The sequence below is a fragment of the Cibotium barometz genome, chromosome 41 (assembly GCF_041138505.1).
Source record: "Cibotium barometz isolate CiBa-2024 chromosome 41, ASM4113850v1, whole genome shotgun sequence".
Taxonomy (NCBI): Eukaryota; Viridiplantae; Streptophyta; class Polypodiopsida; order Cyatheales; family Cibotiaceae; genus Cibotium; species Cibotium barometz.
In genome coordinates this window covers 4,556,252-4,700,430 of record NC_141086.1, presented here as the reverse complement: position 1 = coordinate 4,700,430, position 144,179 = coordinate 4,556,252, and the positions used below count along the sequence as shown (strand labels likewise).

General features: G+C 44.2%; 2 protein-coding genes across 4 annotated transcripts; one reads left to right on the top strand and one right to left on the bottom strand.

Annotated features, from left to right (window-relative positions):
• Positions 1 to 4,060: 4,060 nt before the first annotated feature.
• On the top strand, positions 4,061 to 38,245 carry LOC147614618 (PHD finger family protein). Of its 2 annotated transcripts, none has more exons than XM_086779894.1 (20): positions 4,061 to 4,703; positions 5,549 to 6,966; positions 25,075 to 25,160; positions 25,321 to 25,660; positions 25,761 to 25,834; positions 25,940 to 26,023; positions 26,111 to 26,452; positions 26,528 to 26,689; positions 28,501 to 28,695; positions 28,800 to 28,846; positions 28,929 to 29,341; positions 29,437 to 29,990; positions 30,220 to 30,444; positions 31,632 to 31,685; positions 33,821 to 33,892; positions 33,999 to 34,142; positions 34,366 to 34,422; positions 34,562 to 34,621; positions 37,068 to 37,499; positions 37,585 to 38,245. In XM_086779894.1, exons 2-20 carry the CDS (start codon positions 5,739 to 5,741, stop codon positions 37,735 to 37,737), a joined length of 4,722 nt encoding a protein of 1,573 aa, XP_086636020.1. In that variant the 5' UTR covers positions 4,061 to 4,703; positions 5,549 to 5,738; the 3' UTR covers positions 37,738 to 38,245. The 2 variants fall into 2 exon arrangements, with proteins under 2 accessions (XP_086636020.1, XP_086636019.1); XM_086779893.1 differs by having other exon boundaries at positions 25,321 to 25,675.
• A 27,118-nt stretch (positions 38,246 to 65,363) lies between these two features.
• On the bottom strand, positions 65,364 to 138,923 carry LOC147614617 (protection of telomeres protein 1a-like). 2 transcript variants are annotated; one of them, XM_086779892.1, is made up of 10 exons: positions 138,712 to 138,921; positions 116,433 to 116,569; positions 102,735 to 102,930; positions 97,903 to 97,970; positions 67,927 to 68,018; positions 67,514 to 67,816; positions 67,342 to 67,418; positions 66,555 to 66,613; positions 65,865 to 66,077; positions 65,364 to 65,785 (listed from the first exon to the last, which is right to left on the bottom strand). In XM_086779892.1, exons 1-10 carry the CDS (start codon positions 138,833 to 138,835, stop codon positions 65,543 to 65,545), a joined length of 1,512 nt encoding a protein of 503 aa, XP_086636018.1. In that variant the 5' UTR covers positions 138,836 to 138,921; the 3' UTR covers positions 65,364 to 65,542. The 2 variants fall into 2 exon arrangements, 1 of the variants encoding a protein (XP_086636018.1); XR_015262932.1 differs by having other exon boundaries at positions 65,647 to 65,785; positions 65,865 to 65,968; positions 138,712 to 138,923.
• Positions 138,924 to 144,179: the final 5,256 nt, after the last annotated feature.

Sequence of the window (144,179 nt, the reverse complement as noted above, 5' to 3'; positions counted from 1 at the left end):
CCTCTATCCAAGAGCTTGTTCCCACACACACCCTATTCACTTGTATATTTCAACATTTACAATATAAAGCTTGTAAGTTTTTTAAAAAAGCTTTATTAGTAGTAAAGCTTCGAAGCTTGGCAAACCAATGCACATCAAGAATGAGAAAAAAGTAGTCGTGCAAATCATGAAGTGCAAATCATGAAGAGAGAGGAAGGGAGAATTTGCAAGCAACAAAGAGAGAGAGATGGTGGAGAAGAGGTATTATCCAAATGGTTAAAAGTGATTTGTTAATGCCCTTCCACTTTCTCAATAGTGTTCCAATTCTTTGGCCTTCTTGCGTAAGTATATCCTTCTTATTTAAGACTTTAGTATTTACCAAAAATTAAATCCTTGGCCTTCTTTGCTCCAAATAATTGCATAAACTTGGCTTTTGAAATATTCCTAAAAAATCCTCTAATAGCATTGTCAGGACCTTTAGGACACTTGGAGAAGAAACTCTGATTCTGAAGCACAAAAATTTGAGCATAACATGTACTTGCCAAATTAAAAACATAAACCTTAATACACAAAATTAAAAGCATAAACCTTAATACACAAAATTAAATAAACAAGAGAGCCAGAGAATAAGAAAGAGATCACCATTGACATAAGATTGGGTTGAATCTCCCCAAGATGAGTGTGGTCCTTGTACCACTCACCCATATTTATATGTATTAGAAAGCTTGCTTTTCAAAAAGATAAAAACAAAGCACAAGTTCTTTTGAGTTTTTGAGTGTAACAAGCTATAGAAATAAAGTCTTGGGCCTACCAAAAGCATATAACAAGCTATAGAAATAAAGTCTTGGGCCTACCAAAAGTATAAAATACTAATTGGTATGTACAAAGGTGCCTTAGCCTTACAAAAATATTAATTGCCAAAATATGAAACCATAAAAGATGTTTACATGTCTTCCAAAATATCTCATAGTGGTCCCACACATGTTCTACCCACGATTAGTGCATAGTCCGCCACCTAATCTCACTTACATCTAAAATAATATTAGTCAGTGCACACAACCAATTAAACACATTAATCTTGACTATATCATACCAGCGCACATAGCTGATCAAACAAAGTAATCCAGCTAGATGATATAAATAAAAGGCACATCCAAAATAAAATATCCCAAAATAAAATCATGGGCGTCCCCATAGAGGTTTGACTAACAAGAAGTGACAGTGCATACTTCCTACCCCTTGAACTTGAAGACATGGATGTAGTTTCATCATCAGTGTCCTTACCATCATAACATTACTTGTTTTCCTCCTTGATTGTTATGTTAAAGAATACTTCCAATGTTGTTGTTTGATCTACACATCATCTACCCTTTATACTTATTCTTCAACATTCATTGTAAACTTGTTTGTAATGTTGATTGAGTGTCTTGTCTCTTTCACCCAAGAGACACTTATGGAGTATACACCTTTAATTTCTATTGGCTCTTAAAATTGAAACACACTGGTGATAACAAGCCATGCATGACAAGAGACATTAGCACTAAGTCCTTAAATAATGCAAAGAGAAGCAATCCAATTTCGAAGGAAGAAACCTTAAGAGACACATGTATCTACAATCTCTTTGTTCAAAAAGTGGTATCACCAACATACATCTTCTATTCTACCATAGCTTTGATCATATTGCCAGATGTAAAGATTAATAGGTCAATAAGATTTTCTTCAAAGTTTCATGTATTATAAAAACATAAAGATGGATGTTTTGAAGAGAATAGTGGTAAACAACAAATAACTAAACTATATCCCGATTGTTTTTTTTTGGAGGTTTTAATAGTGACAATATCCTTTATGTTTACAAAATTATCTTGAGCTATTTGAGGATGCCTTTTTGAATCCGTGTGCCATGCTAGTAGTTAGTTGATGTATCATGGTGGTTTCATGGTAATATTCATGGCATAGCACATGAGTTTATATGCATGCTAGATTATTGGTGATTTCCATGTGAATATTGATGTCGTTAGTGTTATTAATGTTGCATATGATCACCTATGTCAAGTAGAGTCATGATAGGATTACTTAGTGTGAGGGTACCTACCAATTGAGGAGTGATGAAAGCACAGAGACTCCGACATGGGTGTCAGGTAGAGCTCTCCGCACTTGGTTTTATTATTTATATGACTATGCACCCCTTTTTGGCTTAGGCTGAGTGTCAATATATATTTGTGATATGTATCATGGTGTTTATTCCACATATGTGATAGGGAGCATCATTACTTTGTTGGACACTAAGGTTATTTTGAATGATTCTAGTTATTAAGGTTGTTTTTGTAAAGCCAAGGCCTAATTTTGGATATACATTATTAGGGGGGATATTGTTGTGTGTGTTGCGCACTTGTTCTTGCTCATAAACTCCTCTTTTTGTGTGTTTGTGAAGGAATCTTTGTTCTATGGTTATCAAGCTTAGCGGTAGATTAATCTCGAGGTCTTGGTTTCAAAAATTGAACTAGATATTATCATGGGCCAATTTTATAAACACACTAGTTAAAAAGTTTTACAATCTTATAAAGTATTATCTTTATTAACACCTCAACCCCTTAAGTTTTCCTTAATGCCTCAACCCCTTAAGTTTCCCTTAGGTTATAATGTCCTCTCACTTTATGTAGTGAATGGCCTAAAAATGAAAAAACTATCAAGTATCCAATGATTTGAGGTTGTAGATCAGAGAAAGAGACTAGTGACTTTGATGGTCTCCTCCTTTTGTTATCATATCGACGTCATAGATGCATACAACATGTATAAAAGGGTCATGGAGGCATCAATGGTAAAAGAAAATCACTTGCATTTACAAGGCACTATTGCATGGATGCAAGCTAAGTAGAGGTTAGCATTGATGTAAAAGAGGTGAAACTTTCCATCGAGATGGCACATCGTACTTTTATAGACTTCTTTCAACTTTTTCATCCTCAATTAAGGATGCTTGAAGATTAACAAGTCCTTGTCTAAACATCTTTCTAGATTCACAAGTTTATTTTCTCTATGATGAATAAACTCTCGTGAACATTAGTAGTAAGTCCCCACCATGATTATTAGCAAGTTGTGTTGTTGAAATGAGGATATTGCTACCCAAAATGGATCATCTAGGTGTTGTTTTATTGGAGAACTTACACATTTGAATTATAGATTGGCATAACCTTTTATTAGCTTTCACCTCCAAAGTGACTACAATTTGAACCTCATGTAGCTATATTCCTTGTATAGTTGAGGGTTGCTTCTTGGGGAGACTTTAGCATCTAGAGTTGTATTTTTTCCATACTCTTAAAAGTTACACCACGGTGTGCAAGTTGTTGGAATTGTGTACAAGGTTCATCCAAGTAAACACGTGTTGAATCCCTTATGTAGAGCAAATACCTTAAACTATAGTTTTTCTATACACAATTTGCAAATCATAGCAAATAACTAAAGTATCTGTCATTTTATTTTTTCACGAACATAGAAATTGTTTTATACATTTGTTATTGTGCTTTGACCTCTTTATAATTTGCCGGTTCCTAATAATGTATCTTTTTTCATAATTTGTATTAAATTTATTTTATCGCATTTATTAACTATTTTCTTGATGTGCTAAAGTTATAGTTTAGCTATGAGAGAAATGGTTAATTTAAACTAAACTTCTGGCAGCTAAAGCCAACAACCCGTTCATCTTGCTAATTGTCTTGCTCAAGTTCACTTGAAATATTTGTAAGGACTTTAACTCTATTTGCCAGTTGAAAATGCGCAAGCACCGAGGTTCGTGAGGGTGGGAGTTAGAGGGACACCCCTCCCTCCCAAGATGAGGTTCGTTTCTTTAATCGCATCCCTTGTGGCGTAAGAAAGCGAAAGTTCGAGTTTACATAAACGCTTTTTTTTTACTGTGGTACTCTTAATAAATGCGCAACACCATGGGAGAGGGCTTTTGTCTTAATTTTTAGATGGACCTTTTATAAGCTTGAAAAGATTGTGTAGTACTAGCCATGAGAGCCTTACCTATTTAATATTTTCGATGGTGGGATGATGCATATATTTCATGTAGGCAATGCTATATTTCATTCATGTAGGTCTACCTAGGTGGGAGCAAAGTAGGGGAAAGATTTTAGGTTGGATGTGAGGAGGAGAGTGCATACACATCACATGTCACATGTCTTTTGTTTGTGCTTTTCTTCTCCCAGTCAGCTGCCACGGGGGCTTCGTCAGAGGGGCCACGTCGGACAATCTAACGATCTTGGGGCGTACGTGGCGTGCCATGTCTGCCGACACCTCTCCCAACTAAGTTTTGCAGGTCCGTCGCGGCTATGGCGGCAACTCCACCTGACACGAGGGCACAGCTCTGCAAACCCTAATTCTGGTTTTCTCGACTCCTGCCTTTTCTCTGCCGCCCACCACGCTTCTTGCCGCCCACACGCCCTTCGCCAGCGGGCGTTCCGAATCTGCGTTCCGAAGTAAAAGCTTCCACCTCCCATGGCTATGGCGTGACGTTGCCGTACAACCGGTCGCCTACCGCATGCTTTTCCGACTACGGGACCTGCTTGCCGACGTCCCGCCTTCATGTTGACGGCAAGAATCGCCGCATGGTTCCTGTTAAAAGTTCTGTATTAGGGTTTCGCGTTCGAGGACTTCTTCTAGGGTTTGCAGCACGCGGCCATGGCGATGGGGCATGATCATGTACATAAGTCAACGGTTTACACATGCGGGTACCCATCGTAGCCCGTCTTGTTTCTTCGCAGATGTGTTTCGTCTAGGGTTGCAGTATCATCATCATCATCATTTATCGTCATGCATCATCCTAGCCATCTCTCTGCACCGTGTACGAAACTGCTTGTTTAGGGTTTCATCCTGCAAACCCTTTGTAAGGGCATAGATGATTCGATAACCCTAGCATGACCCTACAAGAGCCCTGTGTTTACATAAACTGATGTACGCAAACGTACACCCGCATCCATGGAACAAACCTAACCCCTGGCAAAGCCCTGCGTTAAACTTCACACACACACACACACACACACACACACACACACACACACCTGCATCCACGGAACATCTAGCAGTTGGGTTACATGCACCTGGCACTTCAGGAGCACATTTTTGCCCATTCAAAAGCACTGTCCGATGAAGAACTATGCCCCACTACCTTTTGCTGCAGGATTATGTTACCTTTTACATCTCTTTAGCCCTCCCCATGTCTATGATTTGCTTTTACTGTTGATAGCTGTTATACGGCTAAGCATTGTTTATGGAGGAAACCTCATATTCGAGACATGATATGGATGAGTCTTTGCAAGGATTGGCACACCTGTACGTGGTTTGCTCATCACCCAGCCACACTCCTGCTGTTTTTGTTAGCTCCTGCATTTTTTCAGTGCTGGTGGAACTTAGTAACCTTTCTGACCACCTGCATTTCTTCAGTGCTGGTGGAACTTAGTAACCTTTCTGACAACCCTTACCAGGAGTTCTTGTGTCGAGTTTTACTTGCTCTCTTTTTGTTTTCAAGAGAATAGTAAAGATGTTTTATATGCTCGCATTTTCTGTTTTCGTGCAGGTTGTGCTGATGTTGATGTTTCAGTCACATTGGGATCATACTCATTCTAGGGTGCACTGTCCAAGCGCTGATATGCCAATTGCAGTTGGATCAAACGCTTTTGATTTTGGTTGAAGCTGAGTCAACCAGCTGGTATTTGCAGCTTCTTTTACACAACTAGCAAACTCCAGGAGCTCAAACCAGGCAGAAGATGATGGGCAAGGGTGCGGAGGGGGGGTGCACGGGGAATGGTTGTAGTGCAAGTACAAACATTGGCATAATCCCCTTTTCAAAGGGTCTGGGTCAGTCTAATTCAACAAACAGAATGAGAGGAAGAGGTGGGCAAGATCGACGAGGTTTGGATGTGTTTTCGCAGGTTCTGAAAGCCCTTGCTATAAAACCAGCTCACGGAGAGGTCGGTGGTGCAGCTTCAAGTGGCTCTCTAAGTGTACCAAGTTCAAGTGAGAATAGGCGTAAACATAGGGTTAAGAGAAATGATATTCTTGGTAGTCTGCACAGGGATAACCTTGAAAGTAGCTGGAACAGGGACTCTGGTGGGGGTCCATTTTGGCTGCAGATGGAAGAGTATTTTCGTCAGCCTACACCAGATGATATCCAACTTCTTCTTCCAAAAACAAATCTGGATGGATTGACTCTCTGCAATTACTTGGATCCGTTACTCCAGATACCACTAGCAGGGCTCTTTGACAAGGAGATTCTGAAGCAAGAGTCTTCAACAGAGGATGCCAAGCTTCTAGCAGTGGGTGAACAGCACTCAGTGCCTCTGAATGTTCCTTTCCCAGAGGACTGGAGGTCCATAGGAGATGCAAAGGAACCTATAATAGCTCTTAAAATGCATGAGCAACAGCAGTCCATGGCAGGTGCAAAGCGGAAATTAGTTGCAGCAAGCCCTGCCAGTAGTAAGAGGAGGAAGCTAACGGCTACAGCCTCTGAAGTAATCACAGCAGTCATTTCCCCTCCCGAAAATGGTGATGAAGAGCTTTGCCACGTTTGTTATGGAGGTGACTGTGATGAACAGAACCAGATATTATTCTGTGATTCTTGTAATGTTGCAGTTCATCAGGAATGCTATGGCATTAAGGTGGTGCCGGAGGACCAATGGCTATGTTCTTTGTGCAACCACAGGAACGATACAGATGGGGAGGCTCGGCCAAGCGAGTTGCCAGATTGTGTCTTGTGCCCTGTGAAAGGTGGGGCTTTAAAATTGGTGGCTGCTGCAAAGGAGCACTCCAACAAAGTCTCATCAAAAGCTGCTTTTGGACATCTGTTTTGCTGTCAGTGGATTCCAGAGACATTCATCGGTGACATGGAGAAGATGGAGCCCATAATGAACGTGGAAGGGGTGAGAGAGGAGAGATGGAAGCTTCTGTGCAATATTTGCAAGGACAAGCATGGGGCGTGTATACAGTGTAGTCATGGTAAACTTCTGTACTGATGCTATTGCATTTCTTTCTCTTGATATGATGGACATCTGTAAGACATAAACAGTTAGACATTGCATGTACTAAGAAAACGTCAAGCACATACTTTCCTTGGCCATATGAAGTCTACTATTTGAATCTTGTGTGGCTTCATTTTGCCATTTTTTTTTGCATATTGCAAGGTAGTAATGTAGATGGGTATAAAGTATAAATAAGAACTTTAGCAGTTTGATATGTAACTCTTATTTTGAAGTGTAAAATCCATGCTTGAGTGCAGGTTCTTCACATCCCTTCTCCCTACCTGGCCATCTTTTCTTCCATGAATGTGGGCTTTACAGGAATGGACTCCTCCTTTGGGCAAATTAATGAACCTGCAATGATATATTGTGATATACATATGATGTGGCCGTAGATGATGGCGACGACTATTGCTGTGGATGGTGTCGGAGGTGCAGATGCGCAGACAGAGGCCAATGGAAGATGATGTGATTAGATTGATATGATAGAAGTGATGTTCACTCACCAAGTACAATGCTTTTGTAGATTTGTGTTCTTACCTTTTGACCCATACAAATATATACACTTATAAGTGTATGCCACATGTTACATTTATCTTATCCACTTATATAAGAGTGTGTTCACACACTACTAGAACAATAACCCTTTTAGGGGTTGTTTTCACACACGCACGCACGCACACACACAAACAGGGGTTCAAACTTCACACACGAGGGGGGACACACATGAGACTCCAAATCCCAACAAATCTGGCCATGCACTCAACCTCTGAGCTGACCTATGTGTAGAAGTACGTCCCTGTCACACCTCAGAAGAGTGCATGTGACAGATGGAGAAGATCCTGTATAAGGTTTCAACTGGTTGTTGCGGAAGACATTTTGCATCTTGGAACCGTTGAAACGCGGCCTCAGACACTACCTTGCCAATGGACGATGAAAAGGAGTCATTTAGGATTGCTTAAACCAATGGCAAATAGTGTTTCCACATACCTTGCTGTTTGTGGATGTAGCACTTGAGGAGGTCAAAGGCAAGTTGGTTGTAGGCACCAAAAATGTAATGGGAACTTGGGGAACTTAGGGAACTTAGTGTCTGATCTGATCTCTGATTTGCAGGGCGGCCAATCTCCAGTGTTTTGCTCATGGAGATGTGAGATGGGGATCAATAACCCCACACACCCTTTATATAGGGTATTTGCACCCCTCGCTTCAGGTCAGTGAGCTCGACTATCAATATCTATTAAAATTGCTTATATGCTGTGTTTTTTTCATGCTGACCGGCCAGCCCACTCCCTCTTTATGGGCATCTTGTGCACGCTGGTTGTTCATGATGGCTGCCCACTCGTTGTTGGCATTGGAATTCGCCGCCTTCCTCTCCTACGTTGCCACGTTGGTAGTCTCTATCCCACATGGTGGGTTCCGGTCTTCACGGCCCTTCTATAAGGGGCATTCTGCCCCATGGTCACCCTCATCCCCCACTTATAGTGGATAACAGGGATTTGGGGGTGGGGAGACCATTTGGCCAGGCAAGGCTCTGCCCGTCCTCTTCCGCACTGTTGGTGGTGCTCCAGGGTGGTTCTCCACGTTTTTGATAATTAGAAACGCGGAGAACTCTTGCTCGGCATCGTTCGGGCGTCTCATTCTGGGGGGGTGTTGGCGTTGGAATTAGTCGCCTTCCTCTTCGACACTGCCGCATTGGTAGCCTCTATCCCACATGGGTTCCAGTCTTCAAGGCCCTCTATAAGCGGCATTCTACCCCATGGTCTCCCTCATCCCCCACTTATAGTGGATAATCGGGATTTGGGGGTGGGGAGACCATTTGGCTAGGCAAGGCCATCCGTCCGTCCTCTTCTGCACTGCTGGTGGTGCTCCTGGGCGGCTCTTGTCTGTCAGGTAGCATACATCTACCACGTCACAGCTGTGGCTAATGTACTCGACATCTACCATGTCACATACCATCTACCATGTCACATGCATGCTTGTGCCATGAGGTCTTTCACAGAGATGGCTTCTCGGTGCTTAAGCAAACTAAATTCCCTCCACCTATATCTGCTCCTCGTGGGTGCGAAGGCCCATGGAACCCTCTAATAGAGGGGAAAGAACCATCAAGTCTCTAGAAGGACCCATCAAAGGCAAATAGGAAAAGCTTACTGAGACGTTCACCCGTGCATCGTGTGTTTTTTTGCATTTAGGTTGCGGTGCTGATACCAAGTGTTACAACCCCACAAATCTCCTAACGCAAAACATGGGTGATTAGTACAAACCTCCTAAGAGGGATGCAGGCAAGCTCACCACCCAACCGTAGGTTCACACCTCCCCCAAGCCAGAGGCTAAGTCTCCAATCCTAGGAACCATGTCCGTTAGCATTGGTATACCACCCAACGCTTTCCTGCTGCATGACCATCCGTGATCCGTTGAATCCAATCCATCCCGACAGTAATCTTTGTCCATCACAGACCACGGAGTGAATAACTCTCTGTGAACAATAATAACCCAAGTCTCACTTATATAGTGGCTATTGCTGCTATAAATAATTGTCCGGTCATAAAAATCCAATATACTTGGTATTATTAACCATGAGTTTTAGCCGCCTGTATCAACTTGCTTCCTCTAATCCCAGGGCTCCCCTAACCTTGCGAGATTAGACCACTAAATGAATTCTGAGCCAATTATGTTCCAAATTGAGAGATAAGAGTTGCACTGACCAACCAATATCTACCTTCATGTCTTAAATAGTTGAAAAAATGCCATGCAAAGGCAATTCCCCCTATTTAGTGCAATTGCTGTTCTTCTTGCCTATTATTGATTGCATGATACACAAGCCAAAATATAGCGAGAAGGAGAACATGTTTTATGGTGTATGATTGTAGTTGGTCTATGCATCTACAAATGTGGAGTGAGATAGTAAGAGTATGTCTGGTGCAGTGAGTGCACGTGACAATGAATTATGTTTATGGCATGAATGAGTTAAAGCTTGGGATAAACACATTCATAGCATGATTGCTTACGTGGGATAAACACATTCATAGCATGATTGCTTACATGGGATGCAGCCCAATTTTTTAGTACATAGTTGAAGCTGCAAACTTGGAAGTCCCTAGGCTATCATATAAAGTGGCAAATGAACCATTAACAAGAACCTAGGATTTGTCAATCCACAAAGACATGTACAGGCCGGTCAGTTTGTGGACCGAGGGGGCAGATAAGGTAGTGTTTATATATCCGAGTATGTGCGGCTTTCTTGCCGGAGCCAATTGGCTATACCCACCCTTCCTCCATCTTGCAAGGATGAAACCTTCGCAGATGTGTTCGTTTTTCTTCAAGTACATATGTGGATAGTGCACCATAGTTACTAGGGAACGCTGTCCCCCCTCTAGGGAACGGGGGAACGCCGTTTCCCAGTCCTGGATGTTCCGAAAGGTGGGGGATCGTTCTGGAATGTTCCGCCACAAGGAATGGTAAGGGGAAAACGTTCCCCCACGTTCCGGAACGTTCCCCTGGTAACAAGCCCAAAAACCCTTAAAATAAAGGGGAAAATGTTAAAAAAAAAACAGTTCTATTTTTTCCACTCAACTATGCATACATAACATAAATTTTCAAAGTTTTAGCCTATCCTATTTAAAATTCATCATTTAAAATGACATTTTTAAGGATTCCATTAGTTTTGTTTGCTGATGTGGCATTCCCTTGTTCCTGTTCCTAGGGGCCAAAATGTTCCCTCGTTCCCATTTCTTGGTAACTATGTAGTACACGTGTGTAGAACATGGAGTTTTGGTAGATGTTAACATTGATGGAGAGCTTTAAAGACATGAAGTAAAGGCATCAGTGAGAGGAGGAGATGCACAAGGAGGGGTCACAATGAAGTCAAGAAAAGAGCGAACAACTCTGAGAGGAGATCCATGAGTTGGAGGAGAGTATAGCCCCGATCAAATAGATATGAGAGGCCAAGGAAGAGGATCAAGCACACCTTTGGAAATTCACGGAGCCTCTCATCGACAAACTGATGGCATAATGGAGAACGATCATGGCAGCATTAGCAAAGGCCCAGGTGGAATCACCTAGGGATGTGAAGCAGCCCAAGATTGAGAGCATTGGCCCAAGAAAGGGAGAGCTTCCAAGATAGGAGGAGCCGTTGAGAAACACGATCAAAGGTGGTGTTCCTGAGGAGGCGACGTTGCTCGAGATGCGTGTGCCAGAACCAGAAACCATTCTAGAGTCCATTCAATTTTCCGATGACAGGGAGGAGTCATCAAGTGAGTTTCAGACTTTTCTCTCCAAATCCATTGAGGAGCATGAGATTGTCAAAATACGCAGCGGAGATGATAACCAAATCTGAGACCACAAGAGCAAGTAGAGTGCAGAAAATAGACAGCACAAGAGAAGGAGAGAGATAGGTGTGTAACTCTTCTCTATACACAAGATCCCACAATGAAAACAAGATACAATGATGTGGGGGCCATGGGGCCATTTTATATGGCCCCATACATGCAGTCGGCCAGTGGAGAAACAGGCCCAAATCAACCCTAGGGAGCTGGAGTGCCGCTTGAGCGTAGCCTGAGGTAGAGACTTCGTGAAGAGGTCCGCCTCATTGTCCTCCGTCGAACAATAAAGTAGCAAGATGTCACCAGCCAAGATCTTCTCACGGACAAAGTGATACTGTATCTCTATGTGCTTGGTCTGGGCATGGAAGACCGGGTTCCGAGCAATAGTTATACAACTCTGGTTATCACACTGGATGATTGTGGGCTCCTTCTGTGGAAATCCAATCTCGCCTAGTAGAGCCTCCACAGCCACACAACCTCGCAAGCAGCACCACAAGCAGCCTGGTACTCTGCCTCTGTCGAAGATAGGGCAATAGTTGTCTGCCTCTTACTGCTCCAAGAAACTGCTCCTGAGCCGAGGGTAAAACTGTAACTTGAAGTAGATCTCTTCGTGTTTGGATCTCCTCCCCAATCCGAGTCACTCCAACCTTGGAGTCTGACTCCATTCCCTCCTGTGTAAAAGAGTCCTAGATCCTTCGTACTCTGCAGATACCGCAAGATCCGCAATCCTGCATCCCAATGAGACTTCAATGGCGTCTGCATAAAAGAGCTCAACAGCCCCACGGAGAAGCTCAAGTCCAATCTGGTGTTTAGCAACCAGATCAATGAACCAACCAACTTCCGATACTGCGAGGCATCAACTGGCTCACAAGGATCATTAACAGTTAACTTTGTATTTGGGTCCATCGGCGAAGTAATAGGCTTGCAGTTCTCCATCCCAAAGGCCTCAAGCAACTCATGAACATACCGCTGCTGAGAGACAAAAAAACCCCTTGTGGGTCTGCCAGATCTCCAATCCCAAAAAGAAGTGGAGTAAGCCTAGGTCGGTCATCTCAAACTCCTTTGACAAGGCAGCCTTTGCCACGCCAATGTGCTCCACATGACCGCCGGTCAGAATGAGATCATCCACAGGCTCCTCGACAGTGGATACTGGAACATGCTCATCAAAGACCACATCCCGGCTGAGGTACAGAGGCTGATCAGGAACTTTCTTTGGTCCGGGCGGGACAGTCGGCCAGCTCGGGCAAAGGTTGCTTGGGCAGTTATTACACTTCCGCTGGCCCAGGGAGGCTTGGGCATTATAGATCCAGTCGATCAGAGTAGAGCCTTATTGGGGAAGCTTATCGTTCGGGGGCTGCTTCCAGGCGCTGAGCCTTGGAAAGAGCTTCTCTTGCAGCGGCTGCAGGCTCGGGCTCCCCCAGCAGGGGGCACTTGGGCACCAGAGATTCGATGGATCTTCATAGAGATGAGGAGGACAGGCCTCAGTAGAGGATGGGAGGACAGATTTGCTTTGAGCATCCTGAGAGCTTGGGAGCTGCTGAGACCGGGGCTCTCTCAGCGACCTTCTTGTGTTGAGGAGCGGGCCAGACAGCCCCAGCGGTTCGCACAGAGCAGGGTCATATGCTGGGTTCTCGGCCTCGTCTAGCCTGGGGACCTTTGGCGGCAGGCCCAGCACGTAGCTTTGGAGACTGGCAGGCCTTTTGCAGTCTCCCAGAGGAGATACAGGTGGAGAGGCTGAGTCACTTCAGAGGGGGGTTGATTATGAGGGATGACATTCAGGAGGCACTCATAGAGGAGTGGTTTACGCCTCTTGAGCTAGTGGCCCCACGGTGGATGGGAGCCTTTACACAGTTGGAGATCCTGATTGTTGCTGTCAGAGCTTGCACTGAGGATGGCAGTTACTGTTGGGGTAAAGGCGTTATGCCCACCCTTATAGTGTGTACAAGCCCATAAGTTATAGTACATAGTACACTTAGTACTTTTAATGTACTAAGTGCACTATGTGTACTAGTGCAATATACATGTGTGATAGGGGAGTCACACACTCATGCTAATCATGAGTTGACTTATCCCCACAACTCTCTCTCTCTCTCCCTTGTTCTCTCTGTGTATGTCTCCCACATGAATTAACCTAACCCTAATTCCATCTCTCCCACATAACCTAACCCTAATTCTTCCTTCTCCCACTCAACTGGTATCAGAGCTTGTAGAAGAGCTTGACCGATTCAGGGAGAGGGCTGGCAATGCCTTTTTCAACCCAAGCCTCAAATAAGGTGTCATTGAAGGCTTCAGCTCCAAAACTGTGCTGGGCGTAATAGGCGACAGTGAGTGAGGCTGGAGGAGGTCCAGTTGGCGGCAACAAGAAGCTGGGCAGCAATCAGGCGTGAGCGAATAAAAAGCCAGCGCATTCAACCTTGTAGGCGTCGAGCGTAGCTGGAGGAGTCAGGCAGCCATTTCTGCGCTTTTTCATACGCAGTCGTGTCAGCGTTTCGGCAGTACAAAAGGCAGGCGTGTCAGGCCGTCGACTGCAAGCGTAGGCTGGGCGTCAATACAACTAGGTGATAGCACCACTAGGCGAAGGCAGGCGAGTGAAGAAGCGTGAGCGAAGGCGGGCGTTGAATCATTCGCAGCCAGGCGAAGGCGAATACGTGGCAAAGGGTAGCGAGGATGCCTGCGCGAACCCAACGCGAAGTGGTAAACCCTGTTTGGCCTTATAGCCGAGGCGGCAAGCTTTGTCAGGGCGAGTGATGCGAACAACACCAGGTAGCTGCCTGTAATCCCAGCAGCGCACTCGCACAGCAGGAAGCGCATCACATCAGACTTGCTCCGACTGCTTCTTCCGCCATAGCTCCTCTAGGTATTTGTAAGCCCCCATGGACTCGCTGCTACTCAGCTAGACCGCAGCCCTGCTACTCGCTCGCAAAAGAGTACTCCATCAGGGAGTAAGAGCTAGACGGCTGCAGGGTGACCAGCCATCCGTACACGAACTGCAGCTACAGCAGCTTCATCACCCCCCTTCTGCAACAGCATCAGATTTTCTGCAACAGCAAAAATCATCAACCCCTTTTCCTGCAAATCAGAGAAAAAATCAGAAAATTACAAGGTATTCTGCTTCATTTTTTTTTTTGGGATTTGCAATTGAGCAAGTACAGTAATCAATTGAGCAGGTACAGGTGCCCAATTGCTCAATTTTTGAGCAAAATTGGCAAAAGTGGGTGACATTGGTCACAATCAGGATCAATTTGCAGGAAATTGGTCACAATCAGGATCAATTTGCAGGAAATTGGATGTCGAAATTTGGGGCTTTTGATGTAATTGTGCAATTAAGCACTCATACATGCTGTATGATGTGAGAAATCGCACATTTGGGCAAAATTGCAGCAAATTGCAGTGCAAATTGCAGTGCAAATCAAGGGGCTTTTGTGCCGATTTGGTTGATTTGCATGCAGGCAATCGCATTTGATGCTGTGGATAATGTGTTGATGCCTTACAAGCACTCAATGTGCCTGTAAATCAAATGGCTTTCGTGTATTGGATGTATATGTGGCCAGGGGGAAGCATCGTGAACACTCTGGATGCCTTCATGTGCGTCAATGTACCATGTATGATCAGAAATTGATCTTAAATCAAGGGGCTTTTCAAGTTCGTATGCTTGTTGAGCTTGGCAAAGCAGCAGTCAAGACATTTATGCCTTGAATCCTCAAAAATCAGCTTGCAGTCAAGGGGCTTTTGCCCAATTTCTGTTCGGGACTGTTGTATGCAGTGTACAGGACTGTAAAAGTCTGATTTTCACTCATTTGGACAGCCAGGAGAGCATTTATTGCTATTGTACTTGCTGGTACAGATTTGGCACAGCTTTGTGCAAGTTTTGGCATGGCTGTACACTGATTTGAGTGAGGAAAAGGTTCAATTTCAGCTGTTGTACTTGCCGGTACAGGTTTGGTACATCATTTGTGAGCACTTAGTACTGCTGTACAGTACTTTGGAAGGGCAACAGAGCACATTTAAGGTGCTGTCCAAAATCTGCAGCAACCAGATTTTGGTGTTTTCATCACATACAGTGGGAGAAAAGTTGCATTTGTGCTTCCACAGTGGGAGATAAAGCTTGGGAGAACAACTGTGAGCACTTTGTGTGCTTTTGGTGCAGTGTTTGCACATTTTGCAGGGAGTCAGGCATTGACAGGTTGCATTTTGCTATGGCAACCACAGGTGAGAGCTCTTCATTGCTTCACATCAAGAAGCTTGAAGGCTCGCATAATTATGATATTTGGCAAACCCAGTGCTACAATGTGTTGCTCCAGAAAAAGTAGCACAAGCCTATCAAAGAAAGGGGTGTAATGCCCGCTTCTCTTACTGCTGAAGAGTGGGAAGATATGGATGAGCTGGCAAGATCTACTATCATGTTGTCTGTGTGAGACTCATTACTTTTCAGCATTCGTGAAGAGAAGATAGCTTGGGGAATGTGGCAGAGATTGCAGGACTTGTATGCCCAACAAAGTGCCTCAAGCAAAGTGTATTGGTTGAAGAAACTCATAGGTCTTCAGATGAAGGAAGAGGCGTCTATGACAGCCCATCTAAATGAGTTTAATGGTATTGTCAGCCAGGTCGTTAATCAAAAGTTGGCAATGGACGATGAGTTCAAAGCCACTTTTTTGTTATGCACTTTGCCAGAGAGTTGGGACACATTCAGGACAGCCACTAGCAATTCGAATGCTATGCTGTCATATGCAGATGTTGAGGGTGCTCTTCTTCAAGAAGAGATGAACAGGAAAAACAACTCTGTTGGAAAGTCCAATGCAATGAATGCACGTGGGAGATCCCAACAAAGGGGAAAAAGCCAAGAAAGGGGAAGGAGCAAGTCTCGCTCCAAAAAGGATTTGGAATGCCATTATTGTGGCAAGAAGGGACACATTAAAAAGCAATGCTACAAATGGAAAAATGATCAAAAGGAAAAGGGAAAAGGCAAAGACAAAGAGAAAGATGAAGCCAAAGATGTAAAGCCAAAGGGCAAAAGTGGAGTCAAGATTGAAGAAATCAATGTGTCACATGCAGGTGGCAGTGAGGATGAGGTCCTATTTACTTCTTCACTTGATGCCCATTCACTTCTTACAGGTGGTCATGGTATGCACTCATGGATCATTGATTCAGGTGCCTCCTTTCATGTCACAGGTTGCAGAGACTTGTTTGTCAGGTATACTGCTGGCAATGAAGGAGTGGTTTATTTGGGTGATAACCATGCATGCAAGATTCTTGGCAGAGGTGATGTGAGGCTTGTGTTTTCAGATGGCTCACAGCTTATGCTCCATGATGTCAGGCATGTGCCTGAGATCAAGAAGAATCTGCTTTCTACTGGACAGCTTGATGATGCTGATTATGTTACCACATTTGGTAGTGGAAAGTGGAAAATTAGTAAGGGCTCACTGGTTGTTGCCAGAGGCTCTAAGGTGGACACTCTTTACTTTATGCATGCAGGTGTTTGTCACCATGCTAATGTAAATGCAACCGAGTTGCCGGAAATTTCTATGTGGCATAGCCGGTTGGGACACATGAGTGTCAAAGGAATGGAGCAATTGTCTCGTTTGGGTTACTTGCCTTCTCTAAAGTTTTCAAGTTTTCAGTTTTATGAGCATTGTATATATGGTAGGCAACTACAGTGCCCCCACAAGAAAGCTCTTAGACAGAAAGATGCTCAGTTAGAGCTTGTGCATACAGATGTATGTGAGATGCCTCAGCTTTCTTTAGGAGGGGCAAAATATTGTGTGTCTTTTACAGATGATGCCACACGCAAGGTGTGGGTTTATCCTCTTCGTTTGAAGAGTGATATATTCTCAGTGTTTCAGAAGTTTGTTGCTCATGTTAAGAATCAAACTGGCAAAACACTGAAGGCTTTGCGTTCCGACAATGGTGGAGAGTATATGTCCAAACAGTTTCAAGACTTTTGTGATGCTAAAGGCATCAAGAGGGAGCTCTCTACTCCTTATGATCCTCCACAAAACGGGACAGCAGAGAGGATGAACAGGACTATACAGTGGAGATACAGGCCGCCAGCCTCACGACTGGGTCTCCTCCAGTCGGCCAGCCAAAAAACCTCCACGACCTCAACAGAAAAAGTCGGCCAGCTCCATATGCACACGAGTGCAGTCGGCCAGCTTCTGTGTGGTCCTGCCAGCATAGGGCAGCCACCCACACCATGGAAAAATAGGGAAAAATGGGGAAAAAATACGTGGAGTGAGGAAAAATGAGAAAACACCTATACAGGGCGGGCACACCCACAACAGAGGCCCTGGTGTCTGATAAAGACATGAGATGACTTCTAACAGAGATGAGCGATTCCGCAGTGATGTCTACCATGCTAGTTGAGCATCCAGAGCCATAGGGGCTAGAGCTAGTGCCTAGAGGTCTTGAGGAGGCAATAACGGAGACATCATTCGAGACGGTAGGTCTAGTAGCCATGCTATTGGAGTTCGACTGGTGTATGGAGCAGAGAGCGAGTTTGCCAGAGCATCATTTGCACCCGTGCTCCAAGTTAAGGAAGAGGGGATGTCATGTGCATGCTCTCCCAAGTGTGACGTGGACATGCTTCTATCCATTGGCCAGCTTAGAGGTGGGGTACGTGGCCGAATTCATGTGTTTGTAAGGGCTATTGTGCCAGCTCATTGTCCAAGCGCCCAATGAGAAGCCATGTGTGGATAGAGATCGGGTTATTGTGTGAACACACTTAGTTGGGCATAATTATTCGGGTTGGTAGAGTTGGTAGCCAACTCACGAACATTACACACTAAAAATCGGGTTATTGTGTGAACACACTTAGTTGGACATTATTATTAGGGTTGGTAGACACTATAAATAGGAGTCCAAGCCTTGAGTCGTATTCATTGGTCAGTTAGTCATTATTGAGTCATTGAGAACTTAGGAGTAGTGCTACCATTGAGTATCTCTATTCAGCATTGTATATACTTCATGTTAGTAATACATGGTAGATTAGATTATCTCTCTCTACTATGTATTGAGCATGAAGAAGAAGCAGTTTGTTGTGCAAGGGCTTAAGTCTTTGATTAGGCGCTAATCGCAATCAATCACTCATAAGCACGCTTCTGCAAGCACCCATGTTACACAGACCTAGACAAATCAACTGAATATTCAAAGGAAGCACAAAGACACAATAAGTAAGCTGGGTGTATGGCCAAATTACAGCACACTGACATCTTTACTTCTTGAAGCATGCTGTTCGCTGCATTACATTGAGTAATATCTTTGTGATGCAGTTGAAAGCATAGGCTTGCCTATTGCAGTATTTGAATTCTGAGCCAATTATGTTTCAAAGTTTGAGAGAAGAGTTGCACCGACCAACCAATATCTACCTTCATGCCTTACACAGTTGAAAAAATGCAATGCAAAGGCAATTCCCCTATTTAGTGCATGTTACGTAACACATTACAAGCAATGTCGTGATTGCTGTGTTTTTCGCCTATTATCGATTGCATGGTACACAAGCCAAAATATGGCGAGAAGGAGAATGAGTTTTATGGTGTATGATTTGTCTGTGTGTCTCCTTATGGAGACTTCAGATCTTAATGTCGTCATTCCAACGACCTATATCGAGACAAGTGTCATTAATTGAGGAAGAGTTATCTAGTACGATTTGTCACTGGCCATGATTGGGAGTGTGGAAGAACTGTATCCTTTATTTAACTTCTATTTTGAATTGCACTATCCAATTTTGTTTCTTTTCCTTGTGCATTTGATTGCAGGTTCGGATATCTGGGGGAAGCTCACACGTATGTTGTTAGTGGAAGTTATGTGTAGGAATGGTAGAGTTTTTGTGATGAGGCTCTGGTTCTCTCGAGAGACAGCCAAAACTTGCCCAGCTCTTAACAGCCAAAGCTTGCCCTCCTCTTCATATATCCCTGATGGGTTGTCATGCATGATATGGCCCATGCATCCACCTACACCTCTTCAGAATGTAGACACCAGTTTGGAACATGCACTTTGACTCAAAACAAGAATCAGTTCACACATAAATTTTCGCCGTTCAACACAGGTAGTGTAAAAAGCTCTTCAAGCTGGTCAAGATGGATATGTATCTCGTTTGGATTAGCCAAATGTGGGCACATGTGTTTGGTCAGATCTAGCGCTAAAGTAGTTTTTAAAGGTTTGGTCACCCTCACAATCATTAATTTTCATCAGTAAAGGTTTTGTTTCATTTAACAGGCTTGCTGTCTAATGTGTGCAGGAGACCTGGCTTATTTAAGAGCACCAGAGCTTTATCAGAAAGCATTGCAAAACACCCATTTTTTAGAGTACTTTTAGCGTAAAAGCAAAAAGCGTTTGGGAAAAGTACAGGACAGATGCTTTATTATAGTGTGAATTCTTGTAGAATGGCAGGTGTGTCGTATCTGAATCAGAAAGTTTACATACGGTTGTACAGCTGAAAACAAGCTGTATTGACTATGGACAGCAGGGGTCTGCCACATGTAAGGAGCTTTGGACCATTGCTGCTGAGTGAATAGAGCTATGGGCAGAAGCATGTGTACCAAAGAGGTTGTGACCGTTGAGCTGCACAGGAGAGTTGTATTGCAATGACTGCACCGAAGGTCTTATAGTAGTACAGAAGTATGGACATATCTTGACATTCTGCAGGGTGCTGTATCTCTTGTGAGGCTTGGTGAAACACGCTACTAGGCATGCACGTATGGTGGCTGGATTTGACATTTGGGGTGGGTTTTCGTGCTGAAACATGGCTTGCCATTACCTTGGTTTATTTTGCTGGGTTCTCAAAAGCGTGTCAGACAGACACTTCCCTTGTGAAAAAGGGTGAGTTTTGTCATCACAGTTTTTTGGATGTGTTCTGCGTATAATTCGTCTCAGATTCGTGTGTGCCCGTGAACCTGCCTGGGAAGGTTGTTTGATTTCGTTGATATAAGTTACCTTTTTTGGGGAGGCCAATCCATTTTGGCCTTAGATGCAGCTTTTGGGTCTCTCTCTCTCTTTCTTAGCTTCTGACTCACCTGTGCTGGATATTCTGGTGATTATAACACACCCACATAGCCCTTCTTTTCTTGTACCGACTTTCGGAGATGATTGTTCACATGCTCACAATAGTGCGTACCATGCTGACGACGACGACGAGATAGACATACAGCTTGTCAATTTTTTTGTATAAGGCTTTTTCAGTTTTGTCAGTCTTTTTCCATGGCCCACATGGAACTCTTGTATCACATTTGGTCTCAAAGACCCATTGGGTCTTTTGAAGACGTTTAATATAAATCTCTCTCACTCATAACCATCATAGGACCAGGTCCTCAGTTGGCTTGAGTTACCTCATGAAGCTGTGACATACGGCACCATGGTTGGATGCCCTGTGCATCTTTCACTCCAGTGCATTGGTCTCATGAGCCATTTCACCCCCCTGCAGACATTGATCTCTCTCATTCGGTAGCATCCAAACTTTAGTTCTTCTATATGGGAAGCCCTTTGGATATTGTCACATCATATGTATACTTGGGTGCGACCCTCTCTCTTCCAATTTTTACCATGCAATTCTTAGCCCAGGCCAGATTGACAAGAGGCTATCTAGCCCTCCTCGAGAGACAATACCTCAGGAACCTAGCACTAAGGGATGGCGCTTTGACACCTTAGTGACCCCAGGGGTGATGTATGGGATCCCTCTCCGGGTTGAGACCATGATGAGGACTGGAGGAGGATTGATAGGCGTCAGGGCATGATGTTCTCCCATATGATCTCGAGCAAACCATGGGTACCACACCTTATTGTCCTAGTAGATTTCGGGACCCCATTGTGGTAAATGCACTTTTACAGACGGTGACATACATACATCACTGCTGCATCCTAGACAGCGACAGGCTGCCGAGGCTTGCTTGGGAGTTTTCTTGACAACTAGCAGAGCAGGTATGGTATGTTAGGTCACCCACTCGTTCCTCACAAAGGGGCTCCACCTTTCCAGTACAGCCCTCCTTCAGTCTCACCCATCAGGATACAGACCTGGTCATTCAATCTGATCTCTCAGTCTACACACACACACACACCCCTAGCGCTATTCACGAAGACATTCTTAAGGATCACAGTAGATGGGATACTTGCACGGATTGTCACATGCCATATGGATTGCGATTGGGCAGATTCAGGTCTCATCTCACTGCCTTTGAGTGTAGACAGGGATTGCTAGAGACGACAAGATTTGTAGACTGTACCCTACTGAGATTGAGACGGAGGAGCACTACATCTGCACATGCCCAGCATACTATGAGATCCAAGAGAGATTCTCCTTCCTCTTTTGGGAGGCATTTGGTCCATTGTCCAGTATCATTGATTTTCGTGATCAGAGATGCTTGGGACTTTACTCAGCAGACATAAAGACTCCCTCATCAGAGAGAGCGGAGTTCAGCCTCGTGACACCTCACAGCCGACGATCACTAGCTTTTTCCAGATACAAGAGGGCAGCACCAAGCAGTGATCCTGCAAGGCACCCCTGCTTGTAGATCCTCGTAGGAAGACTGGATGCCATACTGCACTGGCCCATGATGCACCTTGACCCCTTGGAGTCACCTTGTCTGCGCTGACCAGCTCCAGCGCAGAAATTGTCAATGCCCCCTGGTTTGCAGCAGCCCTCCACACGGCAGCTCTAGACTAGGGAGATCCTCCAGCGTCAGACACACTCTTCCACTAGCAGTGGACATGGTGAGGCTCTTGACAGTCATCGACTCCCCTACGCTGGATATCCTAGATGGATGAGGATGATACGCCACAGTGCACACACATGGACTTCCTCACGTACTGTCATGATATGGAGATATACATTTTTCACATGTACCCAGATATGCCTATCATTATCATCATTTTGCATGTAGCTAGCTGTCTATGTTTTTTTTTCCATGGAACTAATGTAACACTTTGCTTGGTCTCATAGACCCTTTGGCTCTTTTGAAGACTTTCAGTATCGCTCTCTTTCTTTCTTTCTCTCTCTCTATATCTCCCCCCCTCCTGTTGTCCTAGGCGAATTAATCTATTATTTTATCATTGAAGTGGCTTTCTCTCAATGGAGCATGGCTTTTTACATAATACTGCCTTGCTTCCATGTGCACATCATTAGCTTGTATTTAAGATTATCAAACAACTAATGCCAAACGTCTACTTCAAATTTGTGCTAGTACGTTGCTCAATACAGGCTCTCACGTACACCCAAGGGATAGGAACACCCGTAGTCTAATAACTAGAGATTATTTCATCCCAGTCTTGTGTTTGCCAACAACCTACTTCACAAAATTACTGAAAAATAGGGTTTTTTAAACATACCTTCAAGAGCTGAGCATGAAATTTGAACCTGCTGTCACAAGATCAGGATGGGGTTATGGGATTGAGTAGAAGGGACATGTTGTTTGAAGAGGAGGAGGTATGGCCAGGCCCCAGGGTGATTTAGATGTATATACCAAGATTTCTCGTGTGCTATCCCACCAAAGAGCATCAAATTTACAGCCTGTTAAGCTTGGCGGTGAGCTTGTCATCTACATTTTGTACCCCCTTTTCTGCACTCTGTACTTGCCTCAGTGGTTTTGCACGGCAACATTCTTAGACAGTGTTGATGTGACCACAGATTGCTGCTGTTAACAAGGCCCCAAAAGCAAGTACTTTGGAAGGAGCCTGGATAAGATATCAATTGTATCAGCCACACCAGAGCCACATAGAAGATTCTTGACTGATGCCAAATAGAACTGAATAAAGAACAATGGTATTGTGACATGTTAAATACAACAATTAAAACAACACTCGATAGGGAAAATTGAGCCCCATTGATTTATTTATTGCGGAGGATCCATGGTGGTCTGGTATATAATCGTGTAGATAGAACAACTCCCCCTTAAGCTATATCTCCTTATTCAAGTTGTATTAATTCTTTCTATTTGTTATGATCCTTGGCGCTAGGCTTCATTATGGTTGAGTTTGCCCTGTATCTCCGGAGCTCTGACAGAAACTTAGTACATAGACCTTTGTATGAATGTATGTGTGTGCATGTGGGGGGTGTGTGTGTGGGAGCATATATTGATACCAAGTTCTACACCCCCTATTGGGCACTGATGCATAGTCACAGGGAATGGGAATTTTTAGACTCCAGAATGTTGGAGATGGGGATGTTATAGTATCTAGTCCATACTATGCATGATGGAGTTGATGGTTTATTGTCTTGTGGATGACTGCCATGAGGTTATAAATTGCACTTTCTTATAAGGTGAATTTGGGCATGTTCCTGGATTCATCTAGGTATATCTTTGTGCTATATTAGCTGACTTGCAAATTTCACATTGTGAAGTTTTCGTCCAAGTTGTAGCCAATTGATATTGTGTTAATTCTTTCTATCTTTAGTGGTGCATATGCCCTATCAACTATCTTTTTGTTGTAATAATTCTTTCTATTTGTTATGATCCTTGGTGCTAGGCTTCATTATGGTTGAGTCTGCCCTGTATATCCGGAGCTCTGACAGAAACTCAGTACACAGACCTTTGTATGAATGTATGCTGTGTGTGTGTGCGCGCACATGGGGTGTGTGTGTGTGTGGAAGCATATATTGATACCAAGTTCTACACCCACTATTGGGCACTGATGATGTTAGTGGGGATGTCATAGTATCTAGTCCATACTATGCATGATGGAGTTGATGGTTTATTGGCTTGTGGATGACTACCATGAGGTTATAAATTGCACTTTCTTATAAGGCGAATTTGGGCATGTTCCTGGATTCATATATCTCCTTATTCAAGGACCATCTGAGCTTCACTAGCTGATTTAAACGCGTGTTTGAGCAAATAATAGTTCATATTTTTAAACAAACACAAAGTTTGTAGAAACAAACTAGTGGGCTGACTACCTAGGGGGAGTAGATATTTCTATGTATATTAGGCTCTTTCTTTTTTTTAAAATTTAAAGTTTCTAGTTGAGAGAATGTGAAGGGCTCTTTGTAGCCCAAAGGGTAAGCTATCGCGCTTAAAATCCTGGAACAATCATTGACATTTTTAGAGAGTTTGTTAACAGAGACTGTGTGTCTCCAAGGGATATGAAAGAAGTAGTTGTGTGTGTCTTCCATTGGCAGATTTGCTCGTCTTTTGATTTGGCGAGCCTTTGGGAACTGGATACATTATAATGTTTGCAGGCTGACCAGCTGGCCTGTTGGATCATGGATACCCTTTAAACTGGCCCAACTATCATACTTTTGTTTGTTGCACCTACTGTCTGTGCATGCTTGCGTCACGCGTGTGCTGGGCCCTGCCTCTACTCTCTTGCTGGCTGTGCTGCTCTTCAACTCTCAGCAGCACACCCCCCCCTCCCCCAACTCTCTTCACCTCCCTCCTTTCAACACACACACACACACCTCCTCCCTCCTTTTCAATATGAAGATACACAAACACCTTTGATATTCAGGAATTAAGTTTTGTTTTATGCGGGCATATGCTTGTCTATAATGAGAGTTTGAATTTGATTGTGTTTTTTTCTTCAAATTTTATGAGGTTCATTTGTATATCATGATTACGAAGATACACAAACACCTTTGATATTCAGGAATTAAGTTTTGTTCTATGCGGGCATATGCTTGTCTATAATGAGAGTTTGAATTCGATTGTGTTTGTTTCTTCAAATTTTATGAGGTGCATTTGTTTTTTGTTTGTATGCTTACGGCAATTGTAGATTTTCTTCTTTGCTTTACAAAGATTATTTAAAGTAAATTTAATCTCTCCTCTTTCTGTTTTCTTTAAATATAGGTATGTGCGCAACGGCATTCCATCCTCTTTGTGCCAGGCGAGAAAAATTTCGAATGGAGATATCTAGCAAGGAGTGTGGTGATGAGGTGGGAAATTCTCAGTATACTTAATGTCCTATTCCGAATAGAAACATGCTCCCCTGACCTAAGTTGGGGCTTTTGTTTCTGTTTTAGTCTCAGAAGCCTTGCATCAAAGCTTTCTTGTTTGATGGCAAGCATTTTATTCGACATTAATTTACATGTGCAGCTTGATTTTCGTGCATTCTGTTCTAAGCATACAACACAAGCTGGCAAACCTCCAGTCAACATGCATCCGCAAAATGAAGGTCAGCATGGGACTCTGGATGCTAACAATTTTGGAGATGCCATAATTGAAAATTCTTCAAACAAAGTCAGTGAGAAGTTGAAGGAGGCCATCGGCAGGTGTGAAACCACTTCTATCCAGGCAGGTGATGATGGAGGGCTGGTCAGCACTGTTGGAAATATGAAAAATGATCTGCTTCTCAAAAGAGGGGAGGTGATGGATGGAGGATCCAACTCTAATATGGTGAAAGATGACAAGACTATTGCTGGAGAGCTTTTAAAAAGTGAGACTTCTTCTGGTAATTTGTTTTTATGATGACAATATACATGTACACTTAATTATTTTTTCATTTACTTGCATTGAGCGTTTGTCCACTTGTGCAGGTTTACTTAGGCCAAAAAACAGTACCATCTACACCTCTGCCACAGATGCTGATGCCAAATGTTTTGTGAAGAATGTGAGTCATTGTTGTTGTCAAATATATCTGCATTCTTTTAAAGGGTTTTTCAAGAGCACCCAAGAAGATTGCTTGACATTTTTCCATAATTTGTTGTGGTTGCAGCTTATGGAACAAACCCGTGTTACCCCAAATGACATCGCTGTGCAGATGGGAATATCGCATGACAGGTTCTCTATTTGGCTTCAGGTGAAGACTGCTTACTTCTGAACGGTTACATAATCAGAAAGTGCAGGCACATAGGTTTTTAATTTTGATCTGCATATGCTTTTGTAGGGGAAGGATTTACCTGACCAAGAGGTGCAAGAAAAGGTGAAATCCTGGATTTTGGGTTCTAGCTGTTCTTCAGCCATACACGGACAGCTGCCTCCTCTTGAAGGAAGGAATGGTACAAAAACTATTTCAAATAATGAACAAAAAGAGATGTCAAATTGCAATGGCAAGGACAGTACATTCAAAACTTACCGTAACAAGAGGCGCAAGTTGGAGCAGCTAGCATTTCTGTCTCAGCGGCAGCTCGAGGTCGTCCTTCCACCTGGAAATCAAGTTTCAGTGAAAGACACTGGTCTTCTGGAAAACACGGAAATGAGTGCTGAAACTGGAAGGCAAAGTGTGCAGGTAGATGCCTATCTACTGCTGACTGATGATCTAGTTGCTGACGGAGAACTAAATCTGAGTTGAAAAATGTTCCAGGATGTAAAAGACATGCCTTGCAATCACCGAGCTGAAGCGAATGCAAACGTTGAAGAGGAAAGGCGGCAACGTGGGCTCAGCGGGGAGGCGAGTACTAGTCAAGGCATTGCCTCCACCTCTCAAAGTGTAGGCCAACTCTGCAGTTTGGTGAATGTGCGGAAGGTAAAAAAAACTGGCAATTAGCCTTTTCATGTGACCTGCTATCATGGATGGTAGCTAGATTTTGCTCCCTGGATCTTTTGTTGTAAAGATGAAGTGTCTTGGTGAGGTGGTGTGGACATCACCATGCACCGTTGCTGTGTGTGGTGCCACTTAAAGTGGTGATCACAATGATGGAGAGCTGCTTTTTTTTCCTAGTTTTTAATCTCCTTAGTTCCCTGAATTCGGTGCAGTGTCTGGACTCGCTCAGCAGAAATGAGACAATACCCTGTAGTGCTTCTACAAAAGAAAACATGACAGTGAAAAGTGACGTCTTTTGCACTAGATTTTTGGGATCACCTTCTCTTCTTTGTTGGACAGAGGATTCCAAGAAGAATATGAAATGAGGTTTGCTGATGAAGGCCATAAAAGGTTAGTCCATTGCACATGTAATTAACGTAAGGGACCCCCAGAGCAGCCCCTTCCCAAGTCGTAGTACATAGGGATGTAGATCTGGAGGTAAGCTCTCTGAAGAAAATGATTTTGGTAAAGTTGCATCCTTGTATGATTTCTTGATATGCACTAGCTATAACATAACTCTTACGACAATGCAAGCCTAACAAGTCGCGAGACCAGCTATTGGCATGTTTGTATGGATAGGCCAGTCTGTGCTCAAGACCACCGCTGTCTGTGAAGCGTGGGAATATGTACTTGGCATTGGTTTACTGGGCTCTAGTGGTATGGGACACCAAGGTTTGGGTGAACTGCATGGCCCGCTGTTCATCTAGCCTCTGCCTTGGGGGTGCCTAGAGAGAGTTATGGCAGTCCCAACTATGATGGTTTTTATGCTTAATGTGTTTAGCCAGTGTTGGTTGGGAGTACAGGTCTGTTTCAATCATAACATACTTTATGGAGCACAATGAGGTAGGGTAAATAACTGAGTTTAATGGCTAGCACCAAAGCCATGTAGCCCTTAAGCCTATAGAATGAGAGAGAGAAGATAGTATCCTCAGGTCTGGCAAACCTAAAATGAAAACTATTTTCTCTAGACAATGGAATCGCAAGTTGAAAGAAAGTACTCAATGCAAATGCTCAATACCACAGCTGCAATAAAGAGGCCTAGTGTATGTAGGAAGGAACTCATCCTAATTAAGCCCTTTTTTCATTAATCATAGCTGCCAAAATGTCTTTGATTGCAGTGCCATCAAGTATGCAATAGAACCACACTCTCTAAATTTATCACCCATGGTTTTCTTCTTACATACCATGCTTTGAGAGGTGTCTTATCCCCCTATGCCTTTGCTGCTTAGGTCTCTGTTCCCTGGGAAACCTTAAGTAGGGAACACTGATTATGAGCCAATAACTCACATATTTCGGCAGTGGATTATAACAAAAGCACACCTACTTATAGCGACGTCTTCTAACACTGGTCTATGTCAAAAGTGACCCATTTTACTCACTCATACCATCCCTATGCTTAAGTCTAATGTCAATGATAAAGCTAGTCACGTTTTGATCTTCAGGGCCATGGCAGTCAGTAAACCTGTAAGTATGGTATGTACAAGTAGGGAGCCATGTCGTTGATAATGCCTTGAAAAGGCTTTAGTATTATTATACAGATTTATAGTTTTTCATATTTTTTGCAAGTTTGCTAGTGAAAAGCTCATTAATGAATCATGGCTGAACTTCATGGGCTTACTACTGTTCTATGTCGATAAAGTTACCTCGCGTCTTCTATTTACAGCTTTGACACTGCATTGATCTATTGTTTGGCTAGAGATGTGATGCTGGCCTGTGATGAAGTAATGAGGAAATGTGCATTTTGTATTCCCCAGGGTAGGCAGAAATCTGTGAGCTGTCCACTTGAAGATCAGCCACAGCCAGAATTTGAGACGAGGAAGAAAAATCATGTAGAGCTTGGGCCATGCGGGTCCTTGAAAGCAACAATTTGTGAAGAGGAAGCCAGTGTCCAGCAGAGGGGCGATGTAGCAGGGTGTAGGAGGATGAATTCTCATGGAACTTGCTGCCCTGTAAGTTTACAAGCTGTGTATCATTTGAATTCACTGCCCTGCAAGTTTACAAACTCTCTGAATACTTCTTCATGCTGAAACTTTAAGTCTGGAAAATTATGCAGGATGGAGAAGTTGATGGAGAGCCCGTTGAGGGAAGGTCAACCCTCAGGTAAGGAAATGGTCTTGTTCTGCATCTCAGCCTTACTCAGTCTGTGTGCATGTAAATGATTTATGAATGTTTTGGTGAACAGGCCAGATGATGGAGCAACTTTCAATTTACATCCATTCATACTAAAGAGACTTATGGAAGTTCAGAATAGCATAGCTGAGAGAGGTTCTGAAGCTGAAACTGGAAAGATGCCAGAGGCCTCTCAACTGTCTGATAGCTTCTCTGCTTCTGCATCTCCTTGTATGGAGGTCCAGGAAATGAAAATTCCTCGTAGCAAGCGGTATCAATCTAAAGGATTTGTTCATAAGCCTAACTCAGCATTAAAGTCTGCAAGAAATGCAATAGATGAGTCCTTTGAGGCTCAGGTAAAGCAGCTAGCGCATGCAAAGAAGCTAGGGATTTTGGATATGGCACCACAAAATGAGCTGGAGGGAGAAATTCTTGCTTTCCAAACAAAATTGATTGCACGTGCAGAGGGAAACCATCATCAATGCGGTATGCCGGATCACTACAATAATATTCCATGGGTATCTGTAAGATTATAATTGTGTAACTTATAATCTTGTCTTGTTCTGGTGTATGTCTAGCAGAGCAACTGATCTTAAAGATCATTCCAAGCTTAGCGAAGGATTTGCGGGCCTCTTGGAGAAAAGCCAAAGATCTGGCTCTAGTGAATTATTATTTAAGTGTCGTAAGAGAAGCCAAAAAGCAAGGTAGGAAAGAGAGGCGGAGTAAAGAAGCTCAAGCAGTCTTGGCTGCTGCAACTGCAGTTGCTGCTGCGTCGTCCAGGTTAGGCTCATTGAGAAGAGATGTCCCGGGAGGCCATGCCAGTGATGAGAAACCATATTTTGTAAGGGATTCATTTTGTATGCCTTCGGTGCTGGCAACTTCACACTTTTGTGGGGTCAGCAGTAGCATAGCAAGGCCGGGCATACCTAAACCCATAAGTTATGGCCGGACAAGCTCTTCACAAACTTCTTCATGTGGCAAGGCAAGCTCATTTGAACAGGACAGGAAGGTGTTTGATTCTAGGAACTATGGTGGTGAACTTAGTTCAGGTGAATCAAGAGAGGAGCTCACTCTATGTGACATCTGCAAAGATCCTTCTTACTCGAATGCAACCGCCATTTGTCAGAGGTGCAAGGTAGTCAATGTAGATGCATTTCAGTTCCAACTTTAGTATACTAGGGGGAGCTTTACCAATATCATTGATGTGCTATGTTTAACTGCCATGTATAAATAAGTGCATGCGTGACACGGTCGTCATGTTCGTCATGTGGTTGCTGTTACATCAGCACTGCTATGTGGTTGATGGAATATATCAATTTTGTGTTCTTTTATCTAAAATTAGTAATGTGTGCTTGATAATACAGGTTGCTGTCCACAAGCAGTGCTATGGTATTGATGGAATACCGACAGGTGATTGGCACTGCCAGCCCTGTTCTGAAATCTCAAAGCAATTTCAAGGCTTTAAGGTTCCTGAACTTGCTGATCGAGCTGCTCCAGGACATGGTGTGGTGTGTACTTTGTGTTTTGGACAATCAGGAGCTTTCAAGCGATCCACTGATAGTAATTGGGCTCATGTCTTCTGTGCCCAGGTAAGCGATTAATGCTGATTCTTGATGCAATCATAGTCACAGAAAAATGTTTTGAGGTTTTCTTTTTTGTTGTCTTTAAATAAAAAAACCGATAGGTTTCAAAAAATCAAAATATTTATTATTTTTTAAACATACTTAGAGTATCTAGAGACCACTAAATACACATATAGATCACCAAAAAACATAATGATTCATGAATTTGAAAGCTCGTAACAACTTCAAAGCTTAAACTCCTAGACTTTAAGGTGCAAAGTCTCAAGAGTCAATAGTGAAGTAAACTAAAAATTAATTTCTAATATTCCAGTTTCTAAACACGTAATACCTCAAATTTAAATTTCAAACTTCAAATTGAAAAATTATACTACAGCTTAAGAATATGGTCACTAGTGGAAGATGCATAATGTCAACATTCAAAGGGATAAAGCGCCCATGTGCTCATTGCTTAGTTCTCCCAAGTGTAATGTGCCCTCACATGATTACCACACAATGTGTTGTTGCAATGCTTGCAAACCACACAATTTGTACTGGAAGTGAAATTATCCCCTTTTATGGCAACTAAATAATCAGTTCTCCCCATAGTGGTGATCAATCTACTTATAGTTCATTGGGTGGTTTGTGTCTTGTCTTTGTATCGTGAGTAGTCCTTCCTCCCCCTAGGGTTGTGGGCTGTGAACTGTTGGTCTTCCAGTATTGTTCCTCAGTGGTAAAGGGCTCTGACGGTCTTTGAGCTAAGTTGCATTTACAGACTTGGCAAGGTGAGGGTTACTGGTATGTTAATAGTAAGACATCATAGATTGCTTCTATAAATTGTTACAAGATCATGATTCATGTCGAGAGAACCTTGTAGAAAGAACCAAGACCAGGCTGCTCTTTAGCTTAAGCTGGCACCCACAAATAATGTGCCAGAGCCAAGCTGCACTACAGGAATTAGGAGCAAATTGATTAAAAAAGTAGCTAATGGTGTTTGAGCAGACCAAACATGAACTTGTTCCACTAGCTGAGCCTCTGAGTCAAGTACCCACTTTGAGGAAGCCATAGTTTAGCACACAGATGAGAAAGGGTTTGATAATTATTATATTTTTTTGCACTCCCCTTTTTGTACCATGATGAGTTTAAAATCTACCATGGTAAGAGTTATTGTGTTTCTAGTTGGTTGTTTTATGTAATATTTTTGTTTATTTATGCAGTGGGTGGCAGAAAAGTTTACTGAGAAAGATGAGGCAGGCTCTAGTGAGGCTTCGGTATGACTTTTTAACCTGTCCTTGTGTTTATAGCTGATGGTATGCATTGGCTTCTAACTGCACTTATGCACTCACAATAGTTCAGTTCATACTCCTCCATTAATTTTAAGATTTTGTACGAGGCTTTCTAAAATCTGCTTTTTAGTGCTAGTGTGTGCATGTGGTGACCACATAAATTTGTGTGTGTGTGTGTGTTGTGCGCACACTATTTCTTATACTCCTCCATTGATTTTAAGCTTTTGTATGAGGCTTTCTAAAATCTGCCTTGAAGAAATATTTAGTACTAGTGTGTGCATGTCGTAATTGTGTGTGTATGTGTGTGTGTGTTTTCTTTAGTGCTGGCCCTTGGTCTTCCTTTCACCTTGGTTTAACTCATTTTATTAAGATTTGTCTACTAATATGGACCTAATCTTTATGCCCGCACCTGCTCCTATTCTTGGGTACTGATGATGTGAGTGGAGAAGTCATAGCATGCAGTCTATGCTATGCATGCTGGAGTTGATAATTTGAAGTTTTGTCATGGAGGCAAGATTGCTTTTTGCTTTCCTTGAGTTTGGGAAATAAGCTGAACTTCCTATTGGTATATGGACCACGACATCCTGGGGGACCTCTTAACATTGTTGATTATTGGAGCCAATAATTGCTCTCGTTTGAAATCGTGGAGTTTGAGAGTAATTCCTTTTGCTTTTAGCAGGGCATTGAATGTGTGGTTGGATGATTTTTTCTTGTTTCAAACACATGAAGCTCTCTGCTTCCTTTTCTAGAAAGGCCCATATGCTTGGTGATCTCATGCATGTGCATCAAAGCTGCTTAGTGAATTGTTACACGCAATCAAGTGCACACATGTGCAAGTGCACGGGTACATGGAACAACATGAGCCAAACCTTAGTTCATGCATGCGCATCAAAGCTGCTTAGTGAATTTGTTACACGCACCTGTGCAAGTGCATGGGTACATGGAACAACATGTCAACATGAGCCAAACCTCAGTTCATGGTTGTTGAACAGGCAAATAACATGACCCAAATTGTAGTTTTATAATTGAGACCTCAAGGTATGGAGCAACACAGGGAAATGTGCTCTCCAACTTGGAGAAGAGCTAGCTGTGGGCCCATGAGCTGAAGGTTGTCCCCCCTTAGGGCCAACACTGATAGTTCAATCAAAGAATTTATGGATTATTTGGGGTCCAGATAGTTTGAAGAACCAGTGGATTCATCACATGTGGGGCAATGATGACATTGGCATCATGCACGGGAGTGTGGGCATCACCTCTCCTCCCAGCCATTGAGCATTTAGCTTTGGGGTCATTTTCCCTGTCATGAGCTGAGACCCCTTAGTATCTCCTAAGTTGGACTTGTCATGCACAAGTAAAGCAATGGGTCCTGTCTTTCTCTTTCACAAAATCATTTGTGGTGTATGTTGGAGTCAGATAAGACCCATGCAGAAAGAAAGATTTTATTAACGTCTACTAAAGACCTGAAGGGTCTATGAGATCAAAAAGATGTTACATATGATACATGTGTAGACTGGAGGGCTTATGTACTTTGTAGGTCCCTGTGTGTACAACATAATAATAGACATGAAGAGCTCAAATGTCCATGGCAGAGTACAGCGCCGAAGTGTCCATCTCTCGTGGCAGTGCCTCCTCCCTATGGTGTTGGAGGATGTCTCGAATCTGGAACTGACAGGTGGAAGGTCTAAATCTTTGAGGGCGTGGGTTTTGGGCTCTCTGGAGGGAGACTGCCCGGTTTCTAGAGCTAATTCCTCCTTCGAGGTCTTATCAATGAAAATACCTTGCATCCAAGGAGGCTAAATGGGAGAATGGGGATTTTAATAGCTTTTACTATTTGGCCACCGGCCTGGTCAGCCTGGTTAACCTCTTCTGGCGAGTGGTAGACCAGCAGTCAGCAAGTAAACTGATGGTTTTGCCCTCCTATGGGTGCTCGTTCTGGGTTCTGCCCATGCTGTGCTACGGCTGCTCCTGTGTGCCAGACTAGCCACGCACCTGGATCATTCTTGTTTTGCACTGGTTATCCACTCTTCTTATCCTTGACTAGTGTTGTGCTATAATATGTGAAATTGTTGCTTCGAAAAATTCTATTCCAACCTTTTCTCCCCCTTGATCACCTGTCGCAGAAATTGGTTCTGGTGGAGAGGATTTTACAAGAATGCAGCATCTGTCATATGAAGCAGGGTGCCCGTTTGAGGGTAAAAGCTTATGTTTAGTTGATTTTTCTGGAATACTTGCAATTTGTCATGACACTTGCAGTCTTTAATGCTGACGCGTGTTCACATTCCTTTGTGGTTCTTGCAGTGCAGTTTTGGGCACTGCCATGGTACATTTCATCCTCTTTGTGCTAGAGATTCAGGCCTTTACATGAGTGTGAAACGCAGCCCTGGAGGTCGAATTCAGTATCGTGCTTACTGTGAAAAGCATAGCTCACAACAGAGGCAGAAGGTATTCTAGACACTTTTTGCTGGATTTGATATTGAAAGTGTTGAATATGCCCAAATATTTTAAGCACATAGATTTATAGGCAGGTGAAGGGTTCCATGCATTGAAACTTTGCCGATGACATTAGTAGAGATGTCATAGCATGTCTATGCTATGAATTAAGAGATATATATTGGGGTCTTAGTGCTTCCTTCCTAATGTTTTTGATGATCCTGCTCCTGAACAGGCTGAATCCAAAAGGTGTGGAAGCTCAGATGAATTGAGTGCACTATTGCAAATGCGGGTAATCACTTTGCCTCTGACATGGCCACACTTCCATTAAAGGATAAGGAGTATTACATTTGAAATAACACACGAACATTGGATTACAAATTTATATGGAGGCTAGTAGCTCACGCTTTGCAAATGTTCACTTTTTTCAGGCCGAGTTGGAAAGAGTGCGCATACTTTGTGAGCGTGTTTGCAAGCGTGAACGCATAAAGGTTAGCTCTTTCGGTTTAAGCTGGAAGTTCTCTCACATGGTTCATTACCAGATTGTGCTTTCAGCACCATGAACTGCTTATCCCAGCATAATGAGGGCCTTCTATTGTTTTATGGGCTGTTGATTGATTATTAAGTAGTTTTTGGATTTTGTTGGTTTGCATGTGATTCATATTTGTTTGTCATGCTTGATATAAGTCTACAGTTCTATTAATATGATCCTCAGTCAAAAACTTTCGATAACGTGAAAGACACAGTAAGTAAAAGTAAGTGAAAGTCACAGTAAACTTTATACCCAGGGTGTGAGATGGTGTAGCAGAGAATACTGGGAAGAAAAAGTTGTAGATGCTGTCTTGACCTGTTGAATGTGTTTATATAGATGGGCACAACTGTGCACGTAGCTTGGACCTTTCTGAGGGACATGCAATTAGACAATAATTCCAACACAAAGGTTGAACCTTTGGAATTAGATTTTGCAGGAGAAGGTAGTGGAAGCCTAGAAGGTAAGGTCCTTCTGAGCTTTCAAGCATATCGCTGATCTGTGAGCTAAGGAGCACTTTTAAGGCTCCTAGTTGGGTGTAGGTATTAACAGAGATGATTCATGCAACAAAAGGCTTCACAGAAACACAAGCATGCTCAATAACCTACAACTTGTACCATATTTCTATTACATCTTGAGAAAACACTGTAAATACAAGTTTGTCAAGTGACTTAATGCTGGTAACTGAAGTGAAAACCTAATTTCTACTCAATAACGGATCTCCCTAACAACCCAAGTTGCATGAGAACCTGTCTGCAAGCAAACGCTCTGAAGTTTGGGGCACACCTCTTGGCTTCTGGTACAAAAGAAGGTTGGCTTAGGTGAAGGAAGGCTCTAATTCCAAGAAAAAGGAATGAGGGAAGAAGTGTATTAACTTTTAGTTAATAGGTGCAGAATAATCTTAGAGGACAAACTTATTTGCAGTTGATTTTTTCCTTTCCCCCTATTTTTCATCTTTAAAAAGATCCCTTGGGCTGGTGATAGCACCTTTCTGACCCAGCACCACTTTACACTGTTCAACCTGCTGCTGAATTCTTTTTGGCTCAGCCGCAGAGGCATACTGCAATGGTTGAGCAGAGAGACAGGGGGCTTGAGCCAAGGGCCAGGAAGGCTTTCTGCAAGATTACCCAAAAGAGTCAGCAAAACATAGTGGAGAGAAACCCTTTTGCTGCTTTAGTCTCATGGGCAAGGTTAGTCAGCAGGATGACACGGTTAGAGAGGTCAAGTAAACCCCATCGCATTGACAGAGCGCGAGTTTGCAGCCCCAGCACAAGCACACATGGCTAGAGCCCACAAGTGCTTCATAGAAGTAATCAAGCATATGCTTCATAGAAGCTATCAATGCATGAGAAGATGTGACACAGGCTACTAGACAACTGGCTAAACTCATTAACTCCAAATATTATATCCTTTAATCATTAAAAGGAGGCGTGCTCTGGAGAGAGGAGAGCTGCCACATGGAGTCGCAACCATCATGAAAGGCCAGGCTACACTGCTGCACTTGTGTAAGTACATAACAAATATGTGTGAAAATATACATAAAAGAGTACATCACACTCATGGCTTGGCAATGCAGGCACCCTGGGCAGTCTGCCATCTCATTGTTAGGTATATAATTCAGCCGTATTAGTGGACATGCAGATTTCACATTGTGAAGTTTTCGTCCGAGTTGCGGCCAGTTGATAATGTGCTTATTCTTTCTATCTTTAGTGGTGCATTTGCCCTATCAACTACTTATTTTCTGTACTAATTCTTTCTATTTGCTACTTCCCTTAGTGCTAGGCTTCATTATGGCTGAGTCTGCCCTGCATCTCCGGAGGTTTGACAGAAACTCAGTACGAAGGGCTTTGTGTGAATATATGCTCTTATGTGTATGTGCGTGTGTGTGGAGTGGGTGTGTGAGAGCATATCTTGATACAGAGTTCTACACCCACTATTGGGCACTGATGACGTTAGTGGGGATGTCGTAGTATCTAGTCCATACTATGCATAATGGAGTTGATAGTTACAAGTCTTGACTCTTGTGGGTTGACTACCATGAGTATATAAGATGCACATTCCTAAAAGGTGAATTTGGGCATGTTCCTGGATTCATCTAGGTATATATATATTTACTTACAGCTGTGCAAAATAGCCACCGGAACTTTTCGCTCCAAAACTTGAAGTAGAGTCATAGATTAGAGGCTGTGTTGGTTTATGAATATCAACCTTTCATAAGTAGACTCCTGGATTCTGGGAAGCTTATTTTGCAAATTATATAGCTAGAGATTGTATATGCATGATGTGTGAAAACATTTTTCCAGCTGTCCTGTGTGTTTTCAAAGAATCTATATTGGCTACTTTTTGCATTTAACAAGTTAGAAACAAAAGTTAAATCTGTTTAAAAATCAGCTTTTCGCTTTCTTCAGCGTGACAGGCTATTTTGCACCATGGACATTTACAAGGCACACATGTCTTCTCTGTCTTCTTCGGCAATGGCTTCCAATGATCTGTCAGCTACTTCCAACACTCTAGATACCCCATTTACTTTCCATAAGGAGTCTTCCCAGGCCGTGCATAATCAGCAGAATGATTCGGTGACTGCAAAACCTCCCCAAGGACTGGAAAGTGAGTCATACAGCTGGAACAGTGTTGCAGGAGAAGGAAACAGGTACCAGGATTCCCTGTCTGGTGACTCTGTTTATCAAAATCAAGTCAGCTGGTCAGAGCCATCAAGGGAAACGCCAGCAAGGTCACAGATGTCTGATGCAGCAGCTGTCCATGGACAAGGAAAGCTTAGTGCTTTGGCTGGTGCTGTTGCAAAGAACGGTGATCAGAAGAGGCTCAGGAAGCATCAGAAGGTAGTACCGATTCGTGCTTTTGTTGGGTTCTACTCTTCTCTGTTTAGAACTGTGGAAACTTATCTGGTGCTTGTTATTGTGGCAGGCTGAAACATTGCAAACTGAAGTGGTCATGACACCCACTGAGGCATCTGTACAGAATCAACGGCTACCTAAAGGGTATGCCTATGTCCCTGTGGGTATGCTTCCAAAGGGGAAGGTGAACCTTTCCGAAACACCAGCACTCAAGGATCTATGATATCCAGGTTGCATGAAGGGACACTTGCCTAGACTGCATCGGGAATGGAGATCATTGCATGCAGGGTTAATTTATTTGTATTCTTGGTTGGCTGTCAGTGATCGATCTAATTATTGCAGCCACCAGTACATGTAGTTTTACTCAAAATATTTGCCTTCAAGGGAGGCCAGCGTCTCCTAAATGGGTATGAAAGCTGTGGAATCACCCCATCATTTGTATCAGTATTATTTCATCTTGAGATGTACAGAAAAGCTTGAGACTTCTAAACATGATCCATTTTTGTAAGATGACACTTGATGGCTTGGACACTAACAGAAAAGTCCTGCCATTGTAGGGTATAGTGCTGCTCTAAAGTTAACTGCAAGATTACGGCACACTTTTTTTGGGGTCCCCATCAGAGTGAGACATGCAAGTTGTAGATTCTTTTGTTGGTACATAACTTTCAAACTGAAAACAGAATTTCTACATCATCAATGCGTAAATACACGGCAATCATTTTTTTGGCCAAGACAAGAAATGTCTCTGTGCACTGTGTGCTTACGTCACTATTTCAAAGTAATGCCAACAATGTCCTCTCAATCTGTATTGTTCTTTTTGTTATCAAATCATATTGCTTGAATCGAACTCTTTTCTTTTGGTATACAGCAATATAATTCATCTTAGCACAATTTCAGTACATAAGGCAGGGGCACTCGCCATGAGCAAGGATATCAATTTAATATACATTCAAGCAGTTATACATTGGTAGGACCATGCAGCAAGAGTTCCACCCCCCAAGTCTAGTGTATGTATCGAGCCTATAGTGATATGGGTTAGTTGGGTTCATCCAGACAATGCAAGGGTTAGTTGGCTTTCTGTAGACGATCCAAGACTTGAAACCCACGTAAAATGTGTTTTCTAGGTGCCATGGTATTCGTATAACATGTGGTTGGTTAGAGTGTCGTGACCCTACATTGAAGCTATGAGAGTTCTCCCAGAGAAGATTGAGGAAACTGGAGCTAGTTATTCCTCATGTGGCTCTTCCAGTGTGTTGGCCATTATTAAGTTTTAAAACCATATGTTGAGAAAACAGTGTATCCAACAAGAGCATGACCCAGAGACCCACCATCAACATCTCCTGATGGTAGCCCTAAATCTGATGGACACTCTTTCTGCAGAACTGCAGATTTCAACCCGGATTATCAGTGAAGAAGTTCAGTACTCCTCTCTCCATGAGAGCCATAATATCATTTGCAAGGAGGTTAACTTGGCCTATGAGAGAAAATAATTACTAAACCTTGTGAGACGGATGCGTAAGGCATATCCTAAACCTTACCAGAAAATAGCCGAAAGAAAGGAAACACTGAATCATGGAGGAAAGTGGGTCGGGGTAGTCTTCTATGAGGCAAGTGGGTTGGGGTAGTCTTCTATAAGGCAAGTGGGTCAGAGTAGTCTTCCCTCGCTGCTGCGGGTAAGTGGGTTTGGGTTCCATAAGCATCCACAAGCCATTTGACAGAATTGAAGATGAGAGCCGACACGTGCGAGTGTGGAGGATGAGTTCATTTGGGCCATAGCTACCTTGGCAGGGTTGTCAATGTTGCCCGAGAGAATTCGAGATCCAATGATGGGTGTGGTATTCAAAGATGGATGCTTGCTCAATCCATTGAGACATGCAAGTGTGGAAGATTGGGGCCATTAGGGCCATACCACATCTACATAGCACATGTAATAGCTATAGGAGGAGCACACTTTGTGCTATTTTGTACTCTCTTTTGTTGTAACCATCCAGTCATCTTGTAATCTTTCCTTGCTCTTTACTTCTTGGAGCAGACATTGTATATATCATGACTATAATACAAAGCATTTCAAGGTTTACAAATTTCTCATGTACTTGCCTTTTATTCTCGTGCCGATTAATCTTCCATCGAGCTGCCGAGCGAGCATTGTTTCAACTCCAGCGATGGTGGTTGAAATCGTTTATAACCTTCCAAGAGTAGAATATGGACACCTTGGTACGTGAGGAAGAGTTGGCAAATTAATTTTCTCAATCATTACAAGAGAAAGAAAAAAAATGCTGTTTGAATATCCCCCAAAAAAGATTTTTGCTTACAAAGCTTTGTTTAAGAGGTTTAGGGTGATGAATATGTAATGTATTGGCTTTAGCCACATTGTTCATTTCAAGTGCTTACCTAGCCTTTGCCAAAACATGTGTCATTGGAAACTCTATCTCATGCAAGAGAAGAGAGCCCACTATCATTCCCATCGAAGCATGCATCCATCAAGCAAACAAGGATTAAGAGAACACAAGAAAGAGATTAGAGAGGAGAAGGAAAGCTCACAACTATTCCATTGCAAGGGGAATGATTATATATTGCTTAATGTCAAAATTACCTTGTATACAAGTGGCTAGCATTCACACTTGGCCGGCCATTACTTAAAATTAGTCCATGGCACTCTCTTTTTACCCTAAGCAAGTATTTACATTATTACTAAAGTAATAGACTCTTCCTATTTGATGTTAAGCATAAATTATATGATCATGCATATGATAAGCTCTGGCTACTACAAAAAGCTAAGATGACGAATCACCTTACGAAAGTGGGTGAAGCCATGTTAAGTATAGATTAGGGTTGCTTTGATGATGTAGGTGCTGTGCATGGTCCATGTGGGTTGATGGTTGCTTGGTGTGTGCTCTTCTTCAATTCTTGACATTTCCTCCATCTCATGGATCCAACACTTTTGCTTTCTTCATTGTGATTCTTTCTTCATTGTTTGCACCAGAACAGTTCAAGAAAAGTCTGTTAAGCACACAAAATATAGTTTTCAACAAAAAATGAAGCTTAAATGCGATTGAGGAAAAAAGAAGAGAAATCACAAGTAAAAGAAGAGAGAAAAGAAGATGAGAATTTAAAAGACTAAAGTGTTTAAATAAGAGCAAAATATAGAAAGGCACAAATAGGACTCAAAACATGACAGTGTGTAAAGGTACGAAGATAAAATTTTAAAAACAACAAACATGGAAATCTTAAAATTCAAACGAATTTGAGACAATAAGTGGAAGAGGGGAGAGTAAAAAAGTTAAGGACAACATTTACAAGCTTTGGAAGAAGGAAAGTAGAATACAACCAACAATATAAAGAGAAAGAAAATAAAATTTACCAAGGTTGTCTAAAAGGAAGAGCAAGGTAGCAAATGAAACATGATCATAGTGGTAACCAAAGTTGAGGAACATAATGTAGCACATTGGATTGCCTACACAATAAGGAGTGGACGGTTTTCTCTGGACAATATGTTTGAGAGTCATGATAAGGAGATCACACATGTTAACACAAGAAGCTTTCTTACACATCGAATAATGTAGGCGCAATGACAAGACAGAGAGAAGTGCACACTCAGAAATCATCCATTAACCACCCACTCCATACTACACTGTGCACACTCCATAGTGGTTACTGTGTGGTAGGCCAACACATACTTGCTAGAGGAGGCCAAATGGAAGACACAATACTCAATAGGGGGAGGACCACTAAATGTGATTAACTCTCCTCCCCAATCTAGAGAGTCCTTTTAGTCTGAAGAGTTAGTAGGTGGAATCAGGTAGGTGGTGCGGTGTGTTAACCCATTTCTAGGGTTAACAAGAGCTACTTCCATTATCTTATATCAAGGAGTCAAGGTAGATACACCAAAAGGTCATACATTCAAGATATGAAGCAATGGTGTCCAAATCTACAACATGGACGGGTGCCCGTAATGGTTCGACAGAATACATATGACTATTTCCACTTCAAAAGCGTGTGGTAGCAAGTTAGAATGAAGTCCCAAGCAATGTAATCCATGGATATATTATGAGAATAGTCATTGTAATAGCATTAAGCCTCTTATGAGCCTAAAGTGCCTGGGCGGCCATAGTTTAAGTGAGTGTGAATACTTATGGCCATGTTTATAAGTGAAAATCTCTCATAATACAAAGAACTCTCCCATTGTGCGCAATAGAGTCTTGCTCTTGCTAATCCTCTTGCTAACCTCTCTCTAATCCATGCTAGTGATGAGTGTGTATGAGTGAAGTGAGGTGAGGGGAGAGACGAGTACACGTAGTGCAACGCGGTGATGTGACAACACTCGCAGAAGGCACGGTGGAATTGCTTCTCAAGGAGTTGTGGAGCTTGGAGACCTCAAGGATTTTACGAGCTTGGCCAATGGAAAGATCCCCACGAAAGTTGCGGTTCGCTAGGTAATCTTCTTGTTGGATGTGTTTTGATGAGGGTTTGGGTGAGCCATAACATTTTTGGCACCACTGTCGGGGGAGCCATCTCTTGCTTTTTTCACTTTTTGCTCTCTAATCTATGCAAAACCATTGCCCTTTGCCTTGATTAGTGGTTTCCCATGAGAAATATGTGGTTTTGATTGTGTGTGATTTTGTGAGAAATAGCTCTCTTGTTTGTTTTTTGAAAGAATGTTTTTTTTGGCTTAAATGTGTTGTTTTGCTAGTTTTAATCTAGTTTTTAGTATTTGTTAAGTGTGCACATAGAGTGTGTTAGGTTTAGTTTGCATCCATTCCAGCAAACAGTGCAATGGATTACAATTTTATGATTTTTAGCTCTCTTTAGAGTTAAACATAGAGCTAAAATCATATTTTTTGCTTGATTTGTGTGTTTTTTGTTTGATTCATATGCATTAGAGTGTAGCAAGTATTAGGGGTAGGTTAATCATTTGAAAAATTTCACAAAAAATTTTAAAAAACTCTTGAAATCGACTAATCTTCCTTAATTGACTTGTTTTTGTCATTAAGGGGTGATTAATCTAGTTCAAGAGATTAAAAAAACTAGAAAATGTGTTTTTTGAAGTCAAATTAGATCAGGTAAGAGGTCAAAATTAGTGTTCTTGAGTGTTTTGAGAGTATCTTGATGCATCAAAACACCTAATCACATCAATTGGAGGAATTTCGCTCTCTTTTGCTTAATTTTGCATAAAGAGAAGGGACTAAAATTAAGAGTTTAATTAATCACTAATTATAGACTAATTTACACATTAATTGAAGCACAAAGCTTAGCAATCAAAGGATCTATCTAATGATGTGGATTAATTTGATGATTAAGGGTTAATTAAAAACTCTTGATTAATTCAAAAGAAAATAAATTAGTGAAAGAGTTAATCTTTGATTAATTCTTAATCACAATTTTATATAACTTATTAGTGACTAATGAGCATTGAATGAAAATATTCCCCTTAGTTGGCAAATGGCCACTTTTGGGAGTCATTTATGAAGGGTGTAAGGGAGTGTTATAAAAGTGTTAACTTTTTTTATTCCCACTTACCTTTTTGGGAAAATGCCCATATCTCCCCAATTTAAAATTTAAAAATATTCCCTCCACATAAGGAAACTCGAATTTCTCTCTAGACTAAAATAAATAAATATGTTTCACGCCGTGAAAGGTTCTTGCACTTTCACGGCGTGCAAAAGGTCCACGTGAAATCTTTTTTTTTTTCGTAAAATACCTTTCACACGTGAGATGCATTTCACGGCGTGGAAAAGGTTTGCATGAAGAAAAAATCTGTGAAACGTAGCTTAATCTTTCAACAAATTTCATAAAACCATCAAAAAACCCTTGAATTTGACTAGTTTCTCTTAATGGACTGGTTTTTGTCATTAAGGGTGATTAATCTTGTTCAAGAGGCTAAAAAATTTAGAAAATGTGTTACTTGGGGTCTAAATTGATCATACGAGTAGTCAAAATTTGGATTTTTTGAGTGTTTTGAGTGCATCTAGATGTATCAAAACACCTAACCACATCAATTGTTTGATCAATTGGGGAGAAATTTGACTCTGTTTGCTTAATTTTGCCTTAAAGAGGAGACTATAATTAGGAGTAATTAATCTCCTAATTTAGATTAATTTACACAATTGTTGATGCACAAAGATTAGTTTTTCCTTGCTTTATCCAATGGTATGTTTAATTGTGTGAATTAATTAGAGATTAATAGTTAATTAAAGTCTTTGATTAGTGTAAAAGAGAGAAAGATTAGTGAAATGATTAATTTTAGATTAATCTTTAATCACCTTTTTACATAACCCATTAAGGCTAATGAGCATTCAATGAGAAGATGCTCATGAGTTGTCAATTTATCCATTTTGGGGGTCATTTATGAAGGGTGTAAGGTGTGTCATTAAAGGGTTGACTTTTTTTGATTCCACTTACCTTTTTTTTTGGAAAAATGCTCATATCCCTTTCATTCTAAACTCAAAAAATATTCCTTCCAAAAAGGGAAATTCGTATTTCCCACACTAGACTAAAAAAAAACCCCCCACGTGAACGAAAATCTGACGTGAATGGAAAAATCACGTGAACGAAAATCTCACGTGAACGAAAAAATCACGTGAACGAAAATCCCACGTGAACGAAAAAATGACGTGAACAAAAATCCCACGTGAACGAAAAAATGACGTGAACAGAAATCCCACGTGAACGGAAAAACGACGTGAACGGAAAAATGACATGAACGGAAATCCCACGTGAAAAAAGATATAAAAAAAAAATTAATTTCCACGTGAAGTCCGGTTCATGCGTGAAAAGTGTTTCACGGCATGAAACAGCAGTTCATGACACGGGGAAAAAAATAAATAAATAAAAATCAAAATTTAATTTCCACGTGAAGTCCGGAGTTCACGCGTGAAGGCGTGAAACAGCAGTTCACTTTGGAAACCACCCCTGTTTGGAGGCCCGTATCTCCTAAACCGTATATCCGATGAAGGCGCTCTAGGGCTCATGGGAAAGCTGACATGGAGCTTTTCAACTTTGGACATGTCATCCGAAGTCAAAATCGATCATTTTGGCCTCCGACCAGCAGTCTCAAAATTCGACCTGGAAATTTGAGGCAAAAAACAGCCCAAAATCACGAAAAATCACAAAAAATAGCGTGAAAAGGACGATGAGCCATATTCGGGCTACTTTTTGAGGACCTAAACAACAAAACCACGGACGACTCAAGGGAACAAAGTTGTAGTACTCCAAAAATACTACAACTCCCTTATACAGAGTTTTTCAAAATTCCTTATGGATCACCCTCAAAAACGTGCTGCGAAACAGGGAAAAAATTATCAGAATTTTTTTTCATTTTGAGACAGAGATGGAAAATAGGTTTTAGGACCTTCTCTTCCATCTGGGAAGTTCCTAGCATACACTTTTTCCGAAAAAATATCTCAGATCGTTCACGTGCGTATAGCACCTAAGCTAATTAGGGCAAACAGACACCCGTTTGATCCAACAAAGAGTACGCCAAGCCTGTTGAGGCTGTAACGGGTTGTGGGAAAGTTTAAAAAAAATTGTAATTGCTTATTATTAAGGAGCATTTAGGCACTCTGACATGGCCACAATAGAGGGAGTACCAGGGATCGCAGAGGGACTAAACCCAATGGCTGACATCTTCGAGCCATTGAGATCCATGCCACAAATTCACCTCCCAATGCCATTGGCCATGCCTATAACAAGCGTGTTATCGGGGTTTACACCCCTTGTGAGATATCGATCCCACTGGGCTTTGGCCCCTTGCCTAACATTCTCGCACGTCCAATAAGCACCAACCCTTTCCTGGATGCCCACACTTTGGACATATTGACTAGTCTAGGAAGGGGGGTGGCCCAGGGACTAGTGAGTCTCTTCCAATAAGAGCACTTACATACGGCCTCAATGAATCATACAGAAATACGGCCGTACAAATTTCCAAAATTATGGGCAAATACGACGGAACAACAGACCCTGTTCAATTCATTCAAATGTTTGAATAGAGATATGAAGCCTTTGGAAATCCCAACTGCCCCACTAAGGTACCGTTGAACTTATGCTTAGAGGGAAAAGCTAGTCGATGGTTCACCGCATTGATGCCGACGATCAAGACCAACTTCAAAACCTTGAAATCAGCCTTTATACATGGCTTTTCCAGACAAGGTGATCGGTGGAGTGCACTAACAGAACTCTATTTAATTGAGCGTCAACCAAATGAATCCATTAGAGATTTTATCCTTCGGATAAAACTCTTGGACTCACGTTGTGAGTCATGGGAAAAACTAAATGATGTTCAATTGAGGAGATGTTTCATGATGGGCTTGAAGAATAACAGCTTACACAACTTGATCATTGTATCCAATCTGGAAACATTCGATCAATGTTGCAAAGAAGCAATACGTTTAGATGACAACATGCTAGAAGATGATCATGCTACAAGATGTTCCTCATCTAAAACAAATGAAGCAATGGCAAAAGAAAGATTGATCTCGGAATTGACATTTCCAGAATTTTATACAGCCTTGCTTAAAACCCAACAACCAACATCTGTAAGAGAGGATCAAAACCCTCAAAACCAAACACCCTTAATGCCTATCAAAGTGAATTGCAAAATGCCTTGTGTTGAATGCAATCACTACGACCATCCCAATCCTCATTGTGCATACAAGGCACCTATTTTTCTATACTGCATATATTGTAAAACCTTTGACCATGATACTAAAAAGTGTCCCGCTTCATCTACAATGGCCTCAAACCCTCCATCTTCCGTGCACAAAACAGAAACAATCCAAAGGGTAGAAACTGCTCAGGAAGTAGTTAATCGGACACTTCAATGTTTCTATTGTCGTGGACCTCACAAGGTGGCAGACTGCACAGTTTGCCCATAGTCACTGACACCTTGTGACCAATGTGTGAATGATGTGGCATAGATCACATGTTCCAAGATTGCCCAAGACGAGTTGCTTCAATGCAACTTGTCTCACAAAATACAACTCTTAACATCTTAAGTGTACAAAATGGGCAATCGTCCACAGTGCCATTGAATGTGCTTACATGTTTACAAGCCAAGGCACGAGAAACAGTCAAAATGAAAGCAAAATACAATACCTCAACATGGGTAGAAGAACATGCTTTAAAATAGAACCCAAAAGAGAAAACAAAACCTTCTAAATTCAAGAAAAACAAAAGACAACAAACTATCAAAACCAAGGTCGAGTTAAAAGACAGGGAAAAGGAGTCTATACAGGACATGAACCTAAAGAGGGACATAAACACAAAAGAGCCAGAAGCTATACATGATGTAGAAGCATCCACATCAAAAGACACAACACGAACCACAACACCCATATGTGCGACACAGAATACAAAAACCCAAAAGAAAATTCGATCTCGTCACATGGGTAAACATAATGAAAAACTGACAAACCAAAGAAAGTCAGAGAATGAAACAAGTTCTAGTACATCACTAAGTGAGGATGAAACAAGTTCTTACTCTTCACTTAGTGTACCACATAAACCAATCAAGAAACTAGAACCCACCCAACCACCCCAAATGGATAATAATGATCACATGATATATGCGAAACGCAAAAAACAAGCTCAGGAGAGCATGCTTAGCTTGGTTGAATGTCTTATAGGGTCACCGGTTGTGATTGAGCCTCATAATGCCAAACCTAAAACAGCAACCAAGATACAAAGCCTAGAGGAGTATTGCTTTCCCTTTCAAGAGGAAGACATACTCTCTACAAAAGAGTATTTTGAAAGAGACTGTACGAACTATAGACTTGAGAAAGCACGTAAGGAATTCGATAATTTCCTTACAAGATTAAAACAGTCTCTCAAAACCTCATTCGGAGGAATTCTCTTCTCTGATAATAAAGACTGCATCACATCAACACTTGCACCTTTAATGGCTCAACCTGAGTTATACAAGGACATAACGAACTACATAAACTAGGACTGTGAGGATTTGCAAGTCTCCAAATAGCCCTCATTAAGAATTGTTAGAGGGCCAAGTGTGCCATTGTACGCATTGGGTACTTTTGAAAAAACTGAGACCTAAACAAAGGATGAAAATGAATGGGAATATGAAACAGACACAAGATCTAAAGCTGAAACACTAACCAAAACACCCATGGTTCCTTTGGAAGATTCTATCATGGTATGGTTGGATTTCCCTACAGGCAATGATGTTCAGCGCAAACGCGCTATCATGGTATGGTTGGATTTCCCTACAGGCAATGATGTTCAGCGCAAACGCGCATTGATTAGCCCTTGAGCGTCATAACATCATGACAATAGACACTTGGGTGTCATTGGGACAACCTAAACTCACCCCGACAAGCAATAGTCTTGCAAAAGGAACCAATGAACAAAATATTGAAGTTCCAGGTTACTTTAGATACACTGCTCAAACAATCGATGCGATATGGAATTTACATTCCATGTCACCCTAGATTCCCTTGAGTATGATGTCATCCTTGGAGGACCTTGGATAAGTGAATCGTTGTATTCACTAGAAGAATCCATGCAAACATCACCTTGAACACTCCTACATGCAATGTACAATTGCTATTATGGGAGGAAGAAACCTTGCAAGAGATGGAACTTCCAACATATCTTACTGAAAAGATCCCCGAGATTTTGGTTGGATTGGAAATTGCAAATAAAATCACCACAGCTCAAGCATAGCTTTATCCAACACGAGAACACAATCTCATGACCTTCGAGTTATGGGATTTGTTAGGTCAACCAACACTCATGGCACATTCTGAAAGGATTACCTTTACACAAGACTTGAACATGCCATGTTTGGGGTACTTTGAGCATACAATGTATATTGAAATTAACTCACTTACTTGCAATTTTTTTGTGGTTGAGTATGTGTTGGAAGTAGATTTGATCTTGGGGCATAAATGGACTGTTGTTGCCCAAGCACCACTGTGCTTTGCTAGTGATAAAGTCATCATGATGGTTAATGACAAAAATTTGACAATACCATACTGCCCAGGAAGAGGATCCAACTTTATCTATGATGTTGAACGAAAAAGGATACAAGCCTCTTCCACAAAAGCCCCTCTACACAAGGACCTACCATCTGCATCAACAACCAACTCTGATAAAGCCTCTACTCCTTCAACCCCATCCTCACCTACTACGAAGTTCAATGCCAAAACCTCGCAATTAGCAGCTATTCTTGAAGAATTTCCCAACCACCTATCTCTACAGGAAAGGCTCCGGATCCTATGCATCTTCATCAACAAACCTCACCAAAGGAGACAACTACATGCTCAAAGGTCTCTTCATCGACAACCACTCCACAAGAGACTCTAACCTCATCATCAACAATGCAATGAGTCTCAAACCTCTAGCCTCAGTGCTAACCCAAGTCAAGGAGGGCCCCAAACCTTCCACACCAACCCAAAAGAAAACTCCACCTAGATTCCCACAATCACGATATCTTAATAGTATCGAAATGTGGGTGAAGAAGCAACTACTTGTAGCTGAAGGCTACTATGAAGGTGCCAATCAAATTTGGGTGCCTCAATAGTCAAAACCTCTTCCTCAATGCAGCACTTGGAAGCCAAGGAAGAAGAAGAGTACTCCATAACACCGTCCACAAGAGCCTATGCGAGTTCCTCAAAGAACTTCTCCAATGCAACAAGTGTGGGTACCAAAAACATTGTTGCGAGCACAAGGGTACTACCAAAGAAATACCAAAGATTGGGTCCCCAAGCGCATCACAAAGTCCCCTAAGCTTGCACAAAAAAGAAAGCCTCAGCACCAAGCACATCGGCCACCACTTTACAATGTTCATCAATACCTGTGCCTGTGCTTTAACAACAAGGATACTATGATGGTAATTCCATCATATGGTTTGCCAAAATCGAACAACGTGAAGAAAACCTCACCACACTGACTTCAATCCCAACAACTTCACCTAAAGTTAGATAAAAATGGAAGCCCTAGCAATAGCAAGTAAACAAAACTACTCTCATCATGCATTCAGCACCAACACAAGAGCTTGTCTGTTCAAGCAAACAATTAGCAGTCTTCCCTACTGCCTCGACATCATTTCAGTAACAAATTCAAGATCAAATACAGGGACTTAAGAGCACATCAAGAATAAAATAACAATGCTCTTGTCACTCCTTTAGAAAAGATAAACGATCCATACTAAGCATGTACAAACACAGTTGTCATTTCAAGGCCCATGTCAATCCCTGCAGTTTCACGTCTGCAGATTCACGTCTTGGACATTCACATGTGCAGTTTCACGTCTGACAATTCACATCATATGTTTCACGTCATGATCATTCACATCTTGGACTTTCATGTCTTCTCTTTCATGTCTTGGCCCTTCAGGTCTGCTCTTTTATGTCTGCAGATTCACGTCTTGGCCCTTCAGGTCTGCTCTTTTATGTCTGCAGATTCACGTCTTAGTCCTTCACGTCTGCTCTTTCACGTCTTGATCATTCACGTCTTGGACTTTCACGTCTACTCTTTCACGTCTATAGATTCACGTCTTGGTCCTTCACGTCTGCTCATTCACGTCATATGTTTCATGTCATGGTCTTTCATGTCTTGCTGTATCACGTCTGCTCATTCACGTCCTAATGACTCACGTCCTGACTATGGCGTGAAATAGCAGTTCACGCGAAAAAAAATTGAGGTAAAATTTACAAATTCACGGAAGTCCATCTCACGGGTTAAGAACTTGCGCTTTCCCGATTTAAGTCTCATCTCATGGATTAAGCCATATCACACAATAGCCACTATATATTTGTTAAGCTTATTGCTTACTATTTTTTTTGGCTAAATTAATGTAGCAGCTGCTCCATGAGTATGAATCCATACTCATGCGCACTGGAGAACATTTGCACCAATGCCTCACCATCAACAACTTCCAGGTACATCTCTGGATGGGGGGGCCATGGTGGGCAAAAGTCTGGTCAATGGTACAACCCATCGCCTGGAATTTTCCTTCAAATTACAAACCTCTCCAAATTGCGCCACAATCTTCACAACTCAATGATTTTTAATCCTTAGTGAGGATATCTATATTAGCCTCACAAGTCGACGTAATTCTTTTAATCCTCACCAACAAGTGGCTACTTCAACACAGTGAGCCTATGCGAGTTCCTCAAAGAACTTCATGAACTCAACAAGTGTGGGTACCAAAAAGATTACTGCAAGCTCAAGCGTACTACCAAAGTAATACCAAAGCTTGGATTCCCAATCAAATCAAAAAGTCACCTAAGCCTACACAAAGAAAGAATTATCAGCACCAAAAGAATCAGCCACTAATTCATAATGTTCATCAAAGATGGGTGCATGTGCATGTGCTGCAAGAACAAGGATATTATGATGGAAATCCCATCATATGGTTGCTAAGATCGAACAAAGTGAAGAAAGCCTCACCACAACCGACTTTAATTCCAAAAACTTCACCTAAATTTTAACAAGAATGGAGGCCCAAGCAACACCAAGCAAGCCAGTCACCCCCACACGTGCATTCAACACATACACACGAGCTTGCGTGTTTAGTCAGCGCGCAAATGGAAACCAACCAATAGTTGTACCCATCGCCTCAACAACAATTGAGCAAAAGTTAATCAATCCCCACGTATGCAAATGGAGACATTGCTCTTTTCACCCCTCTAGATGAGAAGCATGAGTGTAGAAGCTATGCGACAGACATAAGAACCTTTTCTCTCAAAAAGGAGAGTAGTCATAAGAACTTGTTTCTTGCAAGGTGGTAATTGAAAAAGAAAAGACAAAAACACAACGAAGTCACAAAAATGGTCTACCTAAAAATGGTAGAATATCACAAAGAAACTCCCAACGATTTTCAATAGCCATTACATTTTTGTTAAGCTTATAGCTTACTATTATTTTGGCTAAGTTACTGTAACAGCTACTCTATGAGTACATATCCATACTCATGCACTGGAGAATATTTGCACTTTCGAAAGCTTTCTAGGTACATCTCTGGATGGGGGGCCATGGTGGGCGAAAGCCTGGTCAATGGTACAACCCATCGCTTGGAATTTTCCTTCGAATTACAAACCTCTCCAAATAAAAACTTAAATCTTCACAACACATTGATCTCTAATCCTTAGTGAAGATATCTAAATTAGCCTCGCAAGTCGACGTAATTCTTTCATGTCTCACCAACAAGTGGGTACTTCAACAAGCTCAACTCAATAAGAGTCCATTTGAATCATTTAATGTACTTCATGATTATCTACTTTGTAAGAGTACTTATATATACATAAGAGCATAAAAAGCACATGGGAAGAAGCATGCAGGAATAGGTCCTACTTAACATTTGACAAGAATCCTACCACACAAAGGGCCATCATCAAAGGCCAAAATCTTCAAGGGATGAATGTTGCTTCAATGAATAAAATGAGGAACTTGGAATCACAATCTCGGTAGTATGATGAATTTGTCTACGTTCCTCCAGATTCTTCTTTCTCTTCTCCCCCATTATTAACATCTCTTAGATTCCCAACTAACACAACATGTAACTCTGCTTATGATTGCCAAAAACAAAGCAAGAAAAAATTATACCCACAAAAAGCTCACACAAATATAATAATATATTTGTGTGAGCTTTAGATTCCCAACTAAGACAACATGTAACTCTGCTTATGATTGCCAAAAGCAAAGCAAGAAAAAATTATACCCACAAAAAGCTCACACAAATATAAAAATGCAATCACTTGCACAAAAAACCCCACAACCCCCACCTCGTTAAGAATTCCTATTAATCTCTAATCTTTTCATTTCCTAACTAGCCTTTCTCATTCCTTCCGGAGGAACAAGGAATAGCCATCAACAAATCTTATAAATCCTCCCCATACAAAGGTCTTCAATGCGATCACGAGGATGCGATCGACATCAAGAAAGGGAGAATGTTAACCCATTTCTAGGGTAACAAGAGCTACTTCCATTATCTTACGTCAAGGAGTCAAGGTAGATACAACAAAAGGTCATACATTCAAGATATGAAGTAATGGTGTCCAAATCTATAGCTTGGTCTGGCGCCCATAATGGTCCGATGGAATACGTGTATGGCGATTTTCGCTTCAAGAGTATGTGGTAGCAAGATGAAGTCCCAAGTGATGTACTTCATGGATATATTATGAAAGTAGTCATTATGATAGCATTAGGAATCTTATGAGCCTAAAGTGCTCAGCCGGCCACAGTTTAAGTGAGTGTGAACATTTATGGCCATGTATATAAGTGAAAGTCTCTCATAATACAAAGAACTTTCCCAGTATACAGAGTCTTGCTCTTGCTAATCCTCTCTAATCCATGCTAGTGAGTGTGTATGATTGAAGTGAGGTGAGAGGAGGGACGAGTACACATAGTGCAACGTGGCGGTGTGACAATGTTTGCAAGAGGCACAGTGGAATTGCTTATCAAGGAGTTGTGGAGCTTCGAGACCTCAAGGGTTACGAGCTCGGCCAATGGAAAGATCCCCATAATAGTTGCTCCAGGAAATCTTCTTGTATTTCGACGAGGGTTTGGGTGAGCCATAACATGGTGGTGTGGTGAAAAGTATCCCATAATGACTTGCACTAATGCCAATGGTGACTTGCAGTGGAATAATTGATAAATGTTGCTTGAAGTAGCCATCATTGAGTTAGATGTCCTATGAGGGTTCCACTCCTCCAATGATCCATTTGGGCGCCCTAAAGATCTATAGATGGCCCACCACTAGAGTGCTCACCATCCTCAATGAAGCAAAGAAGAAGAAGAAGAAGAAGCAACACATGGAGAGAAGGTATTTGCACGAAGGGTGGGTGTTTACACGGTTTAACATACCCGACCTACTATAAGATGCTTAGATATCTTACCCAATTCTTGTAAGATTTGGAGTTAGAGTGGAAAAGTTAAATTTTATTCATGCATTTTATATTTTTTCATGCATTGTTGGAGTTAGTAGCTTAGAAACATTAAAAAATAAACCAAAATCAATTAAAAAACAATCAATCACTTGTATAAATACATAAGATATAATTAATAACCTTAATTACCTCCATCAAAATTCTAAAGAATATAAAAAAACTCTAAAAACTAGACCAAACCATCTCTCAGATTTAGAGATATGAGCCCATAGCCCCATGAAAAAGTGGTGTGAATCTAATAGATGTGAGCTTGGAGATATGCGCCATGAGCTTGTGAGTTTGAAGGCGTGAGCTTAGAGATATGAGTCTAGAGGTAGGTATACCTAATATTGTACCACCTAATTAAAATTTTCTTGAGGACTTGTAAGGACATACCCTCATATCCTATAAAGATTTTTCAATAATACAATTTGTACCAAATTTCAAAGAAAATTCTTCTCCTTTGTAATTATTGGAGAATTAAGTATAACTATTGTCCAATAATTGCTCACACCAATCGTATCATAGGCCTGAAGCCTTATGTACTACTTGGAATCCATGCCCAAGTAGGCCTATTTCTTAAAAAACAAAAATCGTGAGTTTATTTCCTAAAAAATCTATGAGCCTAGCTTAAATCCATAATGCATGAGCCTACAGACGTGAGCCTAAGACCTAAGCCTACAAGATGTGGTGTGAGTCTAGCTCAACAACCCTATGTATTTTCATACAAAAAAGGCACGAGCCCACTAGGATGTGAGTCTAAAGGTGTGAGTCTAGAGGCACGAGTCCAAAATATGTGAGTCTAGAGGCATAAGCCCCCTTGAGATGCGAGCCGACATATGATGTAAGCCTACAAGAACGAGCCTACAGATATGAGCCAAGGGAAAGAAGTTTTAAAAAATCAAAAAACATAAACTAAAAAAAAACTAATTTATTTTGGTAACTTGGGCCTAACACATGCATTTGAATTGATTTTCAGACTTGCTTCTGAGATCAAATCAGAATGTGAAACCCTTTGATACGAATAATTATTGGAAATTACAATCCAATTGAAGGGGTGAGGTTAAGGGGAGTACACATGAGGTGTGTGGTGAGGATATTGTGCTATGGTGAGAGGTAGACTTGGTGAAGGTGAGTAGGGAAAAAGAGTTTAGGGTAGGGCAGTAAAAGGGCCGATGGGGTGGTTAGTGCAGAAGGGTGTGGGTGTGGTGGTCAAAAAGCCAATGGAGTGAGTAGTGCAAAAGGGTGTGTGTGTGTGTGTGACACTCAAAAAACACTGTAAAATTTGAAAAGTTGTGAAAAGAGGCAAAAAGGGCAACTCAATGAACAAACTTTGAGGTGATTTAAAGTACCAAGCAAGTACCCTATACTATAATCTTGTACAAACATAGTCTAGGTGTTAAAAACAATGTAGAATGTACTCCCAATCAAGCTAGAAAAATTTGTGCATTTGCAATGAGTGTATTTTTGCATGCACAGAAGCTTTGCTTACTTGATCCTCATCCCTAAGCTTGATAAAGAACAATGATGCAAAATTTAATGATAATTAAATAGAGAGAGAAGAGAGAGATGATTGTGTGTTCAATGTATTATATGGTATAAAAAGATAATAATGTTTGCACACCTTTTAAGGTAAGATAAATACATATATGTTGGTTGACGAGCCCTTGATATTATAGGGGGAAAAGAACCACCTAAATGATGGCCAAAACTGAATGAGTGTGGGGCTAGGGTCCATGGCTAAGACCTCACTGTACCTTATGGACTTTCTTCTGCTACTCCTCTACATGAGCATGTTAGCTAATCTAACTTAAAATTGATACCTAAATTAGCGATGATTGAATATATACTGAGATTAACCATCTCCATTTGCATGTGAGGGTGGGGGCCTTTTTATACATAAAAATGATGGTTGGAAACTAATAATGCACTCCCACATGACTCACTACATGTAGCCCACCAAAATCCATGCAAGTCAACTTTAATCTTCATTTAACCTCTCATTTTGTCATTCAACCACTCCACATGCATCTAACCCTTACATCAAGTTAACTCACTCTTTTAAGCATGGCTTGAGTCTTCTATTAGTTCTCAAGCTTATCCCCTTATTCAATTTATTTTTTTAGCTCAAAAAATTAACCTTAAACTTTACACCTAAAAAATTCAAACCTAAGGTTTTACACTTTACCCATTTAACCTTTGTCCATTTAATGTGCACTCTTCTAATTATAATTTGCCAAGGCTAAAGCTATGACACCTAAGCACACATGCTTTGGATATTATTTTTATTTACTTAATTTTTCTTAAACTAACTCATTTATTTATTTCACAATATTCTCCAATGTCATTTGTTTTCTCTTTCTAACTCTAATTTTTGTAGGGAGCTACACATGTGCACATGGTAACGTCCCAAATAAATTTGTGCACATACTAGTGTGGCCAATTAACTTAAATTTTATTTTTCTCATACCTTTGAATTTATGTTATTTATATCCACATCATCTCTCATTGAATCTACATTCTCTCACTAGAATATGCATTCCAAAAAATAATACCTCATTATTTTAATATATAGGTAGAGGGATCTTACAAGAGTCATTGTAGCATCCCTTTGCCATCATAGTTGCTAAGTTATGCCTCTAAGAATGGTGAGGTTAGTCCCAGTTTCCCTTGAAGGATTGATGTTCCACATGAATTTTGGAGTCTTGGACTTACCCCTGGCTCGAGGAGCATACTATTAGGAAGGCCATGATTGCGATCTACTCAAGATTGCGATTTGCTCAAGTGGTGCATGATTGGGATCAAGATAACTTACATGTCCTCATAGATTAAGGCACATTGACCTTATCTCTAGAGAAGGGTATTGATGGTGGAGCCACCTACATGATACCATCACCATAGGGAAGGCAATTGAGTTACAACAAGAGAATGTCTCTTAAGAGGAGTTAACCATAACATGGTATGAGTTTCCATCAGAGGTGTGGCCTTGGATAAGAACTACAATCCATTAGGGCTAGAAGGTGAAAGTTCTAAACCATTGGTGAATTGGTTAATGCCCTATCAAGGGTTTGACTGTAACATGGTAGACATAGTTGAGTTAGATCTAAATCCTAGTGGGACAAAGTTTCCCTTGGAACACTGGATAGAGGAGGAAGTCTTGGAAGAGTTCTTGATGGTCCTCTTAGTGGACTGGGAAAATCCTTGCATACATTGGCCACCACACTAGAGGAGTCTTGCCAAAAAAACATAGAAACCATGAAGGTGATAAGCTTGGGGAATTGGAGTTTGATGGATGAGATATAGGAGCCATCCTTCCCTTCCAAATCCTTGCATACATTGGCCACCACACTGGAGGAGTCTTGCCAAACAAACACAGAAACCATGAAGGTGATAAGCCTAGGGAATTGGAGTCTGATGGATGAGATATAGGTGCCGTCCCTCCCTTCCAAAAGAAACTATAGATCCTATAAAAAACCTTGACATAGTACCTGAAAGTAGAAGAGGGTTGACCATCATAAGACTAGAGAGGAAGCCTTGCCCATGGAAGAACTACCCTCATCTTGGATAGAGGAATGTGTAGGAGACTTTCCCTTACATCTGTGAGCCTGCTAGCATGACCCCTTATCTTTGCATCAAGCCACGGGTCATTTTTGCTATCAAATTTGTTTCTCTTTTGCTTCTTGTCGAGCAAGGATCTTTTTTTAACTCAGCTTTTTCTTGGGCTACTTTCTTATCATGTGCAGCTCACAAGGCTTCTTTGGTGAGACGACCATAGTACTTTTTGAATTTACTTCCATTGAGAAAACCTACTATTTCAACTCCATCTAGAGTATCAACATGCATGGTACCTTGGGGTTATTTCACAAACTCTAAATGTTCTTTTCCATGTATATTTGAGTTTTTTTTCTCACTGGCTACTTTCTTATCATATGAAGCTCACAAGGCTTCTTTGGTGAGATTGCCCTAGTACATTTTGAACTTACTCCCATTAAGAAAACGTAGTATTTCAACTCCATCTAGAGTTTCAACATGCATGGTACCCTAGGGTTATTTCACAAACTCTAAATGGTCCTTTCCTTTTATAATTGAGTTTCTTTTTCTTTGGCAGACCTTGTTCATATGTACAAGATCTCTAATTTCATTTTTTAAAATCCTTGAGATTATTATCAAGCCTTTTCTTTCGGCGATCCTTTTTAGCTAACATGTTTTGCACAACAATCTATCGTTCTTCCTCAAGTTTTTCAAGAATGAACAACTTGGTATGCCAACATATTACCTTTAAGAATGAACAATCGGTCTGTCAACATATTACCTTTGATTCTCTCAGCTACTATTGCTACCCTTATCATGAATTCCCAAGGCATTCCTGCCTCAACTCCATATACCATCTTAAAAGGTGTGCAACCAATTGCAACTTTGTAAGAGGTGCGAGAAGCCCATAAAGCTATGGGCGGTTAGCTTAAATTCCCAATCATTGTGTTGAGCCTCAACAATTTTAGTTAGTATAGAAATAAGGACTTTGTTAGTGCTCTTGGATTGAAAATTTTCTTGTGGGAAGTATGTCATGGATTTGTTACGATGTGTGCAATCATGAATGTTGGTAAGATATTTAATCATATCATTTGTTAAGTGCTTTCCCTGGTCACTTACCATTTCAAAAGGATAACCAAAATGGGTAATAATGCTTTTGTAAAGAAACTTAAGCTTCGAGGATGGTAGATGTTGTGGCCAGACATATGGGTCCCACAAAATCAATATCCTATTTCAAAAAGGGTTCTAAAAGTTTAACAGGGTGTAAAGGCATCATGTCCTTTTTTTGTGGTTTGGCACATTATTGGCAATCGTCACATCCTCTAATAAATAATGCACAATCCTATGCACAATCCTTCAAAAGTGTGGGACTCCAATACTTGGATTTGAATATCTCTCTTGCAGTAGTGTGGTGTCCACCACTAGCTATCCCTTGGTGTGCTTGTTTTAAGATATATAAGTATTCACCCTCCCTAGGGAAACGTCTTAGTATGTCATCATTACCTCACAGGAATCAATTGGTAAGTATTTGCTTCTTTTAGCAATTTCCTTGCTAGATCTTGCCTTAACTTCTTCAATTCTAGAAAACCATTAGCTACAAAGTTAACAATTTTTTGACTCCACTCTGGTATAGCTTCAACCTTAAATAGTGTAGCATCAAGTAGATCATCATCTACTCCAACAGGTTTTTCACACGAGATAGATGATCAAGCATGACATGTTTTTTGACAGGTCTCACAATTAATGTCAAATCAAATTCAAGAAGGATCAACAACCACCTGGTGATTCTCCCTAGGGGGAATGGTTTATTAATAAAGTATAATAAAGCTTGATGTGGTCAACATGAAAAACAAGCTTATTAGCTAATAGGTAATGCCAAAAGTTCTTCACCGCATACACTATAGCTAATCCTTCACGTTCTGTGGTGGTGGTATAGTTTAACTTATCCTTACACAGTTATTCGCTAGTGAAACTTATAGGGTAGTCTAGTTTGTGTTCACTCGACGGCGACTGAGCTAATACACATCCAATAGCAAAGTTAGAAGCATCTACATATGCACATGGAATATAATATCCTAGTTTGGTACTCTCGCGAGATTAGAGAGCTAGCTAGAGCTTACTTTAACGCATGTTGGCACTCTTCTGTCCACTCAAATACAATGAGAAGCTTGTACAATGGACGAAAAATCTCAAAATAGAAGAGTATAAACTATTTGTAGTAACCTACATACCCTATAAACCTTTGGACTCCCTTGTAGTTCATAGGTGGGGGTAATTATAAGATAGATTTTTATCTTGCTCTCATCCATTGGGAGAAACCATGGTTCTGTTTCTTTCTACAACACCATTTTGTTGTAGAGTGTACCTATACGTAAACTGTCTCTTAATTCCGTGCTTTCTCAAGAAATCCCTGAACTCATTGGAGAAATACTCTCCCCCACCATACGATCTCATGCATTTTATTTGCATACCTTTTTCCTTATCAACCAAGACTTTAGATCTCTGAAAGAGAGAAAACAGCTCACTTTTCTTCTTCATGAAATAAACCCACACTTTCCTAGTGTGATCAATGAATGTAACATAATACTTGTAACATGCAATTCTTTCAGCCTCAATAGATTCCCATACATCTGAATATATAACATCTAACAGCCTTTCATAGATATGCTTTTCATGTGGAAAAGCATGTTTGGCCTGCTTACCAAGCTGGTATACTTCACATACTTACAACACTATTTTGGGCTTGCATAGGCTTTAATTGATGTATATTCACATGACAAATGCGGTTGTGCTATACGTCAATACTTGTAATGACACCTGTTTCATGCATAAACATGGCTTCCTTTAGCTCAAGCATGTTCATGTCCAAAGTAAACATCCTACCATTTCTGTTACCCTTTGCAACCAAGAGACACTGATTTTTGAAGTCTAATACATCCTTGAGGATTGAACGTCACTTGTAGACCTTGCTCAACTATCTCTTCAACAGAAACCAGGTTCTTTGTAATATTTGGAATGTGAAGTATATCTACCAAAGCACTTCATTTTACCATCTTGCATAGACAATGGCACTTTACCAACATGAGCAATGGGATACTTTTCGCTGTTCTAACTTGAAGCTTACTCTTATATGCTCGTAAATCCCATGATTAGCAAGTGTTCTCGGATATTTGTGAAGCTCGACAAGGTTAATCAATCCATCACCTAGTTTGATCCGGTAGTTCTACGGGTGAATACACCCTCATATAATTGCAACGGTTTATCCACTCCCCCTATTTCTTCATCCATCACTCATAGTAGAATTAGATGTATAAATTTGAGCATGCCTTCAAGTATCTAAGTGTGATACTTAAAATAATAACACTGAAATCACAACACTGTAGAAATATACATTCCCCTTATCCCCCCATTCCACTATATCCCAATCATATTGCAATAAGCTATTCATCTATTTAGATTGTAATTTACTTATGATTTGTGGTGATAGCTTACAAAACATGTGCATACAGAGATGAATGGGAGCATACTAACTAAGACCCACTTATTGAGAGGACTTTGTGAACTTCAAAGAGGATTAAATATCACTAATTATCTTGTGTGTTTGAAAGCATCTACACTCTATTTATCTGGGATTGGCCACTCTATACTATCCAATAAAGGCAATGGAAGATTTCCATAGTCCTTAGACCTAGAGAGAACTATGTAAGAGTGTGTTAAAAAAATGATATTACCAAGAAGCATTATAGGAATCTTGCTAGGAAACAAAGCCTCACCTATGATGGCATGGAAAGCCTAGAAGGTCCCTCTTAAGCTCTTCAATGGTTATTTCTCTATGTAACTTGATGGAAATTTGTTTGTACAAAGAAATACACCAAACAAAAGTAGTGAACGACTTGGGTATAACAAAATGCTTTGAACACAACCACATTATTAGCAAATTACTTATAATTACAAGGGAACTTAGTTCTTGCCATTTGGGGAGGAAGGTTCATTTGTGAAGCCATATACACATGTTGAACCATTGCCACCACAAATTCATTCTTGGTTTTCTTAAAAGCTAGCAATCTTCCCATCCAATAAAGGTCCAAAATACTGCAAGCTTTGACTCTATGTGGCCCTCTTGAACATGGTTGTAAAAAAATAAAATCATAAATCTCTCTCCAACTCACACACCTTAATCATCCCTAGAGTTGTGAAGAAGATACTCATAGATGGAGACATTAGGTCTTCTAGTAGAGCTTGCCATGGCTGAGAACTTGCTTAGAGGAGGATAAAGTGACTTGAGTGGATGTAGAGGAGGAATAGGGAGGTTAGATTCAAGAGGACTAGAGAAGAGCTTTAGAAGCCTACAAATAGATTTAGAAGTAGTTAGACAGTGATTAGAGAGTTTAGAAAGGTATAGAAGTTTTCAAGAGGGTTAGACACTTGTAGAAAGATTAAGCAGAGGTTAGAAGTTTGCAAAACAAGATTAGAGAGAGATTTGAAGATTATAATAAGATTATAGAGAGGTTAGAAGGTTCCAACAAGATTATAGAAAGTTTAGAAGGTTGGAGCAAGATTATAGAGAGGTTAGAAGGTTGGAGCAAGATTATAGAGAGGTTAGAAGGTTGGAGAGAGTCAATGTATGTGTGTATGTCCCTCCCCTTTCCGCAAAGATCACCACAAGGTGGGGTTGTACTAATGAGTGCTAGCACTACCCTCACTATGTAGTGAAAGGAAAAAATAAATAAAAGGTTAATAGTGTTTCAATTAAAGACTTTTAGGGTATTTCAATCTAGGGTAAGTAAATATTCTTGCATACTCAATTATAAAAAATTATAACGATATCTTCAAATTACTAGTAAGTTAATGCTTAGAAAATGTAGATATAAGCCAACCTGAATAAGGTTGACACAGAAGTTAGGCATATGTGTGTTCAGACTTGATAACCCACAAGGTACACAAGATACAAGATTTGACATTTGTATACAAAGACTCTCAATAGAGATGTGCAAAATGATAATTTAAAATGTATATTTCGAACAATAATCAATAGATCTCATGATGATCCAAGGTTGATTAAATTTAACAACCAATTTATGGAGAGTTTTAATACAATTTTATATTAAAAGTCTTAAAGATTTAAATTGCAAAATGTCCATGATATAGAATAAGGTGAAAAATGGATAAACATAGATATAATGTCCAAAGTTAGTGGCATGCAAGGAGTCATGCTTGTAAAGGTGAGAAAGATAAGGAAAAGTAACCTTTCTAAGGTCTATAAAATGATGTAACTTCTTGCATTCAATAAAATATAAACTTACTCTTTGTATATTCTTGTGTCGTCTCTCACGTTTGCTAGAATGTAGACCATTAATCGTCAAGTGTCATTAGGAATAGAATTAGTGTAATCACTCAATAAGTTCTCACTAATTTCGAACAATTGACATCATAGGTCAGCGTAGATCATAGATTAGTCTTAGCTCCTCATTAGAGACATGATCAGATTTGAATTAGAACTCATTTGTTGCTACTAATTAGCCTCTTAAAAAGAGCTACTATTTAGCCTTCATTAAAGAAATTCTCATATGATTGAAGCCAAGTTGTTGCGGCACAAGATGAAACATACTCCAAAAAATTCTTAGTAATGTGTTTCATCTTGTGCCACAACAGCTTGGCGTCCTTCATCTCGCAACAACAAAACTGAGCAAATTTGTTTTAGTATTCACTTTTTATGAACTTAAGTAAAGGTTAATGAAAGGAAATTAACAGTATTCTTGTAATTGAGACACAAAAGTGGCTTTAAACATTAAAATGGCTCAAGTACATGCTTTTCTCAGAGATAACTTTTATACATGATGTTGAAAAGTGAGGAAACTACTAAGTTTGTCCAATGGGTATAAAGAAAAAATTGGGCAAGATTTTTAATTGAAAGTTGGATCATTTCAAAAATTGGTACTTTTTAAAACTACAAAGAAAGCCATAAAGGTGTCTTAGGAAGTTCTCCATATACTTGATTGTAAGGGGCTTAAATAATTCTCAGCATTTGACATTATATTTTTAAAAATGAATCACATATACATGGACGATGTTTTCATGGCATTTTTAACCTTTGTAAATATTCTTTAAGGTAGTTTTAGTTAAAAAGTTAAGAATTGAAAATTGTGCCAAGTCTCTAAATTGCCCCACTTAGGAAGAGCTCATACAATTCCTATTCTCGTATGGTAAGGAAAGCCCTCTTCTTACACAAGTGAAAGCTATATTCCACCTCATGTACTATGATTAGTTTCTCTGATCAAACTAGAAGTTACCAAAGAACCATGCATAGCACTGAATAGAATTAGAACGCCAGCTACACCCAACATGTTTGAGATCCTTCTCACCGTGTAAGAAGCAAAATCTGGTGGTTCGATACTCATCATCATACCACCCATTCTAGAGGCTGGCCATAGTGTGTGGTGTGTGGGGAGGGCTAGCATGGGTAGAGTCATGGATGATAGAGGAGAGTTGGGTTGTGATGTCAGAGAGAGGTAGTGATAGATCTAGGGTGGGGATTCAATAGGATAAGTGGTCCTCATATACATGATAAGCTCATAGAGAAAGATGATGCGAGTGTAGGTGGTGGTGGGAGGTGTAGGGGTGTGAGTCAAAAAAGGGCAATAGACTGTAAATGTGTGTGTGTGTGTGAGAGAGAGAGAGAAAGAGAGAGAGAGTGTAGCCACCAAGGGTGCCCATCATGCAAGTGGGGTGGGAACTCCCAAGTTGAGGAAAACTTCCAAGTGGATTGTGAACTCTCAAGGGACATCGTGTGGATCCAAAAGGAATCAATTATACACTATGTTGTCATTCAACAGCTACTTCATTGGCATGCATCAACATTTAATACACCACTAATTATTGCTAGTGATGCTCACCTACCAACCTCTCCTTACTAGATCTTGGATGCTCTTGTAGTTCTCTCATTTAAGCACTGGAGTCATTGTTGTAGCATACCAGTGTACTAGGTCTTGTGTATTCCCATTTGGCTTCTAACATAGTTTGTGTCGGACTATCTCACCGTGACCACTACTAAATGTGCATGTTGTAGTGAATAGCCTTGTAACAATGTTGAGAGGTTAATGGTTGAGTCAGTATCATGCACACCATTGTGTCTTGTTAACTTGTCTATGATTTTCATTGAATAAGAGAGCTGTTCAATTGTGTGACATACCGCCATGAATAGAACCACCTTCTTCTCCTTAGTGTACCACGTGTAGTCAACATTTGCTTTAGATTTAGGTACACAAAATTTGGGATGCCTAGTGGGAGACTAAAACTTTGGGATTCTTTGGTGTCTTCTTCCTAAGTACCCTCTCACAATACACATTCCCATGCTATTCCGGTCAGTCCAATCAAAAGTCCTCTTTCTGTGTGTCGCTATAGTCATCGGAGGCCAATCCGATTTGTACCTCCTGGAAATCCCCCTCCACCCCTTCCCACGGTTACTAATCTTGGTAATCCCACCTAACAATGGTGGAGATCAAACCAACCCTCTGGGTCTGAAACCCGTCTCCAAAGTGTTGGGTGAGTCAATGTCAACCACCTGCCCACTTTCAAATGAAGACAACATGCTCCAAGAACTAGGAAAAATCCAACCAATGTGTGGAGAAAGTAGGGTGGCGTTCATGACACAGACTACCATGTTGGTGGCCCACTAATTGCCATTGGGGCCTATGGTTTACTAATGGGCTATAAGACCTGAGAGAGTAGGCTAGCTACCACCTTGCTGGAGTTCCAAGAGCTAGCCTCCCAACTTGAAAATGCATGTCTCATGATTGAACCAAGAGGTGGGCTCGAAAACGCATGCCTAATGTTTAAACAAGGAGTTAGGCTCTACACATCCAGCCACAAACTCGGTAGAGTGGTAATTCACAACCTATGAGATCCCTAGTCATGTAGCACATCAGAAGTGTTGGCTCTTTGACACTCAAGTATGACCAACACCTATGTATGGTGCAACCTTCTGGGGGCAGACCTAAGGAAGGATGAGTATAGAGGCACTATAGGTGGTGATGTTGTCACACATGATCAAGTGTAAGCCATCTATACTACATGACATTATACGTGCATAATTTGGGGTGGTCCCGTTTGTTATAGATGTGCCTCCCTCGGCTAACACCGGAGTCCTAGGCGATTTTGGGGGGGGAGGGGGGTGGGTGCATGTGGAGAGAGAGGGGGTGAGACAAGCTAGACTAGCCTCCCTCCTCATCGTTTTCAAAATTGTTGTATCAAGGAAGAGAAAAATGCACACTCCTGCTTATCCTTTCTTAATCCAGCCCATTGTAGCCTGACAATTACATCCAAAATGCCATAATTTACATTAATTCTGGCATTTCATGACAAGCCCAACAACAACACTTGGCACAACCACCTTTGAAAGCCACACCAAAGCTCATATAGCCTTGTTGAAGCACAAGAATTTATCAGGGCAGTGGTAAGACATTTGTTAGACTAGGTAGTTGAAAACACGGAAAGAAACTACAAAAAAAGGAGCTACAAGATTAAACAAATGCTTGGCAGTTCGACCCCTTAGAGACAAAACAGCTCTACAAAGTGTCTCAAAACAAGAGATTTGATACCCCACGCTGACCCCAGGCATTAGAGAAGTATTGTTCCAAATATTTTGAAGTGCCTAGTATCCCATGGATTCTCTTGTTGCAAGTAATAAGATTTCAAACAACACTTGATCCATGGAGGGTTGTATCTTGTTTCTGACTTGGCACTTCCATATGGGCTATACTCTTCAAATCCAAGAAGCTTGTGGAGTTTCCTTTGGAGTGCACCTACCGTGGCACTATAGTTCTTAAGGTTGGCAGCTGGATGGCCGTTAAAAAACTGTTCCTGCAGTTCAAGAACATATAAGCTCCCTTCATGTATTCTTCATATAGAGTACAGAAAGAACTGTGAGCAGGGCATTTACCGCATCTTCACCACATAAATAAGCATGGATCCTTGCTGTGGCATCTTCCAACGTCAGTCGTATTCTGTACATATATGCAGAGGAATCTTGAACTTTTTGATTTCCTGGCAGGGTATCAGATGAGCTGACTGAGCTCTGCAATACACAAAACTCTTCTACTGCTGATGGTAAAATTGAGATCACTCGTGCCAGACAACGGAACTTGAATGTCACCTGTAAAACAAAGCCACATTTGTTGTCTTTCAATCATGGGAGGGTACACCTTTATTGATAAATCTTAATCAGAGCACCAATCAGATCCTAATGCAAGAAGAAATCTAACTAATCACAAAGTCTGAAAAACTGCAGCCAACTGGCTGCCCCAACACCCTGAGAGGGCCGCCTGGCAACTTGGGAGGGAGAGCCCGCACCGGGGAGGCAGTGATAGTCATCTCTACCGGTGCCCAAAAACAATGAATCAAATGGCGGACTGTGCCGGCTGACTCTCTCCACACCGGGTTAGGGGCGGCAGGAGTGTTCTGGAGAGGGGGGGGGGGGGGGTAGGTATTATTTTTGTGCTTTTGGCTATTCCTGCTATTTTCACAGTAGCTACAGTTGCTAGTAAAAACACTACCGTTAGAGTGTTGTAACTCGCCAAAAAAAAAGTGAGATAATGGCAAGCAAAAAGAGAAAGGGGGTCTGTGACAATACCTGAGGATGATTTAAGATCTCCCTTAGAGTCGAAAAAGGCACGTGTTCATAATCTGTCACTGCAATCCATTTCAACTTAGGTCCATGAAGATGCTTTCTGCATATGCCAAATGTATCTAAAAATAGAGTCCTAAAAAAAGTATATTAGCAAACATTCAATAGGAAAGATGTATCTTCTGAATACAGATGGCTGTGAGTTTTGATATTAATGGAGTTCTGTAACTTTTCTTGTGAGTGCCCAATATGTCTACGTGTCCTATCACAAAGTACATGATAATGCAGTTGGTATCTGTAATTTTTAGTTTTGCCTTTTGAGTAAGGAGGCAGGTTCGCTCCTTACCTATGCTTCATCATTGGGCATATCCTCATATGAAATAATTGCATCATGTTCTTGTTAAGCCTATCTTATTTCATGCTTTGTCATTATAGGAGTCAAGATGCAGGGCACCACGGCCTGGGTAACATGCTTTGTTAGCAATGTGTTTTCTAGATATTCAGAAACTTATGTCACATGCATCCACAGACTTACATGTTCTTATTTAAAATTGCATTTAAAAACCCCTTAACAAAAATAGAATTTTGAAGGTTTACCTTTAAACAAGTACTTAAAAAACCCCCTATGTTAAACCCACATGCTGTCATGCACACACATGCAGCATGCAATTATGAATGGACCTTGGAGGCTTGGCTTTTTAAGTTCATGTATGGAACAAAACGCATGGTGCCATACATACTGTACACAATAGGAGATAAAGAGTACGGATACTCAATGCAACTAGGATGTTACCTGTGAGAGAATGTAAAGGTTTTGGAGCCCACTGAGGCAAACGCCCACCATCATCAAGAATCCTCTCTTGAAATGTTCTGCATACAAAAAGAACATTTCAACACTAAAGGTCACACGGATCTTGTCCATAAAAACTGTAGGGAGCTTTACATGGAAAGAAACCCGAAAGTACCTTTCGCATTTTTTAACTAGCTCGCAGTTGGATGACAGTAGACTTATCTTGCTCTCATGCACAAACACAGCTTCATAAATTCCAGTATGCACTCTGCATGTCAAGTTGCGAAACTTGATCCAATCACCGGGTGTGGGCAGCTGAAGAGGAAGCTCTTCTATGGGTATGTCCGGAACAACCGGCAATACAGTGCCAAGAGGAGGAAAGGACGAAACAATCTCCCTCGTAAGAGGGGAAAGGCCCTCTGGGTTCGTTTCTGCTGGGAGATCCTGGTGGTGGCTCTCTCTCCCTTGTGTATCAGACCTATATTCACCAGAAAATCAGCATGATTATAAAAGAATATTTCTTGACCCAAGTAGCAAAAACTCAAAGCATGTAAACAAACTCGATTTCCAAGCTTTTAAGACACTTACGGCACTGCCAAATAAGAAGGTGGAGCATCTGTGCCATCCCAAACATACAATATGATAGTATGAGTAGACTCTCGATGGTCTACCACCAAGATCTGTCACACAAACCACAAGGCCTTCACAATTTAAGAGTATGTCCTTGGAAAGCCGGTATAGAAACACAAGGTACTCTACGTCAAAAGAATTCATCAAATCAACTCCTTGAAGTGTACAAATTTTCAAGGAGGAAAACTGACTCTTACATATGGAAGCAGGAATCATGTTGCACCTGGAACCCCTGCTCAGCAAACTCTCTTGTCCTGATAAGGACATAACATGGCTAGCATATGAAATCTAGACAGAATCAGGCTTTTGGCAAGGTGTGAAGCATCCTTAAGTTAAGGACACTTCACATAACATGAGTAGCATATGAAATCTAGAAAGATTTCAGGTTTCGACAAGGTGTGAAGTATCCTTAACAGGACACCTTGCAACTATAAAAGCTAGGGCTTGGCTCACTTGGACACAAGTCATTGTAGTAACTTTGGTCTTGAGAGTGCCATTGCTCTCATAATGGCAGTCATGGAGGGATTGGGTGTAACATGTAGCGGAGTTATGTGTAATGAAGGATCCTGTCACACAAAGTCTCACACCGCCTTCTTTATCCTGAGTTTCACGAGTCTTTAGCAATCCACTTTTATCACTTCAAACTTTAAGAGATGAGAGAGAAAGAAAGAAAGAAAGAAAGAAAGATATATTAACGTCTACGAGAGGCCAAAGTCGGCCTACGAGACAAAAAATAATACAACTGTGTTCTTCCGGTCATCGGAAGAAAAGAAACAAAAGAAAAAGTGTGCATGTGTCTGGGTACAACTGTGAATCATCATGGATCGGTGGAGCCCATATACAAACAATATAAGGGGGGTGGGGATGTGGATGGAGTGCTAAGGCAAGATGCATCTCTATATGCTGAAGGGGTAGTACAAGCATGCTATGCAGATCTATGTCTAACTCCATCCAGTGCCATAAGAGGGATATAAGCTATCATACATTGCCGATGCTGAGGCTGTGAATGGCATGAACATGTACCCTGAGTCTGAATGAAAGCGAGCTAGCCTCTCCTGTGTCTCCATCTGGTGTCTCATTCGGATAGCTGCTATCTCTCGCTGACAGAGTTGGGGTGCTCTATGTCCAGTCTGTCTAGGTCTCCTCCTGGCTCTCAATTCCTCTGCTCTCTGTGCGGTCACCCCACGTGGTACATCAGCTGGCACTGGCATAGCTCTCTGGAAGAAATCTGTGAGCTGGGACTGTCTCCCACCCCTAGTGGGAGCAGGTGTCTGGAGGAGTCTCTCTCGAGAACTATGAAGCTCTAGTAGTAGTCCGCCAAGCTGTCGCTGGTCCGAGGCCTCCATCAACTGATGTAGTGAAGAGTGCTCCTCAAACAATCCTGCATATCTATCTCTGACCCCCTGGTGGGCTCTACATCTACATACAAAGTGATCCTCATTCTCCACCTCCTCGCGGCACAATCTGCATATCCGCTCAGCTCTGGGAACCCGTACCGCTCTCCCAGCCTCTATCTCTAGCTGATGTGATGAGACTCGTAGCTGTCCAATAGCAACGCGAGAGCTGTGTGGCATGTATACATCCATGTACCGCGGTCGATGTATAAGCCCATCCCCTGAGATGCTCATAAAGTGGTCTCTGTAATACAACATCTTCGGTGGTAGTGGGCTCTCTGGTGCTGTCCATGTCTCCTGTATGTAGCGCTGCCATGTCCTGTCTCATCACTCTGTTCCTCTCATTGAGAGAGAGGTAACCCCGTGGAGCAGACTGATCATACTGAAAAGGTGGCAACCGCTCAATGTCTATCCCATGATGTGAGAACCACTGTAGCATCTGTGCATACCAAGATCCAGTGTGTCTAGCCTCGGCCAGCTGTCTGGATGCCTCAAAAGCTCGGCGGGATAATCTCTCCGTGGGCATCTCCCTCATCCTGTATATAAAGGAGATCGTCTGGAACAATGCCTCCACTGCCATAGGTGGTGCAGCAAACTCAGCTCGAACAATGTCGTGCGGGACGGATGGTTTGCTGCGTATCATCCTCGAGAGCATCAAGATCTGTGGTCTCTCCAGCTGTACCCATGTGGAGGCTGCAAGCCCTGGTGCCCAAACCGCTGCTGCATACATCAAGGCTCGTGTCACTAATGTATCAAAGAGACACCCCTTCGTGCGGGGTTCCTGAAAATGTGCCTGATGACACTGACGCTCAAGGCCAGCAAGAGCTGCATACCCCCGGGTCACTCTGTCTCGAACTGCCTGAGCCATGGAGAAGCGTCCAGCTGAGCTAGTAAATGTGATGCCAAGGTAAACATAAGAGCTCACCACCTCGACCCGCCCTCCTGCTAATGTGAGAGTAGTGTGGCTCCTGACTGCGGGTGAAGTGTGGAAGATCATAACCTTGGTTTTCCCAAGGTTCAATGTGAGCCCCTGCTGTGCGCAGAAGTCATCAAGAGACACAAGGTGTCTTTGAAGCCCAACCTGCGTGTCGGATACCAAGACGATGTCATCAGCATAAAGCATAACATGGACAGTAATACCTGATAGCTCAACCCCAGAGCCTCCTCCCTGTGTGATGTAATCGACCACCTCATCAATATAGAGCCCAAAGAGCGTGGGGGAGAGCGGGCACCCCTGCTTCACACCAATGGTGCTAGCAACTGTGTCGGACAAGCCTCCTGGGCATCGGACTCTCCCAAAGACCTGCTCATATAGCCTGTATATGCCCCACATCATGTCTGAAGGTATGCCTAGTGTCTGTAGTCGCCGAAAGAGGCGCTCTCTGGGCACAGTATCAACTACCTTGCGGAAATCCACAAAGCAACAATAGAGCCGTTGCCTCCGTGCCTTGGCCTGATCAATCAGGCACCTCAATGTAAAAATGTGGTCGATGGTCGAGAAGGCTCGACGGAAGCCTGCTTGGCCTGCTGCTCTCAATCCCCTAGCCTCTGCATGAGTGCTCAGCTTTGCCTCCAAAACTGCCCCGTATAGTTTGGCCAATATATGGCCAATCATGATGGTCCTGTAGTTCCCGGGATCTAGTACATCTCCCGCTTTATGGATCGGCACAATAGTGTGCATCGTCCACTCAGCCGGAAACCCCTCTGACAGAGCTCTGTTGAAGAGATGAGCAAGAAATGGTGCCAATGTATCAATAGCATAGATGAGATGCTCTCCCTGTAATCTTGTATGATCTGTCGCCCGTCCATGTTGGAGTCGGCATATGGCCCTCCTAACCATTGGTGGGGTGAAGAAGGTGGAGACTGTGGAGCATGGCTCTGTGGGCTGTGGTATAGGGGGCTGTGCAGGCACATCATAAAGTCTCTCTGCATATGTCTGCCAGGTCTGAGGATCGGCAATAGGTGTGGGAGGACGGGGCTCTCTGAGTCTCCTCCAAGCAGCAGCATCATCTCTGCTCATGAGCATGTGATATGTGTCCCAGTACTGAGCCTCCTCATAAGCTCGCCGCTTACGGCGGGTGAACCGTGAGAGTATGCATCCTCCTCCCTGCCTGTCTCTGGGTGATCTCCCCACGAGCCCTCTGCACTTGGAGACTGCGGTAAAGGTTTCTGCACTCATCATCATACCATCGGTTCTGGGGCATGCTCCCAGATGTAGGTGGCCATCCTGTCTATATGTGGTATGGGAAACTCCTCGCGGCTACGGAGTGCAGTACATGTGAGAGCTGGGAGGTGAGCATGGCCATGGGTGCCGATGGATCTAACGCAAATAGCTGATCATGAACATGATAGTCGTACACCTCGGCTAGGTCCTGAGTGAAGTGAAAAATAGTGCGTGGTGGCTGTATGATGGGTGGGTGGGTCTCCAATAAGCTCCTGAAAGTGAGGGATAGGTATGTATGATCCGCCCCAATGGGGCATGGTGGTACGGTGAAGTGAGACACCATATCTGCTACCTCCCGGGATCCCATCACATAATCCACTGTACTACTGCCGCCTCCCACTGGAAAGCAAGTCAACCCACCTGAATCTGGCCACTGAGTCATCCCGTTATAAATAACGAGATGGTGTCGGGCCCCAAGCTCCAGCAAATGTTGCCCATATCCAGTGCTGTCAGCTCCTCCATCAGCGGAGATCCGAGTGGTCCCTGTATCCTCTGTAGCTAGCGGCTCTAGTCTCAAGGGATCCTCAAAGTCATAGATCTCGCACTGTCTGCTCTGAGTCCGTGCATTGAAGTCCCCCATCAAGAAGACTTCTCCCAGTGTCGAATAGTGTAAGATCTCCTCAGATAAGACAGTATAAAGACTCACTAGCCTCTCCTCCACCCGGCTCCTCGGTGGTGGCAAACCGCGACCCCTTCGGAGGAAAGTAGCAAAGGGCGATATAAATCCATCTGGTCTCCGAGAGGCGTAAGCTAATCCACATGTATCTCGCCTCCGAGTCTCGTGCTACGACTCGAACATGGTCATGTAACCCATGCCTGAAAAGCACTGCAATACCTCCTGAATCTCGGGAGGTGGCCTGTCTCATCCCCTGTCGATGAGCTGACTCCCACTGAAAACCCTCAACCCGTGGTAAGCCCCTCTCCGGGCTCTCATGTGTCTCTGTCATCAAGATGATATCCCGACCCTCCATCACCTCCTCAAGTCTCCCTGGATGTGTCCATAGGACTCCATTACAGTTCCAGATTGCTATGTGTATCTCTTTGTCTTCATGTTGTTTCCTCCGTGTCTCATAGGCCAGATGGCGCTATTCGACCCTCTTCCCATCAATGTAGATGTGACCATCCCTATAATGTGCCTTCTTCCCTTCTTTGCGTGCTGCCTTGATCTTCGGCATGCATAATCTTCTGTGCTCCAGTTGCATCCATGTGAGGTCATCATCGAAGTAGATAGGGTCCCCTGGCAAGCTCCTCAAGATAGCCTAAGGTTTGGCTAGCGACACGCTAGCCAAACCCTATCATGTCCTTATTATTGATACTATGATGTATCTTTGTTTTAGGGTACTCCACTGGATTGTATAACGACGGAATTCAATGAAGAGTTAATCCTAGTGGGAACTCTACATTAACATTAATGAATTTACTAGTCTAAGAGTGTTAAGTTTGATACTAAAGCAATAAATTTGATACTAAACTAACTCTTCATTGTTAATTAACTATTTGGTACCAATTAAAAGAATGAATTTTATCCATCTGATTCATGGCCAAGGTAATGATAGTTACACTGGGCAAGACAGAGCTATCACAAATTACAATACCAAAGTAGTAAGTAGCAAGCTCAAATCAAAGTGCTCTTAGAAGAAAAACATCTCCAACTAGAACAGGTTGTAGAGGTGGCATGCCCTTCTCCATTGCCTATTCAATCTCCCTAGAACTATCTCGTGCAACCAAGTTGATCATAATCCTTAGCTCTAGGCAAAGTTGAATTACACACACATTTCTATACCTAGAAATAGTCCTTCGGAATACTTATGGCGATTCTCGCTTCAACAACATATGGAAACAAGCTAGAATGGATTCTCTGTGAATGTTCTTCATGTATGTACTATGAGATTAAGCATTCTATAGGCAATAGGCCACTTATGAGCCTTGGGTGCACAACTGGCCACAATTTAAGTGTGTGTGAACACTTATGGCCTTGTATATAAGTCACTTTCTCTCATAATGCAATATACTCTTCCATTGTGCAACAGAGTCTTGCTCTTGCTAATTACCTTCTCTAACGCATGCTAGTGAGTGTGTGAGTTATTTGAGGTGAGAGGAGGGACGAGGACCCATAGTCCATTGCAACGGTGTGATACTGCTTGCGGGAGATGGCGACGGAAACTGCTACCCACAGAGGTTTACAGCTCTTGAAGAGGTGTGCTTGAGCTTGGTCATCAGAAATATCCCCCTCGACAGTTGTAACTCACGAAGATAAACTCCCGTGAAGAGATGTTGAATATCAATGCTCCACTCTCATATTATATTATCCAGGCACCAACTAGCACATTTTTGTATGTGTAAGATTCCTCCCTCCAGCTTTTGAGGTGTAAAGGTGTAAGAACCTCCCCTTCTCTTCTTGTAATTATTCCCCTCTCTGAAATAGAAGAAAGATCATGTTTTTACCCTGTTTTGGCCTAGAGAGAGAAAATATATAGAGAGAGAATCCTAAATTGAGATATCTTTGGATATAAAAATCCTCTTAGTGTCTAAATTGGATTCTCCTAAAATAGAAGTTCAAAATGAACTTTCCAATGTGCATTAGGAATTAATTAAAAATGGTATAAGGGACCTTACCCTAAGGGTCCACATTTTCAAAAAAAATTGGATTATGGTCCAATTAAGGTTCCAATGAGCCAACTTGATTAATCCAAGCCAAGCTTTTGGCTGGCAAATCTGAGCTCGCTGAAGCTTTCGCTCCCCCCTTGCTCGCGCTGCAACCTGCACGCACACTCCCCTCCCCGCCCTCACGTCTGCTCCACCTGCCTGCCCCGTCCTATCTGCCTTTGCGTCTGCTCCCCCCACCTCTGCTCATTCGCGCCAGCCCCCCCGCCTCTGCTCATTCGCGCCCCCCCGCCTCTGCTCATCCGTCTCCTTCGCGTCCCTGCTCTCTCCCCTTCCTCCGTGACCCGCCCCCTCCGCCTTCCATAGCTTTCTTTACAACAGGTGTTCTCATAGCTAGTATCCCAAGATCCTCATCAAGGCTCATCTCTGAGCCACTAGACCCTCCATCAACATGAGAATGCCCTGCAGAAATGTCACGCATACTAAGGGGCTCAACCACTTTCTCTTTGCCTTTATGTGATGTACTAATCACATTTGTAGGACTGGTATTATGACGCAGCCTGCCACTCCATGGTCTATCAACAACTGAACCACTAGATGAGAACTCTCCTGGTCCACTCAAAGACTGTGATTGCTGACTTGCATTCTGTGTAACCACATTTCCACTCACATCAGCCCCAACAGCTTCCTTTTCAGCAGCATACCAGCTGCTCATCTCATAAAAAACAACATCCCTACTTACCCTCAACTCACGTGTAGCAAGGCTATAACACCTCTATCCCTTTTTCTCAAGGGAGTATCCAATAAACACATATTCCTCCCCTTTTTTTCGTGTTTCATCCGCCCCCCCCTTGCCTTTTCGCCGCCTCTGTTTTAAGCCCCTCCCCTCATTTTCTTTCCGCCCCCTTTCCCCCCCCCCTCCCTCCTCTGTCTTTCCCCTTTCCCCCTCCGCCCCCCACCCGCTCCACCTTTTGTGCAGCTCGGTTCTTGCAGGACACTCCGCTCACGCTTTGCCTTCGACTAAGCTTCAGACACTGATGGAGTTTCCTCCCGCCCCGCCTCAGAGAGACTCGTCCGCAGCCCCCTCGCCCGCCCCTGAGGATATCCCCATCAGGCTTTCTCTTTCGCCAGAAGAGGAAGCGAGCCTCGCCGCAGAGGTGGAACGCCTCCAGGCACATTCCACCATCTGCCGTATAGTCGGCACTCGCCCCAGCAGAGGGGAGATCCGGGATCTTCTCCAGGCCCGCCTTCTTGCAGATGTGGGCAAGATCCTAGATGTTCAGTTACTGGACTGCAGACACTACCAGATTGAGTTCGAGTCTGCCCAGAGCGTGGGCCGTGGCCCATGTCCTAGCCATGAGTTCCCTTGACATTAGGGGCACTTGGGCCTTTTTCAGACCTTGGCAGCATGGCTTCGACCCAACAGCGGCCGAGAGGGAGAGCGCCTATTCCATGTCACGGTTTGCTTCCCTGGACTCCGCCGCGAGTACCTCCCGCTCCTTTCTAGGATAGGAGCATTGGTGGGCTCGGTGCTTGAGACTGGCCCCACAGCAGCTTCACTGGTGGCTAGAGCACCTGGCCTGCCTTCGGTCAGGGTTTTGGTTCCTGACATCTCCTCCCTTCCGAAGGTCATTCAGCTACCTAAGATAGGGGGGGGATGGATCGATCAGAGAGTGGAGTTTTCGGGGCTCCCGAATCAGTGTTTTATATGGAGGCAGATCGGTCACCTGGCCAAGGCTTGCCCTCGTAGGAGACCTCGACCTTCACAGCAGCAGCAGGCCCCCGATGGCCCGCCCACAGATGCGGCTCGGCAGGCAGCCTCCGCGACACCTGCTCAGCCCACAGAGACCTCGGATTGGCAGCCTGGACAGGGGCGCCGTCGAGGGAGAGCAGCATGCCCAGAGACCGATGCAACAGCAGTCAGTCTCAGCATCACTGGGTTCCAGTGAGGAACAACTTTGCTCCCCTCCAGGAGGAGACCCCAGCGCAAACGGAGGATGTCACCAATTGGCCGACCATTTGGTCCATTCCCACATTTTTGCGTCTCGTTCACTTGAGGCCAGGCCGGTGTCTCATGTGAAGAGGCCAGTATTTTGCTGACATGGACGGGAGCCAGACTGGTGCCACCCGTGTGTTAGCAGGATGGTGTCGTATGGACGGGAGCCAGATTAGTGCCACCCGTGTATGACCTGGACTGTGTTCGATCCATGGGACTGTCACGCCATGGAAGAGCCAGTATTCGTGCCGTGTTTTACCTATGGGACTGTCACACCTAGGGAAACTCGTGCCTGGAACTGTGTCTTACCTATGGGACTGTCACTCCATAGGAAGACCAGGTTTTTATGTTTTATGTCGTGCCAGTTTTGTGCCGACAGATATTTTGTACATGTTCCATGAACGGGAGATATGTCCATGTTACTTTTTGCACATGCACACATACTTTGCATGTTTGAAACTGTTTTCGCATGACATGTATTCGTGTGTTTGCCTGCCTGACGTGTTACTTACTGAGCGGGGACGCCTGCCAGTGAGTCGTGAAGTGTGCCCTGTATTCTGACAAGTTTCAGTGCATGTGAACAGGTGGTAAGTATATCGCACATGTTTGTTTTAATGTTTTAAATACTAACCCTTTGATTTATAAGGTTAGGGGTCCACACTTATTTAAAAGTGGGCACCCCCTTTGGGCACCCACTTTGGGGCCAAGGTGGGGAGCCTCACTTTTAAGTGAGTGTGGGGGTGGGCATGGTCACCAACCCCCACTAGTCCCCTTCATGCATGCGTGGGAATCTCAAGTATTAACTCCCTCTTCAAACCTTACAAAAAAACATCACCACCTTTCGTAAGGGAGGACTCGCTTCCTTCATCGTGGAGAAAGACAGGCCGGCGACCCTCTATCTTCGGTGTAATCTCTCTCTCTGTACGGCTGTACCACAGCAGGCGGTTTCTTCTGTACGGCTGTACCACAGCAGGCGACTGCCTCTCTCTACAGGCGTCTGGCTGCAACCATCCCTTACAGGCGACTGCCTCTCTCTCTACAGGGGGCTGGCTGCAACCATCTCCTACAACAGCAGACTGCGCTCCATTCCTCTACAGGCGGCTGACTCTGTTGCTGGCCGCGCTGGTCATCCTGTGGGCTGCTCTTTCATCTACAGCATCTGGCGGCTGTTACACCTCCCAAGGAAGCGACTGTTTCTCCCTCCACTCTACAGGCGACTGCACCGTAGGCTGCGCTGCCCCCTACTCAGCACTGGAGTTACCTGCAGGCTGCATACTACACCCTCCTTCCTCTCCAATAGGCGGCTGCCTACCCTGCACAGCAGCTGCCACCTTTTGAGGGCTACGTTTCCCTTCCTACAGTCAGCCGGCTCTTTGCAACCAGGCGCTTCCTAGTGGCTGTTTCTCTCATACTCTCAGGCGGCTGAATCTTCATCAGTGGTACTTGTCTTGGTGAGTCTTTACGAGGCTACTCTTTCTTCAACAAGGGTGGTTTCATCCTCAGCAAACCACAAGTATTGGTTTCCTATCAACCATCTACAAGTAAGTGATTTTCAGATTTGAGTAAAGCATTTATATGTTTAAATCTGGTAAAAGATTCGTCCTGCTCGGCCTACACCTGTTCGGTGCCGGGTTGTCCAAGCTATATGGGCGAACCTCGGTCCAAAGGTGCTGAGATCGGGAGAGCCAGGCGTTAGTACGAGAGCGCCTGTCTGTGCGTGGTCTCGGAACACCAGTGTGGTGCTCTCCGCGGAGTCCAGTGAAAGCACAGGACCGTAGTGATTGGACCACACTAGTGGTCGTTCTGCTCCGAGTTTTTCTACATCGAAATTCGAGCTATTTGTTTAGTACTGTTTTCATATGTACATGGACATGATCTGGTTCTCAGAACCCGTGGAGCATTGTATTCTTTAAATACTCCCAATAAATATATCATATATTGAGGGGGGGGTCGGCCCGTTCCGGCCCCAGTGCTGGTGTCCATCTTTCCATTTCTGTTCATTTAAATTTCAAGTTGTTTTAAGTTGTCCATTTCATATTTGTGGTTTTAAAGTTGTGCTATTAAACGTGTAGGTGTCCAATTGAGTCTTTCCCACTTGACGGGATCGGTTTCATTGGTATCAGAGCACGGTTGTTTCCCTCTTCCTAGTGGGGAAACGAACCTATGTATTGGACATCCCGCTTTTAGCAAACTTTGAACACAATGGACAGCCAAGGCAACCCTTTGGAAGTACCAAATTCGAGGGGTCCCTCTAGTGCTTCTCGTGGGTCTGATGCCCTGCGAGGTAGACACAAGCCCCTTGAAAGGGTTATGGATAGTGAATCCAAAGGTCAACTGTCTCCAGGAAAGACAGTTATGCTTGAACAAGACCCTGATGCTATGAGGGCTGAAATGGAACATATGAGAAAACTTTTGCAGGCTCAAGAGCAAGAATTGAAGTTTTTGCATGAAGATCCTCATCTGCAAAGTGCTATTGAAGCCAGGAAGGCTGATGCTATGGTTGATGTAACCTTTGAATCAATGGCTCGTGAAGTGGGCAAGAAACCAAGGGAGTTGGCACTTGCCTATCTCCTTCGCAAAGGTGATATCAAAGAGGGGGATGACGGAGAGCTGAAATTCAGAAATCCACCTCGTTTAAAGCATGGAGATCCTGCATCCCAGAGGCTGAAATCTTATATGCAAAAGGAAGAGGTGACTGTCACCTCTCGTCATGCATCCTCTCCCCAAGGCACTAAGCCTGACAGAAATATGTATGCCAGTGCTCATGGAGGGCACGAAAGTCACATGCATGCAAGATATGTATCTCATGGTGACAGGTCTACTTCCAGAAAAATTTTGCCTTCTGAGTTGTCTCATGGAGAGACCATGCCACATGCAGGCAAGTCACATGCATCAGAGCTTCGAGTTCGTGGAGCACATGCCACCGTACCCCATGAAGCTTCTATGATGGCCCATGGAGCCCATGCAGACACGGCTACCCCGTTGGATAAGGGGAAAAGAAAAAGAGAGGACCATGAGCCTCATACCAGGAAGCTCAAGGAGTTCAAAGCAGGTGATAAATCTGTCAAATTTGATGTCTTTCATGGTGAACACGATGCTTCTAAGGTGTTAGCGTTTGTGGCACAGTTCGACATTGCTTTTAGCGATGAAGACTTTACAGAAAAGTCGAAGGTGCGCCATGCTAGCATGTTTCTGAAAGGCACTGCTGCTCATTGGTGGATCACCGAAAAGATCACCAAGGATCCCATCTCTACTTGGAAGGAATTCAAAGATAGATTTTATGCTCAGTTCTTGCCACCCAATGCAGAGCAAACTCTCACTCAAAAGTGGGATAGGCTGGAACAAAAAGATAACGAGAGTGTGCAACAGTATATTAACAAATTTTGGAAAGTGTTGCTGGAAGTGACTCCCTTCATGCTAATCTCTGAGGAGGAAAGAAAGAGGAAGTTTCGTTCTGGATTGCAACCTGCATATAGATCGGGTATTGAATTGCACCCAAAACATACGTTGCAGCAACTCACAGCTTCTGCCCTTGCTACAGAGCAATTGGTGCTCAAGATCAAGCAGGATCAAGGAGGTTCCAAGGCGAAGGACAAGGCTGCCCCAAATCAGCAAAAGGGCGGACAGCCATCTAAAAAGAACTTCCGGGAGTCCTACAAGGGTGGTAAAGCTGAAAATAAAGAACAGGGCCCAAGGAAGAACAAATTTGGATTAACTCCGGAGCAAAGAGAGCAATATGCTAAGGATGGAAAATGCTTTTCTTGTGGTAGCAAAGACCACATGTTTCGGCAATGCCCAGATCGCAAACCAAAGCACGAGGACAAGCACACCAAAGCAAATGTTCATGCAGTTCCTGATGTGCAAGGTAATACAGGTCATGATGCTAAAGAGCGTATGGTTTGCAAGGCTTGGGGGCAAGTTAAGGATCAGCCCGCACTCTTTATGTTTGATGACTGTGCAACTGACAATTTCATCTCTATGCAAATGGCAGCTGCATTGGGTATTGAGGTTGAAAACATGGGACCTCAGATTGAAGCTGAAGCTGCATTTATTGGCAAAGAGGTGCAGGTTACCCCTTTGATTGGGAAGTTGCGTATTCATATTCAGGGCTATCTGGATAATGAGCATTTCTTAGTTGCTCCTCTGAATGGATGTGATGTATTGTTGGGCAAGCCGTGGCATCATAGACTTGAGCCCCGCAAAGACTACAAGTCTAATATGATTTCTTTTATGCATAAAGGCCGCATGCACTTTATTGATGCTGGCAAAGAAGGGGATTCTATCCCAGTTGTATCACACATCCAAATTAATAAAGCAATGAAAAAGAGTCTTTCAGCGTACTTGGTTTTTGTGCGTGATAGTCTTGTGCCAAATCATCAAATTGTGGATGCTATGTCTAATGATAGGCTGAATTTTCTTAATGCATTCAAAGACTGTTTTGCTGACTCATTGCCAGGTGAATTACCTCCCCAAAGGCCCGAAGATCACCGTATAGATCTTGTGCCAGGTAGTTCTCCTCCTAACAAACCCGCATACCGAGTGAGTGCTGCACAACAAGAAGAAATTATGAAGCAGGTAAACGAGCTTTTAGAGAAAGGTTTGGTTCAGCCCAGTTCCTCACCTTACTGCTCTCCTGTGCTTCTAGTTCAAAAGAAGGACGGATCATTCCGTATGTGTGTGGACTATAGGGCTTTGAACAAGCTTACCATCAAGAACAGATTTCCAATTCCACGTATTGATGATATCTTGGATAAGCTTGATGGCTCAGCTTGCTTTAGCAGACTTGATTTGAAGAGTGGTTATCACCAGATCCGCGTGGTGCCACAAGATGTCCATAAGACTGCATTCAGGACAGCCTTCGGATTATATGAATTCTTGGTAATGCCTTTTGGTCTCACCAATGCTCCTGCTACTTTTAATCGTATGATGGATAGGATATTCCGATCCCATCGCAAGTTTACAGGAGTCTTCTTTGATGATATCTTGGTTTTCTCCAAGAATGAGCAGGAACACAGAACTCATTTGGTCACAGTGTTCGAAGAGTTGCGGAAGCATAAACTTTTCGTCAATGCCAAGAAAAGTGAGTTTTTCCTTTCAGAGATTCATTATCTGGGACATATTGTATCCAAGGATGGAGTTACAATGGATCCTGCAAAGATAGAGACTATTCAGAATTGGCCCGAACTGCAAAACGTACATCAAGTACGTAGTTTTCTGGGATTATGTTCGTATTACAGGCGTTTCATAAGGCATTTTGCCATGATTGCCACTCCTCTACATGATCTCACGAAGAAGAAAACTGTTTTCAAATGGACTTCAAAGGAACAGGATGCTTTCTTGCAACTCAAGCATGCGATCATATGTGGACCAGTATTGATTGTTCCTGACTTGCACAAGTCATTCGTGGTTGAATGTGATGCTTGTGGTGATTGCATAGGAGCTGTCCTAAATCAAGAAGGGCATGCAGTTGCATACGAGAGTCGTCGTTTGCATGATGCTGAGCTTCATATGGATATCTATGAGAAAGAGCTCTTGGCTGTGATTCACGCCTTAAAGATTTGGAAACACTACCTTCTTGGGGCTGAATTTGTAGTCAAGACAGATCATCAAAGCTTGAGATACTTTCTATCTCAAACCAAGCTTTCAGAGAAGCAAATGAGAATGGCAAATTTTCTTTCCATGTTTCATTTTCAGATTGTGCATACTCCAGGAAAGAAAAATGTAGTGGCCGATGCACTATCTAGGAGGCCTTATATTGCTGCAGTCTCAGTGGCCTCTCATGGAGATCTATCTGCTATGAGAAATTTGTATCATTTGGATGCTGATTTTTGCCATGTATGGACTGATTTGATGGCTGGTCATTCACATGCCTCTTATGTTATCAATGAGGGTTATCTCATGAAGGATAATTGCCTATGTGTGGTGAAGGATTTCCGTCCAAAGGTTATGGACGAATGTCATGCTCCACCTTATGCTGGTCATAGAGGTATAATGCCTACTACTCGCATGATTCAGAGGTATTTCTTTTGGCCAAGCATGCGTAAAGACATTGAGGCTTATGTGCGTGCATGTATTACTTGCCAAAAGGTGAAATTTGACAGGCAAAAGCCTCCAGGTTTGCTTCAGCCATTGCCTATTCCCTCGCAACCTTGGGAAAGTATCACGATGGATTTTATTATGGATTTGCCTAGATCCCAGCATGGGAATGATGCTATTTGGACTATTGTGGACAGGTTTAGCAAGCAAGCTCACTTCTTGCCCGTCAAGAAAACCATCAAAGCTGATCATATGGTAAAGCTTTTTCTTGCTAATATTTTTAAGCATCATGGTATGCCTAAATCCATTGTTGGGGATAGAGATCCCAGGACTACAAGCCTATTTTGGAGGGCTTTGTTTGATAATATGGGTACTAAGCTTGAGTTTTCATCAGCTTATCATCCCCAAACGGATGGCCAAAGTGAAGCTGCAAATTCAGCTGTGTTGGATTTGTTGAAGTGTTATGTGGCAGATCAAAAGAGTGCATGGGAGAAGTATCTTCCACTTGTTGAGTTTGCCTACAACAATACAATCCATGCTTCCACAGGAAAGGCTCCGTTTGAGATTATTTATGGCAGAGTGGTCTTGCCACCCATCCTTCGTACCAAGGATGAGATTTTTGCAGCTGATGAATATGTTCGTGACTTGGATGTTGCCTTTAGTCAGGTGCGGACAGCCATTGCAAGATCTCAGGATAAGCATAAAAAGGCTGCTGACAAGCATAGAAGGGACATGGAAGTCAAAGAAGGTGATTGGGTATTGCTGAAATTTGAGAAGGCTAGGCTTCGGAAGAGGCCAGGACGAGAAGGATCATATCCTAAGCTTTCTCCTCGCTATTATGGACCCTTCAAGGTGATTCACAAAATCAATGAAGTGTCCTACAGGCTTGCTTTACCTAGTCATTGGAAGATTCACAATGCTTTTCATGTGAGTCTATTTCGGAAATATGTGGGGCCAGATCCTGATGAGCCTGTCACAGAAGATCCGCCAGAAATTGAAGAGCTTGAGGAGATCCTCCAGCCAGAACAGATTGTTTTTCACAAGGAGAGAAACCTACCTGCAGGAAAGCTTTCCAGGAGATACCTTGTGAAGTTTAAAAATTATTTGCCTATTGATGCCAAGTGGGTAAATGAGGATTATTTTGCAGATTATCCGCAATTGTTGCAGGCATATCTTGAGGCTTTTAAGTTGAGGTCAACTCTTTAGAAGCCCGGGGGGATGTCACCAATTGGCCGACCATTTGGTCCATTCCCACATTTTTGCGTCTCGTTCACTTGAGGCCAGGCCGGTGTCTCATGTGAAGAGGCCAGTATTTTGCTGACATGGACGGGAGCCAGACTGGTGCCACCCGTGTGTTAGCAGGATGGTGTCGTATGGACGGGAGCCAGATTAGTGCCACCCGTGTATGACCTGGACTGTGTTCGATCCATGGGACTGTCACGCCATGGAAGAGCCAGTATTCGTGCCGTGTTTTACCTATGGGACTGTCACACCTAGGGAAACTCGTGCCTGGAACTGTGTCTTACCTATGGGACTGTCACTCCATAGGAAGACCAGGTTTTTATGTTTTATGTCGTGCCAGTTTTGTGCCGACAGATATTTTGTACATGTTCCATGAACGGGAGATATGTCCATGTTACTTTTTGCACATGCACACATACTTTGCATGTTTGAAACTGTTTTCGCATGACATGTATTCGTGTGTTTGCCTGCCTGACGTGTTACTTACTGAGCGGGGACGCCTGCCAGTGAGTCGTGAAGTGTGCCCTGTATTCTGACAAGTTTCAGTGCATGTGAACAGGTGGTAAGTATATCGCACATGTTTGTTTTAATGTTTTAAATACTAACCCTTTGATTTATAAGGTTAGGGGTCCACACTTATTTAAAAGTGGGCACCCCCTTTGGGCACCCACTTTGGGGCCAAGGTGGGGAGCCTCACTTTTAAGTGAGTGTGGGGGTGGGCATGGTCACCAACCCCCACTAGTCCCCTTCATGCATGCGTGGGAATCTCAAGTATTAACTCCCTCTTCAAACCTTACAAAAAAACATCACCACCTTTCGTAAGGGAGGACTCGCTTCCTTCATCGTGGAGAAAGACAGGCCGGCGACCCTCTATCTTCGGTGTAATCTCTCTCTCTGTACGGCTGTACCACAGCAGGCGGTTTCTTCTGTACGGCTGTACCACAGCAGGCGACTGCCTCTCTCTACAGGCGTCTGGCTGCAACCATCCCTTACAGGCGACTGCCTCTCTCTCTACAGGGGGCTGGCTGCAACCATCTCCTACAACAGCAGACTGCGCTCCATTCCTCTACAGGCGGCTGACTCTGTTGCTGGCCGCGCTGGTCATCCTGTGGGCTGCTCTTTCATCTACAGCATCTGGTGGCTGTTACACCTCCCAAGGAAGCGACTGTTTCTCCCTCCACTCTACAGGCGACTGCACCGTAGGCTGCGCTGCCCCCTACTCAGCACTGGAGTTACCTGCAGGCTGCATACTACACCCTCCTTCCTCTCCAATAGGCGGCTGCCTACCCTGCACAGCAGCTGCCACCTTTTGAGGGCTACGTTTCCCTTCCTACAGTCAGCCGGCTCTTTGCAACCAGGCGCTTCCTAGTGGCTGTTTCTCTCATACTCTCAGGCGGCTGAATCTTCATCAGTGGTACTTGTCTTGGTGAGTCTTTACGAGGCTACTCTTTCTTCAACAAGGGTGGTTTCATCCTCAGCAAACCACAAGTATTGGTTTCCTATCAACCATCTACAAGTAAGTGATTTTCAGATTTGAGTAAAGCATTTATATGTTTAAATCTGGTAAAAGATTCGTCCTGCTCGGCCTACACCCGTTCGGTGCCGGGTTGTCCAAGCTATATGGGCGAACCTCGGTCCAAAGGTGCTGAGATCGGGAGAGCCAGGCGTTAGTACGAGAGCGCCTGTCTGTGCGTGGTCTCGGAACACCAGTGTGGTGCTCTCCGCGGAGTCCAGTGAAAGCACAGGACCGTAGTGATTGGACCACACTAGTGGTCGTTCTGCTCCGAGTTTTTCTACATCGAAATTCGAGCTATTTGTTTAGTACTGTTTTCATATGTACATGGACATGATCTGGTTCTCAGAACCCGTGGAGCATTGTATTCTTTAAATACTCCCAATAAATATATCATATATTGAGGGGGGGGTCGGCCCGTTCCGGCCCCAGTGCTGGTGTCCATCTTTCCATTTCTGTTCATTTAAATTTCAAGTTGTTTTAAGTTGTCCATTTCATATTTGTGGTTTTAAAGTTGTGCTATTAAACGTGTAGGTGTCCAATTGAGTCTTTCCCACTTGACGGGATCGGTTTCAGAGGATCAGGAGATGCCAGCACCCCCTCCTTCGCCCCCACCCCCCCTCCCCCGTTCCCCCCTCCCGCCTCGCTTCCACCTTCGCCTCCTCCCGTTCCCGCCCCCGTTTTGTCCCCTTCTCCCCCCCCCTCCTCCCCCTCCGCTCGCCTCAGCTCCCCGGGAGGCCCTGGCAGTACCCTGGCGCTCACCTGCAGTCCGGCGGGCACTGAGCACCGACCTTGCTCGTGCACCGCAGAGGAGGCCTGCTATGCCGATTCGGGCTTCACGGATATCCTCTATCCGCAGCAGTCGGCTGAGTAGTCTTGACACTAGACAGCGCTCGGAGGCTTTTGACTACTCCTTCACACGACTTTTTGGAGCGGAGGGTCCCCATGAGCCAGCACCCATCAAAGTTCATGTGGTGATACCTCCGGCCCGAGAGGAGGAGGCACTTGATTCAGCGGTGGCCTTCTCCTTCCCTCTTTGTGGCACTAGCGACCGGGAGTGGACTCTGGATCTCGCTCTTAGCATTTTGAAGACTCAGACAGTTGAGTTTTCACACCATGTGAGTGATCTGGAGATGACAGACGTGATAGGCCGACTCTGGGAGCTGGCTCATTTCTTTGATACCGGGAGTGCGGATGCCTCAGGGATTCGACATTTGGTGGTTCGCATAGTGGCAGACCTAGCACGCGACCCTGGTTATGTATGCATTCACGAGGTTGCTCTCTCAGAGCGGGAGGCAGTCGCCATGGGACACAGCCAACTGGCGCCTGATCCGAGATTCTTGCAACACACCGGGTGGGCAGATTCGCAGCCGCTCGGATGGGGACTATTCTCCATCCAAGCCGCTTGCGAAGGCCCGCCGTATGGCTGAGACAGCCTCCACCTCATGGGATGTACAGGGCCTTGGCAGCGCACACTATGTACGTTATCGTGGTTGCTTGAGGCAGGCTTCAGAGATGCCTGGTTGGGGGCAGTATTGATATTCTGATGATGCAGGAACACCATTTGAGTGAGAGCAGGATTCGGAGGTATGGTTCGGTGATGCCTGGTAGATGGGACACATTTTGGTCTGTAGGATTTGCCCCCTTGGGTGGGCAGGGAGGAGTATGTATGGTCATTGCGAATGTATGGCGGCAGGCCATTGTGGATCGCGGGGTCATTGTGCCTGGTAGAGCACAGTATGTTATTTTGAGGATGCACGATGAGCTCTTTGGCGTGCTCAATGTCTATGCGCCCAACCATGCTAGTGCCAAAGCAGAGTTCTGGACCCTTGTTACAGATGCCTTGCCCGAGGCCGCACATTGGTGTGTCGGGGGAGATTTCAACATGCTTGAGGACCCGGCCGATAGGGTGTGAGGCAGTCATGTCACAGTGCACGGCACGGAGCTTGCAGCTTGGGAGCGATTTTGCATGACACTGAGGATCACTGATGCATGGCACCATGAGGCTTTCTCCCACTCTCAGGATAGTCTTAGTTTCTCTCGGTCGGATCGCCGGCAGGGAGGGACTAATCTATCACGGATTGATCGCTTCTATGTGGGCGACAGGTTCGGGGAGCATGGGGGCTCCGTTGGCATTCTCGCTGGCACCTCTTTTTCAGACCATGCGCCAGTTATTTTGACACTTGAGGAGAGGACACGGGAGACCAGCTTGCAGTTGAGGATCCCAGAGAGGATACTTACAGGTCCCAGTCTTTCTGAGGACATTGAGAGGATATGGCATGATAGCCAGAGCTCTAACCTGGATGCAGCAGGCCAGTGTGCCCAGGGACTCATCGAGCTCAGCTCTTTTTTGCACACTGTAGCCTTGACACGGCTGGGAGAGACACGAGAGCGGGAGCGTCGCTTGAGACGTAGCCTTGCTTCGCTCTAGCGCCTTCAGGAGCAGCAGCCTACATGTGAGTGGGTGGCGTCCCAGCTGAGCCAGGCACGCCAGGAGGTTAGAGAGGCAGAGGAGCAGAGACATGAGTTCTACTATCATCGCTAGGCCTCTCAGTGGACGCAGCTTAGTGATAGAGTGATTGGGGAGTTCTTTGAGATTACCGGACCCCGCCATGCTCGAGCAGGAGTATGCCAGCTTAGGAGGCAGGACGGATCTTTAGCCACTGAGCCCGAGAAGATTAGAGCCATTGCCAGTGAGTTCTATAGAGACCTGCTTTCAGCGGAGCCAGCCACGGAGGCACGTGATGCTTGCAGACAGACTGTGTGTGCCCATGTGCAGAGGGGGGTCACAGATCGTATGCGCACAGTTCTGGGTGAGCCTCTTTCAGAGGATGAGCTTGTTGAGGCTTTGAGGGTCCTTCCGCACCATAGCTGCCCTGGGGAGGACAGATTGACGCCTGCCTTTTTTATGCGCTATTGGGACCTTTTGGGGCCAGGCCTCTGGAGAGGCTTTCTGTATGTTTTGGACACTGGGGTGATGCCACAGAGCTTTTCCGAGGGCTTGATCTTTCTTATCCCCAAGGGGGAGGGAGTGTCAGATGATATTCGGCATTGGAGACCTATTACGATCCTCAATACTGTCTACAAGGTCCTAGCAAAGGCCTTGAGTTTGAGGATCCAGCCCTTCCTTGGGGAGCTGATTCATGCTACCTAGACAGGATTCATCAAGGAGCGCAGTATCCTCGACAACATTTTCACCTTCTGGGAGGCGACGGCCCGAGCTAGATTTCTCGATGAGGACGTGGTCGTGATGTTTCTCGATTTTGAGAAGGCATACGATAGAGTCGATTGGGGTTTCTTAGAGGGCACTATGCTTCGCCTGGGTTTTGAGCCAGTTTGGATTTGAGGAGTGGCGGCTCTATATTCCACAGCTCGTAGCCAGGTGCTGATGGCAGGAGGACGGGGGCCGAGTTTTGAGTTGACCAGATCAGTCTGTTCAGGGGTGCCCTCTCGCCCCTTTTCTTTTTCTCTTCTTTGCTGAGGCTATGAGCATGTATCTGACAGCAGAGGAGGTTGGATTGAGAGGACTCCAGCTCCCAGTCCGGGGTGAGGACCTGCTCGATTCTGAGTTTGCTGATGACACGGGATTGTTTTTGCATGGCCAGGAGGCCAATCTTCAGAGGGCAGAGCAGTCGCTACAGGTTTTTGGTGCAGCTTCGGGAGCATTGATCAATTGGTGCAAGACAGTGGCCTTTTGGATCAGTAGCGCTCCCGCTCCGGCATGGAGCCTAGACCCGAGTTTTAGATGGATTCCTCCTGGCACAGCAGTGCGGTATTTGGGTTGCCAGATTGGACTTGATTTGTCACCTGAGCAACAGATCGCCCCGCTTCTTCTGAGCATTCGGAAGAAGCTTTTGTATTGGAGTACAGCTCGGCTATGCTTGGCTGGGAGGGTGGTGGTGACAAATCATGTGCTTTTAGAGACCATGTGGTACATCACGTCTTGCTGGATCCTCTCGAGCTCTTGCATCAGCCAGGTACAGAGGCTAATCAGGAACAAATTGAGTCAAACTGAACCTAGAAAATTCTAGAACCCAGTTGGACTGGCCTTCCTCATCTATAAATAGATCCTCAGTCTTTTGTAAAAAAATATTGGAGCTATACTATACCAGTATTATATTAAAATAATCATATTTTCTATTATCCTTTAAATTTTCCTCTCGTAGGAGCTTGAAGCTCTCTCTCTCTACAACAACTCTTGAAGTTGCTTTTCTCCTCTTGGTGGACCAATTAATTGATCCGGGACTTCACTGCAATTAGAGAATCAAGCTAAACTTGAAGGTAAAATCAATTTTTATGTTTTTTTTTCAATTTTCTTAATAACTTTCTTCTTCTCAATCCCTCCCAAGCTTGAGAAGCTTTCTAAATGATTGTTTTAATTCAAATCAAGCTTTCCCTTAAAGTCTTAATGCTTAATTAAAAGAAAGTTAATCTTTATGCTTATTTGTAATACTTTCTTTAAGTAAATCTCTCTCTCTCTAAAAGAATAGCCATCTTTATGGCTAAATCCCTTGAAAAATAATGCTTCTCAATGATAGTATCTTAATTCAAAGCTAAACTCTAGGCTTGATAAGCTAGAGACTAAGAAAATGATATTTTTATGATTTTATATTAACAAAATAATGATTATTTCTTTTAGATTATTTATAAGTAGTTAAAAACTACTTTGATTGATTCTAAATGAGAAATAGATTATCCTCTCAATTTGGAAAAAGAGTAAAATGGAATTAGCTTAATCTAGTGAGATAATCATAATTAACTTTATGATTATAGTTAAAATTATGCTTTAAATTCATAGTTTGATTTTAACCATAAAAAAGGAACTACTATCATATTTTCATTACAAGCTTTTATTCTTTAGAAAAAAAATTAAGAATTATTAGTAATAGCAACGAAGCTATGGAAAAATTTTCAAAAAATAATACATATCTTATTTTTATGCATAATGCTAAAAGAGGACTTCCTACCATATTCTAGGATTGGACATCCTATGCAAAAAGAGTGATTTTCATTATATTCATGAGATTTTTTTTGGTAATTATGCATAATTAATTGATTATGAGAAAAGAGTAAATTTTGATAAATTTATTTTTATGCAAAAAGAGCAATTCTCATGATATTTGAGATCTAAGTAATTAATTGGTTAAAGAGAAATTTTTGATAAATTTATTTTTATACAAAAAGAAATTTTTGATAAATTTATTTTTATGCAAAAAGAGGAATTTCCATGATATTTGAGATCCAAGTAATAAAATGGTAAAAGAGAAATTTTTGGCATAATTCAAATTATGAGTATTTATCAAAAGTGAAATTTAAAGCATTATTAATTTTATTAAGAAATATGGGTAGAATTGATTTTTGTAAATCCCATGAATCTTTTACTCAAAAGAAGAATATTGAATATATTTCACTTGAGAAATTTAAGAAAGAATATGAGAATATATATCGAGAAAAAGTAACTTTAACTAGGTCAAGGACGAAAACTTAGAAAAGTCCTATTGGTATCGAAAGTAGAAAACGGTACTAAATGGATGTGAATGCGATGTGATAAGATATGCATGCGATGTAATAAGATGTGAATGCAATGTGATAAGATATGCATGCGATGTAATAAGATGTGAATACAATGTGATAAGATGTGATGAGATGTGGATGAGATGTGATGTGATGTAAATGGATGTGGATGGGATGCGATGTGATGTAAATGGATGTGGATGTGAATGTGATGAGATGTGAATAAAATGTGATGATATGTAAAAGGATGTGATGTGATGTAAATAAATGAGAATGAGATGTGATGATATGTGAAAGGATGTGATGTGATGTAAATGGATGAGAATGAGATATGATGTGATAGATATGCATATGAATGAATGAATGGATGTGGTTAGATGTGAATGTAAATGAACGAATGGATGTGGATGAATGTGATGAGATGTGAATGGATGTGGTGTGATATGGATAGATGTGGATGTGATGTAATGTGGATGGAATGAATGAGATAGGATGTGGATGGATGTGAACGAGATGTGATAAGATGAGGATGGATGTGACGAGATGTGAATGAATGTGGGATGTGAATGAGTGTGATGGATGTGATGAGATGTGAGTGGATGTGGTGAGATGTGAATGTGATGTAATGAGACGTGAACGGATGTGATGTGATGTGGATCTGGTCAGATATGAATAGATGAGATATGATGTGGATAGATGAGATGAGATGTGATGTGGACTTGGGTAAATGTGAATGGATGTGAAGTGATGTAAATAGATGTGAACGTGATGTGATGATATGTGGATGTGAAGTGATGTAGATCTGAACGAATGAATGAGATATGATGTGGATATGTTGTGATGTGTGATGTGATGAGGATAGATGTGGATAGATGTGATGAGATGTAATATGATGTGATTGGATGAGAATGCATGAAGGACGATGGGAATACATATGACAGGATGTGGAATAAGCAATGTGAATTGATGTAGAAGAATGTGGAATAACGAGAAATGATGTGAAACAATGTGGAAAGATGAGAGTTCATTAGAAACTGTATTTATGAAACCTGTTTTTAAATTCTTGTTTTATGTCAAGAATGCTGGGGAAGCATTTTGACCATCTTGTAAATAAGATCGTGGAGACCTAAGTGATAAAGTTGCAACAGCTGACGAAGAGCCAATGGAGCACGTCTCGTGTAGCAAGGTCGGCTGAGGTCTTGACCAGCTTCGATTCGATTTAAATGGTGAGATTCCGGTACGATGGATGAGGGACCAAGGAAGCAGCCTATGAGTGAAGCGCTAGGTGACCTGCAAAGAAGCCTAGAAGGTGCTGACCATACGGTGCTCGGGCTCTGGGTCGCCGAAGATACCCACGTGTAAGTTGGGAAAGAAAATGGAACAAGGTGTTAGAGTTGTTTTCTGAACTCGGGCATGGATCTGGTTGATTGGCCTTGCTGGTCCTCAACGGATGAGTCCATGGCTCTTTTATATGGATCTGTTGGTTGATCTTGCTGATCTTCAACGGAGAGTCCATCTGGATTTTCTTATGTGATTATATTTTCGAGTACTATGAGCTAGGAACTATTGACTTGCCTCTTGACGAGGAAAAAAGCGTTGGTCTCTATGATCCAAGTGCAAGTCTCTTCCCTTGATCAGACCATGTGACTTACAAGTTCGGTCGGATCAGTTTGGTTAGTTAAGGCTCTTGACTACGTTAGTATAGAATTTCTTGGAGGAATCGCCCGTGCTTTCTGGGCGAGGGAAGTTTTTCTGGGTTCGGTTTTGGAAGAACCGAGGGATTAGTCTCTTGTCCGGATATTTGTGGTGGACGAGGCCCCGAGTGAGAGGCTCTGCCCTGTGCAAGAAGTGCTACTTCCTTCCGTTGCTAGCACCCCCGAATTCGTTGCGCGGAGGGGACAAGGATCTTTCAGCTGGTATCAAAGTGAATTGGCTAAAGTGGATCAACCAAGAAGCAAGAAATGTCAAAAATTTATGAAATGCCAATAAAATATTGTGATTGTGTGATGAAATTCATACAAATTGATATTTAGAATGAAGATTCATAAATTAGAAATTGGGTCTTTAGATGGAAGTACCGCAATTGTGTGGAATCCCTAACTTACTTGAGGCCTAGATATGATAGTATTTACCTTATAGCTCTAAGGACCATGACTACCCGTATATACCGTGGGTGTATCTGTAGCTCTTTACTGACAATATATACGAGTAAATCTAAGACCTTGAAGTTATAAGCAAAAATGTTATCTAGAGGATGAATTCGAATGCTGGTTGATATGATTTTTTTTCGAATTCTGGTTGAGAATTGATGAATTGATTTGGATTCTAATTTGGGGGAAAAAAAAGAGACTTAACAAGAATTTTCGTATTGATAGGATCATGGATCGAGGTCGTCGTGGTGGGAATGTTAACTCCCAACTCGACAAGGAAGAGCTCGACTCGGATGTTCGTAAAACTCTTCATAGATCGCAACCTGGACCTTTCAAGGGTGAAGGGAAAAACTTGGGCGAGGCTGTGGAGAAGTGGATCGAAGCAATGGAAGAATACTTCGATGTCACCGATGAAGATTTCAAAGACATTTGGGATAGGTTACAGAATGGAGATTTGGTGACTTCTTATGTTCGGAACACCAGACACAGAACCCAGACATGGAATGATCTCAAGATTTACCTAAGGAAGAGATTCTGTCCTCCCGGCTTTTTGAAAACCAAGATGAATGAATTCTTAGAGTTAACCTAGGGAAGTAGAACTATTGAAGAATATCATCAAACGTTCGCTCTCCTCATCAAGTACTCGCCACCGCTGGATGAAGAACAACTGATGGCCAAGTTTATTCGGGGACTGAACGAACCTTTGAATATCCTAGTGAAGAATGCCAAGCCAGTTTCCATGACTGAAGCAGTGCAGATGACGAAGGATTTTGCCAAAGCCTTTGATGTTAAGGTCCCGCCAAAGCCAACACCATCATCTTTCAAAAGATTTCTAGCTTCGGAAGGTGATTCCAACTTTCCACCGCCTAAGAGACAACAAGGTCAAACTCAGGATATGGGAAGTTCCAGAATGAAAAAAAGGTCTTTTTCTCGAAACGCAATCTCCTGGAATTCAACTTGAGAAGTTCCACCCTCGAGCAGAGAAGTGAAATTCTACTGTCAAGGATTTGGACATCGCAGTATGGATTGCCCAACTCCTTTTGGATCAAGGTTTTCGGGGCAGGGAAGTCAGGGACCAAGATTCCAGACTCCAGCTCCTTCCTTCCAGAGTAATCAGGTTCCTTTCCGTCAAAATCAGGGAAATCAGTTTCAATTCAAAGTAATGCAAGACCTCCGCCTTAGAATAGGGGAAGTCAAAGAGAGATGCTCCTAAATCGGCCGTCCACTTCCAAGACAATAACGCTGGAAGTGATTGAAGAGGAAGCAGATGAAAGAGATTATACTCCACCTGCGAGATGAGGACATCTCGAGTTTTTAAGTGGGGTAGGATGTAAGATTCCTCCCTCCAGCTTTTGAGGTGTAAAGGTGTAAGAACCTTCCCTTCTGATCTTGTAATTATTCCCCTCTGAAATAGAAGGAAGATCTTGTTTTACCATGTTTTGGCCTAGAGAGAAATGAAATGAAATGAAATGTTATATTAACGTCTTCAAAAGGCCAAAGTGACCTATGAGACCAAAGTTACAACCATATGATATCTGATACACTATCTGAAAAAGAAAAGAAAGGACTGAAGGTAAGTATCTAGCCCTACAATACATTAGTAGGGAGCATCCGGAAGCAGCAACTAGGGGAGTGGGAAGCTAATGCTACGTCTAGAGAGAGAGAATCCTAAATTGAGATATCTTTGGATATAAAAATCCTCCTAGTGTCTAAATTAGATTCTCCTGAAACAAACGTTCAAAATGAACTTTCCAATGTGCATTAGGAATTAATTAAAAATGGTACAAGGGACCTTAGCTTAAGGGTCTACATTTTTAGAAATTTTTGGATTATGATCCAATTAAGGTTCCAATGGGCCAACCAGATTAATCCAAGTATTGGGATGAGATAAATCCAAGAGAATAAAAGAAAATACCCAAGAATGAGTAAATGCTTACATAAGATGAAGAGTTGACTAAGTAGTTAAAAATTATGAGATATTACTAAAAAAATGAGATATTTTGAAGTAGTGATGCTTACATAAGATGAAGAGTTGACTAAGTAGTTAAAAATTATGAGATATTACTAAAAAAATGAGATATTTTGAAGTAGTGATGCATTTTTGACTCCTTGGTAAGGAAAGGGGGACTCTTGAGGTAGACGCCTCTTTCACATGTGTGGAAGGGTTTTTACTTCAAAAAAATTGTGATATTTTTCTCTCTCCTCTCTCCTGGATCAAACCAAATCAAAAAGGGAGCCAAACTAGTCCAAATCTTGTCCAAATTAAGTCAAACTGAACCGGACCATGTGACTTACAGGTTCGGTCGGATTAGTTTGGTTAGTTAAGGCTCTTGACTATGTTAGTATAGATTTTCCTGGAGGAATCGCCCGTGCTTTCTGGGCAAGGGAAGTTTGGGTTCCGTTTTGGAAGAATCGAGGGATTAGTCTCTTGTCCGGATATTCATGGGTGAGGCCCGAGTGAGAGGCTCTGCCCTGCGCAAGAAGTGCTACTTCCGCTGCTAGCACCCCCGAATTTGTTGCGCGGAGGAGGCAGGGATCTTTCAGTATGGAGTGCCCTCCATGGCCTCTGTGCACTGTGTATCATAAACTAGACTCTAGAGTGCCCTCTATGGCCTCAGTGCATCTAGCCTTCTAGATGTGCGAGGCTGTGATGCTAGCAATGATCTCCCATCGCAATCTATGCTAGGGGTACGTAGCCTGACTCTGGCATGTCTTGAAGACGGCACCGCTGGCCCACTCCTTGGGTAACGTGCATGACCATATGTATGTCATTCCCTTCAAACCTGATTTGCAAGCCCGACTGTGTCAACCAAACAATAGCACACCAAAACAAATGTAGGCATCTCTCCTCATCCTTCCAAAAAGGTGTGCTACTGCAATCCAAATTCTTTGTGCCTCCCTACACTCCCATAAGCAATGGTAGACTGTCTCTGAAGCTCCTACACATTTCGGATAAGCTGGGCTAGCACTGATGAGTGATCTCCACTGGTTGGTGGCAAGGCCACCATGTAGAGAAAGCCAAATAAAAGAGGAAATCTTCGTTTCCCTGTACGAGTGCCACAACCTCCGCCACAAAGCTCTCCAATGCCAACATACTATTATTCTATGCAGTGCCACAGATAGCGCAAACTGAACATTTCAAAACTATCTTTCTAACACATCCTATCACACTCACCAAGCTTACGGAATACACCAAGCTTATGGCATAGAATAATGTTATGAGGCATGTGCCTTAAAAAGATCACTCGGGGAGATGAAATAGTCATCTATGTCCAATTCACATTGTAATGGCTAAGGACGCTAATTATGATTGTATGAGTTCTAAGGTTTTGAGTGGACATAAATATGCTATCTTTATTTTCAATACATATACAAATTTGTATGTACATCGTTACTATTGGAAATTATTCATCCCCAAATGGACTTTCCCATGCACATTCATGCTTGTATCTGGCTCCATTTGAAGCCCTGCATATGCATCTAGGCACTACATATTTTTTGCTATTTTTTTTCCTATTTTTAGGCATCATTGCAGATTTTTTATGCATTGCTGGCCAGTCCTTTGATTTGCTTCTAGCCGACCAGCTCCTCTCCCACCTATATAAAGGTGGCTAGGCTTACCCTCGTTATCATCTCTCTTTTCAGCTTTTGCAGTGATAGGCAGCATCTACAGGACCTCCCTCATGCTGCTCCACATCATGTACTACCTTTTCTGGTGATATTCAGCAGTGATCTTCTTTTCTCCTTTATGCTTGCTGTCCATACACAGTGTTGTACAGTTATTGCAGCATTTCTTTGTGGGTATCACAACATGGTACCCATTCTTTCAGTTACGTACATTAGAAATTCTCAACTTATGCTCCTGGACGTGTTTTCCTTTTGTGACATGCAACAATGCTCAAAGTCATGTGCCAAGACAACTGAGGACTAGTATATACATAGGGTACATTTGGAGAGTTACAGTTTGGCAGACCTTTGTGAGCTCTCATGAATGGACACGGTTGATTAAGAGACAATGAGAAAGTCAGGGTGTGTTTCTGGGAGGGACCGAAATGGACCATAACACCTTCTGTGTGAATACAGGAATGGTGGCTGCTCAACCTATGGCTACTCCTCATAGTGCATTACAGGATCTGGTGTGATATTATCCACACGCTCATGACCACTTGGGCCAGGATTCAGGGATCTTCGAGGGTTGTAGAGAGAAAACGTGGCCAATTCATGAGAGAATAGGATTGTGGCATCTTTTTCACTTTCTCATATGGGGCATCGCTGGCAGCACAAGGCACCAGATTGGTTGAGATTTCCCCCTTGCCTGGTCTGAAATCTCCCCTCTTGTAAAAAATTTTCATACTTAATAGAAGTCTCTTTTCCAGAAAAAAATATTGGACACTTAGAGTATTCATAATCACTACAAAGCACCACTACAAAAGCTAGAGCCTTCGCATGATTTCCATTCTAAAATCATGACGACTCCTTATCATTGTGATCCTTCGAAGAAATCCCTAGATACGTTCAAGAATGCCAATTGTCTTGGATCAGCCATGCTGACCCTAAGCAAGTACATCGAGGATTACATGGAAGTTATCTGACACTATGTTTTGTGCTGCAATGCAAACAGTGCCATCCCTATCCCTTGTATTGCAATGCAAACAGTGCCATCTCTATCCCTTGCTCAATCCACCACATCAGCCACCCACACCGACACCACTGCATCGACATCAGCTCATACCAGCCGTACACATGGGCCAGCCAGCTTGAATTGGTTTCTAGGGTGGTAGTAGTCAACCAGGTGTTGCTCCTTACCACACTCGGATTCGAACAGGCAAAGTCCCAAACAAAAATGATACGTACAGTATGTATGTATGTTGCCCTATGTCAGTGCATGTGGATTGTTGTGGTCCAGCTATGTGCATAACCTTTCCAGACCAGGAATGATGCTCTCCACAAATGTGAAGAATGACTGCATCATATATCTATTAAAAAAGTATTAATTCAGCAAAGAAAATAAAATTATAGAAATCCACTAAGGAAAAAGATATTTATGTAGGGTGTGACAATCATAGCCCGCATAGGCACACAGCATATTTCAAAGCCAAAATGTCTAGATGAGCCTTGAGGGCACCCCAGATCCAGAAGTAAATGAATTGTACAAGCCGCTTTGTAGTGGCAGTACACAACTAACTTCAGAGTCCTCTTTCTTGTTCTTAGCTAGACACGGAACAACTTAAATTGTGCTTGACAATAGGCTGAAAGAGTACCTTGCAACATAAGTCAAAGTAGCTCCCTTCCTTGATGCCATTGATTGGAACAAGATAGTCACTCACACCTGCAAAATACAGTATACATCAAGAGGGAGTTCAGGTTTTCACGAACTTAACAAGCACAAAAGTGCAACCTTATAATATAAGAGCCTGCTGACAAATCTTTCACACTATTGACTGTATCAAGTTCTATGACATATACATACCTTCATAAGATAATGAAGAGGCACACCCCTTAGTGTAAGGGTGTGGCTCTTGAACGAATTGTCGTGTCTTTGGACGTAGAGATGCATCTCTTTGAAGAGATGTGTCCTTTAATGATGCCCCATGTGATAGGGTATGACCCTTCGTTGGTGTCCTTTCAATGTTTGAAGGCTAATCAAGAGTAGTTAGAGAGACCAACTCACAATCGTGAAATTCCCTCCCCACTTAAAATAAGATTGGCTAAATAAGAGACTTCTAATATTGAAAGAGTTCTGGAAATATTGGTAGATGTCACCTTCGTCATTAGGCCATTTATGCTTGTGGTGAAGCTCACACTGAGAAATATTGAAAAAGTTTCCTCTATTGTTTTGTTGTCGTGCTTTAAATGTTAAATCCCATGTTGTAGCATCATTCTTTAATGTCTTCTTCTTTGTCAACTTCCAAATGTTGGGCTTGAAGTTGACATGGCTATGTTGCACTATAGAAGAATCTAAAGGTTAAACCATGAATTCTCTCGATGATACATGAATAGTATCTGCTGCTGAAGTGTTTGGCTTGAGAGTAGTGAAGTACTCATCCAAGTTGTTAGAAGAATGTGGGAAATTCTCTACAGTGTTGATTCTTGAAAATGTTATCCTCTTGCTTGGTATCAACTTGTCATCCCATGTGGGTAAGGTTGAAACAAGTGTTATATCCACTTCGGTAGTCTCTGTGTCTTCAAAGAAGTCCACCATTGGTGACTCATCATGTTGAGATAAAGAATCCAAGGACTTTTCAACATCCTCCTCCTATTCTTCTGAAGTCATGCAAGAGTCTCGATGTTGTCACCAAGTGACTCAATAAAGTTTTTCATAGATGTGTCAAGGTTAGGAGAGTCAACTTTAGTTCGACAAATATGATCCATGTTAGTGTGTGAAGTCTCTGAACAAATGATTGAAGCCAAGCTAGTACTAACATGAAGTGCATGACCGATTGCATGTTTTCCTTTTGAATTATCAGAGCAGCCTTCTGAAGTTGAAGGTTCCACATTATGGTTTTGAGTCACCATAAGGCGATGTTATTGTAGCATGAGGATTGTGAGGCTGGTCACGTCAAAAGTCCCATCCATGATCAGATGCACATTGCACGTGGTTGAAAGAACTGCTTACGCTCTGAATGATAAGAAGATGACCCTTCCTATTGGCGTGATTGTTGCGAATGTTGTCAAGGGAAGTTAAGTCAGAATTGAAAGTTGCCTGATGAGGATTGTTCATAACCTTCACGAGCCATACATGAACCGTTGCCATAACGACCTCGAAAGGCCGATATTTGAGAATTTGGATTCAAATCCATAACACGCTCTGCATAATGAATGGCAGTCGCAAGGTCGACGAGTCTATACTTTTGCACATCGGTACGAAGTGTGGGATTTAAACCTTCAATGAAGACATGAAGCTTGTCCACTAGGGACAAAGAATCAATCTCCAGTATGAGATTAGTGAACTGTGAGATAAGAAGCCACAAAACCACTTTGGTCCGAGTGGCGTATACGAGTTCGGGCTTGAAAATCCACATTGGTAGGAATGAACTGCTTACAGATGACTTGCTTAAATTTTTCCCACATCATAATTGTTTTTCCAACGTGCTATCATCATTCGTAGAGGTATTGCCCAGCATGATTTATTGTAGGATGTCCCTCACTCTGATTATACACCCCCCAGACACAGGATTGACACCAATTGGGAAATTGTTGCCAGTATTACAGCATGGCAGATCTGGAGAGCTACATGCACAGAGGCTATTGAGGGTGTCCAGATTTTTGGGTCTCAGTGCATTAGTACTATATGGGGTGATATCATCCATACTCTTACGGCTACTTGGACTCGTATTTAGGGGCCCTCTCATTCTGCGTAGGCAAAGCGCGTGATATTTATGCGGGAGTGGGACCATGGCATCTTCTTTTCCTCTAGTATCATGGGTCTTTCATGGCATCATGATGCTCCTCAATGGTTGAAATCACCTTACATATTGGGGTGATTCTATTCTTTCTTGGCTTATAGCTGTGATTGTTGTATGTCTTTTTCATACTTAATAGAAGTCTCTTTCTAAAAAATTAAAAAAAATACAAGCGAAGCTTCTAAAGCCATTGTTCAAGTGTAAGCTTATTGCCTTGTCCTCCATAGGACTCAGGGGGTTTAATTTCCAATTTCTTTGTTTTACTAGCTTACAAAGGACAATAAAGAGTCTTAAGATCGTCACCTTCCACCTCAGGGGGAATGTTGTCTTCATTGTCTGGTACTCATGCTGTAGTGTCGACCACTAGTATAAAACTGGTATGAGAATGGCAACCGTCTGCAATTGCTGGATCCGAGCAGCCAGTGTGGCCATGGATTCTTGAAGTTGCTACTGGAACTGCTGCTGCAAAGCCTGTTGCCAGTCGGCTAGAGCCAGATTGCCAGGCTAGTGGGTTTGGTCCTCCATAGTAGTAGGCTGAGAACAAGACTCTAAAAGTTGAGGCTCCGGGGGTTGTGGTTGTTGTTGATGCCTTTGGACCCTATTAAGAACCATCAACACGTGGGTGAGACAAATGCATACTCTAAATTGGAAAGGGTAGGTTGTAAGTTGGGGAGGATGCTATCAACTGGAACCGAGAGCACTGGGCTGGTTGTTGCCGATGAAGAGGAAGTAGAGGGGGTTTTTATTTTCTCAAAACCAGAAATCCACCCCAAGTGTGTTGTGCCCACATGGTGATGAATTTGCAAGTATCTTGTACATGAAAATGCCACATGGTGTTTATGGTTTTATCGTTTTCTTTTCTATTTTTGTTGCAATCCCAAAGGTTTATGGTTTAATCACACCCGACTATCTTGCTGTAGCGAAGCAAGAACCACCATCAGAAAAGGGCTCAGCCGAGAGTACCCTCCTTTTCCTATTAGGGTTCCCCAGTGCCTCTTTCATGCTTTTCTTCTCACCATCCCTCCCTCTTCAATCGCCCCCTTTTCCCTCAACTTTGGTGCTTCATTTTCAGGTAGTTCTTCATCGGCAAGAGTAGGCGCCTTTGGTCTTCACCTTCCAAGAGGACTCCATCGCAGCCCCTCCATCATCCCTGACCGAGACCAACGTCAAAGGCAGACCTCCAACTATTAGCTTCCACAGTTACCTCCCTTGCGGCCTCCTCTTTGATTTGCAAGATCGTAGGGAGCAATCCTGCGGGCGGACATATTCGGGATTTGATCTAGGAAGCCCTTATCGACGAGCCAGAAAAAATCACCAACATTCATTTTCTTGGGTTTGGCTACTCTGAAAGAAGTATCACCCTCTGATTCGATCGATTGTACAGTCAATAGGACATGTTATGAAGTCCCCGCACACAACCGCTTCAGTGGCGGCCAAGCTAGCAGGCATCCCGTCCATCAGAGTTTGCATTGCCACTCCGGAGGATCTCCCGCAGGTGAGAGTGCTCTTGCACTTGGAGATTCTTCCTATTTTTCACATTGGTTGATGATTACGGTAGGAAGATTTGGGTGTATTTTCTTTAGAAAAAGTCTCAAGCTTTTGGAAAGTTTAAGCATTGCTAGCATTGGTTGAAACTCAAATAGGAACCAAATTGAATCATTTTATAACAGACTGAGGAGGAGAATTCATGTTTGATGATGGTTTTGCAAGAAAAGAGGCATAAAGCGGAGCTCACTACCAATATCACTAAGCAACAACATGGTGTTACAAAGCACAATAATCACACTAGTGGAGATGGCAAGGAGTTTGGGCAGAAATCTTCCTAAATCCTTTTGGGCATAGGCAATTAACGCGGTTATGTACATTCTTAACAAGAGTGCAACAAAGGCCATCAAAGGGAGGACTCCCTTACAGACCTACCTGGGTAAGAAACATTCAGCGCACACTTGAAAGTTTTTGGGTATGCATGTTATGTACATGTTCCAGATGCTCAGAGAACCAAATCAGATGCCAAAATCCACAAATACATCTTCTTGGGTTACACCATGGAGTCGAAACTATGACCCTCACGTAGAGAAGGTCATAGTGAGCCGTAATACGGTATTCAGGGAACCACCACGTCGGATGGAGGACCTCTTCTTCATCGTGCACCAAGGAGATCACCAAAGCCAACACAACCTCCACATGCAAAAAGGACTTCCTTGCGTTCTGATGGAGGGAGGGCATCCCGTACCATTTCCTATGGAGATTAATTTTGATGACGAACAACCTGTGATATTTATAATAGTGACCATGTGAGCTAGGGACACCGGGACACATACACCTTTCCCCCCCACGTGTGTTCTCTGCAAGTCGATTGTGCCTCGTGTGCTTCATTGATAACCCTAAACCTAACACTATGTCATCCTACTACTCTATGACAGCATACATGGAGGCAATGTCGACTATTATCTGGGGCGGAGAGAGACATCAACTACACCCAAATGTAGGTGTAAATGAGTCAGCTTACCATCAAGATTTTCATACACAAACCATCATCCTGAGCCTCTATCATTGCTCCTACTGTGAAAAGCAAATGCACTGTGGGGCATACATGATTCTAATCACATATATTTGTTCCAGAGACCTCATACAAAAACACTTTCAATGATCATTTTTATTATTTCATGATAGTACGGTATGTCACATACCTATATTTACAGGCTGACTTCTGGTCCATGAACGAATCAAATCAAGTATTTGACGATCATAATCCTGCATTGTGTAGTTTCTTGATGATACGTGATAGGGAGTATGTCCAACCCCATCCACGCCATCAAAGATAAGAAAAGATGCTCCATGTTTCATTCGGACAAGTGCTTGTGCCACCCCATTATGAACTTTGATCTGCATTGTAATATGTTAAAGTCAGCATTGCCACTGCCAAAACTACATGGTCTAATCAGAAACTTGCAGAAACAAGTGTAAAAAGGGCCTTTAAACACATCCCTCACATTGTAAAGGCAGGGGGGTTCAATGGGGGAGATCCCCGGACCCCACCCCAAGAAAATGAGGTATCCTCTTTTCAGGGGAACTGTATGTAAATCCTTGAACCCACAAGTTTAGTTTGATTGCCAAGAGAGAAAGGCATGACCAACATTAGTGGAGAAAACTCTCTAGAGCCCACAAGGCCTTTATATAATGAGCAGGTACTAACCACTATTCAAGGTCTGGATTTTGACATGAAAACAGAGCTTTGGATCGAAGCCCTCCCCACTCTTGCTGACTAGAAGTGTCTCAGTTATCTCCTGTGAGAATGAGATTTCCTGCTAGTATGCTAAATAATACATGAACTTGAGAGAACCGTGAAGCCAAAGGCATACCAAACATACTGAAGTACAAACACTTTTTCGTTTAAAAAAATGATTTCACCAATTAAGGAAATGCTTCTTCACATTTTACTATGCTCTATAGCTCGAAACAAAGCCCTTACCCTGTAGATGTATCCACAGGAGCTTATTCCAACTAATGAACTACAATTATCTTGATTTTCAGCTTCTTTTTCATGAACAAATTTTATCACACTTTGGGCAGCTTGTTTCTTCACCTAAGCTTCATCATCAGCTGCATGGAGAGGTCTCATCATGTGTGCGCGCATGCGTGTGTGCATATGTACACATGTATGTGCCTGCCTGCACACTTTGGGCAGCTTGTTTCTCCACCTAAGCTTCGTCATCAGCTGCATGGAGAGGTCTCATCATGTGTGTGTGCATGCTGTGTGTGCATATGTACACATGTGTGTGCCTGCCTGTCAATTTTAAGAGCTTTTTTGGTAATTTAGTCTTCTTGCAATAAAAACCCAATTTTCAGCCCATTTTTTAAAAACTAGTTTAGTATAAGCACCTTGCTTTGCTACCTATACTCAACCATTCACTGCTTATTACAGTTCAAAGATAGGTCTATCATCAAGAAATTTGTAAGCCAAGGAAGTTGGAGATCTCCTCACTCCATTCAGGAACAAGAATTAAAAAACCCAATTTCAGCCCATTTTCAAAAAACTAGTTTAGTCTGGGCACCTTGCTTCTCTACCTATGCTCCACCATTCGCTGCTTATTATAGCTCAAAGAGAGATCTTACAATTTACATGTTCAAAAGAGACTTGTGAGAGTGCTGATTTCAGTATTAGTCTAGAGGACCTAGTGACAGTAGCATTTCATCTCATCCCCTTGCTTTTAAAGTATTCCACCATAATTGGCAAATTTTCAGCATACCTCTGTTCGAGTCCTAGCTAAATGGGCACCTAAGACCCTGGAAGCACTTGGATATTACCTTAGCAACTTACCATTCTATGACCAATATTATATCATAGTCCATACCAACTCCATAGAAACTCACTCACCTAGTATACACTTAACTGATTTGATACTCTACTTGGACAATAGTATACCCTTGCAAAGGTGAGAATGATATCCAAGAGCAGTGCTACAACCATGGAAGCAACCATGAGCACCTTGCCCTGATTACCATGTATATGCACCTCTTAAGAGCTTCTGTCGATTGGTGCTACCCAAGAGCAGTGCTACAACCATGGAAGCAACCAAGAGCACCTTGCCCTGGTTATTACCATGTATATGCACCTCTTGAGTCTTAAGAGCTTTTGTCAATTGTTGCAATAACCAGCCCCAGATTTCAGCCTGTTTTGAATTTCTTGAGAATTTCAGCTGCCGTATCATGTTGTTTGATATCTTGTGTGGTGGTTTTTTTTTTAAATCCTTCCATAGTTTTCTTGAAGCAACTGGCATTCTTAAGGTGTTTGGGAACACAATATCTATAAACTCGCGCATTAAGTTTGCAGCTCTCCATACAGTAATTAATTTTGAATCTTTACTCAATATCATGGTTCTTGATTCAGCGACCCCTTTCCAGCCCCACCACCCTGTTAAAAATCAATGTTTACCTAGTAAAATACCGCCACTCAAAATTCAGTCAGACCTCCGTCAAATGCAATCCCACTTTAATCAGCCAATACTTTTAACGTAAATGTATCAGACCTTTGATTTGAATACACATATTGCATTGGTTTGGTGAAGGTCAATGTATATCTTAGGAAGTTTCTAGATTCATGTTAAAAAATATCTAAGCTTCTAGATAAATATCTAGGAAACGAGAAGTTCTTATACAAGTCTAGGGTAGATATCGAGCTTCTTGTGTGAAGGGCTTGTCACGACCAAACCCTTTCCAAGATCCCTATACTCCTCAGCCCTTTGTATTCAGGAATCATATATATAAGCTTCCTCTTCCTGAAATAAACAATGAGCTTTGGCTCATGTGGAGCGAAGGACAAGTTCTCAACATAAACAAGTTCCTGAGGTGACACAATCTTATTCTGTGGACCCGTCACGACATAGCTCTAGACATACGCCTTCATCTTCAGCTAGTAAAACGTGTCTTTTACCATATCATAGGTTCATTGTACTCCAGGATGACCAATACGGAGTATCATGACATTCAATTAGGATCCTCTTCTTCAACTCCAACACATCAATACACAAAAATTTCCATTTTGGAATAGCAATCCATTCTCAATAAGGAACTAACGCCTAACGCCTCCTCTATCAAGAGTTAAATTCTCTAAGGTATGGTTATTATTAATGGAGCTCCCCTCCTAGACTTGCTACCAATATCGACCCAAATATCAATCAATCTTGCATAGTCTCCTAAAAGAATCATATAAGTCAGCCCCAATCTCATTGCAACTCACCAATCCTATTCAAGACATCGGCAATCTAATTCGGACCCCGTTTCATGTACTTAATTTCATAATCACGACCTTGTCCAATCAACCTTGCCTTCCTTCCCCTCAACTCAAGTTGGTCACATACATACTTTAAAGATTCATGGTCAATTACAACTACAAATCAGAAGCCATACAAATAATGTCTCCAAACCTTCAAAGCATGAATCACAGCATAAATCTCTTTCTCCTTAGTAGGGTATTTCATTTGCGCATCAGCGAACTTCTTGCTCTCAAAAGCGACACGTTTACCCTCGTAAAACAAAGCTTCCCCTATCACATAATCAATAGCATGAGTCTCAACCATGAATGGTTCTCCCTCGTCTAGTAGGGCTAAGCAAGGTGAATCCTTCACCTTCAGCTTAAGGTTTCTAAAAGCCTCATCCATCGTTTCATTCCATTCAATTGGATATTGGACTTTCATCTATGTCCTCTGAGGAGATTCATCAATGGCGATGTTAGCTTAGAATAGAAACAGACTAACTTCCGAAGAAAGACAGCTTCACCTTCTTCCCCGTGTAGATCTGTTTATGAATTCCATCTACAATTCCAGCACTCAGCATCCTTGTTTCCTCACCAGCTGTAGAGAAGGGAGGTAGAGTGAGAGAGCCAGCGGGCTGTGTTAGAAGTCATCTCCTGTCTATTTGTATACACCAGGGCCTCTGTTGTGGGTGTGCCCGCCCGTATATCACTTTTCCACACTCCCCGTATTTTTTCCCTATTTTTCCCATTTTTTCCTAGTGGCTGGAGGGCTGCCAGTTGATGCCAGGAGCACTCTGAAGCTGGCCGACTGCATCTGTATCAGTTGTGGGCTGTAGGAGTGCTGGCCGATTTGTTCTGTCCAGGCGTGGGGCATCTGATGCTGGCCGACTGCTATATTCAGCAGTCGTGGGATTTTGCTCAGTCGTGGGCCCTTTCCAGTGCTGGCCGACTGCCCTCATGGGCTTGTATATATTGCCCCCCATCCTCCTCCACTTTCTCATTCAGTATCTTCGGGATCTTGTGTATAGAGAAGAGTTTACACACATCTCTCTGTGTTTCTTGTGCTGATTATTTTCTGCAGTCTACTTGCTCTTGTCTACCCAAGTTTGGATATCATTTCCGCTGCATATTCTGACATGGTATCAGAGCCCTAGGCTCTAGGAGATCTTGGGCGTTTTTCTGAGCAAGAGGGGGAGCAACAGGTTGCTGATCGGTGGACTGTTTCGGGCTGAACGGGAAGTGAAGGTGCAAGAGGAAGGCGGGCAAAGGGGCTGGACAGCCACTTGCATATTTTCTGATTTTCAGATTTTTTCCACCTACCCACCCTTTCAGGTTACTCTCCGAGATGGCGGATTTACTCGAGATGGCTGAGAAGCACGTGAAGATTCCGACTCTCCCCACGTTCCCAGTGGATCGGCAGTTGGACGGGTCCAATTATGGCATCTGGAAGGTCATGATGGAGTCAGTTCTGGAGTCATATGATCTTGCTGATTTTATTATCAAAGGGGTGCCAAGGCCGGAAGCTGAGGAAGGGGAGTTATTATCAACGAGGAAGGACCGCGAGGCACAGGCACAAATGTGGGACCGTGTCAACGCCAGGGTCCGGTCGTTTATATTCCTCAATTGCACACCACAGGTGATCAACCATGTGAAGCACATGACGCTGGCGAGAGGCATATGGGAGCACTTGGCTTCTTTGTACAACAGGGTGTCACCCATGAAGCGGATATCCTTGGAAGTGCAGATGCGGGTTATGAACCCTGCAAAGTCTTCGACGATGCGGGAACACATTAACAAGCTGCAGGCCCTTCAGCATGAAGTCCTTCAAGCTAGGAAAGAGATATCATCTGAAGATATGGCAATCACGTTACTTTCCCACTTGCCTGGTCAGTATTCTGCTTTCTATTCCTCGTTGATCACTAGTGGCAGGCTCAGCACCATTACTTGGGAGGAGCTTGTGCCAATGGTCCTGGACCAGGAGGAACGTTTCACGAACCCTCCTCACGGCGGAGGTTCGGAGGCCTTAACTGGCCAACGGTCGAAAGGCCGTAATACCAACAAGGGCAAAGGGAAGGCTTCACCAGATAAGTCTTCCGAGAAGAAGCCTGATCCAGAACGAGAGAAGCTGAAGGCCGAAAGATCGTGTAATGATTGTGGCGACAAAGGCCACTACTGGAGGAAGTGCCCTAAGCGGACAGGGAAGAGTGCTGAGTCCTCAACCTCAGCTGCGAAGACTCCGGCATTTGTGCACTTGGAGACGGTGGACTCCGATGATTCATCGTCTTCGAGCGAGGAGGCAGTTGGCTTCACCACAAAGGATACTCGGGAATGGATTCTCGACAGTGGTGCTTCCAGGCACATGACTCCATCCCGTGACTTCTTCCTGGATCTGAAAAAGCAGTCAGGTTGTATCTTTATTGGCGATAACTCCACTATTCCAATTCATAGTGAGGGCCGGATGGAGATCATTCCCGACGGCAAGGGGGGCAAGCATGATTCCCGTGTTCTTTATGTCCCTGCTCTAGGCTTTCATCTTTTGTCAGTGCATGAGGTATGCAAGACTGGCTTTCGGGTGGAATTTGAGGAGCATTCAGTTGCTCTAAGGGACCGTGAGACAGGCAAAGTTGTTTGGGAAGGCGATGTGGAGAACGGCATCTACAAGCTCTCTGCACTCTCCTCACTGACAGGCTCTCAGGTCGGAGACTTGTGGCACTTTCGTTTTGGCCACTTAAATGTGGATGCTTTGCGGCGCGCCTTCCGGGACCAAATGGTGGTTGGCTTGCCAGATGTTGGTAGTAGGCAAGGACGCTGCAGTTCTTGCATACGTGGTAAGCAGCACAGGGAATCCTTTCCGAAGCAGGCTTCCAAGCGGGCTTCGAAACCTTTGGAGTTGATTCACACTGACTTGTGTAGACCACATCAGATACCATCCTTGGGAGGATCTCTCTACTTCATGCTACTTGTTGATGATTGTACCAGATTCACGTGGGTCTACTTTCTTTCATAGAAGGACCAGGCTTTTGCTCGGTTCAAGGATTGGCACGTGATGGTGGAGAAAGAGTCTGGATTTCAGGTCAAGACTCTCAGGGCTGACAAAGGAGGGGAATTCTCCTCGACTGTATTCTTTCGGTTTTGTGCAGATCATGGCATCAAGAGGGAATTGGCCAATACCGGATCGCCTTCGGAGAATGGAGTTGTTGAACGTAAGAACAGGACTGTGGTGGAGATGGCGAGGACTATGCTGGAGCATCGTGATCTTCCTCGTCCACTTTGGGGTGAGGCTGTGGCAACAGCTGTCCATACCATTAACTGCTCTCCGACGACTTCTGTACCCCATATGACTCCATTTGAGGCATATTTTGGCAGGAAACCCGATGTCTCGCACTTCCGTGTCTTTGGGAGTGACGCGTATGTACATATTCCGAAGAAGCAGAGGGGGAAGCTTGACTCCAAGTCCCGCAAGCTGGTATTTGTGGGGTATAACTCTCTTTCCAAGGGATACAGGTTGTATGATCCACAGAGGAACAAGATTGTTGTCAGCCGGGATGTGGTCTTTGATGAGCATGTTCCAGCATCCACTGTCGAGGAGCCACCACTTCTTGGAGATCCAGAGTCTGATGATGATTCCCAGTCTACCACTCCAGTTGATCCACCTCAGTCATCACAGGAGGTTGAGCCCGCAGCTGGAGTTGAGCCCCCGCGACCACAGGAGGCTCCACGATCTGTTCGAGTACCTAGGTGGTTGATGGACACCCTTCGGGAGTCAGGTGTCACGGAGCTACCCTCCGAGTGGACCACAGAGGACGGCCCTCGAAGATCACATCGAGTTCGAGATAAAAGCAATACGGTGGAGCTTCTTCAGGTGAACTATGCTCTTATGTCTCATACCATACGGGATAAGGAGCCCACTTCCGTAAAGGAAGCCCTTTCACAGGATCCTTGGAGGGAAGCCATGCAGGTGGAACTTGACGCCATCGAGAAGAACAACACTTGGGAGTTGGTACCGAGGCCGTCGAAGCGGTCAGTCATTGGTGTCAAATGGGTCTTTAAGACCAAGTACGCGGCTGATGGGTCAGTGGACAAACACAAAGCCAGGCTCGTGGCTAAGGGTTATGCTCAGCGGCCAGGCATCGACTACGAGGATACCTTTGCACCGACAGCGCGGATGACCACGATTCGGACCGTTCTTGCCCTTGCTTCTTCTCAGAGGTGGCCCGTGTACCAGATGGATGTAAAATCGGCGTTCCTTAATGGTGACCTGCAGGAGGAGGTGTACGTTGAGCAGCCTCCAGGCTTTATTGTTCCAGGATCGGAAGGGATGGTTTACAGGTTACGCAAGGCCTTGTATGGTCTTAAGCAAGCTCCGAGGGCTTGGAATCAGAAGATTGATTCCTTCTTTATTCGGACTGGATTCCAGAGATCGGTTGCAGATCCGAACCTGTATCTCTTTCGGGAACGCGGCATGGTCACACTCATCATCCTTTATGTGGATGATCTCATTCTCACCGGCGGTCATGTGGAGCACATTGGAGTGACGAAGGCTGCCTTGTCAAAGGAGTTTGAGATGACCGATTTAGGCTTACTCCACTTCTTTTTGGGATTGGAGATCTGGCAGACCCAGAGGGGGTTTTTCGTCTCTCAGCAGCGGTATGTTCATGAGTTGCTTGAGGCCTTTGGGATGGAGAACTGCAAGCCTATTACTTCGCCGATGGACCCGAACACAAAGTTAACCGTTACAGATCCTTGTGAGCCAGTTGATGCCTCGCAGTACCGGAAGTTGGTTGGTTCATTGATCTGGTTGCTGAACACCAGATTGGACTTGAGCTTCTCCGTGGGACTGTTGAGCTCTTTTATGCAGACGCCATTGAAGACTCATTGGGACGCAGGATTGAGGATCTTGCGGTATCTGCAGAGTACGAAGGATCTGGGACTCTTTTACACAGGAGGGAATGGAGTCAAGCTCCAAGGTTGGAGTGACTCAGATTGGGGAGGAGATCCAGACACGAGGAGATCTACTTCAGGATACACTTTTACCCTCGGCTCAGGAGCGGTTTCTTGGAGCAGCAAGAAGCAGCCAACTATTGCCCTTTCTTCGACAGAGGCAGAGTATCGGGCTGCTTGTGGTGCTGCTTGTGAGGTTGTATGGCTGCGGAGGCTGCTAGGCGAGATGGGGTTTCCACAGAGGGAGCCCACAGTCATCCAGTGTGATAACCAGAGTTGTATAGCTATTGCTCGGAACCCGGTTTTCCATGCCCGGACCAAGCATATAGAGATACAGTATCACTTTGTTCGTGAGAAGATCTTGGCGGGTGACATCTTGCTACTTTTTTGTTCGACGGAGGACAATGCGGCGGACCTCTTCACGAAGTCTCTACCTCACGCTACGCTCAGGCGGCACTCCAGCTCCCTGGGGTTGGTTACACAGCCAGGAGCTGAGAGGGGGTGTTAGAAGTCATCTCCTGTCTATTTGTATACACCAGGGCCTCTGTTGTGGGTGTGCCCGCCCGTATATCACTTTTCCACACTCCCCGTATTTTTTCCCTATTTTTCCCATTTTTTCCTAGTGGCTGGAGGGCTGCCAGTTGATGCCAGGAGCACTCTGAAGCTGGCCGACTGCATCTGTATCAGTCGTGGGCTGTAGGAGTGCTGGCCGATTTGTTCTGTCCAGGCGTGGGGCATCTGATGCTGGCCGACTGCTATATTCAGCAGTCGTGGGATTTTGCTCAGTCGTGGGCCCTTTCCAGTGCTGGCCGACTGCCCTCATGGGCTTGTATATATTGCCCCCCATCCTCCTCCACTTTCTCGTTCAGTATCTTCGGGATCTTGTGTATAGAGAAGAGTTTACACACATCTCTCTGTGTTTCTTGTGCTGATTATTTTCTGCAGTCTACTTGCTCTTGTCTACCCAAGTTTGGATATCATTTCCGCTGCATATTCTGACAGGCTGAAGGCAGACCATTATTGTTTCCACAAGCACGACGACAGTGGCAATGGGAGCCACTTACCGCCTTGTATGGAGACTTGTTGTTGCTCAACTAGCAAGACATGGGGATATGTCCTATATATGGATTGGGCAACGACAGGCTAAAGAACAGCCGACCAAGTTATATTACACAGTTTCCTCTTTATGGACTAACAACGGCAAGGGCATATAGACTATTGCTTCCATAGCCATGGATAAAGGAACATGCAGATCGGATGTGGCTTATGAAGAACAAGTCCTTAGGCTGGTGGAAAAGTATTTTGGGAAAGATATGGCCAAGCAGACCATGGAGCTGGGCAAAGCAACAAGTGGAGGCATGGAAGGGCAATAGTGTGAAGGTCCGCTGGGAAAGCAACGAGATGTTGCGCCGAACAGACCAAAGGGTTGAGATTATTGCAGCTGATGAACGACACCAGGCTCAAGAGCACGATGTTATAACAATGAGAACTCCTAGGCACGGTGCATGATGGAACTGGGAAGAATGATATGCAAGAAAATGGGCTGGAGGTAGGGAAGACGAGGAGTAGTGGAAATGATAGAGGGACGAGTAGAAGGGGTCGAGGGTGGCGAAGGCGAACAAATAGAGGGGGAACTCAAAGCACGATAGCCAAGCACCCCTCCACTTTGAATACGAAACCCTAAAGCAAGCAGCTTGGCAGAAATGCTCCATCCTAATGACAAAACCCTAAAGCACGCAGCTCTGCAGAAACCTGGGAGCACGGTAGCTAGATGCCCCTCCACTTTAAACACGAAACCCTAGAAACAGAAAAAGCAGAGTAAAGCCCAGCCCTAGAGTAGCACACTGGAAAACACTAGTGGATGGAGACCCAAACACTATCAAAGAGACAACAAGCTACTACATGCAAACCTAGGCTCAAGATTTGGAGAGGGGGAGCAATGGAAGCTCTACCCCTCCCAAGCAAGATCGCCAAAAATTCAACTACACCTGTAGACGAACTAGATGCCCAATAAAAGAGAGAATTAACATATGCTCAAGGCACTTACAATCCCTTGCATATGGGATAACTCACACTCTTCTCATAACTTTGCCCACTTTTACATGCAACAAACAATGGTCACTCTACCCTGATACAATGCAGGAGTATTCGCATTATCGCTTTGGAGAACTTCTTTACAATGCAGAAACACTGACTGATGATGGTTGACTGAGGAATGCCAAATGCAAGGAGGTAGACCAAACGCTGGTTGATGATGGTTGACTGAGGAATGCCAAAAGCCAGCTGAACCATCAAGCAATCTGTAGACAACTTAGAAGCCACATCGGAAACCACTATGCACACCCAAATCTACTTAGGGGATGCAGGACTGTTGGCTGAATGCTAAAGATCACTTCTTCTACTGCTTTGGACTGAAGCACATGAAGGTGCTATTGCTGAAGATGTATGCACAAGTCAAGAGACTCAAGCACACATGATAAAGGCTGTGTTTCACTGCTGAATTATGTGAGAATGAGATGATTTATGCAAGGGACTGAAGTGCTTCTTATATATGCCTTTCCACCTCAAGTCGGCTGGTACATATGTTGTCGGCCTGTTTTTATATGCTCAGGACATGCTGCAGGTGATCTCTTCTTTGGAACTTCTTTCTTCTTCATGGTGGACGACTGGGTGCTTTTTCACGACCTCAGTTTTACCATCCACAGAATGCTCTCACTTTAGGTGGCCAAGCTGGGTCACAACCAGAAGCTCTGATACCAATGTAGCATGCAGCCGGTATGATCATGTAACATGCAGCAAGGCCTTCTTTATACCTTTATGTTAGTGAGCATGAAGCAACCCACTTTAATCTTTGATATAGCCGATAGAGCTGTAGAGATAGAGAGTCAACACTAGATTGGGTTCCAACTACCGACTTAAGGGCCCCCTAGTATTTGTTTAGTGCTTTGGGGAACTTCCTTACAATTCAGAAACACTTGGTGCCCCTTAGTTGGCCCCCTTGGTGGCCCATGGGCTGTCCATGTGCAAATCCCTTAGGCTGGCCATGAGGCTAGCCTATGCCCATATATTATAAGCTTGCTAAATGCATCTATATGTTAGGATGACCTAGATGCACTGGCATCTAGGGCTTGCAACATACACTGGCACCTCAGGCTTGGAAAAACCTACGTAGCTCGCACCTAACATGTCCTGGACTAGGGCTCACAATGGGGTCCCACCATACGACAAATAAATTCTAAAAAGGTTCTAATGATGTACAAATGTAGCACTGATGATGAGCCAATGTGTCACATAGCACCTCAGTGCATGGGTGCATCTGACATGACAACGCTCCTCTCTTCACGTTCTCCACAAGTGTCAAGAGCTTTAGTGCAGAAAAGAAAAGTGTTGGGTTTCATGTATAGGGAGGCTTTTCTACTAGTGTTAAGAATAACACTCGTGCTTTTTTCACCTAGGCAACTCAAAGTCCACCCACATTTTTTTTTTAAGAGAGAGAAACTTTGACAGACAGGTTGCTTTTGACATTTTTTCCCCTTGCACGAGTTTTCTTTCCGAAAAAACCGTCTTTCATGCTCTTTTCTTACCTGTGCATGCTTTCCTCCCGATGCCCTACTGGCTGCACCTATACTGGCTGCACCTGTACAGATCTAGGCTTGCAAACCCTGCTGTTCTGCCTGCCTGTGTACGTGTATGCCACATCAGCCTAGTAGGACTCCTGTGTACAGTTGTGCAGCTGTTCAGCGCTGTGTACCCTGCTGCTGATGCCCGTGCATCAAGGCTGACCTGTGCTGTTTGTACGGCCTTCTCAGTTAGGGTTCTCTGTGAACGACTAGCATACAAGTCCTCTCTATACGGTCAGCATACCTTTAGTACTATGTGCAGTCAAAACCAGCAGCATACACACACATGTGCATCTTCCCTCGTACACATAGGCATGATCAACATCACATGCGCATTTAAAAAAACACTCGCCTGGAGGGGGGGGGGGGGGGGGGGAAGCATCCAAGCAAAGCATCTTGTGATCATTGGCATCTCTACTTGTGATCATTGGCATCTCTACTTGTCCCAACTTGGCTTCCACCATTGGAATCACACTAAGACTCTCATTGTTTACATGGCACAAGAAGAGGGCCAACAAATGCAATCAAGTTGCCGCCTCCATCACGATGAAATTCCTAATTTGCAAAATCCCCTTTTGGCAATGAGGTCAGAAATGGGCAGCTTGCCATTTTTTTCCTAAGACACTGACCTGCACTTCAGAGATGTGCAACTCTTGGGTAGAAATATCTTCTAGAGTGACTTTGACTCTCTAGATTCTACCACAGGTGCTATCATGTAGAGAGACTTTTTTCTATACCATCATGATTTCAACTTTTCCACCCCTTTAAAAAAGTCTTCCGAAACAACCTCCACTTCCTAGGGTTACTGATATACTTCTTTCCTATTCTTTTCACCCTTAGAGGAGTGATGATAGAGATAGCATGCCTTCTAGACGCACCTCAATCAGCCACAAGGGAAATTACAACAGATAATAACCAGGTGCTTGGCATCAGGGTGCTTACTTTGGATCCTCTTCATATATGGGACCATGCCATGCTTCAGAGACCAAATGGTGCCACCAATTACTGCTAGAGCATTGAGGTGGCAGGTCTCCCTAGGCAATGTCCTGGTCTGTCAGCAGAGAGGACACAGAACAAGATTGCCCTAGGTGGACAAGTTGTACACCCAGACAGCTGAAGGACCTTGCAATGGCCCCTTCTGCACCTTTCTGTGCATGGGTGAAGGCACCTGGTCAAGGGTATAGGTGCGACTGATCTAGAAACAACCATCTCACCCCTTTACGAGAATCATCACCTCTTATACTAGCTGTTTTACTCCATGCTCACGCTTCACAATGATACGGATAAGGATGGAAACCTCAAAAAGGAATGCATCTGCAAATAGACATGTGCTTCACCTCAAGAAGCTGCTCACCAAGTGGCTTCAACCTCCTGTAACAAGGCCTTACCCATAGTTGCATGCAAGGGAAACAACAACGGAAATGGATGACATCTCCGCAACAGAAATGGCTTGAAACTAGGAAACGGAAACAGTATGTTTTTAACACTAAATAATACATGTAAATAGAAATGGTTAAAAAAACTTGAGAGAAATAGAGAAGAAACTTGGGATAGAGCATAATCTAAGAGAGAGAAAAGAAATTGGAGATAGTCAAAACTTACCACAGGAAAATCATGAGAAAATTCTCAATTCAGATTAGAAAACGGAGAAATGGAAGCCAAAACGGCTCCTCCTCAAAAACGGAGTTTCTGCAACACTCTAGGCCAGGAAACGGCCGTTCATGTTACTATGCCTTACCCACGTGTCTTCAGGATCACTAGATGAAGCAGCTTCAATATCTTGGATGCAATACATGAATTGTGCCACATTACATGCCTGGATATGTTGATGTGATCTATGTGACATCCTTTACAATGATTTTTTTTTTAGTAAACTCTGTCACGTCTACTTTTCTTCACATTCAAAACCGTACATCAAGCACACCAATGCATACCAAGTGCAGTCCTAACATGCCCATAAATTCACACTCCAAGTAAGTGCAAATGAAGCATCCAAAAACCCAGAGAGCCATGCTAACACTACATCCAACCATGAAACAAAGCTCTTATGTGTAAAAGTTTGAAGAACTTACAGTCACTCGATGAAACCGGATCACATCCCCTATAGACTTCACTTGCGGAAGACTCTCTATCGTAGAAGAAAAGACAAGAACCCGCAAACCAGGGCTGTTTAAAGACATGTCCTCCACTGTCATGGTGCATATTATATCTGTCAATAGTCACATTAATAAGAATTAAATGGTTGCTCCATATAAAACATTCATGCCACCAACACAATGATACAGACAATGGTAAAATTATTTAATAGCCTTTACTGGATTTGCCTAAGCTTTCAAAAACTACAATGAAAAAGATTGTAACAGAAGAACATTTGAATGCTCTATTATTAAAAATATTATGGAATTTATGTTTGCTGATTCATTACAAAACTTTAACTCTAACCCTAATTAGTAGCCTAAACCTAACCCTAATCCTTACCCTATTTGGTAGCTGGCATGACATATGCATCCAATGATTTAGGTTGATGCATGTGAAAAAACCCTTCAGGAGCCTTATTCTAAAACGGGACAAAAGAAGCTATGTGTGAATGCACATCTTCTACAAGCCTTTTGGGAAAACTGAGAGAAAGAAAGAAAGAAAGAAAGTTGTATTAACGTCTTCAAAAGGCCAAAATGACCTATGAGACCAAAAGGTTACATCATATCCATGAGGTACATAGTCCTGGGTACAAAATAGTAATAAAGAAAGATAACAAAACTAGAACTTTAAAATCTGATCTAGGTACATGAGCAGAGAGCTCTCATATCACCCTAATACATCCCTCGTGAGCCACTGTGACATGGTGCTCAAGGTGGTAAAACTGAGCTAGCGCGAGAAGGTCCTGTGATGATGGGAGATGATGGCCCGGATCTTCTTGTGGTGGCATGGCCGTGGGCGAGGGCCATGGGGTCGGGGGCATCGAGCTCTGCATAACTCAGTGGCTCTGTCGAGTGTCACACCTCTCGGCCGAGCTCCTACACTAGCTTGTGGTCTGGGTATGATGGGTGGATCGGCCCTCGGAGTGCTGGTATGGAAGAAGTCAATGAGAGCTCTCTGTGCTGGTCCTCAAGCAAGTACAGCTGATCTGGATCTCACTAAGGACTCCCTGTGTCTACGGAGCTCTAGAAGGAAAAGTCCCAGGCATCTCTAATCCGGGAAGTTCATGATCCTGGAAAGTGGTCCGAACCCAGCTTGGACGAGGCAGTGGAACCTCCCCCGAATCTCAAAGTACACGGGGCATCGGCATATGTAATGGTCCTCTGTCTCAGGCTCTGTGTGACAGAGCTGGCATATCCTGTCCTTTGGTGCGGCCGCCCCAGGCCCATATCTGGTAGTCTCCACTCTCAGCTAGTGGGACGAGGTGTGGATCTGGCCGATCGCACATCTCACCCCAAAGGATAGGTGTATGTCCATGTAGCGTGGATGGATGATGAACCCATCCTCTGTCAGGCATAGGAGGTGATCTCTATAGAAGGCCATCTTTGTCCCCAGTGGACGACTAGGAGAACTCCATGTCATCTGAGTATCCAATCTAACAATGTCCTTCCTGATAACCTTGTTCGGCTCTGTGCGGCTAAGAGCAAATGACGGAGCCTCTATGCTGTATTGGAAGGGGGGGAAAGAAAGAAAGAAAGAAAGAAAGTAAGTTGTATTAACGGCTTCAAAAGGCCAAAATGACCTATGAGACCAAAAGGTAACATCATATCCATGAGGTACATCATCCTGGGTACAAAATAGTAATAAAGAAAGATAACAAAAATCTAGAACTTTAAAATTTGATCTAGGTACATGAGCAGAGAACTCTCATATCACCCTAATACATCCCTCATGGGCCGCTGTGACATGGTGCTCAAGGTGGTAAAATTGAGCTAGCGCGAGAAGGTCTGTGATGATGGGAGATGATGGCCCGGATCCTCCTGTGGTGGCATGGCCGTGGGCGAGGGCCATGGGGTCTGGGGCGACGAGCTCTACATAACTCAGTGGCTTTGTTGAGTGCCACACCTCTCAACCTAGCTCCTGCACTAGCCTGTGGTATGAGTATGATGGATGAATCAGCCCTCGGAGTTCTGGTATGGAAGAACCCCTCCTGAACCCCGCATGTCCATGTGCCCGATGCTGATGTGTCTCTGCCCATTTGCTCAACTCATTCTCTAGTACTAATCCGTAGAGCTTGGCTAGCACATGACCAACCATGATGGTCCTATAGTTACTCGGAACCGTAGGATCACCTGCTTTCAAGATCGGTACTATAGTATTCGCTGACCAACTGGCAGGGAAAGGAAACCTTCGCAAAGGGCCCGATCGAACAGGTGGGCTAAGAGTGGCACGAGCACATCCCTCGCATGCGAAAGGTGCTCTCCCACTAATCCATCATGATCATGGGCTCGGCCATTCTGCAACCTGTCGATGGCGTCGCGGATCATGCTGACGGAGAAGGTGGAGGAGGTGAGTCGGCTCTCTGGTGGTCGGCGGAGAGGTGGCTGTCCGGAGATCTAGTAGAGCGAGGTAGCATAAGAATGCCATGTCTCCGGTGATGTAATAGGTGTATGGAAAACTCGCCACGCCTCCTTGCTGTCCTGTCCCAAGAAAAGATGGTACAACTTCGCCGCCAAGTAGGCTCGCTTCTTCCTCCACACACGAGGCGGCAAAAGATCACGTGCACCTGGCAATGTCTACAGATCCCTTGTGCTTCCTCTCGGATGAGGCAGGCACAAGTTTCCCAACATTCATCATCGTAACAGCCTTTCTGTGGGACATTCTTGCTCGGAGGTGTGACGAATGGCCGAGTGTGAGGGAAGTACATGGCAACTGACGTGTGGAGTGTCGAGGCGAATTGTGTCATGAAGTCCTCCAGCGGTACATGTGGGTCCATGTCCTGTAGAGCACTGTACAAGTGATTGGCGTAGCCGGATGCCATCTCTCTGGTGAAGTGGTATCAGCCCCTATCAAGGGTGTCTTTGGGGCCGCTCGGTGGTGCCATCAGATCAAATGTCATGTGCATCATAGATGCTATGGACAATCTCTTGGCTAGATCCAGAAGAGGTAAACAGATAAAGACCATGAACCAGTAGAAGATGGACATGGAGCAAGACTTGGAGCAAAGCATGGATCAGAGGGCTGTCGGCTGCAAGAAAGAGGATGCTGGCTGCCAGAAGAGCTGCCGGCTGACGTCAGCAAAGTGTGGGCAGCAGGCGCATCAAGAACATCTAGTCGGCTGCATTAAATGGATTTTTATGAACTTGTAACTGGCCGACCAGCAGTCGGCCAGTTCCCCATGTAGTCCAAGGGCTATAAATAGCCCCCCTTGCTCTATGTTGTGGTCATTCAGCCCACTAGGGGTTTGAGTCAGTAGGGTCCTAATCTAGGGCAGAATTTTGGGTGTTTTACCACCTTTTCAAGAAGGCAGCCAAGGGCTGCAGATATGTACCTTTTTGTACCATAGTATATACTGAATTTCCAGCACTTCTCACTCTCTCTCTCTACTCTCTCTCTACTTGCGTTTTTGCATCAGATGGTGCGTTTTTGCATCAGAAGGTTTCCAAGAGTGTTTAGGGCTGAAAGAAGACTCCCAGAGCTTCCGCGTGTTACATCAAAGCGGCATGCAATGCTGAAGGAAAGGTATGCATGACCGGCAGCTACAGCGATGGGGTGACATGAGACTGTAAAAGACTGTATGTCCGGTATGAGAGAAAGAAAGAAAGAAAGAAAGTTGTATTAACGTCTTCAAAAGGCCAAAATGACCTATGAGACCAAAAGGTTACATCATATCCATGAGGTACATCATCCCGGGTACAAAATAGTAATAAAGAAAGATAACAAAAATCTAGAACTATAAAATCTGATCTAGGTACATGAGCAGAGAGCTCTCATATCACCCTAATACATCCCTCATGGGCCGTTGTGACATGCTGCTCAAGGTGGTAAAACTGAGCTGGCACGAGAAGGTCCTGCGATGATGGGAGATGATGGCCCGGATCCTCCTATGGTGGCGTGGCCGTGGACAAGGGCCATGGGGTCTAGGGCGTCGAGCTGTGCATAACTCAGTGGCTTTGTCGAGTGTCACACCTCTCGGTTGAGCTCCTGCACTAGCCTGTGGTCTGGGTATGATGGGTGGATCAGTCCTCGGAGTGCTGGTATGGAAGAAGTCGGTGAGAGCTCTCTGTGCTGGTCCTCGAGCAAGTACAACTAATCTGGATCTCGCTAAGGACTCCCTGTGTCTATGGAGCTCTAGAAAAAAAGTCACAAGCATCTCTGATCCGGGAAGTCCATGGAAGTCCATGATCCTAGAAAGTGGTCCGAACCCAGCTCGGAAGAGGCAGTGGAACCTCCCCCGAATCTCATACTATACAGGGCATCGGCATATGTAATGATCCTCTGTCTCGGGCTCTGTGTGACAGAGCTGGCATATCCTGTCCTCTGGTGCGGCCACTCAGGCCCATACCTCGCAGTCTCCACTCTCAACTAGTGCGACGAGGTGCGGATTTGGCCGATCGCACATCTCACATAATGTGTGTCCATGTAGCGAGGGCAGATGATGAACCCATCCTCTGTCAGGCATAGGAGGTGATCTCTGTAGAAGGCCATCTTCGTCCCCAGTGGATGACTAGGTGAGCTCCATGTCCTCTGAGTATCCAATCTGACAATATCCTTCCTGATAACCTTGTTCCACTCTGTGCAGCTGAGAGCAAATGATGGGGTCTCTATGCTGTACTGGAACGGGGGGAGTGCCTCCATCTGCATACCGTGCATGCCAAACCAAGTGCCTACCTGTGCATACCAGCACTCTGTATCTCCCTCAACTGTCTCGAGGACTCCAGGGCTAGTCGGGGGTATCTATCAAGTGGAAGCTCCCATAGCCTGTGCTAGTACGTCACTGTCTGGAATAGAGCCTCAGTCACTATCGGTGCATCCCCCATCTCTACCTTCACAATCTCATGTGGCATTGATGGCTTACTCCTAATCATGCGTGAGATCATCGCCACTAGGGGCCTCTCCATCAGCTTCTACCCATCATATACCTCCTCTGTATCTGTCTCGGCCGACTCTCTCCTCTGTCTCCTCTTGTGGTATAACGCTCTCACTGGTGCTATCAAAGACTAGCACTGTTTGGTTCCAGCTGTATTGATAGATGGGTCTGACCTTACGAGCGAGGGGCATTGAGTCCACCAGGGGGTCAGAGATAGATATGCAGGATTGTTTGAGGAGCACTCTTCACTACATCAGTTGATGGAGGCCTCGGACCAACGACAGCTTGGCAGACTACTACTAGAGCTTCATAGTTCTCGAGAGAGACTCCTCCAGACACCCGCTCCCACTGACGGGCCACTGGACAACTCATTAACAGATGCATAACTCTTTCAGTGCATGTCGTGCAGAAGAAGCAAGAGGCCAGTGTACGTAGCCCGCTGCCCCCTGCGCCTCCCCCTTCGCAGCCGCCGCCTCCTCCTCCCCCCTCTCCTTCACCCGCCTGTCCCCGCAGCCCCCCCCCTCCTTCGCTTTCTCCCCGCCTGCCCCCCTCAGCCCCCCTCGCCAGTCCTCCCGCCCCCAGCCTCCCTCTTCCGCGTCGCCATCCTCTTCCCCCCCTTCGCCTTCTCTGCGCAGCCCCCCCTCGCCCTCTTTCCTCCGCCTCCCTCAGCCCCCCACCTGAGCCGACCAGACCTCCCGCCCCCTGCCTCCCGCTCCTCTTCCCCCCCCTTCGCCTTCTCTGCGCAGCCCCCCCTCGCCCTCTTTCCTCCGCCTCCCTCCCCCCTCCCCCCCCCCTTTTTTTTTTTTCCGCCTCCCTCCTTTCCCCCCCCTCCTCGCGTCGTCGGCCTCTCCGCCCCCCATCCCTGCTTCTCCCTTTCTCCCTGCCTCAGCCCCCCGTCCTCCTTGTTCTTCTTCAGCGACTTCAGCGAAGTGGTGTGGTTTTTTCTTGGGTTCGTCTCGTCGATTCAGCCAGTACCTGGTCTTTTCCCCTAGGAGGACTCCATGGCAGCCTCTCCGTCAACCCCGGCCGATACAGGTCTTCGACTAGACTTCTCAGATGCAGAGCAGCAGCTTCTCGCGTCCTCCGTTTCTTCTTTGGAGGCCTCTTCCTTGGTTTGCAAGGTGGTGGGTAGCCGCCCAATGCGGAGAGAGTTGCGCGACCTCCTACAGGGTAGCCTCATTGGCGAGACTGCCAGAATCGTCAGCGTGGATTTTTTAGGCCGCGGCTACTACCAGGTGGAGTTCGAGTCCCCACCAGCAGCGCAGAGGGTGTTGGCTCGGAGCCCCATTGCCCTACGCTCCTCTCGGGCGTTCTTGGCGCGATGGACACATGGTTTCGACCCATCGTCTGATCCACTGGCAGGCGCGACTGGATTCCCCATCACCGTCTGCTTTCCAGGTCTCCGAAGGGAGTACTTGCCCCTCCTGCCGGCCATAGGCAAGGCTTTCGGGCAAGTGGTGGAGGTGCCACAGACCGCGGCCTCAGTGGTTGCGCGGACAGCAGGACTCCCGGCCATTCGTGTTGTGGTTCAGTCACCGGAGTCCCTCCCGAAGACGATCCTCCTCCCTTGTCTTTCTGGAGGACATCTGATTCAGCGCGTGGAGTATTCGGGCCTCCCCGGCCAGTGTTTCATATGTCGGGAGATGGGCCATCTCGCACGCTCCTGTCCCCGCAAGGGGGCTCCTCCTTCACGCTATGCTGCCGCTGGACCCCCTGCAGGAGACCCGAGAGGTGGCCATCCACCTCCGAGACCGGACATCCCAGGCTCGCCACAGCAGGCGCCACCATCGGACGAGCAGGCTCCGGCGGAGGACGCCGCGCAGACTCAGGAGGCTGGAGGCTGCTGGCAGGAGGTTCGCCGGCGGAAACGCCCGGCCCGCAGGGACCGTCGCAGACGCCAGCAGCAGCAGGCAGCACAGGCTGGCGGACAGGATGGTGGACGGGTGGCTCCGTCTGGCCTACCGGCACCTACCCGCATTTATGCTCCAGTCAGGGATAGGCGGCCTGTAGGTCCCACCCCGATGGACGAGGATTCAGACTCAGTGCCCGTTGTTGAGGCCGATGGTGGAGTCTCCCACGTGGAGACCCCACTCCCGCCTCCCCCCGCGGGAGGCCCCGCCCCCTCTTTGGAGCAGTTCCCTGAGGATCCCCGGCCGCACTCTGCGACCCCCGGCTCCCCTCCCCCCCACCCGGAGAGCTCTCTTCCCTCCCCCCCCTCTCCCCCCCCCGGCCCCCCCCTCCCACCTCCCCCGGCGGACCCCCCTGACACCTATCCTCTGGCAGATGCCTCTCCATCCTCCCCTCGCTCTCCCCCCTCCTCGCCGCGAGCCCCCATCCCTCCTTCGGCCTCTCCAGGATACTTCGCCAGACCTCCCGCTGCCCCGGGGCAGCGCAGCAGGGTAGGTCAGAGTTCAGTCCAGCGGCTGTTTCACCGCCACTCCGGGCCGGTGGAGATGGCGATACTAGCCTCGCCCGTCACAGAGTTCTCCCCAGCCTCCCCTGGGGGGCCCCCGCGAGTGATGGGGTTACCAGTGGACTACAGTTTTTTCAGATGCCTCCAGCTGGATGCTGGCCCTTTCGAGACTCTGGTCGCGCCCTTGCGAGTTTGCGTGGTGTGCCATCCCTCGCGTTCTCCTTCAGTGGTGAGCAGCATGGTGGCCTTCTCCTTTCCTCTCAGCGTTGCCCCAGACACAGCATGGGATTGCAACTCTGTAGAGGAAGTTCTGCGTGACCAGATACTGGAGTTTTCTCACCACTTCAGTGACTTGGGGCTCACGGATTTACTGCAGACCCGACTACACTCAGCCCGCATGAGCCTGTTTGGTATAGGAGATTGGCGGGTGGATCCGGTCCACACATCAGTTGAGGCGGTGCTACTGATTCTCCTCCATGCCGCCCCGAGGGTGCAGCCTACCTTTAGATATTTATATGCAGAGGATTGGTCTCACGCCTATGCTCTGGACAGGGCGAAGGCGGAGTGGGGCTGGACTCAGACACAGGTCACCCTCTTTCTGGAGAGACTCCGCACCCGGACAGACAGTGACTATTCTCCCTCCAAGCCGGCGCCCAAGACTCATAGAGTGGAGGGCAGATCATCCGGGCCGGCTGAGAGGGGTGAGCCAGTGGCGGCTACTTCACTTGCCACAGTTCATCCATGAGGATCCTCTCATGGAACATCCAGGGTCTCGGTGGACACCGCTGCTACATTGGTCGGGGCAGACTTCGCCAGGAGATCCAGAGGGCTCTCGTTGGAGGACCCATAGATATTCTCTTCATCCAGGAGCACCACCTTTCTGCCGGGCGTACCCGCACCTGCGGGAAGATCTTGCCAGGCAGGAGCCACACTTTTTGGTCCCCAGCATATGGCCCCCAGGGGAACCAGGGCGGAGTATGCATCTCAGTCAGCGAGCAGCTTCTATCCGAGGTTGTGGACTCTGGCACTCTGGTTCAGGGTCGAGCGCAGTGGATCATCCTTCGGGTTGGGGAAGACCGCATTGGCTTCCTCAACTTCTACGCCCCTAACGGGGCGTCCGGGAGAGCCGAGTTCTGGAGCACCATCAGGCAGTCCCTCCCCTTGGCAGACCATTGGTGCCTAGGAGGGGACTGCAACATGCTGGAGGACGCAGAGGACAGGATGGGGGGCAGCCAGGAGACCATTCATGGGCCAGAGCTCGCTGCCTGGGAGGAGCTAGTGCTACAGGTGAGAGGCCAGGATCCGTGGACTCTCCCGGAGTTTGGCAGGTTGCAGGGGAGTCTATCTTTCTCGCGCTCGGATAGACGGGCCACAGGAGTTAACCTTTCCCGTATCGACAGATTCTACGTTGATGAGTGGGCCTGTGATAGAGGCGGCACTGTGGGCATACTTGCTGGATCCTCCTTCTCAGACCACTTCCCAGTGCTTCTCCAGATTGAGGACCCTACGAGAGGAGAGCGGGGCCAGAGCGTCCGGATTCCTGATTGTCTCATAGAGGAGCCTGAGATCGCGCTCAGAGTTGAGCAGGTCTGGCAGGAGCTGCAGTTCAGGAGAGGCTCGGCAGCCAGTGATCTTGCCAGTGGCTTGCAGGAGATCAGTCGGATGCTCAGACTGGCTGCCTTGGACCGTCTGGAGGCCTTCAGGGAGCAGGAGAGGAGCCTTCGGAGGAGTTTAGCGTCCCTCCAGAGACTCCAGGAGAGAGAGCCTCTGAGCCCTTGGATTTCAGAGCAGATGGAGACAGCTCGCACTGAGATCAGATCCATCGAGGAGAGGCGGGTGGAGTTCCGATTCCATGCTCGGGCTTCTTTTTGGACTCAGGCTGGAGACAGAGTGACTCGGGATTTCTTTGAGGCGACTGGGCCTCGCTTCAGACGAGAGGGTCTCAGGCGGCTTCGTCAGGCTGATGGCCAGGTTGTGGTGGATCCCCCCAGGGTTCGGGCGATAGCCACAGATTTTTACAGAGATCTCCTCTCTGCTGAGCCAGCAGACGACAGGGTGAGAGAGGCTAGGGAGGCAGTCTGGAGCTTCACGCGACCGGTTGTGCCGGCCCATTTGCAGCACTCCCTTCTCTCCCCCTTCTCGGATACGGAACTAGAGGAGGCTCTTCAGGCATTACCTCGGGGCAAATGCCCAGGTGAGGACGGTTTATCAGTGGCTTTCTTCCAGAGGTACTGGGGCCTCCTTCACAGGGGCTTCAGATTGGCATTCCAGGAGATTATGGAGACGGGAGTCATGCCGGACAGCATGGCAGAGGGGTTGATTCACTTGATCCCCAAAGAGGGAGGAGACAGACTGGAGATTAGACAGTGGAGACCGATCACCTTGCTAGGCACGGCCTACAAAGTCCTAGCTAAGGCGATCAGCAGGCGGCTTCAGCCTCACCTTCCGGACATCATCCACTCCACGCAGACAGGCTTCATCCAGGATAGGAGCATTCTGGATAACATTTTTTCTTTCTGGGAGGCTACGGCTTTGGCTAGATTTCGGCAGGAGGATCTGGCGGTGCTCCTTCTCGACTTCGAGAAGGCCTATGATCGGGTGGACTGGGCCTTCTTGGAAGGTACTATGGAGAGGATGGGCTTCCCCCCTCAGTGGATCCGTGGGGTCTCTGCACTCTACACTTCGGCTCATAGCCAAGTGCTGATACAGGGCGTGTGCGGTGAGCGGTTCCAGCTCTCGCGCTCGGTGCGGCAGGGGTGCCCCTTGGCGCCCTTTCTTTTTCTTTTTGTGGCGGAGGCCATGAGCACCTTCTTGACGGCACAGGATACAGGTTTGAGGGGCCTCCAGCTTCCCATCCGCACCTCGGAGGAGCTCCTAGACTCGGAGTTTGCGGATGACACTGCTGTCTATCTTCAGGGAGGTGAGGAGAACCTCCGCCGCTTCGCCTCAGCCATGGACAGGTTTTGCAGAGCCTCGGGCGCTTTGATCAACTGGCACAAGTCGTGTGGGTTGTGGGTCAGTTCTTTGCCCCCCCCGACTTGGAGGCCAGTTGATGGTTTTCAGTGGCTGCCCCCCGGCACTACAGTGCGTTATTTGGGCTGCTATGTGGGCATTGATATATCTCCGGAGCAGCAGATAGCCCCCCTTCTTCTGAGCATTCGGAAGAAGCTTCTGTATTGGAGTACTGCTCGTTTATCTCTGGCTGGCCGAGTAGTTGTGGCCAACCAGGTTCTGCTCGCTACCATGTGGTACATCACTTCTTGCTGGGCCTTCTCTCGGGCGTGCATTGGCCAGGTGCAGAGGCTCATCAGGAACTTTCTCTGGTCCGGAGGCGACGGGCGACCCGCCAGGGCCAAGGTGGCATGGGCTGTGATCACTCAGCCGAGGGAGAGAGGCGGCTTGGGCATTGTAGATCCTATTTGCCAAAGCCGCGCTTTGCTTGGCAAGCTGGTAGTTCGTGGTCTCCTGCCAGGCGTTGAGCCGTGGAAGGAGTTTCTTGTTTCCAGGATGCTCAGCCGCACTCCTTCTCTTAGCGGCCCCTGGACCCCCAGCATCAGGTGGATCTTTACGGAGCAGCGATCCAGAGGAGTTGGCCTTGGCTTCGAGGAGCGTTTTGCAGCCAGCCTTCTGAGGGCCTGGGCGCATCTGAGGCCGTCACTCTTCCAGACTCCCCCGGGCACCGATGAGGAGCGCCTGAGACAGCCATTGATCTGGAACCCCTTGATTCGACTCCCCAGTGGCCATATGGTTGGCTCGCGGTCTCACGTGTCGTGGGGCCCGTTGAGCTCCGGCCCGGCCCAGTCCCTAGATGACTGGATTTGTTTTCAGCAGCTGCCTCCAGAGGCTCAGGAGAGGAGACTCAGTGGGATGAGGGGCAGAGAGTTGATGAGACAGGATATTGAGGCGGCCATCCCCCGGGAGTGGCGGACCCCAGTACAGGACCCTTCACCTCCACAGTGGATGGGTGTCTTTACTCGGCATGAGATCCTTCTAGCGGTCTGCGGCACAGCGGAGAGAGTCGCCCCACTCACTTTCGAGGTGGGAGAGGGTGGCCAGCTTCAGAGGACACGACTAGATTTGGATGGGCTCCAGGGTTGTATCCTACAGAGGGTTCGGGTGGTCGGCTTTCATCAGAGACAGTGGCATGTAGACCCCTCACCGGCCTCGATAGGGGAGGATTGTTCTTGGAGACTCTGGGCTTGGGACAGCAAGCCTCTTATTCGCCTTCAGTGGGACCCAGGTGAGTGGTTTTGGCGAGACCCCTATTCGGCCCCTACCAGCCCGGCCATCCCCTTTTTTCAGTACACCGCGAGGCTGGGGCGGCGGATTCAGAGACACAGGATAGCGAGCACCCCGGCAGCGGCTGAGCATTGGCGGCGACAGGGGCTCTCCCCTGCCTTTCTTAGGGACTTCTGGCAGCGCCTTTGGGCCAGCTTCCGGCCCCGGAAGGTGACGCTTTTTCTCTGGCTCACAGCGCATAGGGGACTGGCTGTGGGGGCTTGGCTAGCCTTTGGCAGACACCCAGCGTCCTGCCCTCGGTGCGACCATGCACAGGAGTCACAGCGGCACTGCTTATGGGACTGCCCACAGGCACAGCAGGTCTGGCAGCGCGCTCTCAGGATGGTTTTTGCAGGTTCTCCAGGGGAGATGTTGGTGACATGGGGTGCGGTGGCTTGGGCCACGGACAGCGGCCCTGCACTTGGATATGAGGACGTTCCTGGCAGTGTGACCATCCAGGTCTCTGATAGGGCGATGGCTGTGGTTCCGACGCCAGACTTCTCTTCGGCAGCCTCACTGGAGGGGGTCGGGCAGAGATGGGAGATGATCAGCAGCATGACGGCCTGGCACATATGGAGAGCCCGATGCAGGGAGGCCATTGATCATCAGACGACTCCACCGGCGGAGGTCATACAGGCTCTCTGGGTGGACATCATTCACACCTTGAGAGGACACTGGGGGAAACTCCAGGGTGACTCGGATCGCATGAGAGGGCGCCGCAAGGCTTTCCTCCGCACTTGGCAGCCTGGCCCTTTCCTCACCGCGAGGGACGAGGATGTCGCTTGGCACTATCGGCCGCCAGTTTGGCTCTTCTCACCTCCTTCATGTATTACTAGGTAGCCCCCCCCAGAGAGCGGCCAGCCACGGGGGGGAGCTCAGGTGTTCATTGTGTTTTATCCCTCCTTGCGAGGTGAGCTTTGTAGCCATATGGCGTTTTCTCAGTAACTAATAGAAGGATCTTTTTTCCAAAAAAAAAAAAAAAAAAAAAAAAAAAAAAAAAGAAGCAAGAGGCCAATGTAATTTTACGACGGCTGAGCTAATCCCGTGTAGGTAACCCTCCCACCAACATCCTCCAAATGAAAACCTTACCTTGGTAAGGGAGTTTAGACTGCCAACCACGCATAAGAGTTTTCTGCCACCATGATTTAGACTTGTGCAATCCCCACACCTTATTGGCCTTGGCTGAAACCCAATCTTTCTCTGATATGAGCTTATGATAGACTTGGTTAGCTGAAAGTGATATCAAGTCACCAGATTTACATAGTGCCCAATCAAGCCAAGGCTGATCTGCAGATGGCCGAGGCAATGGAGTAAAAGGCTCAACTGCATGCATGATGTCAACCCATAGTGGCTGAAATGTCCGAGGAACCTTAAAGTGCTGCCGAATACAACGAAACGAATATGGCCTGTCACAACCAGGTATCACAGCATCTCGGATTCTAACCAAGCCTAACCTGACCATGCGGTTGAGTCGTATGCGTGAAGCATCTCTGTCTGGCCAAACAATGACACGCGACTCCACAAATGTTTCGAACTGCAAAGAGTTCAAAAGTAGTCTTTCATGACCAAGATCCCACCGAGCCAATAGTAGAACTTCATGCCAAGAAAGGAGAATATGCGATAAAATGTGAGATGAGCGAATACGGACAGGATGAGCCGCATTCACAATGTCCCACCATGAAGCCTGCACACGTGTCCGTCCATGTGACAATCCCTCCATCCTGTAAAGCAGCCCCACCCATTCTTTTGGGCGTCGTAATGTGATTCCAAGCTATCCATGTTTGACCCATAATATTTCCTTGCCTCTTCCACAGCATAAACCGAATGGGAGCAACCAAACGGAGAAGAGATTTGTGCGTCCAAGGTAGCAAAGGCAAAAAATAGGAAATCATGCTAAGCATAATAACCTGAGCTACCTTAACCCTCACGTGCATAGGCCACCCTTGAGCTTTCCAATACACAAATTTATCCGAGATCCGAGCAGAAATCCAAGCAAGAAGTGCTTGGGGGTCCACATCCACACCCACCGGATGCACCACACGGCCTTGCCACCCTAATGCCTCAAGATCAAATTCCGTGCATACAATTAGGGCTGATTTTGTTGAAATTATTTTCAGCCCAGAAGCCAATGCAAAATTATTCCAGGCTTCCATTGCTCGATCTATATTGGCTTTTTCGGCCCTGAGAAACATAAAAGTGTCATCCGCAAGGGCTTGAGCAACCAATTGCTTGCCATGAGGGAGATGCAAACCAACCACTTCACCATGCGATGCCATAGCATCTAGGCGAGATAACATAGGATGAGTGGCAATGGCAAAGAAAAGAGGGCTAAGAGGACAGCCCTGCTGGAGAGAACGGGTGAGAGAAATACCATCCGAAAGTCCTCCATTGAGCATAATCTGCGTGATAGAGCCAGAGCCAAGTAAATGCACCAAATTAGCCATTTTGGGACCAAAGCCCATGGCTGTCATCAACTGAGAAAGGAAAGACCAGCTGACATGATCAAAAGCTTTTTCAAGATCCAGCTGCACCATCACAATCTCTTGCTTCTTTGCCTTGGCATAATCCACTCCAATTTGAACATTAAGAATATTATGCAAAATATTCCTGCCATGCACAAATCCATATTGATATGGATGAATAAGAGTAGGAAGCACCTTCTGCAAGCAATTGGCAAAAATCTTTGTAAAGATTTTATACATAATACCCATAAGTGAGATCGGGCGCCATTGAGCCAAAGAAGTAGGCGAAGGGACTTTGGGCAACAAACGAAGTATGCCCAACTTCCAATCGGCAGGCATATATCCCTCATCCCAAACCCTTTGACAAATAAGCGTCAAAGGCTCTGCAAGCTGATCAACATATTTTCGAAAAAACTCATTAGTCAAACCATCCCAACCAGGGCTCTTTCCCATGGGAAGTTTGAAGAGAACAGCTTCCACTTCCCCTTGAGTAACAGGAGCATCAAGCTGAACCGCCACATCAGGGTCAACTTGATATCGTACTTCAGCAAACAATGACTCCCTTGCAGCCAGGACAGCCGGCGAGACATCCTCTCGAGGGGCAAGCAAATCTTCATAAAACCTGATGCAATGCTGAATAACCTCAGAAGGTTGAGTAACAAGGTTGCCTTGGGCATCCATCAGCCTAACAATATTCTCACGCATATGTTTTTGATGCAACTTATCATAGAAGCGATGAGATTGACACTTAGCATCCCGCAAAGCATCAAGACGTGCAAGTAGTTTAAAGCGAACATATTGTGCTTCCTGCACCCTAGATAGCTCCTTTTTCAGCCATTCTATGGCATCCACAACTTCAGCATCCATAGAGTCAGTAAACATGAACGCCTGCAAGCCCTTTAAAAGCGACTCAAGAAGAGCCACATGCGGTTTTTGTATAGAGGCATTAGCAAGACCATAATGCCGCGCTAATTTCCGAGTGTTGGTAAGGAACACTGGCCAAGCATGATAATCAGCCATGGACACTCTTGTGGAGAAATGTTGTATCAACTAACGCATATAAACATCAAAAACTTCATGCTCCAAAAAAGTGTGATTTAAGCGCAAAGGCAAGCGTCCCAACAAGCCTTTATATGCATCCACAGGATGATAGACCATTTCAAACACAAGCGGCCAATGATCCGAGAAAACCTGTTGCTAATCAACCATCATAGTAAGAACCTCTGGCAAAAAGAGATCTTGATGTAAAATATACATCCTATCCAATCTAGCATAAGTGCCCCGAAACTGTTGTGAGGCATAAGTGTAACCCCTTTCATCTGGATGCAACCAAGACCACATGTCTTGTTTTAGCGACCTTGCTGCAAAAGCTTCCCACGCCATTCTCTCCGGGCCATCCATTACAAAATGAGGCGACGTGGCTTGCTCCCTGGAGACACACATATTAAAGTCTCCCATCACAAAGCCAGGATGAGAGATTGAAAGAGCACACAAGTCATTCCACAGCAAACGGCGTGCACGAGCATTATTTGGAGCATACACCCCTAACAACCATAAAGGCGTATCATCCCAAACAATCTGTATCACTAGAAATCTTCCATGAACATCTTGAATCACAAGAGAAGGCTGAAACTGCGAACGAACAGCAAACATAACACCTGACTATGAAGCAGGATGTCCGTGCAGAAAACATGAAACCCCTTATATACATAGGCTTTGCCAGCCAACTTATGCTGCTTATGTTCAACTGCACACAAAACATCCCAACCATGACAAAAAGTTGTACACCAAAGCCTGAACTGCTTTTGGCGCGAAGAAATACCCTTTACATTCCATTGTACAATTTTCATAAGCCTTCCCAGAAAAGGAATCAACAAGGCCGTAGGCCCAGGACAATCTGCCAAATCACGAACCTTTTGAAGCATTGCATTTTTAGACATGGTATTTGTGAGCTCAGACTGCCCTTGGAGTTCCCGAGCACGTGCCGAAGGGTAATGACCATCCCATGGCGAGATGACCTCACCCTTCGAACCAAACACAAGAGGCAATTGTTGTTGTGCTTCTTTTGTTAGGCGACTTCTAATAAGATAGCGTTCTACTCTATCCACCCCAAGAGCCCCTGTACCTTGAGAAAGTTGGCCTCCCGGCCTCTCAATCTTGGTCTGTTGCTGGGCACCTGAACCCAAAGGGCGACGAGCATATGTATGTAAGGGCCCCTGATGAGTACGCAAAGGCCCCCGCCAAACAGCATCTGAGAAATCCCCCCGCGGGGCAACAAATCGTGTCTTTTTACCACGTACTTCCACCCATGGCTGCTCAACCTCATTCTGAACATTCACATGTACATCCATGTGTTGGGCATCATGTAAAGGAGCATCATGCTCATCTTCCACGGGCAACTGCCCACCATCAACGATATCCTTGGTAGCAACAACTTGTTCTTTCTTAGGACATTCGGAGACAAAGTGGCCCATCTCACCACATTTGAAACAATGGCCAGCAAATGTATCCCACCTCAATTCATACATTAAAGGTTGCAGCCCAGCCATATTGACACGCAAATGTGTCGGCCCAGGTCTCCCAGTATCCCACAACATGCATAGACGATTTCAGTTTCTAGATGTCATTCGAGGCACCACCAAGACATCACCGATACCTCGCATGAGACCTGGTAAAACACACCAAAACATTGGTGGGAATTGTTTCACTTCAACCCAAATTGGGCAAGCCTGGCGCAACATATCTTGGTACTCTGCCATAGGCTTCCACGGAACCACATGAACCAACTACCCATCCAAAAAGAGTGGCACCTGCTCCAAGACTGCCCTACGGGCTTCCGAAGTGCGAAAAAGTATTTCATAAAAGCCTCTCGGACCATCATAAATCTCCTCAAGTGCCTCAGGCGACACCAAGCAGCCCAACCATGCTCTAAGACGAGGCAACAACGGAATACGCCCAGTAAAGAAGAAGATAGCAGCACGATCATGAAAATCTGCTAACTGTTGTAGCAACAAAGGAGTCTCCATGCATACATCAGCCACACCACCATTATCTACTACAGCCATTTGCACGCTATTTGCCTTCACATATTCTTGCAGAAGCTCACCAGTGATCTGCAGCAAGCGTGCAAACTCCGGAGAAGGTACCTGAGAACTTTCCTCTGCATTCTCTCCAACATTCACCAGAGTGTAGCTTGCATCAACATCAAGCCTTTGACGTTTTTGTTGCTCCGAGGCATCTGAAGCATAACCCACATCCTTCTCGATCATCTCCTCAATAAGATCCATGTTAAGGCTATTGGCAGCCATGCCACCAACAGCAGCAGCCGGGTCATCCAAATCCATGTACAAAAGCAAAGAAAACCCGTTTTCTCTCAAACCCTAATTCAGCACCTTTATTGTTTGCACACAGACCCTCTCTCTCTCTCTCTCTCTCTCTCTCTCTCTCTCTCTCTCTCTCTCTCTCTCACACACACACACACACACACTCAGAAGGGGATGTACAGAGAAGAGAAAGGAAAGGCAAAATTCAAAGGGTTGCAAGAAGTAGACGTGCAGAACAGAAGTCGCAGGTCTGAAGAAGAAGATGTGCAGGTCGAAAGAAGCAACTCGCAATATGTACAGGTCTCAGGCGCAGGCGAGCAGTCGAGGAGATCGCAGGTGAGCAGAATCGAGTAGGTCGCATGCAAGCAGTGTCGAGCAAGTCGCAAGCAAGGAGTCGAGCAGAGCAGTCGAGCAGGTCGCAGGCAGGCGGCTGTCTCTCTCTCTCTCTCTCTCTCTCTCTCTCTCTCTCTCTCTCTCTCTCTCTCTCTCTCTCTCTCTCTCTCTCTCTCTCTCTCTCTCTCTCTCTCTCTCTTACTTACACAGACATTGTATCAGATCCACCAATTGTTGTAACCTTTTTGGTCTCATAGGTCATTTTGGCCTTCTGAAGACGTTAATATATCCTTTCATTTCTCTCTCTCTCTCTCTCTCTCTCTCTCTCTCTCTCTCTCTCTCTCTCTCTCTCTCTGTGTGTGTGTGTGTGTATGTGTGTGTGTGTGTGTGTGGAAAGACCAAGGTCATGATCTTTAACACCTCCTCAGAGTGGATAAGTAGATCTGCAATACAGTTTACATACAGTGGAGAGCCTGTGGAGTATGTTACCTCATATGTATACCTTGGGATCACTTTTGCTCGACCTCAATTCTCGATGTGGAAGGCGGCCGAAGCTAGATTGACAAGGGGATATGCAGCCCTTGGCTCGCTAGAGAGGGAATGCTCACAGATACAGTTTCAGGAGTCGAGTACGAAGCTTTGGCTATTTGATACTCTAGTTATACCTACACTACTGTATGGCGCCTCCATCTGGGGTCCTAGTGAGGTGTTGAACAAAAGGCGCAGGTGGCAGCAACAACAGTCAGTAAGTGGCACAGCCAAGCAACAACGCTGATGACGACAGCGTTGGTAGCACTCCACCCTTCAATGATGAGATTGATGGTCATGATGAAGAGCTTCATGCTAGTTTTATACTAGAGGAGGGGTCCTGCTTTTTGCCAAAAAGCTATCCATGCTTTTTGCTTTGCTTTTCTCAATTTACTTTTTACTTTTCAAATATTATTCAAATAAAACCGACTTTTCAAAGTTCTTTTGTGTATATATGTGTAGATATGTAATTTGTGTGATCAAGATAGAGATTGATGGTCTGGAACTATTGTTATAGAGAATGCAGATTAGCATCAACTGATTGCTGCCTAGGCTGGGAACCCCTTTAGCATGGTAGGGAAACCTAATTTGAAGTTATTATGATTGCAGGTTTCTTTGGATGTGAAGCCCAAACAACTGAGATTTGGACCTAAGACTAAAAGATGGTATTTGAAAGAGAAGCAGATAAGACATACTTTTGTGGCCTTCATAGAGAACCCAGTTGGGAAAAGACCTACTATCAAGACTAGGTCAGGTAAGGGAGAGGTGTTGGGAGAGCAGACCCCTAGATCTATTATGTAATTTGTCAAACAATGGGAAATAGAGATGTGGGGTGCAAAGATAAGTAGGTGACACCCACCGGGCTATTTGCTTTTCCGGCTTTAGGGCCTTGCTTTTTGGCCCTAGAGCTGCTTTTTGAAGAAGCAGCTTTTTACTTTTTAGTCCAGCTCAGTCCCCTCTTGCAATTGGTGCTCATGGCTCGCGGTCAACACATTTTGACTTTTTGCTTTTCTTTGCTTTTTGACCAAAAATGGTGCTTTTCCATGTGCACACCTTATGGTCCCTATCCCCATGCCTTCTTCTATTTGTCCAATGTCTGGGCAATGGTTCCATCAACTAATTATTTTTATATGCTTATTCCATTGCTTTTACATCTCTGCTGCTCGTTTGAAACGATGGATGAGCGCCAACTTTAAACTTGTCTAATGGCATCATGTGAAGAGTGCTAGGAAGGCCAAATAGTTACAGATAATGGACCGCAAAGGAGCTGCAAATAAGGCAGTTGATGCCCTAAATCGGATTGGACTAGTGAATCTCTTGAGATTTACAGAGATCAAGCCTAACCTATATGACTCTCTCAAGGGCCTTTATGCTAGAGACGGTCATTCTCGATAGCTTTGGGATAAAGTACAAGCCAAGGATACTCCACCTTATATCATAGAAGACTATGCTATTCGGAATGGGCTAGTATTCCAAAAAGGCAAGGTTTGTGTACCCAATGTGGATGATATGCGACGTCGTACAAGTGTGCTCAACATCGAGGGCTACAACAAACTTTGGACCTCATGAAAGGAAGTTTCTTTGGGCTTAAGCTCAAGGTTGATATCAAACAATATGTTCACAAGTGTAGGCATTGACAAGTCAATAAAGCAAATCACTTGAGACAAGGTGGCTTGCTTCACCCTTTGGTGATGCCTGTCCACAAGTGGCAAAATGTCTAGATGGATTTTATTGTTGGGTTACCACGACTAGCTCTTGGAAACAATGCAATTTGAATGGTCAAAGACAAACTCACGAAGATGGCTTGATTTCTTCCCCCAAATGAGTATGTCACTACAATACACGTTGCTCAAATGTCTATTAAGTTGTTTAGCTCATATAGCCTAGCAGCCGAGATTGTTAGTAACAAGGATGCCAAGTTTACCCGAAACTTTTGACATGTTCTACTCAAAAAATTGGACATTGAATTTGATACAAGTTCCACCAATCATCCAAGTCAATCGAACACGCAGAACTTGTGAATCACACCTTGGAAGACATGCTGAGTGCATATTTTCCCAAGAGACAATATGATTGGGAGGGGTTTCTGCCTTTGGAGTTTTCTTACAATAGTGCTAAGAATTCAACCACAAAGCTGAGTCCATTCATGTTAATGTATGAATATCAGCCTAGAGCTCCTTGCATGATTGGTGTACATCACATCAACGTAAGCGCCACAATTGATTGATTACAAGAACAACATAATGCGTTGTAACTCACAAAGAATAGCTTAAAATTTGCTCAAGATAGAGCACAATATTATGCTAATTAGAAGCTCTCAACTAGAGTTTTGTCAAAGAGACAATGGGTTTACTTAAGAATCCTTAGGACTCTAGTAATAAAACCTCCAAACATTTAAAAGCTACCTCTTGGAAGAAAGCTTAAAAATTGCTCAAGATAGAGCACGATATTCTGCTAATCAAAAGCTCTCACCTAGAGTTTTGTTAGCTGGACAATGGGCTCACCTAGAGTTTTGTTAGCTAGACAATAGGTTTACTTAAGAATCCCTAAAGACTCTCTGGTAATGAGACCTCAAAAGGTTTACAAGCTACGTCTTGGGTTTTGTGGTCCATACCAAGTCACAAAGAAGATCGATGATGTTGCTTAATAAGTTATTGTTACCTAATGAAGTTTGGGTACATCTAATCTTTCATTTCAACACACTGAAAGAGCCGTTGGGAGCCCAGGATAGTCGTGTATCTCACCACAAACTCATTAGAGTTTAAGATCTTTCCTCTTGAGACAAAGTCAATACTTGACTATAAGAAACGTGGACTTCGGAATAGAGTCATTCCAAAGTTATTAATTAAGTAGATAGGTTGTTTTGACGATAAAGTTTTGAAATGTGTTGAATCTCTTCAGTGCCTTTTCTTTCCTCAATTTGCTTGCATTAAGAGGGAGAGCATGTTATACCCCTAAAGACATACATACTAGCTTTATTAATGAGGTGAGGTCAAGGTGAGCCCTAATTTATAATAATAATGACTTGAGACCATAGACCATAAACAAAAGTTTGAAACCCATTTATTACTACTGATTGTTAAGAATTGGGGAGCCTTCGAGTCATTCCCTAACAACACACTGGACTTAGTGGGGCTGCATGATATTGGACACGTAGCTCTTACTTGGGTGTGCACAATTGAGCAGCCAATAGAAAGGCCTAGTGTGTGTGAAGGCAGGATTGAGCGAGAGTGTAGAAAACATGTGCTATGTGCAAGAGAAATAGTGAAAAGCACCCAGCACACACAAGCATCCTAAAACTATTGTCTGTATTGTGTACAAGAAAAGGACAATTACAACTGAATTCTCTTTACAAGAAAGAGGCTCAGAGTGAAAACATCAACACAGCCCAAACGGCCCCTGCTGAACACCTCTTGGCTAGCTTGTGTGTAGAGAAATGCTTTGCTGGAGACTAGCGCTGAGCAAATGCAGATGATTGTGACAATTTGGCTACCCACGTATATATATGCACCAATGCTACCAATGAATTTGTTTTACTGTGTTATCGACCAGGCCCACGACCTGCCGTGTGTCATCACCACCACCTGGCACATGCATTGTCCAACTACTCCCCCTAAGGCTTGCTATCTGATGTCCGGCAGGTCCATGCTTGGGGGTTGTGCCCTAAATCCTCATAGATGTGTCACATTCTCCCCTACTTGCATCGCAGCTGTCCTCAGTTGCATGGTCTCCTGAAACAACCCCCAAATACTCATAGGTGTGTCACATTCTCCCCTACTTGCATCGCAGCTGTCCTCCGCTGCATGGTCTCCTGAATGCAAAGGTAAACATGCACATGCATCTCCCCTACTTGCATAGCAGCTGCCCCCAGTTGCAAGGTCTCCTGAATGCAAAGGTAAACATGCACATGCATACTATAGCACAAGTTTGCTATGCAAAGGTTAACATGCACAGGCACAGGCACAGGCACAGGCACAGAGGAAGGAGGGCAAAGGCCTGTTGGCTGACCTGATCCGCGGGTCCTTTTGGGCTGCTCGTACTCGCTCACGACGCCGTAGAAGTTGACCCTCTGGCCCACGCACACAGCTGCGTCTTGCAGCCTCACGTACTCGTACTGCTCCGGCAGCACCATCTTTCCTCACTCCCACACATGCATTTTTTCCAAAGCAGCACAACGATTTATGTAATGTCGGAAGGGCCCTTGTTTGGGCTGCACATACAGGAATCGAACTCAAGACCTCAAGACCTCATGGAATAAGTGATTCACCTACTACTTTCTAATTCCAGCCAATTTCAACAAAAAAAAGGCTAAAATCTTAGCGGTAATAGAGGATTGCTTTTCTAAGCTCCCAAGGTTGCACACACACACCCAAAGACACTCCCACATAGAAGAGGCTTTTAACATGACAGGCACAAGCCTCACACTCCATGAAGGAGCATGAAACGACGAGAGAGAGAGAGAGAGAGAGAGGACAACTTGCCCTCAAAAGTGTGATTCTTTGTGTTAATTAACTACTTGTCTCGTATACCATTATTTTGGCACCTTGATCTTTTCCCATATGTTCTTCTTTTAAGCTTCTAACAAAGATTTTGTCTGACAAGCATCATTTTTAGAGTTAAAGTTTTTTTGGGGACCTTCTATACATTTTTCATCGATTTTTTACTTCTTTGAGGTGTTTTTATGTTCTTTTTATTTGTTGTGTTTGGTTTATTTCTTTCTTTTGTTGTGCATGTTTATCTTGACATTTTTTGCTTGGAGACAATGGATAACTTTCTACATCCTTTTCTAAAAGCTTTGACAGGCACTTTACTCCTCTAATATTTCCTTTTTTAACTTTGACAAGCTTTTTACTTTGGTATCTTTGAAGGGGTTTCTTGGTCCTCCCATATGCATGATATAGTAGAGAAGGGGTGGTGTTTTTTTTTCCCAGTTTTTTTGAGTCAAAGCTCCTTGGTCACATCACATTTCAATCCAAGCCATCCATCCATCTTTTTTTCTTTCTTCATCCATCTAAAGGCTCACAATTATTTATGTATTTATTTTTACAAGAGGCTTTGTTTTTCTCACACACACTTGCAGAAGGCACAACCATTCTTGGGGTTTAAAGGTTGAATGAAAGAAAAAAAGGGTTTTAACCAATATGGATACTATTAATAAAAATGAGTTCAATACTAAGATACAAGGTCGATTATCTGCTTGTCGACATGTTTTCATGGTAATCAAGAGTTCAATATTTTAAGAAAATAAACAAAATCCATTAATTAAAGAACAAGATAAATAACACAGAAATAAAACATTGAAACCAACATATAAACAAAGTTTTTTGAAACCAACATATAAACAATTAAAATTTTAAAACAAGTCTCACTTAAAAGAAAACTTTTTTGTAACTTTTTCTTTATATTTATTGGTATTGAGGCTTAACAATCCATACTTATGTGTAGACAATTGAAATCTATTAAACGTGTATTACTAAGGCCCAAGATTTTATCTACACCATTGGTATTATTTGATACAACACAATCGCCCTTTGATGCCTTCACATTAATATCATTTGTAAGCTAAAAAGATATGCAACCTTAAAATATTTGAAAATTTTATTAAGAATTTACAAAATTTATGGCTTAAATATAACTAAAATGTCTTGAAATTTGTAAGTTTTTGAAATTGAGAAAAAAAATTACAAGTAAAACAAAGTTGTTGCAAATTCATTGTAGTTTTTTTTTGTATGTTTTCTATGAACAATTTAGAAAAAAAATTGCATGATGGCCAAGCCTTTTTCCATAATTGTTGAAAATTTTCTCTTCAAATTTCGATGTTGTTCTTGTTCCTTATCCAATTCAAAAATTACTCTTCTAATTTTATGTTGTAAGTGCCTATTATAAGTGCGTAGAACTCTAGGGCCAAGCCTCTTTGAGGTGGACTCCGACTTCAAGCCATAGTTCTTGATTACAAAGACTCCCAACACCCAACTCACATGGACTTTCATCATGATGAGTGAGCTGCCCTCTTTTTTGGGATTGTAGGTATATGTACATTATCAATAGCAATTTATTACAATCACCCTTTGCACCACGTGCTGTTGAGTGATTCCTTTGGAGATATATAATATTTTTGGGCATGTTTGAGAGATATGCATTGGCATATTTACACGATCTCAATAAACTTGCATTAATGACATGGCATAGACCTATGCCTCACATAGACTAGGATAGTATGAAAACCAAAGTAGACATTCGAAAGCTCATCTCTCATTGGTTGGTATTGGCAAGGCTTAGTAAGCTTCCCCATTTTCAGCCACACTTTCAAAGTCTTGCAAGGACTAGCCAATGAGAGATCTAAGGCTTACTATTTAATTATGAGATTTGTGTGTGTACATATGCATTCTTGTGCAATTTTTAGTACATTATGCAAGTCTACCACATAAAATTTTATCACACAATTGAGTTGAAATGCCCTGCTCCTCATGGTGATGCCATGCCCATGATAAATTTCTAGATAACTTGTACTTATTTCCTGCTAATTCATTTTTTGAGATAAAATAGCCATTCATACTTTCAGTTTTGTAGAGGCATGCTCCATATTATGGTTAAATTATGCACTTTTTAAGCTTCTAAGCCCTAAGTTGGTTTATTCAAGAGGGGAAATTTTTTTGGGTGAGCTTAGGTAGGCGAGCTTGGGCACTTTTAGAGAGCTTCTTGGCTATGTCAAGCCTATTTTAGTGAGCTTGATGGCTATTCCACAGTTGTTTTTGCAAGTACATGGCAGCACTAATTGTGGTTTAGTGAGCATCCTACTCGAATGTAAAACACCAAAACTCATTCAACAACTTGATTAAAAGTTTTAGATTATAGAACAATTGCAAAAAAACAAACTCATGAAAAGTTTGCATTTGTGGCTAGTTTCTCAATCGGCACAAAACAAAAATTGCAATACTAATAAGGGTGACCTTAGTGATCTTGGAGATTCTAAGGTTTGTGAATCTACTTACCTCTCGTGTGTAGACACTCTCTATCCATTTCCAATGATGATGAAGTCTACACTTATCCTATTGATCATGATTTTACCTTGATGGATCACGCATACATAGAGGATCTTGCACTTGAGGATGTAGTGCTACTCACATCGATGCAGTGGATTGTGCTTTCTATTGTTTGAGTGGTACTTTAGTGGATGATAGCATTGGTTCACACTTGATCCTACACAACATCGACAGCTACGTTTTTTTGGCTTCCACAGGTGTTGACATGAGCCTATGTTCTTTGGGGCCAGGATGTTTTCTTATGGGTGCATTCTTTTCCATTTTGGGAACATGGTTACCGACTATATGGAACATCATTTTGATGCACCTATAGCACATCTCAGTTGTGGCATACATGATGGTTCTTGTGTGCCGTGGTCATTCCACATTTTTGTTTAGGAGTGTTGATTCTACTTGGTGTATATCTCAGGATTCATATTCACATTGTGGTCGTGTGGATGGGTTTACGAGCTTTCCCTTCAATCCTAATACTACCACAACATCGATATCGAGAATACTTGATGTTTACCTTACCTATCTTGGAGGGTACACGACTAGCTTCACTATCGATAGTGGTACCTCTCCATTCACACCAAATCGTTATAGGACCACTGTCTTGGATTTAGAGTACCTTGCATTTTCCTTTGATCTAGGCCGGAGCTTATCTAGTATGGCGGGAGTCCATTGACCTTTCCATTTGATCTAGGCATCATTGGAGATCACCTTTTAACGGTGGGTCATTTGTTTTTGCAAGTGCATGGCAGCACTAATTATGTTTTAGTGAGCTCCCTACTCATGTAAAACACCAATACTCATTCAACAACTTGATTAAAAGGGATTATAGAATAATTACAAAAAAAAACTCATGAAAAGTTTGCATTTGTGGCTAGTTTCTCAATCGGCACAAAACATTGCAATACTAATAAGGGTAACCTTAGTAATCTTGGAGATTCTTAGGTCTGAATCTACTTACCTCTCGTGTGTAGTGTGAGACCCCCGCCCCTTCCATGGTGTCCCCTTCGAGGGCGCTAGCGAGGGAAGCAGTGCCAGCCTCTCGCGCAGGGGCGGGGATCCACACTCAGGGCCTCGCCTGCTGCGAATGTCCGGACAAGAGACTAGCCCGGCGGTTCCTCCGAAATCGAGCCTGGAAAAACTTCCCTCGCCCGAAGATATGGGCGATTCTGCCATGGGAAAATCTTTTAACGGGGGAATTAATCTAACGAGTCAAAGTCTTAACTAGTTAAATTGATCCGACCAAACCTGAAGTCACATGGGCAAATCAAAGAAGAGACTTGCACTTGGTCCATAGAATCGCCGCTTTTTTCCTCCTTTAATGAGGCACAGCCGCCCCGCTGATTCCCTCCCACAGAACAAGGGTCTTCTCAGGACTTAATCATATCTTAATTGTTTCGCAGGAATCCCTCGATCCAGCCTACCCCAACCGGCCCATGGGTTAGCCAACCACCTGACCACTGTATTGGTGGGATTCCTTTATAAAGATAATTTGGTTATGTTTTGCCTGGGTATTGAGGAAAAGAGTTCCCAGGTCCCCTAGCCGGCTTTCAAGCAAAATTTAAAGTAGGCATACCACATACACACCCGATATGAAATTGCCATTTATAACAGATTCGACTGTTATAACATATTCGACTGTCTTTAAAACAATCCTTCAATGAAAATCATAATATTACTCATCATCATCCTCCAAAATTCCGAGTATTGTATTACAAAATGTGTCCTCTGGACTCTCCGTTTGAAGACCAGTTGGCCAACCAACAAGATCCAATATCAAAATTTGATTCACAAAAGACATTCTTTTTAGTCCATCCAAATCTTCCTCAATGCACGCATGGGTGTCCTAGCAACCGCCGCGAGCCCGTGCATCACCTGGTCAGAACCCTCTAACTAGGATCCTACTTAGGTGTCCTAGCACTTCACTCAGGGAACCGCTTTGTTGGTCCTCGCCCATCGTACCGGAAGCGCACCATTTTAACCGTATCGAGGCTGGTCAAGACCTCGGCAGGCTTTGTCGCGAGCGACGCCCCTCGACGACTCCCCGCCAGCTGTTGCAACGAACCTCCTCTTAGTAAAACACATGCCAAATGATTGGTTCCACAAAACCCTTTTTTCTTAATCCCCAATTTCGTAATGAGAATTCTTGACCTCTCATCAGGGTAATCTACCCATCATTTGTCTCCATCATTTGTCTAACTGTCCAATTAGATTCTTGGTGATTTCGGTTAAGGGAAAACTAGTTTAATTCAATGGTAGTCTATTCTTTGTATTTAGGAACTGGAATTGGTCACGAAGTTTTTGCTTGATTCAGATCGAGAGATGGACAAGTAGGTTTACTATTTGTCCCTCTCGTAGTCTATCCAAAATCATTCGGTTTAGTTCTAACAAGGATTTTTTTCAGATAAACATCTATTTTTGGATAAATACCAATTTAGTGAT

Coding starts and splice junctions, on each gene's coding strand:
- LOC147614618 (XM_086779893.1), top strand. CDS start 5,739: ATGATGGGCAAGGGTGCGGAGGGGGGGTGCACGGGGAATGGTTGTAGT. Junction 26,024..26,110: donor GGTTCTCTATTTGGCTTCAG/GTGAAGACTGCT, acceptor ATGCTTTTGTAG/GGGAAGGATTTACCTGACCA. Junction 26,690..28,500: donor GTTTGGTGAATGTGCGGAAG/GTAAAAAAAACT, acceptor TGTATTCCCCAG/GGTAGGCAGAAATCTGTGAG.
- LOC147614617 (XM_086779892.1), bottom strand. CDS start 138,835: ATGGTGCTGCCGGAGCAGTACGAGTACGTGAGGCTGCAAGACGCAGCT. Junction 68,019..97,902: donor ACTTTGACTTATGTTGCAAG/GTACTCTTTCAG, acceptor TTTGTGTGACAG/ATCTTGGTGGTAGACCATCG. Junction 66,614..67,341: donor ACCTTTACATTCTCTCACAG/GTAACATCCTAG, acceptor AATGGATTGCAG/TGACAGATTATGAACACGTG.